General features: G+C 43.6%; 4 protein-coding genes and 1 long non-coding RNA gene across 10 annotated transcripts; 4 read left to right on the forward strand and 1 right to left on the reverse strand.

Moving 5' to 3' along the window:
• Positions 1–15,701: 15,701 nt before the first annotated feature.
• ZNF263 (zinc finger protein 263) lies at positions 15,702–22,562 on the forward strand. Of its 3 annotated transcripts, none has more exons than XM_060124240.1 (6): positions 15,702–16,403; positions 17,270–17,450; positions 17,899–17,972; positions 18,237–18,363; positions 19,908–20,024; positions 20,539–22,562. In XM_060124240.1, exons 1-6 carry the CDS (start codon positions 16,017–16,019, stop codon positions 21,705–21,707), a joined length of 2,055 nt encoding a protein of 684 aa, XP_059980223.1. In that variant the 5' UTR covers positions 15,702–16,016; the 3' UTR covers positions 21,708–22,562. The 3 variants fall into 3 exon arrangements, with proteins under 3 accessions (XP_059980223.1, XP_059980224.1, XP_059980225.1); XM_060124241.1 differs by having other exon boundaries at positions 17,938–17,972; XM_060124242.1 differs by lacking the exons at positions 17,270–17,450; positions 17,899–17,972 and having other exon boundaries at positions 15,703–16,403.
• Positions 22,563–27,210: 4,648 nt separating this feature from the next.
• Positions 27,211–32,722, forward strand: LOC132505939 (uncharacterized). Of its 2 annotated transcripts, XR_009535632.1 has the most exons (3): positions 27,211–27,329; positions 29,791–30,089; positions 31,160–32,722. It is a non-coding gene; the product is annotated as an uncharacterized LOC132505939 (long non-coding RNA). The 2 variants fall into 2 exon arrangements; XR_009535631.1 differs by lacking the exon at positions 27,211–27,329 and having other exon boundaries at positions 29,652–30,089.
• Positions 28,624–35,263, reverse strand: TIGD7 (tigger transposable element derived 7). 3 transcript variants are annotated; one of them, XM_060124253.1, is made up of 2 exons: positions 35,027–35,263; positions 28,624–30,841 (listed from the first exon to the last, which is right to left on the reverse strand). In XM_060124253.1, the coding sequence occupies exon 2, from the start codon at positions 30,838–30,840 to the stop codon at positions 29,194–29,196; it is 1,647 nt and encodes a 548-aa protein (XP_059980236.1). In that variant the 5' UTR covers position 30,841; positions 35,027–35,263; the 3' UTR covers positions 28,624–29,193. The 3 variants fall into 3 exon arrangements, 2 of the variants coding, with proteins under 2 accessions (XP_059980236.1, XP_059980235.1); XM_060124252.1 differs by having other exon boundaries at positions 34,971–35,263; XR_009535627.1 differs by lacking the exon at positions 28,624–30,841 and adding an exon at positions 32,001–32,267 and having other exon boundaries at positions 34,971–35,263.
• A 1,619-nt stretch (positions 35,264–36,882) lies between these two features.
• Positions 36,883–68,171, forward strand: LOC132505925 (zinc finger protein 75D-like). The gene is made up of 9 exons (XM_060124239.1): positions 36,883–36,949; positions 37,379–37,897; positions 39,425–39,620; positions 40,304–40,461; positions 40,739–40,865; positions 42,285–42,436; positions 42,725–42,851; positions 44,549–44,659; positions 68,010–68,171. The coding sequence occupies exons 1-9, from the start codon at positions 36,887–36,889 to the stop codon at positions 68,036–68,038; spliced, it is 1,482 nt and encodes a 493-aa protein (XP_059980222.1). The 5' UTR covers positions 36,883–36,886; the 3' UTR covers positions 68,039–68,171.
• Positions 68,172–70,473: 2,302 nt separating this feature from the next.
• Positions 70,474–80,532, forward strand: LOC132505932 (zinc finger protein 75A-like). The gene is given in 6 exon segments (XM_060124255.1): positions 70,474–70,884; positions 72,303–72,498; positions 73,562–73,653; positions 73,939–74,065; positions 77,084–77,194; positions 77,373–80,532. Coding segments are annotated over 6 exon segments (1,536 nt in total). The 3' UTR covers positions 77,972–80,532.
• The last annotated feature ends 35,083 nt before the right edge of the window (positions 80,533–115,615 follow it).

Consider the following 115,615-nt stretch of genomic DNA (forward strand, 5'->3'; position numbering starts at 1 on the left):
CTTACTGTGTCAACAGCGGCGAGGGTGGTCACGGCAGGCAGTATCCCTGCCACAAGGCGCTTATCTCCTGGGAAGGAGAGAGGTGGGTAAACGGTAATTTCCAGTCCTGGTAAGAGCTGTGAAATGGATCATTGAACCCAACACCAGCACTGCCGTCTTCTCGGTTTTCAAACGCTACCCCTAGGAACCCTAGAGTGCAGGTTCTTAAACTACTCTGTATCATGATTCTTTTTGAAAAATCTAGTTATATGTTTATGGACCATAAGGGTAGTGTTTTTTGTTTTGGGGGGTTTTGTTTGTTTTTTGGCAGCGCCACGCGTCTTGCGGTATCTTAGTTCCCCTACTAGGGACTGAGCCCAGCCCGGCAGTGAAAGCCCAGAGTTGCCAACCACTGGACCGCCAGGGAATTCCCTTTTGTTTGTTTTTCTTGTGTGTGTGTCCAGAAAAAAGCACATGCATCTATAGTTCTACAGTTTCGTATATCATTTCAGGGGGTTCATGGACTTTCTGAAGTCCACCTGGAGAAATCTAGCAGGGGTCTTTCGACAGACACTCCTCCCCCCAACCCCCCGCCCACGTCAACTAGAGCAGCCCCTGCTTTTTATTTTATTTTTAAATTTATGTATTTATTTATTTTTGTCTGCCTTCAGTCTTCGTTGCTGCACACGGGCTTTCTCTAGTTGCATGGAGCGGGGTCTACTCTTCGTTGCGGTGCACGCACTTCTCATTGCAGTGGCTTCTCTTCGTTGCGGAGCATGGGCTCTAGGCGCACGGGCTGCAGTAGTTGTGGCATGCAGGCTCAGTAGTTGTTGCACACGGGCTTAGTTGCTCCGTGGCATGTGGGAGCTTCCCAGACCAGGGGTGGAACACGTGTGCCCTGGCATTGGCAGGCAGGTTCTTAACCACTGTGCCACCAGGGAAGTCCAGCCCCTGCTTTTTAACTGTTTTACATATTTCACCCTCAAGAAAGATTTCCTTTGATCTAAATCTACTGCAGGAGAAAAAGAAAAAGAAGGAATACCCAAATAGACGGTCTAGCTGTAATTCTAGTTCCAACATTCTGTTTGTTTAAGTCCTTCCCATCAAGACTACTTTCTAGTCTCAGGTAAACATAACCAGACTGAATTCACCAGCATGGTGGTGTGAAGGGCACCTTCTCATTCAGATCTTTGTCATTCTTCTGGAACATTCCCCTGCCTACCACACTTGCCAATTAGTTTGAAACTGTAAACAGTTTTTTTTCTGTTTTGGCTGCCTGGCTTGCGGGATCTTAGTTCCCCCACCAGGGATTGAACCTGGGCTGGGCAGTGAAAGCGACATGCCATAACCACTGGACTGACAGGGAATTACCAGAAACTGTAAATAATTTAAATGGCTATCACCTGGGGACTGGCTTAGTAAGTTTTGGTGAATCCATCCTGTGTGCTGCGCTGCACCCCTTGAAAACAGTGCAGTGGATTTCCATGTGTTAATGTGCAAAGATGGTCAATATATATTATTAAATGAGAAGAGCACGTTTACCGTACACTGTGATAGTATAATCCCATGTTTGTAAATAATGGGAAAAATATTTTTTTAATTTAAATATCTGAAGATAGACTCAAGGAATAATGTGGCAACCTCTATAGAGTAGAATTGGAGTTGGGGGTTGTGCTTTTTACTCTATGTCCTCTATACATTTGTGTGGTTTTCAATGAGTAAACATTTTATGACACATGAAACATAGTCTGTGAATTTATTTTCAGTGTAAAATAATAAGGGAAAACAGAAAGTATACCAAGCTCAGTCTTAGAGGAAGACTTTCATGCTTTGCTCATTATTTTTATAATAAAAACTTTCCAAAAATCTCATTAACAGGAATATTTTTCACTGGAATGAAGAGGATTAGGAATGGTTTTTAAAAAGCAGTCTGTGTTGGGGCTTCCCTGGTGGCGCAGTGGTTGAGAGTCTGCCTGCCGATGCAGGGGACATGGATTCGTGCCCCGGTGCAGGAAAGATCCCACATGCTGCGGAGCGGCTGGGCCGGTGAGCCGTGGCCACTGAGCCTGCATGTCCGGAGCCTGTGCTCCGCAACGGGAGAGGCCACAACAGTGAGAGGCCTGCGTACCGCAAAAAAAAAACCCAAAAAACAAAAAAAACAGCAGTCTGTGTCCATAGAGAAACAAATATGTGAAGTCTTCAAGTAATATGTGAGGTTTGCCAATACTGAAGGAAACACAGAACAGACCTAATTCCAAAGTAAACAGACATACATACAACACTGCAGGCATCAAATTAATGCAGACACAAGAGTCTTTAACAAGAGCATAAGGGCTTATGCCTTAACTCCCCTGAAGATATAGAGCAGAAGCTTACATTTTAAAAATATGGTTGAAATAAGCTAAAATGACTGAAAGGATATTTGCTCAGCAAAGCCTTAGTATCTGGACAAGTTCCTTCACGCACAGATTAGTATCAAAACTCAGGTGGCATTTCACCTGCTGTCCTATAGAGGGTGCCCTCGCACATGGTCTCTGGGGCTGCAGCTGGAAGCACAGTAGACACCACCCCACTCCCATCCCTACCCACAGTACAAGCCTCCACCAAAGCCAGCAGCTGGAAACAATTCTTAATGCTGCAAGAAGTAGGAGAAAATGACTATGTGAGTCAAAGCTAAAATTGGACATCAAAGACCACAGAAAAGTATCTTCCAAGGCGGATGTGATGGTGGAGGTGGGTGGGGGTATCAAAATACCAAAAGTCATGCCTTTGGAACTGCAATGAATGATAACATATATTGAGCACTTTATATATACCAAGTGTCATGTGAGTGCTTTATATGCCTTCATAGCACAGGCTCTGGTGTCAGACTGCCTGAGTGAGAATAATGTCCCTACAGTTAAGCAGCTGTGTGACACTAGACAAGTCATGTACCTACTTAATTCAGCCTTGACAAAGAAGGAAATTGTGTTACATGCTACAGCATGGATAAATCTTGAAAACATTGTGCTAAGTGAAATAAGCCAAAAACAAAGAGACACATATTTCATGATTTCACCTATGTGAGGTACCTAGAATATAGTCAAACTCATAGAGACAGAAAATAGAGTAGTGATTACCAGGGGCTGGGAGCAGAGGGTAATGGGGGGTTATTAATAGGTAGAGTTTCAGTTTGGGATGATGAAAAAGTTCTGGAGATGGATGGTGGTTATGGTTATACAACAATGTGAATGCATGTAATGCCACTGAATTGTACCCTTAACAATAGTTAAAATGGTAAAATTTATGTTATGTATATTTTACCACCCCCCCAAAAAAAACTTGAAAAATGCACATACCCTTTGCTTCAGTTATTCCATTTCGAGGATTCTATTCTAAAGAAATTATTGAATGTACACAAAAGTTGCATTATAAGATGTTCATTGCAAAATTGTTCATTAAAGCAAGAATTGGAAACAACCTGAATGTCCATCAACAGAAGAAATAGTAATTATGTTACACCCATACTGTGCCATACTGTGCAGCTGTTAAGAGTAAGAAAGGCCTATTCATCTAGATTCAGAGATTTCAGAGGCACACTGTGAAGTTAAAAAAGTCTGGGAAAATATTATATATGTAGCATTATAAATACATCTAATGAATACATATACATATGTAAACACATCAGAAGGAGACCGGTAGGATGTACAACCGTTACCTATAAAAAAGGGAGCAGAAGTGAAGCGAGGGGGTGATGGAAAAATTTCCTCATTTTCTTTGTATCTATCTCTATTCTTTGATTCTTGTACCATGACCATTCATGTATTACTGTTGTTCTGGTTATCTTTTGCTGCATAACACCAAAACTTAGTGTAAAAACAATCTTTTTATTATTATAGCTCATGATTTTGTGGTTGGGATTTTGATCAGGGCACAGCAGGGACAACTTATGTCTGCCCCATGACCGGAGCTTCAGCTAGGGTGACTCAGATGTCTGGGGATCACTGGAATGGCTGTAATCGACTGGGGTTGTGTGTCTGAGGCATCAGTACTGGCTGTCTGCAGGTGATTCTTGGGTTCTTCTCCCTGTTGTGTCTGCTGGGACTGGAATGTTGAAAATGGCTTCTTCACTCCTGTGTCTGGTGCCTGGGCTAGGATGGCTGGAACAGCTGGAGATGACTAGGCATCTCTCTCCATGCCTTCATAGCTTGGGCTTCCTCGAAGCATGACAGTCTTAAGGTAACCAGACTTTCTAGATGGTGGCTGGTGTTCCCAGAGCTAGCATTCCAAGAGGCCCCAGATGGCAGCTTCAAGACTTCTTATGAAGTCCCAGAAAGTTACTTCCAGTTCATTCTATAGCCTAAGCAAGTCACTACAGCCAGCCTAGATTCGGGGGAAGAGGATTTGACACCCCCTGTCAATAGGAGAAGTAATCATGAAGTTGAAGCCATTTTTTAACTTACTACACTTAGACTCTTAACAGGAAATTCAACCTGACCCATGATTTATAGTAACCTTCATTGAAACAGAGCACACCCACCTCTCACATGTCTTTCATCGGTCATTACAAATGTAGAGCCTCTTGGGAAATCCTCTGCCAGTCCTATTGCTTCCTTCCAAGTTTCCTATTAATTCTTCAAATTAATGTTGAGATCAGTGGTTCTCAATTTTGGCTGCACATTAAATCATCTGGGGAGCTGTAAAGAATCCTGATGTCCAGATGCCAAATACATCAGAATCTCTAGGGGGTGGTAACCAGGTGCTATAGTCTGAATGTTTATGTCTCTTCAAAATTCATATGCTGAAATCCTAATGCTTGATGTGATGGTATTAAGAGGTGGGACCGGGACTTCCCTGGTGGCGCAGTGGTTGAGAGTCCGCCTGCCGATGCTGGGGACGCGGGTTCGTGCCCCGGTCCGGGAAGATCCCACATGCCGCGGAGCGGCTGGTCCCGTGAGCCATGGCCGCTGAGCCTGCGCATCCGGAGCCTGTGCTCCGCAACGGGAGAGGCCACAACAGTGAGAGGCCCGTACCGCCAAAAAAAGAAAAAAGAGGTGGGGCCTTTGGGAGTTGCTGAGGTCATGGGGGTGGAGCCCTCATTAATGAGATTAATCCTCTTATAAAAGAGACCCCACAGAGCTCCCTACCCCTGTCACCATTTGAGGACACAGAGGTTGGCAGTCTGCAACCTGGAAGAGGACACTCCCTTGACCATACTGGCATCCTGATCTTGGACTGCCAGCTTCCAGAATGGTGGGAAATTTCTGTTGTTTCTAAGCTACCAAGGATTGGAAGCTCTAGTAGACTTAAGACACACCAGGCATCAGAGAGTTTTTTTAAAGCTCCTCAGGTGATTCCAATGTGCACATGACTGGGAAGCACTGGTCTAGGTTATAACTATTCCAGTACCAGTAGTTTCCAGAAGCAGCGCCTTAGCAGGTCAGCCAGTGATCATTGTTGGCAAAGCAGTGGAGCGGCTGTGTGGACCTGGTCATGGAATTGCAGGAAGCCTTGAGAAGCCTTGACTGGTGGTAAAAGGCTGGGTCCTCCCTTTCCAGGGATGACTCCTGTTCCCCATGGAGCCCCGCTTTGACTTTACAATTAAGGAGGTGGCATCTTTCACCCCCTTGCTACAGCCAGCTGCAAGGATGAAACAACTTGTGAGCAGGTTCTGCCTGTGCTCGTCTGATTTTTACCCTGTAAGTCCTTTGCTCATGGGCCTTGTTGAACAAAATGGCTCTAAGGACAGAAAACAGCACTTTGGGGAATAACATAAATCCTACAAGCTGCCTGTTTACTTCCCAGGGGAAGCTCTACCACATTGGAGTTGCCTGATACACTGCCAGGGATTTTGGCAAACCCTGAGTTTCTGGGAGAAGAACACAGAGTGGAGCCTTTGGGAGAAAGACTCAGGTTAGTGGCTCATTTTTCTGCCAGCAAGTTCTTGAAAAAAAAAATACAAAGGTTCAAGGCATACTCCCAGCATCTCAGAGCATACAGAACCGACAGGAAGACCTGTCAGGGCCAAGGCCCCAGGTCCCTCCCTGCCCCTTGTGTTCTCCTGCGCCTTCGCCTTAGCAGAACCTACAACTTTCTTCCTCTCCTTTCTGGCAGAGAGTTTTTCTTGAGGCTGGAGTGCAAGCCCTGCTTCAAACCAACAGCGAGATTGCCTGGGATAACCTTGCTAGTCATGCCATTATGCCTCTTTCCTTGGAGGTGGATATATTTTTAATGAACTAGTTCAAATACACAGAACATAAATACCTATGTAACCACACTCATAATTAATGTTATGATGTCTATTTGCTTGACTTTGTTATTTCTATTTTATAAGAAACAACGCATCTCTGGACCATCTACTTGTATTGCTGGCAGGGTAGTCAGATGTCTTTCATGGCCTTCTAGAGCGAGTTCTCCTAGCCAACAAGATGGAAGCTGCAAGGCCTTTTACCACCTTGCCTTGGTCATTGTTGGGGGCTCTCTAGCATTTGGAGGACCCTGAGAGGAACATCTTAGAGGAGGAGTGCCACCTTGTCCAGGGTGAACTGTATTTCTGGGGAGTTAAGGCAATGGAAGTATGCCCCACACCAGACCAACGTGAGGGTCGCTAGTTCTTTGCTGCTGCCCTTCACTCTCCCTCCCCCTTAGGAGGAGCCCCAGTTAATATAAAATGCAAAATAGGGATGGATAGGCCTCTACTGGGGCCACTTGGTATGGTCTCACCTTTATGAAAGGCCTCAAGTTTTAATTTATTTTTTCTTGGCCTCGCAGCATGTGGGATTTTAGTTCCCCTACCAGGGATCAAACCTCCACCCTTTGCACTGGAAACGTGGAGCTTTAACCACTGGACCTCCAGGGAAGTCCCAGGGCCTCAAGTTTTAGATTTTTGAAGTTATCTCTAGTAGAACACCCGAGTTGTATTCTTGTGTTGAGTGTTAAAGATGCTAAATGCAAATATGTAAAATATATCACAATTTTAATAATATTTTAATTTTTTAGGAGCCTTAAAAATGTGGGAATAGGCTTTGCTAGACCTCCGGGAGGTCTTGACAACTGGAAAAGACAGGACAGAGGCTAACCTATATCATTCTGGGGAGAATTTCCCTCGTTCCAGTTGTTCAAATGCCCAGATTTAGGGGCTGAATAAACTGATTATAAGTGCTAAGGAGAGGCCAATAGCTGAGCTTCCCTTCCCACCCCGTTCTACATCTTTACAGGAGACTTGAGAGGAAGCTGGGAGCCAAGCCTGGAGGCTTAAGTCTGAGCTTTGGGTGTTTCTGAGATTATTCTACCCAGATCACTAGGCTAGAAATGTCAGAGGATTTCACAGTGGGTACTCATTTCAGAATTAAAGATCATGCGGGACTTCCCTGATGGTCCAGTAGCTAAGGCTCTGTGCTCCCAGTGCAGGGGGCCTGGGTTCAATCCCTGGTCAGGGAACTAGATCCTGCATGCTGCAACTAAGGCCCAGCACAGCCAAATAAGTAAATATATATTTTTTAAAAAAAGAATTAAAGATCATGAAGTTTCCTGGAGGGCCCATAGGATGTTTTTTTGGGAATGTGAAAATGACTAGGTAAGCAGGGCTAAGTGTACTGTATCTCACTCCCTACCATACTGTGAGCCCCTTGGAGGTGGATTCACCAGTCTATTCCTTGACTTTCTTGATTTTAGCCTATACGATATCCTCAATACACTGTGAAAGAATTACTGCAGATTCTGGAAAGTCACAATTGAAAAAAAAATCTTAAAGTGGCCCCTGCAGGATTTCTCTAATTTCAAGAGACAAAAAAACATGGCATCTTAAGGAGAGGACTGTCTCAGCTAGAGAAAGGGATGAGCCTCTCCTAGGTCCTTTAGTATCCTATTTTTACTGCCAGCTTTAATAGTTAGGCAGTGATTAACAATTGCTATATAAAATCCATACAGGGAGTTCCCTAGTGGTCCAGTGGTTAGGACTCTGTGCTTTCACTGCTGAGGGCCTGGGTTTGATCCCAGGTCAGGGAACTAAGATCCCACAAGCCACATGGCCCATCCAAAAAAAAAAAAGATCCATACAGTAGTTTTTTGTTTGTTGTTTGTTTTTAAAACCTCTTAGCAAGGGAAGAGGAAGCCAAAAAACAAAACAAAACAAAAAAACAGAAGGCAGAATTGGGAAGCAACTTAAACTCCTCCATCTCACTTCCCCTTCACACAGCACCAAAGATGCTTCCAAAGATATAAAAATACTTGAGAGGTCCAAGACTATTCTAGATTTTGTCCTATAGATAGAACACTTGTTTTCTAGGGCTTTGGGGGATAATTAACACACTTTATTAAATATAAGTCCACAGGAAAACCAAAATGAACTTTTCAAAGAAGAAATAGAATGAATCTCATTTTCTAATCAATGCGGTAAAAAAAATTTTTTTTAGAGGAGAACTTTCTTGACCAGCTTGACCAGTTGACCAACTCTTGGCTTAAAAAGGAAATAATAAAAACTGCAATGATGGGAATTCCCTGGCAGTCCAGTGGTTGGGGAACTAAGATCCCATGAGCTGCATGGGGAAAGAAAGAAAGGAAGGAGGGAGGGAGGGAGGGAAGGAAGGAAGGAAGGAAGGAAATATGAAAACTGTAGTGACAAACTATTTTGAAATCATCAATAAGGAGAATATTTTATATAGAAATCATGGGATGTACCTAAAGCTGCACTTAGAGGAAAACTCATAACCTTAAACACTTTTACGATTAACTCTTTTTTTTTTTTTTTTTTTTGCTGTACGCGGGCCTCTCACTGCTGTGGCCTCTCCCGTTGCGGAGCACAGGCTCCGGACGCACAGGCCCAGCGCCCATGGCTCACAGGCCCAGCCTCTCCGTGGCACGTGGGATCCTTCCGGACCGGGGCACGAACCCGCGTCCCCAGTATTGGCAGGCAGACTCTCAACCACTGCGCCACCAGGGAAGCCGCCACTTTTACCATTAAACAACAAAGACTAGAAATAAAGTACAATGATATTTATTGAAAGTTTATTTTGTATAGAGCCTGCATTTAAATATATTTCATTAACCTTTATAGTACTTATGAGGTGGGCACTGTTTTTTGCCCTTATCTTTTCAAAATGCTCAAAAGTTATAAGGCATATCCATGCAATGTTCCATGTTCTTAATTTCCAAGAGCTATTTTACATCTCTTAATTCAAAGCTACAAACATTTATTAATTAAAGCTTTATTAATTAAAGCTCAGGGTACTTTAAGGGATAAAGAAATGAATTACTGCTGTTCTCAATCTTGTGAAACTCTAGTCATCTGTGTGATGTTGATGTATGTATATTGGAAGGGCAGGGGAGGACACAGGTCACAGTATGATTGCAGTTAATCCTCCCAGTTAAGAAGAACTGTGTTAAGTGCTAAAAATGATCTCTAAACAAAGCACTGAAGGAGCCCAAAAGAAATGTAATTCTGACTTGGAGAGGGGGCAGGAGTCAACTGCAGTACTTGTTGCCACAATTCAGGGCCTGCACCATGAAGGTTTTTGCAGCCTTGTTGAGGAATCTGTGCTTTATTATCAGGGCAGTGAGGCACCATTGGAGGTTCTGTCTGTGTGGGTGGATGTTTGTGTAAAGACTTTTATTTATTTATTTATATTTTGGCTGCGTTGGGTCTTCGTTGCTGCGTGTGGGCTTTCTCTAGTTGCGGCGAGCGGGGGCTACTCTTCGTTGTGGTGCGCGGGCTTCTCATTGCGGTGGCTTCTCTTGTTGCGGAACACAGGATCTAGGCACTCGGGCTTCAGTAGTTGTGGCTCGCAGGCTCTAGAGCACAGGCTCAGTAGTTGTGGCGCACAGGCTTAGTTGCTCCGCGGCATGTGGGATCTTCCCGGACCAGGGATCGAACCTGTGTCCCCTGCATTGGCAGGCAGATTCATATCCACTGCGCCACCAGGGAGGCCCATGGACTTTACTTTTATTGCTGCAATTCTGTTTTATTTTGTTTTTTCCCTTCAGAATTGTTTCTCAGATGTGGAACTGATTGATAAAAGAGGAGAAATATTTTAAGATTCTTAAAACACACTGTCAAATTGCTTTTCATAAAGTATAGTGCATTCATGGGGTCTCTCTCCTATGTGGAGACATCGGTATCTATAAAGGTCTGAATGAAGAAAGCTTCTCTCCCAGCCAGGGCATTTGTGAGGCTCCTCTCCTGAATGAGTCCTCTGGTGCTCAGTAGGTCTAATGTCAAGAGGTTCTTCCACGTTGGAGCTCTTAGGGTTCTCTCTATATATAGCAGTTATGATGATCTATAAGCTTTGCTAAGTCTGAGGATTTAGCACTGACTTTCCTTTGGATTAACGTTAACCAAACTAACTTGCTAATATTTTTCGGTAATATTAATATTTAAACATTTTCCTCTGACTTTCTAAATGTTTTTAGTTTTTTTTTTTTTTTTTTTTTTTGTAAAATAGAACCATGGGAAGCATCCCCCTCTAAAGTAACAATGAAGGGATGCAGAGTTCACAGGTTTTTTTTCTGCTTTGAAGAAGCTTCTTCATTTTCTCTTCTGATCTCAAAATCTGAGAGAAGAAACAGAAGTTGAACATGTCACACTATTCCACGGAGAAAGAGAGTGGGGGAAAGAGTTGTGCTAAACCAGTCATGGGATGATAGAAACTCTTAAGTAGATCCCAAAGCTTTTTGCTCCAATTAAGAAATTTTCTTTCCTTGAAAACTCAACTATCTTGAAGTCAAATCATTGTTTCATTTCTTTGGAAGGATTTCTTTGAAATCCTGCAATTCCTTCACCCGTGACTCTTCTCTGTGCTCCACAGGGAAGCTCAGGCCAGCTTTGGTACTGGATATCTTGGCCGTGACAGGAGGCATGTTAGTTTGGGTCACCACTGGTTTTTCTGAATTCAGACTGATTTCTGGGGCAGACAGCCTCTCTATATCTAGTTCTGTTTTCAGTTAGGATTATTTCACCTGGAACTTCTGTCAGGCAGTTTTTCCACATTAGCACAAAACTAAAATGAGGAGAAAGCTCCTTTTGTGGTTAATTAAGGCCATCATCTTCCAGTCTATGGAAGAGCAGTGAATTCTATGTTAAAGTCAATAAACTAAATTAGCTTTATATTATCTTTTGAATATTCTGATAATAGAATTATCTAAGTTAGGACTAAAATGTAAGTAATTTTCCTAAAATTCTGACTCTTTTAAGGCTGAGAAACATTCTCTTATTGAGTCCCAAGAAAAGAGAGAGCGGTAAAAGTGGGAGTTTTGGAACTATGTCCTGGATTATTTTCAGTTAAGAGATTTTCAAATAAAAATTGGTATCTGAACTGGGTTGGTTGGTGACCAGCAAAAAATGTCTTTATATGTTTCAGCTGAAGTCTAGAAGTGGATTATCTTGAAATTAACCAAAACAACTATCTAACAGTGTTTCTGGCAATCTAAGGACAACTAGTAAAATTTTCTCCAGCTCAATTTCCTGCCATGTCCTACCATTCCTTTTCTCACTGAGAGCAGTTATGGTTTGTACCCTTTTTCTGTGTCCCTTACTCTCCTTCCTCACATCTAACAAACTTTACTGGTCTGAAGTAAATTGTGAGTTGATAAATAGTGATTTAAGATCCAAATAGAGGAAAATGTTTAAATATTAACGTTACCAAACAACATTAGCAAGTTAGTTTAATGTTAATCTGAAGGATAATTTAAATTCCAGAACATTTTATCAAAATGCCTTATATTTTCATGGAGAAAGGGCAATATATTTCAGATCAATTAAAAAAAAATGTCTTTTGGGACTTCCCTTGTAGTCCAGTGGATAAGACTCCACGCTCCCAGTGCAGGGGGCCAGGGTTCGATCCCTGGTCAGGGAACTAGATCCTACAAGCGTGCCACAGCTAAAGATCCCACATGCCATAACTTGGCTGCCAGCACAGCCAAGATAAATAAATAAATAATAAATTTAAAAAAATAAACGGTTCATTCCTTTAAAAAATTGTTTAAAAAAGAAAATGTGTTTCAAATGAAATGCCACTTAAAGTCACTATTTTGTTTATGTTTGGATTTCAAAGCTAACTGTGGGATCAAAGAGTAATGTGTTACAGGTAAAAGCAAACCTGAAGCCATAGATCACAGGAAAACTGTAGTCAAGTAAAGTGGGAAGAAACCAAAACTGGGGAGAGTTGCAAATAGCAAAGGCTTAGGGTGGCAGAAACCTGGAGGCCAGGATATCCTAAGATGAGAGTCAGGAAAAGCATTTCAGAATGACAGAAGCTGCTTATTTGCTCCTACGCCAAAGAGCACAGATGTGAAATTCTTAACGCTGCAGATTTCATCAAATGTCATTTTGAAAACCAGGCACAGACAGCTACACCCCGCCCCTTGAGTGCAAGGGAATCTATAAGACTCAGGTAAGGACTGAAAGTAGCTCTAGAGACAGAATTTAGTACCCATGAGAACTAAGACCAGGAGTAGTAGGGTTTTTTTAATCTGAAATTCAAAATTGTTTTCTCTTCTACATAATAGGGAGCCACCAATAGCTAAGGACAAGAAAATACAGTTGACTTGTACAACATGGGTTTGAACTGCGTGAGTCCACTTACACATGGAAATTTTTCAATAAATACATATTACAGTACTACACAACCCAGTGGTGGTTGAATCCGTGGATGCAGAACGACAGATATGGAAGGCCAACTGTAAAGTTACAGATGAATTTTCCAATGTGCAGAGGGTTAGCGCTCCAAACCCCCACTGCATTGTTCAAGGGTCAACTGTATAAGAAAGTGAAATCAACAGTGGTTACTAGAGGGCATACTTACTTCCCTTAACTTACATTTCACCCAGGCTTAAAGTAGTGGGTTTAATCTTTTTCATCATTTAGAGAACTTAATGAAAGCCATGGATCCACTTCCTAGAAAATACATGCACACATGCAGTTTTGTGTACAATATCAAAAGGTTTTAAAAATCTCCAGATCCACCCATGTGACCCTCTAGAACTGTGTTGATGGTAGCCACTACCTGGTGGGTCTTAGCAACACTAGCTGCATTTTAAGTGCTCAGTAGCCGCCATCACAGTAAGTTCTATTGTACTTAGAACTGCTGCTCTAGAATTTCTAGACCCTAGGTTAAGAACTCCTGCCCCAAATGAACCCCTATAGTTCTGCTGGCCTGTAACACCACTCCCAGTCAAATTGGTATTTGACTATAAAATACCATCTATAAAAGTTATTTTCTCTGCCTGAATATAGATAGGCCTCAAAGAAATGGAGGAATACTATCAGTAATTCTGAATAACTCTGAAAGTCTATCTAGCTTTAAGTACCTGTTAATAACCTAAAATCAAAAGGAACTTAAGATAGCAAATTGGTTTATCCTTCATTCTTACCATCTCAAGGTATGTGTAGTTTTGCAAACATTCCCATGCTCCACATCCTGCAATAATAATCCGAGTGGCTTTTCTGTGAGATAGGGTAAGCCTTCAGGAATTTGCTGTGCATTAGTAACAGCCAATATTGAGTTCATACTAAATGCCAGGTATGATTCTAAGCATCCTACATATGTTAGACCGGTTAATCCTCACCCAGTGTTATAAGGTGGGTATAGTATTATCCCCTCAAAACAGGTGAAGGAACTGCGGTTTGAGGCTTAGTGAGATTGAATAACTTATCTGCGATGACATAGTAAATGCCAGAGAAGTGGTTATTAGGTTAGAATCTATTTTCTCCTGAAATATGAAGATCTAAAACATGAAAAAAAATGGTCTTACAGGACTCTGAGGTCACGTGTCTCAACAAGGCTTTCTGAAATGGACCTGCACCAGCCTGTGCGCTGTGAGGCCTCTGGGTCTGAATTTGCCACAACAGCTGGTGGACCTTTTCTCTGGAGGGTGTCAACTACAAATTAGCATTTTCCATTGGCATTAGCCATCTACCTCTACAAAGATTAAATCGTGCTGCTGCAGCTGCTGACTTTCAACACCCCTTGAAAGGAGTTCAGGGTGGAGAGCTGAAATGAGGCACTCTGTGCTCTGGGAAAAACTGGCAGAACAGGTCTTCAGATAGTTAGATATTTTCAGGAGCCAATTTTATGAGCCCAATTCTTGTATCTCCTCATATCTAGAAAAGCACTAAAATTCTTCATGGTGACATCTGCTCCTCGTGACTAGCAGTAACCTACACGAGACTAGCAGAAACCTTCTGTAAAAACTATGTGCTTGATTGCATGTACTCCCCCTTCACCAAAATCATTTATATACTGACCTTCCCCCCGCCTCTTTGGAGCAGTTTCTCAGAGCTATCTGGTACGCTGTCTCCTGGGCTGCAGTCCTCATTTTGACCCAAATAAAACTTAACTCACAACTCTCACGTTGTGCATTTCTTTTTTGAAGTAGACAAGTGGAACAAGAAAAAAGATACAGTACTCAGGACTCTCTCCACCCCGTCATTGAAAGTTGACCCTCTCCGTCCCCACATCACCCTTTACCATCATGGTTTTAGCGACAGACTAAAGTGTGATCCTGGGCAAGTGACTTAACTGACACTCTGTAACATGGGGATGATAATAATACCGTCTCGTTCCTACAGTTTTGTGTGCTGTGAGGATCCAGTTGCATGTAAGCAGGCGCTCAATAAACGATTACTGTTTGTCATGATTCAACCCCACGACCCTTTTATCTCTTGAGACCACGGGCCTGACCGTCGCTGGCGGGAATGGAGGAGGTGGGCCGACCTGGGCCGTGTCTCACAGCTGGGAAGCCCTCCCCTCACCAGCACAAAGCCTCGACTGCGCCGGCCAGGGAATCGACCCTCCGGGTTTCCTTCCACTTGCCCCTCACGATGAAATTTCATGGCGGACCAAGGAGGGAGATGAACAAGGATCTCGCCCCCTCAGGGCTGGACAATAAGAGGCACGCCCCCGGCAAGTTTAAAATCGGAAGCCGGTGGTGCGGGCTGGGTCCGCAGCGGCCCTGGGGGACGTCCAGCCGCCTGCAGCCGGACCCTGAGCGGACATGAGAGCGTCACGGGCCACAAGCCCACTCTCCCCACTGACGACCTCCGCACCCGGCCCCGCAGCGCCAGCACCTCAAGGGCGCAGGCGCGGGCCGCGCTGCCTACGGTATCTCTCCGCAGGCCCTGCGGCGGCGCTGACCCGGCCGGGGCCCGCTCTTCTCCGCCTCTTCCAGGCGCCGAGCAGGCGGCCGAGTGGACCCTGGGTCAAATGCCTCGGAGGCTGCCCGGGCGGGTGGACCCTCTCCTGAAGCTCCGCCCAACTGCAGCGGGTGGGGACCACCTTGAAATCCGTTTTGACCCGGACAGCGATTCTCAAATTTGTCTGTGGGGGAAGAATTTTTCCACTTGTCTGTGGAGGAGCTTGTTAACAATTCAGATTTTCGGGCCCCACCCCGACACTCAGAAGCACAGGATCTCGCGTGAGTCGGAGATCTGAACTTCAGTAAGCTTTCCGAGGGATTCTGACCCTGGTAGTCCGCCGGTCACATCCGATTTGGGCTTAATTTCCACTAACAAACCTACAGACTCTGGCTCCCAGGGGTTTCTGAGATCCCGGAGCTCTCCCGATGGCCCCGCCTCTCGTCCCCAATTGGCCCTTCGCTCGTCCCGCCCCTGAAGGCAAATCTTTTCTTCTGGTTGGTCAGCGGTGAGTGTGTGGCGAGACCTGACCCAATGGGCGCTAGAGTTCTCGGAACGTGACCGGGAAGTTGGTCCGGAGCAGGCGCCGTTGGTTGTTGACGCCTAACGCGCTCTGAGACTTCCGGCGTGGGAGCCGAGCTTCGAGTCCTGCGTGAGTCCGCTGTAAGGGGGAAAGCGCGGTGCTTAGGTCCTGCCCTGGGGCGGTCCTGGCGGGGGCGGGCCAGGGGGTGGTGCGGCGGCGCCCGCAAACTACTGACGCCGAGGCGCCGGAGCCGGCTGCGCCAGCCCTGGAGCCGGGCTCCTCGGCCGGGATTCGGGACTTCGGGGCCCCCGGCTCTTGTGGACGCCCGCCATCCTTGCGCGGGGCCGGGGGCGCCTTCCTAACTGGGCGCAGCTGGTTTCGGGGCCAAGGCGGTGTGGGGACCTGAAGATGGCGTCGGGTCCGGGCTTCCAGGACCGGGAAGGGCTCCTGATAGTGAAACTGGAGGAGGACTGCGCCTGGAGCCAGGAGCTGCCCCCGACAGACCCAGGACCCAGCCCGGAGGCCTCCCATCAGCGCTTCAGACGGTTCCGCTTCCAAGAGGCCGCTGGGCCCCGGGAAGCCCTCAGTCGGCTCCAGGAGCTTTGCCATGGGTGGCTGCGGCCTGAGATGCGTACCAAGGAGCAGATCCTGGAGGTGTTGGTGCTGGAGCAGTTTCTGACCATCCTGCCCCAGGAGATCCAGAGCAGGGTGCAGGAGCTGCATCCGGAGAGCGGCGAGGAAGCGGTGACTCTGGTGGAGGATATGCAGAAAGAGCTTGGGAGACTGAGGCAACAGGTGAGAGAAAGAGCTGTTTTATTTGCGGTTTGGCCCTGAGGACTGGGACATCGCGTTGGCCCAGTTACCCCTACGAATTTACTTGGTTGCCCTGAGTAGACCTTAGGTGGGCAAGAAGCCTTTTTGTAGTTTAGCGAGGAACTTTCATTCTCCAGATTTTCCCCAAGTGGACAGAGCGAGCAGTGAAGAGTGCCCTGTTTCCACATGGAGGCAGTGTCTCTGCATTAGTGTGAGCACAGGAGTTAGCTCGCTAGGTTCAAATGCTCACTGCTTCGTACTAGCTTTGGGACTTTGGCCAAGTTACTTAATTTCTTTGGGCCTCAGACTTGGTAAAATAAGAATGGTAAAAGATCTCTCTAGGGTGGCTTTGAGCATTAGAGCAGGATGTAGTTTTGATCACACTACTGGTTTACAGTTAGTGCTTAATAGTTGTTAGCTATTGTTATATTACAGTCAGCAGTCTAATCTCTACAAAGCTGGGTGGCAGTTAATAGTGGACTTAAAAAACTGGCACTGAATCTCTGAGGCCACTTGCCCCAGGGCCACCCAAGTTTAACTTACCCAGTAGTCAGGAACAGACGCATCTTGAAAAGGTGGGGGAAAGCGAGAGGGAGTGAGGTGTGTCAGAAGAGCTGTGTGGGGAAGGTGTGCACTGGAAGTGAACTCCCCCTAGCCCTCACACACATTTTCTCAGGTGTACACGGGGTCAGAAAAGTTTTGTTTTAGTGTAAACCATTCTTCTCTCTTGGTGGGTCCAAAGGGATTGCCAGTGGTTCTCCGTTGAAGGCTTGCCCTCAGAATTCTGTACTAATTTCCCTTCCTCTTGGGCCCTGTTATGATGGTGAGTGATGTGGGTTGGTTCCCAGGTGACAAACCATGGGCGGGGAACAGAAGTGCTTTTGGAGGAGCCTTTGCCTCTGGAAACAGCACGAGAGTCACCGAGCTTCAAGCTGGAGCCAATGGAGACTGAGAGAAGCCCTGGCCGCAGGCTGCAGGAGCTGCTAGGCCCCAGCCCCAAAAGGGATCCCCAGACTGTAAAGGAGAGGGGTGAGGAACAGTTCTCTGGGCAAGTGGGAGGGAGGAGGGGCTTTGGGGTTGCCCCTGACACCAGCAGAATGCAGCATGGCTGCCAAGGAGGGGGCATTTCTGACCTGAGGGTTTCCAGATGTGGTGTGAAAGACCTAGAAGTGGTTTGGATTCCTCTTGGAGTGGGTGGAGGGAGGGAGAATCTCTTAGTAAGCCCTTTTGTATGCAGAACGGAGACATTTAGAGCTCAGTCAATGATTGAGGGCTTTAATGCTTGGGCCAGCAGGGAAGACTGCTGGTACTCTGTTGTTTGGAATATCGCTTTATTATTCCTCGGTTGCCTTCTTTTGTTCAGTGTTCATCCTCAGAGCAGAGACTGGGTGTTGGGGAATGGATACTGTGTTGTGACAGTCCTTGGGTTGCCAAGAATTAGGAATGCCGTTCTCATCATAATTTCTGTCACCTTTAGCATTATCTGCTCCCTGGCTTTCTCTCTTTCCTCCCGAAGGAAACATGGAAGACAAGGAGCTGACTGGGCCCCAGGTGATGTGGAAGTTCCCATTGTCTCCCCGAAGTTGCTCTTGTGGGGGTGGGGTCCTTTTACCACTTGGAGAGGATCCTTTCTACCTCACCACATGCATCTCTCCCACCTTCTTTATTTGTCCTCCACACCTCACTTGTAGGCCTCCCCCTTCTTCCCCACGAAATGTGTCCTCAGCACACCTGGGTTTTGCCCCTTTAACCCATGACTCTGCTTGAATTGTTCTTGGTGCTTCAGGGCCTAAAGGTGATCTTGTGCTGTTTCAGTTGCCTGAGAGCTTAGAGGACGTGGCTATGTACATCTCCCAGGAGGAGTGGGGGCATCAGCATCCTAGTAAGAGGGCCCTCTCCCAGGACACGGTGCAGGAGAGTTATGAGAATGTGGACTCACTGGGTAAGGACTTCTTTTCCAGGGATGAAGGCTGAGCCATTTCTGACCAGGGTCCTGTCCCTTAGGTGCTCACCTCCTGGGTATAAGTTCTGAGTTTAGCCAGACGACCTGCCTTTGTCTAAAGTCCCTTGGACTAAGATCACTTAAATATTTGCCAGGTGCCACAGTTGGCACACTTAAGGGCCCCAGCTGCCAGGGCTGAGGGCGGGGAGTCTGAGCCATAATGAACTTCCTAAGGCAGAACAAGTCAGATCCAATGGTGCGCACCTCATCCCCACTTCCCACCCCTCACACACAGATCACAGGATGCTATAGGGCTCTAAGTTCTTGATGCCTTGCAAGTTCAAAATGCTTACTCTTCTGACCTCACTTATGTTTTCTATGCTCCATTAGTATTTCTGGGCTCTTCCCCAGAGGCACAAATTTCAGGAGCACTGGCATCAACATACCAGCTCAGTGGCTGTCCCAGTCCTTAAGAATTCAGGAAGGGGGAAGGCTTTGTGGAAATTTGGAAATGATATATATCTAAAACAGGGTCTAAGTAAGTTATATATAAATTAAGATGCATCTATGTGTTGAACTATTATGCAGAGATTAAAAATGAGGTCTGTGAAATATGACCAAAAACTGATAGATGGATTTAGGTGGAGAGTGTGTGGGTATTGTATAATTCCTTCATTTTTTCTGCATGTATGAAAATTCTCATAATAAAAAGTTGGGGGGAGTCTTAAAAAACAACATAAAACAGGATTGTGTATGTTACCATTATAGCTATATTGATGCACACCTGGTAGAAGAGTCACACTGCACTTTGTTTTCATACATGAGGTTTTCATAAAGAGAAGCACAGCTATCATCTCACTTGCACTAATTTTGCAAGGGGGTCACTGCTGGGTTTGGTTGCCTTCACGGGGGCCTTCTCCAGGTTTTCTGTCACTGTGCTGTGGCTTGGTGCCCTAAGTTGAGCACAGCTGTTTCAGTGAGTGCTAAATAGGAAGAGTTCGGATCACAAGTTCTTGAAACTAAACTTTTTAAAGTCCGTGTTTGCTGGAGTTGGAGTGAGCGTAGCACAGGGTAGCACTTTTGGGTTTTAATCTCAGGGTCCTCTCAGAGTCCCAGGTCCTTTTCTGATTGTCCATCATATTACATTTTCTCCTTCTGGAGTTGCCCAGTCAAACTTAGTTCTATTTGATATGTATCCATAAGAGTCAAGGCTCTTTCACAGTATTAAACTGATTCCTCATGGAACTGACCACCCTGACCATGTTTGTTTGTTTGATTGTTGTTTTAATTACAAAAGTTTTACATTCTCATTGCAAAAAACCCCCCAAGTACTACAAAAGTGTAAAAAGAAAAAGCCACAGTCTCCTTCCTCTAATTTCTTTCTCTAGGGGTAACCAGTGGGAAGAGTTTAGTGTATGTTCCAAGTAATTGCTGTCAGATTTCTGTATCCATTCACTGAAGGCAGAGAACAAGACTATCTTTGTTTGCCCTGCCTGGTAGAGGAAAATGGTGACATAGAAATCCTTTTCTTTCACTGTGAACAGAGTCTCAGGTTCCCAGTCAGGAGGCCCTGAGCACCCAGGTGGAACAAGAAGGAAAGCCCTGGGATCCCAGTGTCCAGACTTGCAAGGAGGGCCTGAGCCGCAGGAGCCCAGCTCCCGGTAAGAAACGCAGTTGAGCAGCCTGCGCAGCTAGCCTCCCGCTGTTGGGAATGAGGCATTTGAGGGTCTTGGTGTAAGGGTAGCCCATCACCACTGCCAGGGAGGTACATTCTTCCAGTGTCTCCACTGCCCACTTCCATCCCAGTGATGGCAGGTGAGGTACCCAGGGTGCAAAGTGTAAGGAGGCATTCACTCCTGGGCTCATTTGCCCACCCTAGTCCCAGTCCTGCTCCATCTCACCCATTCCCAAAGGGCAGAAGCCAGAGGCTCAGTTGGAGAGGGAGTTCGGGGCCCCTACAAGGGAATTCAAGACTGGTTTGAGCTCTGATTCCTGAGTGATGGCCCCACCCCTTATGTGGATCCCTGTCTACCGTGCTTTACCTATATGGGGAAGAAGGAAAACTGAGGTAGAGCCAGCCCTTCTGGACTTCTGACCTACAGGCAGTAGCACACATGGGATTTCCTTTTCTCTGGTGTAGAAATAACATGGGTTTGGTTTCTCTCGATCTTCCAGGGGAAGAGAAATTTGACAATCTGGAAGAAAGTGCTCAGTCCGTTTGCCCTGAGAGCATCCACCCTCGGGCGCTGCTGCCTGGCCAGGCCGGAGGGGAGGTACCCTGGAGTCCTGAGCAGGGAAGGCCTCATGACAGGGCAGAAGAGCATTGGGAGCCTGCCCCAGAGGTTCGGATGGAGCAGTCCTTAGTGGGGGCCACAAGTTGCAGAGAACTGGGGCGGCCAAAGGAACTGCAGCCAAAGAAGCTCCATTTATGTCCCTTGTGTGGCAAAAATTTCTCTAACAACTCGAACCTGATTAGGCACCAGAGGATACATGCAGCAGAAAGACTGTGTATGGGTGTGGGGTGCGCTGAAATCTTTGGCGGGAATCCACACTTTTTGTCACTACACAGAGCACACTTGGGAGAGGAGGCCCATAAGTGCCTCGAGTGTGGAAAAAGCTTCAGTCAGAATACCCACCTGACTCGGCATCGGCGTACCCACACAGGCGAGAAGCCCTATCAATGTAACGAGTGTGGAAAGAGCTTCTCTTGCAACTCCAACCTCCACAGGCACCAGAGAACGCACACAGGTGAAAAGCCCTACAAGTGCCCTGAGTGTGGGGAGATCTTTGCTCACAGTTCCAACCTCCTTAGGCACCAGAGAATTCACACAGGAGAGAGACCTTATAAGTGTTCCGAGTGTGGGAAAAGTTTCTCTCGCAGTTCTCACCTTGTCATTCACGAAAGAACTCACGAGAAAGAGAGGCTGTACCCCTTCTCTGAGTGTGGGGAAGCAGTGAGTGACAGCACCCTCTTTCTTGCCAATCATGGGACCCACAAGGCAGAGAAGAAACTCTTTCAGTGTTTAACTTGTGGGAAAAGCTTCCAGCAGGGCATGCACCTCACCAGACACCAGAGAACACACACAGGAGAGAAACCATATAAATGTACCCTCTGTGGGGAAAACTTCTCTCATAGATCCAACTTAATCAGACACCAGAGAATTCACACGGGAGAGAAACCCTATACCTGTCATGAGTGTGGAGACAGTTTCTCTCACAGCTCCAATCGGATTCGTCATCTGAGAACCCATACAGGAGAGAGACCCTATAAATGTTCCGAATGTGGAGAAAGCTTTTCTCGGAGTTCACGCCTTATGAGTCATCAGAGAACTCACACTGGATAGAAACAATGGGATTTCTTTTGGGCCCAGATAAGGTGGCATATTCAGAGGGGCCTCTTGTTAAGAGCTGGTATTCCTTACCCAGCATGATCTGCATCTTTAGGGTAATTACTCCAAAGAGGAACCAGGGGAGGGTCGTTGTGAGGGAGGTGCAGAGGCAGCAAAGGATTAGCGTAAAACTGAAAAGGAATTCTGTTGGAACTAGTGAGGATGGCAAGTCTTTGAAGTGACCCTCTCAGGGTGGAATCCCCTCTAAAGTTCTTCCAGTCTCAGGGCACACCTACCCCCTCAGCATATTTAGCCAACTTGAGACTTGGGTGCCTTACTGTGTCTAGTATGTATCCCAACAACTTTGGGAATCCACAGACTTCCTGGTATTGCTTCCTCACTTGGGACATTCATCAGGAGCTTTTGGGCTCCTGAGGCCCTTGAGACCAAAGAAGAGGGGCCAGGTCTCCTGGGAGACCAGCTGGAGGCACCGAAAGACTGGTGGTGAGTTGCAGCTCTTCTGAAGGCCTGGCTGAGAAGCCACAAGCAATCCCGGGCAGCCACCACAGTGCCCTCAGTGGCCTGACAGTAGGGCTCATTGGTAGGTCATGCATGTGATTGTCACCTCAAACAAAAAGGAACCAGAGACCTACGGGAAATAGTAAGATGGAATTTGCAGGTCAGCCCAGGAATTGGCAGAGGAAACCGGGGTCTTAATTAGCTTACCCTTTGCAGAGATCAAGTCCTCAGAGGGTTCCATGAAAGATGGGTTCCCTGGGAGACTCTGAAAACGTGGATCCTGGGGAAATTAGGAATCATGCCTTTCCCTGTTGAAAATATGTTTGGATGGTAATAAATATCTTCAGGAAACATGAGTGTGTGACTCATCATTGAGGGCCTTTGACTTGGCCTCCAGTGTTGATCGGTCTTCCACCTGCTTTGGGTAGAGAACCTGGCTTTCTTTGTGGTCTTACTTGGTTGCTAAGGAGGGTTCTGACAAAGGTGACGACAGACAGGCTGAGGGAGGGAGGTGTGGCCCTGGCTGGCTCCAGGCTGGGACTGCTATGTGGTAACAAAGGGTCAAGTCCAGTGGCTGCTTGGGGTGATGTCATAAGGGTGTTCTAGAAGGGTTTTTTTTCCTTTGGTGTACAGCTGTGAACATTGTCTTTTTTTTTTTTAATTTTTAAAAAAATTATTTTTTTTGGCTGCATTGGGTTTTCGTGGCTGTGCACGGGCTTTCTCTAGTTGAAGCGAGCAGGGACTGCTCTTCATTGCAGTGCACTGGCTTCTCACTGCAGTGGCTTCTCTTGTTGCAGAGCATGGGCTCTAGGCGCGCAGGCTTCAGTAGCTGTGGCACGCAGGCTCTAGAGCGCAGTCTCTGGTTGTGGCACATGGGCTCAGTTGCTCTGCGGCACGTGGGATCTTCTGGACCAGGGCTCGAACCCGTGTCCCCTGCATTGGCAACCGATTTCTTAACCACTGAGCCACCAGGGAAGCCCTGAACATTCTTTTGATTGTTTAGAATGTTTACTTTCTTGCAAAGTAGGTAAAGGAAGATCTGGCTCGTCAAAGACAAGTTATTTTGGCCGAGCAAATGGTTCCCAGGAAAAGATGGTTCTGATATAACTGCGTTATTGCCCATTAGTGGAGGGAGATACAGGAGAGGGCAAAATTATTAGGGGACAGCATTACATTTCAGAATGGGGAATCAGGAATAGGAATTCTAGGAGTGTGTTTCTATGGAAAAGAGGTAGAATACCAGGGAGAATTCTAGGAGTAGGAAATTCTGATGCTAGGAAAACATCTCAGGATTTGGCCCTGGAGGAAAATATCTAACTAGCTGTTCTTTGGGAGAAAAAGATGAAACATTCCACTGGCAACAGGCTATTAAATATAGCACTTTTAAGTAAAGGAAATAACCCTGCGTGCCCCCCACCCTTGGTTATATCTGTTTCTCATTTCTGTACCATTCTCTTACCCTCAAGAGGGCAGTGGTATTGCGGGTCTTGGGGGTCAGGGAAGGGAGATGAGGATTTGAAAGAGATTAATGTGGAATGGACAGTGGTAGGAGCAGGACAGGGCTGCTGTGGCTGCCAATACCATGAAGTGGGTGGGTGGTGTAAAGTTGATGTTAGTAAGCATTCTGGTTAAGATGGCAACTTATGTGGACTGTAAACCTCATGAGAATAGAAAGCACCCCTCCCCTTCAGATCCTTATCCCTCATCCCCCATAATACTATCCATACAGATCTTAGGATGTGGTCTAACTGGCATTGCTCCTACTTGGAGTACTACAGTTTGAGCCAGAGCAAGAGGACCCCCAGGTGTTCACTCCTGGCACTAAGAAGGCTTTCCAATCGTAGACTTCACCCAGTCCCCAGTCTAACTCCCCTTCTAACAAACTTAACATGCAGAGCTCTTCTTGGCCTTGTTTTCATGAGGTGATGTCACAAAATATTGCATGTAAAACACTTAGCACAGAGCCTGGCACATAGAAAATACTCATCTATTTGTGCCACCTGGGGTAGATAAAACTGGCAAATTGCCTTTTTTTTTTTTTTTTTTTTTTTTTTTTTTGCGGTACGCGGGCCTCTCACTGTTGTGGCCTTTCCCGTTGCAGAACACAGGCTCCTGACGCGCAGGCTCAGCGGCCATGGCTCACGGCCCCAGCTGCTCCGCAGCATGTGGGGTCTTCCCGGACCGGGGCACGAACCCGTGTCCCCTGCATTGGCAGGCGGACTCTCAACCACTGCGCCACCGGGGAAGCCCGCCTTTTTTGTTTTGTTTTTTTTGTTTTATACTGCAGGTTCTTACTAGTCATCAATTTTATACACATCAGCGTATACATGTCAATCCCAATTGCCCAATTCAGCACACCACCATGCCTTTCTTCTTAAGTACCTGGTAGTAAAAGCAATGTAAGACCACGCTGGGGAATTTCCTGGTGGTCCAGTGGTTAGGACTCGGCGCTTTCACTGGCAAGTTGGCCTGGGTTCAGTCCTTGGTTGGGGAACTAAGATCCCACAAGCCATGTGGCACAGCCAAAAAAAAAAAAAAACCACGCTGGCAGGAATTCTGGGGAGCAGTCTACTATTGACAGTCAGGATTGATGACTTCATCGTTATAGTCATATTTCAGAAAGCGGGTCAGAGGCCCTTACTAAAGGGTCCCATGAAGGCAGTGCAAGGCAGGGCCTAGTATATATACTTTTACACTACACACATATGTTTTACATTATTATTTTTACCCCACTAGTCCTCTTGAAAAAGAAACCAGAACAGATTCCAACAGGCTTTTTCGTCAAAGGGAGACTAATGCTGGGGGCAATAAAGACCACTGCCCCTTCAGTCCAAATGGGTACAAAGGAGAACTGGGAGATGTGGACTGACCCTGAGCAATAGCCACACACCCTTGTAGCAAAGGTAGCACATGAGACCAGCAGAAAGGCTCCTAGGTGGAAAATCAGTAAGCAGAGAATCTGTAAGCAGAAGCCTGGCAGAGGCAGACTAAAAGCAGCAGGCCCGACATCAATGGGGACAAAGCCCCTTAACGCCAGAGACCAGAGGAAGTGTTAAAACAGTACCAAGTTGTTTAGTTTTTTTCCGGGGAAAGCTATCAGAAATAACTTTTAAGAATTTTTACTGCAGTAATGAAAGAACTTACAGGTCTCAATAACGCAGTTAGGAGGCAGAAGTAATGGTCTAGGTGAATTCAACAATGACAAAATGGTTAATGAAAAATGGCACAGCCCCCGCCCCATTTCTGACAAACCTTCCAGTTAATGTCCTCAATTCATCACTGAGACACCTTGAATGTCCCAGAAGCTTCTGTTAAGAAATCAAAACTGGTGACTCACCAGGATCCAAAGCTGCTTCAGGGAGATAGTGAGATTTCTTCAGGCAGAAAGGATGGGAAAAGAAAATACTAAGAAGTTTCTGAAATCCTAGGGTGTGTTTTGGACATACCGAGGAATTGTGTTTGCCTCTCCATCCCCACTTTCCCTCTAGGCAGGAAAACGTTCTAAATCCTGGGTGTGGTTCCCCACTCAGAGGGTGAAGCTGCTCTTGAGGGGATTTCTCGTCCTCTTGGCAGGGGGTCCAGGTTAAGTTTGGGAATCCTGCCCCAGCCACTGGTACAAGAGCGAGGTGCCTGGGTTTCTCCGAGCAGCTTTCATCTTCAGGAATGATTTCCAGAACCCAAAACTTCAGTCCTTTCTCAGGCTTGGGTAAAGCCAACGAGTCTGCGCGTCCCTCAGCTTAGCTTCCGGCGGCATCTGGGACAGGGCGCCGCGCCCGTAGAACCGCCCGCGTGCCCCACCGGCTGGTCCCATGGAGGACGGCTCCCAAGCCGGCCCGGGAGGAGCAACGGCTAGGGGGTGGTGGCGCTCGGCAGCCACCTCGCCCCGGCCGCACGCACCCGCAGCGTCTCCCTTCAAGGTCGCCCTCCGCCCGCAGTCCCGGAGAACGTACGCTCGCACCGCACGCGGGGGCCCGCGGGCACGCGCTCCACGGCTGCGCCGGGGCGCGCCCCCTCCTCAGGCCCACCCTCCGCGCAGGCCCCGCCCCTCCCCGGCTAGACCTGGCCTTGCGCCGCCTGCGGGCTGCGACTCCGGCGGTTGGGCCGGGCGGCGCGGCGAAGGGTTTCCCTCTCCTTCCACCCAGGAGGTTACGAGCGGTTACCAGCGGCGCGACAATACTCCCCGAAACTTCCCTGGTTGCAGGTGCGCGCGCTAACCCGGGGCCGACAGCGGGGCCGGGCGTCTGGGCCCGCCCTAGTGTTCCCTCAGGCGGCGAGCACAGAGCTGGGCGGGGGTGGGCAAGTGGGAAGTGGCGTCTCACGGTCGGGGAAGGGCGGGCCTAGAAGCCCACGAAAGCTCCTAAGCACGCGAGGCACCTATTCAATTCTGTGTTAGCTCTGTCTGGCTACAGGGCGGGGAACGGATGGGAGAGGACGAGAAAGAGCGGGAGACTAAGGAGACAGGTGCAGAGAGTGATGCCGCCTGGACCAGGAAACGAGCAGTGAGGAGGGAGAAGTGGACACGAGGTGAGACCTTCAGGACGTAGAGCCGACAGGACTTTACGTGGGTCCAGCCCGAAGTCTAAAATCTTAGGATGACTTCCAATGGCACTGAAAATCTGGCCCTTATTTGTCTTTGCTCCTCTTCTCTGCTAGCGGGCCGTACAGCACCCATCCAGGGATCTTGCCGCTTCCGAGGGGAGATGCACTCTCACACCGAACAGCCTGTGCAGACGCTCCCCTTTGCCCGGACTGCCCTTCTCCCTCTTTCCCCCCACACTGTAAAGGCCAGCTCAGAAGTCACACTTGCCCGGCTCAGATATGTCCCCTACCACCCAAGCACTCGCAAAGCCCTCTCTGTACTCAGCTCTCACACATCCAACGGTGGTTTGTTCCTATTCCTTTTCTTTGTAATTCTAAACGCCCAACACCACACTCTGTGCCTAGCAACGTGAAATGTGCAAAATCAATGAATACTTTTTTTTTTTTTTTTGCTGTGCCACGAAGCTTGCGGAATATCAGTTCCCCAACCAGGGATTGAACCCCGAACCGGCAGTGAAAACCTGGAATCCTAACCACTGGGCCACCAGGGAACTCCCTCGATGAATACTTTTGAAAAGGGTGTGACTGCCAGTCATTTATTCTGGGACTTCATGACCATTGGGGGAAAAACATGTTTAATGCATTGAAGTAGAGTGCTGTCCCGTATGATCATATGACATTCCCCCTCAACTTCTTCCACAATCCGTTCTACGCTAGGCTTGCTCCACAAATGCTTTTTTTTTTAAACATCTTTATTGGAGTGTAATTGCTTCCCAATGGTGTTAATTTCTGCTTTATAACAAAGTGAATCAGCTATACATACACATATATCCCCATATCTCCTCCCTTTTATGTCTCCCTCACACCCTCCCTATCCCACCCCTCTAGGTGGTCACAAAGCACTGAGCTGATCTCCCTGTGCTATGCAGCTGCTTCCCACTAGCTATCTATTTTACATTTGGTAGTGTATGTATGTCAGTTACTCTCTCACTTCATCCCAGCTTACCCTTCCCCCTCCCTGTGTCCTCAAGTCCATCCTCTAAGTCTGTGTCTCTATTCCTGTCCTGCCCCTAGGTTCTTCAGAACTTTTTTTTTTTTTTAAGATTCCATATATATGTGTTAGCATATGGTATTGTTTTTCTCTTTCTGACTTAACTTCACTCTGTATGACAGCGTCTAGGTCCATCCACCTCACTACAAATAACTCAATTTGTATGGCTGAGTAATATTCCATTGTATATATGTGCCACATCTTCTTTTTTTTTTTTTTTTTTTTGCGGTACGCGGGCCTCTCACTGTTGTGGCCTCTCCCGTTGTGGAGCACAGGCTCTGGACGCACAGGCTCAGCAGCCATGGCTCACGGGCCCAGCCACTCCGCAGCATGTGGGATCTTCCCGGACCGGGACACGAACCCGTGTCCCCTGCATCAGCAGGGGGACTCAACCACTGTGCCACCAGGGAAGTCCCCACATCTTCTTTATCCATTCATCTGTTGATGGACACTTAGGTTGCTTCCATTTCCTGGCTATTGTAAATAGAGCTGCAATGAACATTGTGGTACATGACTCTTTTTGAATTATGGTTTTCTCAGGGTATATGCCCAGTAGTGGGATTGCTGGGTCGTATGGTAGTTCTATTTGTAGTTTTTTAAGGAATCTCCATACTGTTCTCCATAGTGGCCGTATCAATTTACATTCCCACCAACAGTGCAAAAGGGTTGCCTTTTCTCCACACCCTCTCCAGCATTTATTGTTTGTAGATTTTTTGATGATGGCCATTCTGACCAGTGTGAGGTGATACCTCATTGTAGTTCACAAATGCTAATTTTATAAGTAACAAAAATGCTAAGACAATAAGATATAAAATTGTATTTACAATGTAACTTACCTATTTTTTAAAATACATGAAATATACCAAAGTGTTAAGGGAGCCTATCATCAGTTGACAGAATTTGGGTGCTTTTTATCTTTCTTATAAATCTTTTTTATAATCAGCATATGTCACTTCCACAATAAGAAGAAAACAAACACTAAACAGGTGGTAACTCATTTACAAGAGCAGAGTATGTCATACCATTAAATTGAAAACCAAGTCTGTCCTTATCTTCTTAAATAACTAGTCAGCATACATATAGCTTCTTTGTTATATGCTGTGAATACATTTAGACTTTAATGCTTTCCCCACATCCATTTCACCTTAGATAATCTGGGACAATAGTTCCTCATTATTCAAGTTCTTGTCTAAAATAGAAAAAAATATAGATTAATGAACATATTTATACATCAAAAGCCCCAAATTTATTACTTTCAAATCGTGTATTTTATAAACAGTATAAATGGGCATTGCTGTGCAAAGTGAGGTCAGTTGATAAAAACAATGACAGTTCACAACAAGTCTAATTCATGTATCATTACATAACTGCAGAAATCTTTAAACACAATATCTACTTACTACAACCAGAAGTTGAAGGCATATTGAAGGAATCCTTAATATTATGAGGCCTACATTTCAAAAAGCTACCAATTCTAGAATGGATTCTACTCTGGAACTGCTTCTTGATTATTTCTTGTTGCATCTCTTTCAGTGTAAAATGGAACCTTTGAAACTCAGGTGTTGCATCAACAAAGTCAAGAAGGTAGTCCAAACTCTTTCTTACAGCAGATAACTTAAATTCAGCAGTCTGCTCCTCAGCTCCCGCTTTTTGAACAACTTCCTTTGTAATTCCACCTTTTGTTTTCGGGGGGCTGCCCTTTTCTTCATCCCCATTTAACCACACCCTATCGTTATCCAGCTTGGTTTCCAACTCCCCACATTTCTCAAGAATTTCTCTATAATCTCCATCTTCTAAGCCTTGAAGATCATATTCAGGTTCCTTTTTGTAAAAAAGATTTTCCCATGCATTTGCTATGGTTATTTGTTTTACTTCATCCCAACTCTTTGCCCAGTTAAAAATTGCACTTTTTATGTTGTAGATTTTAATCTTGGAAACTCCTTTTTCTCCTTTATCTTGCTCATCATCACTTTCTTCATAAATTACAAGACTCTCCTCAAGTTGCTTCCACCTGTAAAGTCGTTTGCAGCTCAAGATCACACCCTGATTCATTGGTTGAATCAAGGTTGAAGTGTCATGGGGAAAGAACATGCATTTTATTCGACCATCCTCACTGGTTAGTGATTCAGTGGAAGGGTGAACTGGAGAATTGTCCAGAAGTAACAAGGCCCTGACATCCTCCTCATGGAATCTTAGAACATTAACTTGAAAGTGCTTGACTTCAGGAACAAAGTTTTGAAAAAACCATTCTGAAAACGATTCTCTGGTGAACCAAACATCTTTACTAGGTTTGTATATCACAGGTAATGTACATGTGTCCTCTTTTACACTTCTGGGCAGCTTTGATTTTCCAATTATAATTGACTTTAACTTATGAGTACCATCCGCATTTGCACATAAAAGAGCAGACAATTGTTCTTTGTTTATTTTCCTCCCTGGCAGGCAGATATCTTTTCTGCTTGCCTGAGTATTTTCTGGCATTGACTTCCAAAAGAGGTCAGTCTCATCCCCACTGTACAGCTGAGCAAGACACAGTTTCTCCTCTTTGATAAGCATGGACAGTTTTTGTCGAAACGGCTCAACATTTTCTGAAGCTGAACGTAGGACTTGTTCCCCACATACTTTTCGGTTCCCAATTGCATGCCTATTTCGAAATCTAAAAAGCCAACCAGTGCTAGCTTTGAAGTCTGTTCGCCCAAAACACTGTGCAAATCTCTCGGCAGCAGCCTGAAGCTCCACACCTCTCACAGGGGTACCAGCTGAGCGTTTCTGTTGGTACCACATGTAGACTGCATCATCCACGTCACCATATTTGGCTCCTGTTGTTCTCTTTCTCTTCTCAGCCCCTACTAATGGCATGTCCTGCTTCAGTACAAAGTCCAAAATCAATTTCTTGTTCTTTTTAATGTCATAAAATGTTGATTTACTGATTCCAAATTCATCCATTACACTTTTAAGAGATCGTCCCGCTTCAATCCTACTTAGAACCTTCATTTTCTCCTCCAAATTCAGTGTTGTATATTTCCCTCTCTTATTCATACTGAATTTGGTTTCAGGCAATCAACAGGGGTAAAAAGGAAAAAGCATTACTGAATTGGAAAAAAAAAAATTAAAAACGAAACAACTCCCCATTCCCCCAACTAGCACAACGCCCCCCCAGAAGGCATAGGAATTTATACTGAAGGGTAATGGGCTAAAAAGGATAAGGGCTCATGATTGAAATGCTAGTCTAGAGGTAAAGGTCTGAACTCAGAAAGTTGCCACTGCAAGGTCCGGTCTAGTTGTTGCTCCTGCAAGACATGGATGGTCAGTCTTCAGAACCCCCCTTCTGAACGCTTTTTCTTCTCTCCCTTGACAGATGCAGCAGCACCAGTCAGGAATAACAGGAATACCTGCATACTCTCCCTAACTGATTACAGGAAAAGACACAAAAGGAAGAGAGGAGGTGAGATGTGCTCATAAGAGGGACAGAGTCAGGTAAGATAAATCTCAATAAAAAGTGGTGCTTCACAAAGGAGTGTGAAAGCCTTAAAGGCAAGGACAGAATAATATTGTGTAACAAAGATGCAGTGTGGCTTCTCCTCTTCCAAAACAAGCTGATTTTACCTCACTGCCAGAAAGGAAAATGGTGCTCATATTGCTCTGCATGTAGTGTTCGCTGGGCAGCAGTCCATCCACCTGGATAAATACTCCAAGCTACCCTGACAGTGGGATGTCTAGAGAGTTGGAATTCGGGAACAGTTGTATCTTTCAGTGAAGAAAAAAGTTAGTAGGTTCTGTTGTCCATATGAATGAAATCCAACTTTTACTGCATTCAATACAGCATTCTCAAAGACTAAGCTTTAACTTGAGTGCTTCTTATGTTTACCAAGGTAATCTGTAAGTATATAAATAATGTATTTGTTACTGGCACTTTTCCACTCTCAGATCTTCTTCCTTGTGTACATCTGGTGTATTCTCAAGTGTTATTTTCCACTGAATTGTTCCATATTTGGGATATAATCAAGTTTCAGAATCATGGCAATTCTTAGAGATGAGTCCAAAAGTTTTATAAAAATTTTACAGTAGTTAAAAAAGTATTAAAAAGATCTGTCCTTGTGATTCTTTTCCTAAATTTACACTTAGTGTTAAGTAACATACTTTTTATATTTGAGACTTTACCTGATTTCTCTTCATTACAGATTTTAGTTAATTTGACCTAAGACTCAATTTTTCCATTGCTTGAAGAAATTTTAAAGGTTTCTCTATTGGTGATTCTGATCACTTGTTTCCCATAAGTCCTTCTGTTGGCAAACTCTTCTATAGCTCTGCACCCTCAAATATTCCTTTCAAGTCTTCCTGGTGCCACCCAGTGCCATTCCATGTCTGTAGAAATGTCCTACTCTAGATTAATTTCATGGTTCTTATTCCAGATACACAACCTCATGGGAAGTAACAAAAACTGCCACTTTTATCCATTCCAGGTGCTATGAAGAAAGAAAAGTATGTCAGAGAAATGAAAAAAATGGTATTTCAGTTATTTTTCCTCTCCTTTAGGGCAGAGCCTGACTGACGTTCATTCATTTCTCAACTACACAGAATTCTCAAAAGCCTCTCACCTAGAAACCCAGAAGTGTCCAGACCATTAGTTTTCCTCCAACATTTGTTGCAAAAAATGTCAACTGCTTTACAGAGTACTAAGAGGATCATGAAAGTACGATAGTTAATAGGGTATGGAGCCAGTGACAGGCTAGGATCAAGCAACCTTCTAAAAGAGGCAGCTCTAACTAAGGCAATTACTATTATAAATGTAAAAAGGAAAAAGAAAGTGTTTGTTAGCCAGTAGCAACACCATTAAAGCAGCCAGTCACCCAGCAAAACCATTCAGCCCACTATGGCAGTTGTGTGGTATCTCAAAATAAACTGCATGTGTTTGCTTTCATTGCTTTCCAGCTGGACATTCATTATTTCTCAAACTGTGCCCAGGCAGGGAAAGGTGAAATCAAAAGGAAAGACTTGGGGGACTTCTGTGGGCTCCACAGCAAGGGTAAGGAACTATGGCATCAAACTTTAAATGATGACAATCATCAGTGACCCTAATTCACAATTCACCATTTTGTGCCTTGTTTCCTCTTCTTCCTTTCATAGGGTCTCTTTTCCCACTTTCTTCTCCCCTTGTTCACTAACCAGCTCCCTACCTATGTTATGAATCAGGCCTGCCAATTCAGGGGCACCGCTGGCAGAACTCCATTTATTCAGTTCAAGTTCCAATTATATGCTCAGCCTTGGTCCAGATGATGAGGATCTCAATGCTAAGAGCTTTACTGCCCACTGGTTCTGACTGGAAGCAGTAGTTACTTTTTTTTTAATCACATATAATTCTTTATTCCTGCATAGTCTAATTTTATTTTTATTTATTTTTAACATCTTTATTGGAATATAATTGCTTTACAATGGTGTTTCTGCTTTATAACAAAGTGAATCAGCTATACATATATCCCCATATCTCCCGCCTCTTGTGTCTCCCTCCCACCCTCCCTATCCCACCCCTCTAGGTGATCACAAAGCACCAAGCTGATCTCCCTTCTCCCTGAGCTATGCGCTGCTTCCCAGTAGCTATCTATTTTACATTTTGTAGTTTATATAAGTCCATGCCACTCTCTCACTTCATCCTAGCTTACCCTTCCCCCTCCCCGTGTCCTCAAGTCCATTCTCTACGTCTTTATTACTGTCCTGTCCGTAGGTTCTTCAGAACCACTGCTTTTTTTTTTTTTAGATTCCATATATATGTGTTAGCATACAGTATTTATTTTTCTCTTTCTGACTTACTTCACTCTGTATGACAGACTCTAGGTCCATCCACCTCACTACAAATAAATCAATTTCGTTCCTTTTTATGGCTGAGTAATATTCCATCATATATATGTGCCACATCTTTATCCATTCATCTGTCGATGGACACTTAGGTTGTGGAAGCGGTAGTTACTTTTGAAGAAACTAAGTCCCAACCTGAGATTCTAAGAAAATGAACCTGCTTTGAAATATATTCAAGCAACTTAGGCAGATGCTTTTTTTTTTTTTTTGTCTGTGCTGCGCAGCTTGTAGGATCTTAGTTCCCTGGCGGACAGAACCAGTGCCCCCTGAAGTGGAAGCACAGAGCCCTAATCACTGGACCGCCAGGGAATTCCTGTCAGATGCTTATTATTATTATTACCTCTGCTTAATCCTTTTCTCCCCCTCAAAAAGGATCAAGATCTATGCCTCAGAGGAGTGTAACACCAGTCTACCTAAAAGCAAAAATAGCATAATGACCTTGTAATGGTCTTCCATTTTTGTTCCCACCTTAAACTCAGCTCCAGATGAACTGCCCTGGAAAGAAGCTCCCTCAAAAACCCTCAAATGATGCTCTTTATTTACTTTATTAAATGCAATCTCTTCACTTCTATTCCAAGCGCTCCACAGTAGATCCACAAGAACTTATTTTCTAACTCTCTTTCTCTAAATGTACCCGAATTACATTTAGTAAAAAAAAGTACTACAGATTTTCTCACATGCTCATCTCTGAAGCTTTCAAGGCTTTGCTCTTACCTTACCCTCTGCCTGGAATGTGGCCTCATTCCCTGCTGTGGGCAAATCCCTCAAGGATTTTTATAATTTTCCCTAACGCCCAAATCGACTTTCATTTCCTTGTAATTCCCACGGCGTTCAGCTTATGTCTTACCCTTTCCTACCTTGTGTTGCTGATATTTGTGAAATTGCCTCAGTCCTTTTGCCAGATCCCTTGAATCAAAGGCTCTGTCCTATCGACTCTATAACACTGGCTACACATAGTAGACTTAATAAATAATCCCTTGACTAGTATAGGCTGACACTATGAAAACACTGACAACTGGAAGCCAACAACCGAAATACTCAGATTCTTATAAATATGATTCAGTAAATATTTATGGAATGCCTACCTTACCCAGGCAACTCTACCAGACACTATAGGACAAGATGAAAAGAAGGTTCCCATGCTCCAGGGAGCACGCTGTGGTGGAAAAAGCAGAAGACAGGACAAAGGGGCCCTAAATTCCACTGGAGGACCTGCCACTGGTGAATTATGTGACCTCGATCAAGTCACTCCTTATCTCTCAATTCTCTGTCAAGGAGATCTATAAAAGGAACCTATTTCACAAGTAAAAACCTACCTCACAAGAAAAAACAGAATCGTGTGTGCACGCACGGCCCAGAAATGAGTACACACCCCTCAGGGGCCGTCGATCCTGACCGGGACAAAACGGCCTCGTACTGTAGGAGGCTGCGACAGGGCCCTGGCCGGCAGGTCGGGCACGGCCGGCTGAGCCGCGGTAAGGTCGGGGGCCCCGCGCACGGAAGGGAACGGTGACCCTCAGGGCGGGGCCTGGGTCACCAGGCTCCGCCGGCAGCCTGAACACGACACAGGAACGACCTGGACGCACGCGCCCCACAGAGCTGGGACGCGAGACGGCGACACAAGGGCGCCAAGCCGCGCGCAGGGCCCTCTAGGCTGGGCGGGCCTGGGGACTCGGTGGCCTTAACTCTTTCTTGCCGCCAGGGCTGAACCCGGGAGGAGGCCGGTCACCCAGGTCGGCCTGGAGCGGCGGCGCTCACGGACCCGGCCGGGGCTGAGCGGGTCCTCCCCGGAAGTGCGTCACTTCTGCCTCGGGTTGGAGCGCGGGTAGCTAGCAGCGCAGGGAGGATTTCAGGTCGGGTAGGGGGGCCAGGTGGGTCTAAATAGTGCCCGGCCTGCGCTCCCAAACCCCGGGGCCTCGGGGTCCCGCCCCTGAGTGGCGCGTGGCGTGGAGCTGTCCTCCTTAGAGCGGTGGCCGGGCCGGCGGCAACTTGTGGTAGAGCCCCGGGAAGAGGGAGCGGCCTTCACGAAGCCAAGCCGTCCGAGGTAACCTAGAAGCGGCTTCCGCTTCGGCGCCGGCCCCGGAGCCTCCAAGAGACTGCGGCCGCTGCTTGGAGCTGCTGCACAGCGGCCGGTGGTGTTTCCGAGCCGGGCGACAGGACTGTCTGGGGCGAGGCCAGCCGTCAGGCTCGTGAGGCCGCTTTCTCCAACGTTTGTGCGGGTGGCGCCCGGGGCCGCGCGGCGGGAGCCCGCTCGGACACTGTCCGCAGGTACAGTGCTCACGGGCGCGCCCGGGCGGTCGTGTTCACTTTCCCGCCTCCGCCGGCGTTTCCTTTACTGGCTGATGTTACTGCGGGAGAAACGGGCGGTCCAGCCTCAGAGAGATCAGCTTCCTCTGATGCAAAAGCCTGGGAAGTGTCCCCAGCACCTCAGAGCCGTCGGGAGCCGGCCGTTTGTGAACACCGTGGCTTCCTGGGCAGAATTTCGGTGCCCTTTCTGCTGGATCACCTCAGGGAAAGTGAGGCTCACGAGGCACTCCTCCTCAGCCTCGCTTAGAGGTCTAAATGAGCCCTGGAGAAATGTAGCAGCTGAATGTAATCATGACCAACTAACATGCTGTCCTTTTTCTTCCAATTGACATTTGGATAAACATTTTGTGAACAAGGATCAGCTGTAATTTTTCCTAGGTCAAGTAACGAGAAATTAAAAATACAGGTATAGGACTTACCTCGTGGCGCAGTGGTTGGGAATCAGCCTGCCAATGCAGGGGACACAGTTCTAGCCCTCGTTCAGAAGGATCCCACGTGTGGCGGAGCAGCTAAGCCCATGGGCCACAAATGCTGAGCCTGCGCTCTGGGGCCAGCGAGCCACAACTGCTGAACCCGCGAGCCACAGCTACTGAAGCCGGAGCGCCTAGAGCCTATGCTCCTCATTGCGGCGTGGCCCCAGTCGTTGCAACTAGAGAAAGCCCGCGCGCAGCAGCGAAGACCCAACACAGCCATACATACATACATACATACATAAGTGAATTTGGAAAGGAAAGGAAAAATACACAGGTATACATCTTCTGCATGGTGCTCTTTATATGTCTTGCAAAGAAATGCCAAGACAAATGTAGAGCAACTAGTTATTTAATTGGGGGTTGCTTTTGAGAAGAATAAGGCTCCATTTTTCTGATTTACTTTTCTTCTACTCTGGTCTCATTGTTTCAGCTCTCCTGCCAGTTTTCATACAATGGAAAGGAGCACCTCAAATGTTCCAGGAAGTGAAGGCTTCCATTTTCCCAAAAGGATAAAGGTCATAGAAGTTGTACCCTCTTACTGAAGACAGACTAGGACGATATGTTGAAATTTAAGAGAAACTCAGAATATTCTCCTGATCTTTCCTTTACACGGAGAGGATGGCATAGGAAGTGCATCAGTTAAGTCTTTGGATAATCCCCAAACTCCTTGGAGCCAGTGGGTACTAGTTTTTTCACCCACCAACTTTTCCTGATTTTTTTTTTTTAAAGGCAAAGTGATTTATTGGCATTTGTCTTTAATAAGCTGTGCTGTATTCAGCTGAATAATAGAAAGAAAATGAGAGAAACAAGGGCCTGGCAGTTGATTTGGGTTTTTTTGGCAGTTGATTTTTAAAGTTCATGTTTCTCTCATAATAAGTAACAAGTAGTAAAGATCATGTGACTTTCTTACTGACATGCACTTTTTTCTGCCCTCAATGCCTTAGGAAGAAGATCCTTTTATTGATTTTGTACCAGACCAGACTGGGCCTCAGTTTTCAGAGGTAGTGCTGGAGGTGTGTCCAATACAGGAGCAGAATTGTTCCTCGAGAAGAATGATGACCATAGATCTGAAGGTGGCTGAGTACTTGAACCCTCAGATCAGGACTCTGTGGGAGACCAAGGGACCTGTGACAGGGAGCTCCAGTCAGCATAAGAAATATGCCCCCCAAACGGACAGTCCCAGTCCTGAGAGGTCTCACCAGCACTTCCGGAGCTTCCTCTATCATGAAGCAGCTGGACCCCGGGAGGCTGTTGACCAGCTTCTGGAATTATGCCGTCAGTGGTTGAGGCCAGAGATTCATTCAAAAGAGCAGATCTTGGAACTTGTGGTGCTAGAGCAGTTCCTGTCCATTCTGCCCAGGGACACCCAGACTTGCATAAAGAAGCACCATCTACAGAGCATTGAGGAGGCTGTGGTCCTGGTAGAACACTTGCAGAGGGAATCTGGTCAAACGAGGAATGGGGTGAGAAGAAAGATTCCTGTTGTATACAGTGAAATAGGGTGATGGTGGATGTATTGGGGCAATTAATTGAGAAATAAAGTGAAATAGGTAACTTCTGTTGTCCCTTTAGGACATGTAAAGCAGAATGTGAAAGCACAGATCCACAGCCATAGTCAGTGCATAGGATTCAGAGATCCTGAGAGAGGCTTCCCTGGCCTTAGGGAGAGTTGCTTTTTGCCCTCTTTGGAGCCAGGGTGTGTTGAGGGTAATGAGCCTAGTCTGGCTTGGCGAAGGAGATGAGCCTCAAGTTCTTAGAAACAAACAAAAGGCAATAAGGAGTTGGAGAGGAAGGGACAGATCCAGAAAAGGAGGAATTCCTAGAGACCAAAGAAGAGTGAAGATAGGAAAGAAGGAGAAACCAAACAACTAGAGGAAGACTGCCCAGGAAGAGAAAAAGTAGAAAGAAAACAGGGAAAGAAAGATTTGGAAATCCCAACAGAGTAACTGAGAGAAGAAAGAGCGTGAGGGATAGTGTCCTCTGTACCGTAGACAAGGGCCTCCACTGCCTTCCCTCAGTGGTTGTTCCTTGGCTGTGCTGTGAGCGGGGATCCAGGGCATGCCCTTGGGCAGGTGGCAGCATACCAGCTAGCTTCACAGGCCTACTGAGAATACCGGGAGGGCACACGTTTTGTGTCAAAATTACTTGAGGATAGGTTGGAGCCCTGACCCTCTTTTTTTTTAATTTACTTTTGGCAGCATCGGGTCTTCGTTGCTGTGTGTGGGCTTTCTCTAGTTGTGGTGAGCGGGAGCTAGTCTTAATTGCAGTGCGCGGGCTTCTCATTGCGGTGGCGTCTGTTGTTGCGGAGCACGGGCTTTAGGTGCGCGGGCTTCAGTAGTTGTGGCTCTTGGGCTCTAGAGCCCAGGCTCAGTAGTTGTGGTGCACAGGCTTTGTTGCTGTCTGGCATGTAGGATCTTCCTGGACCAGGGCTCAAATCCATGTCCCCTGCATTGGCAGGCGGATTCTTAACCACTGCGCCATCAGGGAAGCTCAGAGCCCTGGCTCTTTCCTCCCACATTTTTCTCCGTTTCATCCCAATCCTCTGTGAGACTCTTCCCTGGTGGCCATGTGGAAAATCTGGTTGACAGGACAACTTTTAAATTCAATTCCTTTATCTTTTGAGAGAGAAGACAGAAAACCACTAAGGCAAGAATCTAAGTTGGGAGAGAAAGTCTGTCAAGGCAGCATGAGAACAGGTGGCCTGTGCAGCCCTGTTAGTGGTCTGAGCTGGGCTGGATGCAGAGGGTGGGGGCTGCTGTCTTGGAGGGCTGGCAGTAACCACACCCTTTTTCCTCTTCTGCCAATATTCTTATATTTTGTGTATAGTTCTTGTGGAAAACTGGTGGTCTCGTATCTCTTTTAAGTCTTTGTGACATTTCCTTTAGTGTCTCCTTCTTCCCACAGTTTGCACTCTGCTTTTTCCTCCCTCTCCCACCAACTCCCAAACGAAGAGTAAGTTCCATGGTAACAAGGATGGGCATTATTTCTAGGTTGCAGACCATGAGCTGGGAAAGGAGGCAGTGCTCTTGGGAGAGACAGCAGAGGTCCCAGGCTTCAAGCTGAAGCCAGCAGAGGCCCAGCAAGTGGGCATGTCCCAGGATGAAGAATTTTGGAATACACACCAGAGTCTACAAGAGCTGCTGATCAGGAATACCCACAAAGAAACTGAGCCCGTATGTGAGAGGGGTAAGGAGCTTCATGTTACTTTCCTTCTCTTGGGAGCTGCGATAGTAATTTAAGCCAGAACACGTGAGCACTTTCCGGTTGCCCTGCCCTGTGGATCTACTAATGCAGCCACTTAGCAATTAGAATGCCCCCCAGCTTATGGTAGAGCAGACCAGTTGTGGTTGAAGGTGGGGGTTGGCCTAAGATACAGAAATCTCCAAACCACAGAACCCTGTTAATAACACTGGGAACTCAGTTTTTTACACTTGATCTTAGCCAAAAGGCTGAGAAGCGATTGGAACTCAGTTTTTTAGAAAAGTGGAGAGGGTTGGGCCCACCTTGTCCTCATAAAATACAGAAGGAATTGGAATCAGAAATAGGTTGTCAGTGGCGGAATGTGAAGAAAATTGTGTACCAGGAAAGAAATGATAAATGATTAAAATCTCCTACTGTATACTGGAGTCCCTGAGTATGTCATTTTCAAATATGTTTAAGCTTTGTCTAACTCTGAACAATTTGTGTCATGAGAGGAAAATAAAAAGAGTTTTTCCTTTTGTTAATTTTGCTTATGAAAACTGGCGAATCTGTTTAGAGGCTGGTAGATATTTGGTTCTCATTAACAAAGAGAAGGCCATTTCTGGGCACCATACACTTGTAAAGGTGTCTCATCAATACTGAAAAACTCAAGGTCTTCTGTATTTTAGAAATGAGCCTAGGATATTCAGAAACAGAAGCGAGAGAGATTTCCTGTGGCTCTCCTTCACTCACAGCGGTGTCTGCTCACCGGATCCTAGCCTTTCCTGAGCAGACAAACACCAAAGACTGGACAGTGGCACCTGAGCTCATCTTGTCTGAGTCCCAGGTGAGCTGTGCTTTCCAGCTTCTTAGGGCTGCCTTTCCCTGCTGCCCTTGACCCGCGCTCCCCAGCAGGTGTTCAGAGCTGTTAGTCCAGATGTTCCCCACGATTTTGGGCACTTGTTAGTTGATCCCTTGCCTCCTTCCTTTCTGCCTTCTCACTTTTTAAAAATCAAATGCTGTTAGTTCCTTTTGTGACTGGCTTACCATGCAGTTGATGGCTCAGAAGGTTGGGCTGCTTTTGAAGTGGCAGATACTGAGCTAAAGCCCATTTTCTTCTCTAGAGCTTGTTGACCTTTGAAGAAGTGGCCATGTATTTTTCCCAAGAAGAATGGGAGTTACTGGATCCTACTCAGAAGGCCCTCTACAATGATGTAATGCAAGAAAACTATGAGACTGTCATCTCTCTAGGTAAAGATTCTCCCCTTCCCTTTGCATAGGAGTGGAGTAATTTGTCCTGTTGTTGGCGTACTGAGAATGCACCCCTGTGAGAGAGTCTCTGTTCTAGTAGCTGACTGGTTCTCAACTAGGTGGTGTGGGCAGGGAAAAGGTATATCCAGGGAGCTTTTTCCCAGTGCACATTATCATTCCTTATCCTAAATCTTGATCCTTCCTGCCTTCTTTCCCTCCAAATTGCTCTTCTCTTAACTTTCCCATCTCCACAAAGGACACCACGATTCACCCAATATTTTAGCCCAGAAAACTTGGTCATCCTTTACACCGATCTTAATCAAACCCCAGTAGTATTACTGCATCACTAGTCCTCTTGGCTCCACCTTCACCATGTAGCCTGAGTCCAACCAAGTCTCAGCCTGCTGTGCTTTTAGCATCGTGGTGTAAGCTAGCGGCATCTCTAACAAGGTCCACCTCAGTACTTTCTATCTGGCACCCCCCGCCACCATTCCTCCCCTCCCGCAGGCTGTTTTCCACACAGCACAGCCAGAATCTTTTAAAAACTGGATCATATCAGGACACTTCTCTGCATCAAAACCTTACTGTGACTTTTCACACATTCAGAATGAATCTAAACTCCTTGTAGAGGCACCCAGGACCCCCCAAATTCTGGTCCCTCCTCACCTTCCTGCCCTCATCTCCTGCCATTCCTGCCCTGCTCAGTCCTCTTTAGCCACACTGGTCTTCTTGCTGTTTCTTTTTTTTTTAATATATAAATTTATTTATTTGTTTGTTTTTGGCTGTGTTGGGTCTTCATTGCTGCATGCGGGCTTTCTCTAGTTGCTGTGAGTGGGGACTGCTCTTCACTGCAGTGCGTGGGCTTCTCATTGCTGTGGCTTCTCGTTGCAGAGCCCAGGCTCTAGGCCCGTGGGCTTCAGTAGTTGTGGTGCATGGGCTCAGTAGTTGTGGCTTGCGGGCTCTAGAGCACAGGCTCATTAGTTGTGGCGCGTGGGCTTAGTTGCTCCATGGCATGTCGGATCTTCCTGTAACAGGGCTCAAACCCGTCTCCCCTGCATTGGCAGGCGGATTCTTAACCACTGCGCTACCAGGGAAACCCTTCTTGCTGTTTCTTGAACTCACCAAGCTCATTTCTTCCTTTGCATTTCCTTTACTTGGCACACTGGACTCAGTACTACATTTTCCAACACCTCTAATTTTTGTCCAACTCAGGAGAATTCATGTCATGTAAGGAAAAAAACAAGACTTCCTTTTATTGACTTCACTCATGAAAACTGAAGAGAGTCAACTGGGAAACCCATCTTAGGGGCGAGTAGATGCTTGATTCTTGTTTAAAATGAGATAGCCACTTCTAGGTACCACATAACACTTGTAAAGTGTTCCATTTCTACTGAAAGATCAGGATCTTCTATATTTCAGAACTGAGCCTAGGATGTTCAAAGACAGAAGGGAGAGAAATTTCCTCTCACTCTTCTACAGCGGTGCCTGCTCACCAGATCCTAGCCTTTCCTGAGCAGACAAATGCCAAAGACTGGACAGTGGCACCTGAGCTCGTCTTGCCTGAGTCCCAGGTGAGCTGTGCTTTCCAGCTTCTTAGGGCTACCTCTCCCTGCTGCCATTGACCCACACTGCCCAGCAGGTGCACAGAGGTGTTAACCCACATGATCCCCCTCAGGAACTGGGCACCTCCCAGGCTATTTGCTGATCCCTTGCCTACTTCCTTTCTGCCTTCCCACTTAAAAAAAATTCATGTGCTGTTAGTTCCTTTAGTGACTGGCTTACCATGCAGTTGATGGCTCAGAAGGTTGGGCTACTTCTGTAGTGGCAAGTCCTGAGCTAAAGCCCATTCTCTTCTTTAGAGCTTGTTGACATTTGAAGAAGTGGCCATGTATTTTTCCAAGGAAGAATGGGAGTTACTGGATCCCACTCAGAAGGCCCTCTACAATGATGTAATGCAAGAAAACTATGAGACTGTCATCTCTCTAGGTAAAGATTCTCCCCTTCCGTTAGCATAGGAGTGGACTAATCTATCCTGTTGTTGGCGTACTGAGAATGCACCCCTGTGAGAGAGTCTCTGTTCTAGTAGCTGACTGGTTCTCAACTAGATGGTGTAGGCAGGGAAAAGATCACCAGGGAGCTTTTTCCAAGTACACATTCCTTACACTATTTGGAATTCTTGATCTCCCCTTCCCTCCAAACTTGCCCTTACATCTTGCCCTTATCATCTCTGTAAAAAGAATACCCACTCATCCACTTGCTCAGAGCAAGAAACATCCAGTCATCCTTTACCTTGATCTTGCCATAATACCCCACTAAGTCTAATACATCACTCTTGGCTCCACCTTCACAGGGTAGCCTGAATCTGATCATGTCTCAGCTTATTGTGTTAGCATCCTGGTCTCAGCCAGCAACATCTCTATCAAGGTCCACCTCAATACTTTCTAACTGGCACCCACTGCCACCACTCCTGCCCTCTCAGTCTGTTTTCTACATGGCAGCCAGAGTCTTTTAAAAACCTGATCAGATCATGACATTTTCTGCTTCAAAACCTTGCAATAACTTCTCGTAAGGTTCAGAATAAATCCAAATTCCTTACCAAGGCTCTCAGGACCCTCCAAAATCTGGCCCCTCCTCACCAGCCTGCTGTCATGTCCTGCTACTCGTGCCCTTGCTCTGGCCTCTTTGTTCATACTGCTCATCTTGCTGTTTCATGGACTTGATGTGCTCATTTCTTTCCCCTTCCCTCTGCCTGGCCCACGTTTCTGCCACATGGTAAAATTCTTATTTTAGGGTTCTGCTCAGATATCACTTTCTAAAAGAGGCTTTTCATACAGCCTTATCTAAAATATCTTCACAGAAGCAGAATCTTAAATGTTCTCTTACCCTGCTTTAGTTTTCTTCAAAACATTTATCACTTCCTGACATTTTATTTGCTTGTTTATTAATGTTAGATTGTCTCACTCTGCACTAGAAGATAAGCTCTGTGAGATCAGGGGGCTTGGCTTATTCACCACTGTATCCTTAGCACATAGAGGGTGTCTGGTGCACCATAGCCACTCAGCACATATGTATTGAATGACTGAGTGATGAATACTTTCCATACTTGGCAATATGATTTAGAGAAAGTCCACTAAGAAATTCTGGTCTGTTTCCTCCACCTGGATGTGAACCAGTGAGCTATGGGAATGGTAGAAATCTTTCCTGATCCAGTGTCTAGTACCTGAGATCGAAATTGAAAGTTGCTATAGTATAACAGGAATCACTTGTGTTTATGATACCCAGCCCACTGACCTTCACATTGACTCCCCTAGATCTGGCCTTATCCAGTATGAGTCTTCCTAAAGACTTAATAGGACCAGGTATATTTCCTACAGCCTCTGCAGTTTGGTCCTATCTTAGTAGAGTATGGGGTATTCTTGGTAGCAGAAGATGGGGATCATGCACCGGATTCCCATGCCCTATATCCTTTTCATTGGTCCAGCTTAGGTTTATTTCTCACTCTCTACTTTGCATATCCACCCACAAATGAAGTATGTTATGAACCTGATACCAGATATGAGTCTATCCATTTAACCATCTGGTGTTGCAAACTGTTAAAGTATCCTTTGCTCTTCCTGAAATAGTCTGGAATTAGTGGACTATTGTTGTTACCAATCCTTGACCTCAGTTTTTCCATTTCACAGCATTGTTTGTGCTCCCCAAACCTAAAGTGATCTCCTGTCTAGAGCAGGGGGAAGAGCCGTGGGTTCGAAGATCCCTGGAGTTCAAGGACAATTCTGGAGAGCTGCCTACAGGTAAGTACACCATGGGAAGAAAGGAAATGTGCCTTAATAGGAACTTTTACAAGGGCTTAACATTTTACACTTCTGCTTATCTGTTTTTTTAAAAAATTAGTGTTCATCCAGTTTTTCTCTTCATTACTGTGGCTTTCTTGCTCTGTCATATAGTTAGCTGTTTCTTATGTTTATTCCAGCAGGGCTAAAGCTCAAAAATGACACTGAAAATCTTCAGCCTCTATGTCTTTCTGACTTAGAAATACAAGTACCAGTAGATATAGCATCAAAAAAGGCCAGATTGAAAGTCCCCCAGAAAACAATGGGCAAAGAAAATCATGGTGATATGCATAGGGTGGGGAAATGGCATTTTCCAGTGAAGAAAAAAAAGAAACTTTCAACCTGGAAACAAGAGCTGCTGAAACTTATGGATCTTCACAAAAAAGAACGTGCAGGAGAGAAGCCTTTTAAATGCCAGGAATGTGGGAAAAGCTTCAGAGTTAGCTCTGACCTTATTAAGCACCAAAGAATTCACACTGAAGAGAAACCATATAAATGTCAGCAGTGTGATAAGAGGTTTAGGTGGAGTTCAGATCTTAATAAGCACTTAACGACACACCAAGGAATAAAACCATATAAATGCTCATGGTGTGGGAAAAGCTTCAGTCAAAATACAAATCTACACACACACCAAAGAACTCACACTGGAGAGAAGCCCTTTACATGTCATGAATGTGGAAAAAAATTCAGTCAAAATTCCCACCTTATTAAACACCGGAGAACTCACACAGGTGAGCAGCCTTATACCTGTAGCACATGCAGGAGAAACTTCAGCAGACGCTCAAGCCTTCTTAGACACCAGAAACTCCACCAGTAAAGGGAAGCTTGTTCAGTGTCCTCAGTCTGAAGAAATTCACCAAGTGGAGCTGGACCTTAAAGTTATGAAAAGTACAAAATTATGAAGCATGAAGAATTTTTCATCAGTGGAATTTTTCATCAGGAAACTTTGGGAAATAAACATGTTTCACAGAAGGAATCAAGGTTGAGTCTGCAGGGAATGTGTTAGTAGTTGTACTACTTGCTGTTTTTACTAAAACTTTCAGGGATTTCCTTAGCAGGAGAGGTGTTCGAAGAACATTCAGAGTAAAGGGAAAAGCTGTTTTGGGACTGTATTTGGCAGAATAGCAAATGCAGCTTCAAATAGTGGATGCAGCCATGAATTCTTCTGTGGTCACAGAGGTGAATATTGTTGGTTTGCATTGATTTCCCCAGCCACTCTTAAACATACATGTTAGAAACATTTGTAGCATGGTCTTCCAAAACAGAAAGCAATAATATGATGTTTAATTGCATACCATTGTCTTCCAGGTTTACCAATTTCAGTAATCTCATGGGCAGGAATGAATTCTAATGTAAAATTTTTGAAGAACTAAATTGGATTTTCTTAACTGTCCCATCATCGGGTACTGTTCACAAATTTGGACATTGTTTGAGTTCCTTTTTTAACTTTTTAGCAAATTCAGCTCTGGAATACTATTAGTACAGTTTTTACTGTGATGAAATCATATTTACTTCACCAATAGGGAATCTGCCCAGGTGAACTAATCACTATTGTATGCCTCTCTGGTGGTGGATGGAAAAGGGAGAACACCTCTAAGAAGGAGATAATATGGAAACGGGTTGGAATCTTTAGCCATGTAAAGAAGAATTTTCTCGAGTAAAAGAAACTAGACTGTTTACTTACGTCACAATATCAATAGGATAAAACAGCCATAAAAATGAGCACTTTTCCAAGGTCTAAATGGAAATTAATGGCAATTCAGGATCACCTTCTCAGGTTTTTATCTGTTTGCATTTTAACTTGGCTTTTGTATGTCATTAAGAACAAGGAGGGCTTCCCTGGTGGCGCAGTGGATGAGAGTCTGCCTGCCGATGCAGGGGGACACGGGTTCGTGCCCCGGTCCGGGAAGATCCCACATGCCGCAGAGCGGCTGGGCCCGTGAGCCATGGCCGCTGAGCCTGCGTGTCCGGAGCTCCGCAACGGGAGAGGCCACAACAGTGAGAGGCCCACATACCGCAAAACAAACAAACAAAAAAAGAACAAGGAGAGGGTTATATTTGTCTGGGAACTGAAGTGTTTACTGCACCAGGATCCTATGGGTCACAGGGCATGTTACTCTGGGAATCCAGTGAGCAGGAGACCAGTTCCCAAAAGCAAAGATTTGGGAGAGGATGCTGAGTGGTAGGCAAGGACGGACAAATACATATGTATGTTGGTTGACTTACATTGTAACTGTTAAACAGGAAGGGTCATCCTTCTGTTTTCTCCATCGTATCATGTAACAGCCTTAGTGTACACATTTGATAGATTGCAGAAAATCTCTGTAGGCTGTGGATTTTCTTGTAGCTCCACCTTTTATCTACAACAGTGATGCAGATGTGTTCCTGATAGAGCATCTAGGTGTAATCAGGAAAGGAGTTAAACAAGGAAATAAGAGATCCAGAGGCTTGTTAAGACCCCATAGCTAGTGGGTCTGTTGGCTGTCACTTAGCTGCATCAGTCAGGCCTGAGGGCAGGATTAACAGGACTGATCTGTATGTTGTCCCTGCCCAGCCAGCCTGGATGACATTGTATTGTATCTATTTCTATTTCTAGCTTGTAAAACATTCCTGTTTCTTGATTGGTTACTGAAACACTCTTAAATCTCCAGTTTCCATATGAAATAGAGATAACACTCAACTCAGGGTTTTTCTGGGGATTAGAGGGGTTGATGAAGGAAAAGCACCTATCGGCCTGGGAAATAGCAGGGTCTCAGTCAGTGTGCGTGTCCTTCCCTTTCCCCTGGTCCCCAGTGGTATGTTGGGTGGACTGACTACATTAAAGGAGCAGATGCATTTGTGGCTGTTGCAGCTCCTTCCAGGAGCTGAGCACTCATGGTGGTGGTTTGCTCGGTTGATTTGGTCCTTGGCTTCAGTGCTTTATGGTGTAAGTCACCTGAGGTTTTGGTCTGCCGCTTTCAGCAGGATTTCATTTTCTTCTCTAAGATAACTGTACCAGTATACCAGTGTGCTTATTTTTTAAGCTCGGCCAGCTCTGCAGCTCTGGTCTGCATAGATCTTACCCAACAGTCTCAGCCTTACACCCCTGGGACTCTGTTTCTTCTCCCAAGTTATACATATGGATTTCTTGCTGACATTACATTCATTCATTCAATTTAATGAGGGCCTATTATGTACCCAGGTAGTCTTCTAAACTAAGGATATAGTAGTGGACAAGGAGACAAAATGCATATCCTCATGGAGCTTGTATCCTAGTGAACAGTAAGAAGGGAGTGGTTAGACATTTTTCTCCTTGCAGTTACACAGGATCCTGAGATAGTTTTGAGCAGTAGGTTGTCTGCAGAACTCTCACTTCTCAGCTTAAGCATTTATTTTTTGGTGCAGGACTCTCTAATGCTGTCTTTTCCTGCCTCAGTCATATAAGCACATACAGAGAGAGGGGTCACAAGTCAGAACAGTCTGGAATGCCAAGCCCCCCACATTGTGGAGGGGTATCTGTTCTAGAGAGTCTCCCAGACCTATAATGGACTCTGTAGGAATAAGAAGTCAACTTTTGTTGTGTTAAATCACTGGGATGTTGGTGCTGTGTGTTTCTGCAGCATAACGTGGCCTGTCTTTTTGGAAATGCTAGAACAGATCCAGCACTTGCTGGATGACATATGTAACCCAGCAGATGTTGACAGTCTTCTTGAAATAGGAGAGATGTGAACCTTAGGATGAAACTAACACCATAGAAGGCAGAGCAGAGTGATAAATACTCAGGTTTTAGAGACACCACTGAGCGGTAGGATCAAGAATCACCTGACACCTAGAATTGCCCAGGACTTTTTAGCAACACAAATCTATATGTTTCCTCTTATTGTTTAAACCAGAGTGATTGGGGTTTCTGTTCATTGTAACAGAAATCATTCTAATACATAGAACAATAACTGATTTAAGATAATATATGTAGGAGAGAAACAATGTTCTTATATATGCCTATTTAAAAGCTTTCATTATGGGGCTTCCCTGGTTGCGCAGTGGTTAAGAATCCACCTGCCAACGCAGGGGACACGGGTTCAAGCCCTGGTTGGGGAAAATCCCACATGCTGCAGAGCATCTAAGCCTGAGCGCCACAACTACTGAAGCCAGTGTGCCTAGAGCCCATGCTCCGCAACAAGAGAAGCTACCGCAATGACAAGCTTGCGCACTACAACAAAGAGTCTCCCCCACTCGCCGCAGCTAGAGAAAGCCTGCGAGCAACAATGCAGCCAAAAATTAATGAATTAATTAGTTAAAAAAAACTCATTACAGAAATTATCAACATATTTAAAATAAAGTAAAATGACAAGCCCCTATATAGGCTTTAACAATTTTGCTAACTTTTGTCATTTATCCCCTCCAGTTTTTTTTTTTGCATCTATTGAGTTGATCATATGGTTTCTATTCATCAATTTGATAATATGGTGTATCGCATTGATTGATTTGCATACATTGAAGAATCCTTGCATCCCTGGGATAAATCCCACTTGATCATGGTGTATGATCCTTTCAATGTGTTGTTGGATTCTGTTTGCTAGTATTTTGTTGAGGATTTTTGCACCTATATTCATCAGTGATATTGGTCTGTAATTTTCTTTTTTTTGTAGTATTTTTGTCTGGTTTTGGTATCAGGGTGATGGTGACTTCATAGAATGAGTTTGGGAGTGTTCCTCTGCAATTTTTTGGAGGAGTTGAAAAGGATGGGTGTTAGCTTTTCTCTAAATGTTTGATAGAATTCACCTGTGAAGCCATCTGGGCCTGGACTTTTGTGTGTTGGAAGATTTTTAATAACAGTTTCAATTTCATTACTTGTGATTGGTCTGTTCATAGTTTCTATTTGTTCCTGGTTCAGTCGTGGAAGGTTATACCTTTCTAAGAATTTGTCCATTGTTTCTAGGTTGTCCATTTTATTGGCATAGAGTTGCTTGTAGTAGTCTCTTAGGATGTTTTGTATTTCTGTGTCTGTTGTAACTTCTCCTTTTTCATTTCTAATTTTATTGATTTGAGTCCTCTCCCTCTTTTTCTTGATGAGTCTGGCTAATGGTTTATCAAGTTTGTTTATCTTCTCAAAGAACCAGCTTTTAGTTTTATTGATCTTTGCTATTGTTTTCTTTGTTTCTATTTCATTTATTTCTGCTCTGATCTTTATGATTTCTTTCCTTCTGCTAACTTTGGGTTTTGTTTGTTCTTCTTTCTCTTGTTCCTTTAGGTGTAAGTTTAGATTGTTTATTTGAGATTTTTCTTGTTTCTTGAAGTAGGCTTGTATAGCTATAAACTTCCCTCTTAGAACTGCTTATGCTGCATCCCATAGGTTTGGGATCGTCGTGTTTTCATTGTCATTTGTCTCTAGGTATTTTTCGATTTCCTCTTTAATTTCTTCAGTGATCTCTTGGTTGTTTAGTAACATATTGTTTAGCCTCCATGTGTTTGTTTGTATTTTTTCCGTTTTTTTCCCTGTAATTGATTTCTAATCTCATAGCATAGTGGTCAGAAAAGATGGCTTGATATGATTTCAATTTTCTTAAATTTACTGAGGCTTGATTTATGACCCAAGATGTGATCTATCCTGGAGAATGTTCCATGTGCACTTGAGAAGAAAGTGTAATCTGCTGTTTTTGGATGGAATGTCCTATAAATATCAATTAAATCTATCTGGTCTATTGTGTCATTTAAAGCTTCTTTTCCATATTTATTTTCATTTTGGATGATCTGTCCATTGGTGTAAGTGAGGTGTTAAAGTCCTCCACTATTATTGTGTTACTGTCGATTTCCTCTTTTATAGCTGTTAGTAGTTGCCTTATGTATTGAGGTGCTCCTATGTTGGGTGCATATATATTTATAATTGTTTTATCTTCTTCTTGGATTGATGTCTTGATCATTATGTAGTGTCCTTCCTTGTCTCTTGTAACATTCTTTATTTTAAAGTCTATTTTATCGGATATGAGTATTGCTACTCCAGCTTTCTTTTGATTTCCATTTGCATGGAATATCTTTTTCCATCCCCTCACTTTCAGTCTGTATGTGTCCCTAGGTCTGAAGTGGGTCTCTTGTAGACAGCATATATATGGCTCTTGATTTTGTATGCGTTCAGCAAGCCTGTGTCTTTTGGTTGGAGCATTTAATCCATACATGTTTAAGGTAATTATCAATATGTATGTTACTATGACCATTTTCTTAATTGTTTTGGGTTTGTTTTTGTAGGTCCTTTTCTTCTCTTGTGTTTCCCACTTAGAAAAGTTCCTTTAACATTTGTTATAGAGCTGGTTTAGTAGTGCTGAATTCTCTTAGCTTTTGCTTGTCTCTAAAGGTTTTGATTTCTCCATCGAATCTGAATGAGATCCTTGCCAGGTAGAGTAATCTTGGTTGTAGGTTTTTCCCTTTCATCACTTTAAGTATATCATGCTACTGCCTTCTGGCTTGTAGAGTTTCTGCTGAGAAATCAGCTGTTAACCTTATGGGAGTTCCCTTGTATGTTGTCATTTTTCCCTTGCTGCTTTCAATAATTTTTCTGTGTCTTTAATTTTTGCCAGTTTGATTACTATGTGTCTCAGCATGTTTCCCCTTGGATTTATCCTGTATGGGACTCTCTGCGCTTCCTGGACTTGAGTGGCTATTTCCTTTCCCATGTTAGGGAAGTTTTCGACTATAATCTCTTCAAATATTTTCTCAGGTCCTTTCTCTCTCTCTTCTCCTTCTGGGACTCCTATAATGTGAGTGCTTCTGCGTTTAATGTTGTCCCAGAGGTCTCTTAGGCTGTCTTCATTTCTTTTCATTCTTTTTTCTTTATTCTGTTCTGCAGCAGTGAATTCCACCATTCTGTCTTCCAGGTCACTTATCCGTTCTTCTGCCTCAGTTATTCTGCTATTGATTCCTTCTAGTGTAGTTTTCATTTCAGTTATTGTATTGTTCATCTCTGTTTGTTTGTTCTTTAATTCTTCTAGGTCTTTGTTAAACATTTCTTGCATCTTCTCGATCTTTGCCTCCATTCTTTTTCCGAGGTCCTGGATCATCTTTACTATCATTATTCTGAATTCTTTTTCTGGAATGTTGCCTATCTCCACTTCATTTAGTTGTTTTTCTGGGGTTTTATCTTGTTCCTTCATCTGGTACATAGCCCTCTGCCTTTTCATCTTGTCTGTCTTTCTGAATGTGGTTTTTGTTCCACAGGCTGCAGGATTGTAGTTCCTCTTGCTTCTGCTGTCTGCCCTCTGGTGGATGAGTCTATCTAAGAGGCTTGCATAAGTTTCCTGATGGGAGGGACTCCAGTTTTTTGTTTTTTATTTTGCTTGGAGAGAGTGAGTTGGTTGTTTTGGAATATTTAAAGCCAATCTCAGACATTATGACATTTCATGCATAAATAGTTTCATTATAAGAGATAAACAATTCTTGACAGTCTCTGCCCTAAATCATATTTGAGAACGAATTCTCAAAGAAGAATTCTCCCTCTTATGGAGGCCTTCTCTCCACAAGAGGCAAGCTTAATAGAGAACGTGGGAGCTTCCTTTCCCTCCCTCAGAGGGCAACCAGAACTTGACCAACAACTTCTCAAGGTGACCTTGTAAGAGGACCCTCTTGGTCTCCCCACTGGGGTATTCATTTATGAGAACAACAGGCAACCCAAATACTTCATAATGAGGGTGGTCCAGAAGGAATACTAGATGCCTGTAATGATCAGACCAACTTATTAGTAAGCTGAAACTACATGATCAACTGCTAACTTTTAACAAGCATCAGAGTGATTCATGCATTAAGAGTTCAGTGGTAGTAGTTAATTGTTGGTTTTCTGGAAGCCACTGAAGAACAAAATAATAATAGTAAGTACTCTCTAACATGTTCATATAGGACATTTCCCCAGGAGCTCAAAGTGCCCTCATTTACCTACTTTCATTGGTTTTCATCTTTATTTTTCTTGAAATAATGTGTAAATGAATACTAAAAAATTAGAATTTATTGTAATTCACTTCCCTCTAAGCATTCCTGCTTGATCATATTTTTTTCTTAGTATTACCCATCACATTTACCTACCCATCACATTTAACTAACTGCTAAGATGAAAAATGAAGCAGAAATTTAATACTCCTTTTCTATTTCCTTCCTCATTTGGCGCCATACTTCCTCTTCATGAGGAATTTTCTCTTCTTTTTTTTGGTTGGTGTCCACCCCTTACCTTGATCCTCTTCTGGTGTTTTTCTAAGGTAATTATTTTGTGCTTCAATACCCAGTGCTCTAATAGTCTAGAAGTGTGGTATAACCTGCTTTGAAAGATCCCTTTATGGCCAATTTAACTTACCATACTTTATCATTTATAAATATCGACTTAATCAACAAAGTGTATTTGCAACCAGTATTCTTGGTGCCATAAACTAGTGTTTATCACCTGCAGTTCCCAAATTGACACATTAACCTGCTGCCAAAAACTGGTTCCATCTTTATCTCTACCTGTGGATGTTTGCTTCCTAAAACTTTCGGAGAGATATGCACTGGGAATGTTCATTTTTTCATTCAACATTGGGCAAATGTTTATTGGGCACTTTCTATGTGCCAGGCATTCTTTTACGTGCTGAGATTTTCACTTAGCCTTTTTGCTTCTAAAGAATGCTGGGGTTAGAAGGAGGAGGAACCTTCCCTCATGGTCCAATGGTTAAGACGCCACGCTTCCACTGAAGGAGGGCACAGGGTTCCATCCCTGGTCGGGCATTCCCGCAAACTGTGCAGCACATCCAAACATAAATAAATAAATAAATAAAGCTGGACTGAGGATGAAGTGGGCATTCTCTAGGCTCCTGTACATCATTTAAACAATTTGTATATTTTTGTTATTCATTTGTTTAGCAGTTTGGCTTTCCATGGTCAGTTTCCCACTCCATCTTATCTTTTTTTTATATATATAAATTTATTTTATTTTATTTTATCTTATTTTTGGCTGCACTGGGTCTTCGTTGCTGCACACAGGCTTCCTCTGGTGCGGTGAGCGGGGGCTACTCTTCGCTGCTGTGCACGGACTTCTCATTGGGGTGGCTTCTCTTATTGCGGAGCACAGGCTCTAGGCGCGCGGGCTTCAGTAGTTGTGGCATGTGGGCTCAGTAGTTGTGGTTTGCAGGCTCTACAGCGCAGGCTCAGTAGTTGTGGTGCACGGGCTTAGGTGCTCTGCAGCATGTGGGATCTTCCCAGACCAGAGTTTGAACCCATGTCCTCTGAATTGGCAGGCGGATTCTTAATCACTGCGTCCCCAGGTAAGTCCTAGATACATTCTCAGTAAGATATTGAGACAAAGCAAACTCCTATGAAAATTTAGGCACTTTAGTATATAAGCAATTATATCCTATTTGCCAAAAGAGTTTTGTTTGTTTGTTTGTTGTTTTGGCTGTATCACATGACATGTGGGATCTTAGTTCCCTGAACAGGGATCAAACCTGTGCCTCCTGCAGTGTACACGTGGAGTCGACCACTGGACCACCATGGAAGTTCCAAAAGGTTTTTTTGTTTTTTTTTGTTTTGGCTGCCTTGGGTATTCGTTGCTGTGCATGGGCTTTCTCTAGGTGCAGTGAGCGAGGGGCTACTCTTAATTGCAGTGTACAGGTTTCTCATTGTGATGGCTTCTCTTGTTGCAGAGCATGGGCTCTAGGCGCATGGACTTCAGTAGTTGCAGCACGTGGGCTCTAGAGCTCAGGCTCAGTAGTTTTGAAACATGGGCTTAGTTGTTCCACAGCATGTGGGATCTTCCTGGACCAGGGCTCGACCCCGTGTCCTCTGCATTGGCAGGCAGTTTCTTAACCACTGTGCCACCAGGGAAGACCCAGCGTTTTTTTTTTAAGCCTGTTTTCAAATTTTTATAACCATCAACCCCCAAACAATCAGCAACTTCATTTCAGCATTACTTGGGGACTTCCATGGTGGCGCAGTGGTTAAGAATCCACCTGCCAATGCAGGGGACATGGGTTGGATCCGTGGTCCGGGAAGATCCCACATGCCATGGATCAACTAAGCCCATGTGCCACGACTACTGAGCCTGTGCTCTAGAGCCCGCGAGCCACAACTACCGAGCCCCCATGCCACAACTACTGAAGCCTGCGTGCCTATAGCCCGTGCTCCGCAACAAGAGAAGCCTCTGCAATGATAAGCCTGTGAGCTGCAACGAAGAGTAGCCCCCGTTCGCTGCAACTAGCAATAGCCCGTGCACAACAAAGACCCAACACAGCCAAAAATTTAAAAAAAAAAAAACTATTAAAAAAATTTTTTTAAAAAGAAGTATTACTTAACACTACATGAAAGATACTCAATAGTAGAGAATTTAATATTGAAGGATTTGAATAGACATTTCTCCCAATAAGATATACAAATGGCCAGTCAGCATATAAAAAGGCAATCAACATCATTAGCCATCACAGAAATTCAAATCAAAACCACATTGAGGGAAATGCTCCAAGCAAAAGACACAAGCTCGCTGCATGGATACAAAAACAAGACCCATATATATGCTATCTACAAGAGACCCACTTTAGACCTAGGGACACATACAGACTGAAAGTGAGGGGATGAAAAAGATATTCCATGCAAATGGAAATCTAAAGAAAGCTGGAGTCACAATACTGATATCAGGTAAAATAAACTTTAAAATAAGAATGTTACGAGAGACAAGGAAGGACACTACATAATGATCAAGACATCAATCCAAGAAGATATAAAAATTATATATGCCCCCAACATAGGAGCACCTCAATACATAAGGCAAATGCTTACAGTTATAAAAGAGGAAATCTACAGTAACACAATAATAGTGGAGGACTTTTAACACCTCATATACACCAATGGACAGATCATCCAGCCAGAAAATTATAAGGAAACAAGCTTTAAATGACACAATAGACCAGATAGATTTAATTGATATTTATAGGACATTCCATCCGAAAACAGCAATTACACTTTCTTAAGTACACACAGAACATTTTCCAGGATAGATCACATCTTGGGTCACAAATCAAACCTCAGTAAATTTAAGAAAATTGAAATCATATCAAGCAACTTTTCTAACCACAATGCTATGAGATTAGAAATCATTTACAGGGGAAAAAACATATAAAACACAAACACGTGGAGGCTAAACAATATGTTACTAAATAACCAAGAGATCACTGAAGAAATCAAAAAATACCTAGAGACAAATGACAATGAAAACACGACGATCCCAAACCTATGGGATGCAGCAAAAGCAGTTCTAAGAGGGAAGTTTATAGCAATACAATCTCCTACTTTAAGAAACAAGGAGAATCTCAAACAGTCTAACCGTACACCTAAAGGAACAAGAGAAAGAAAAACAAACAAAACCCAAAGTTAGTAGAAGGAAAGAAAGATCAGAGCAGAAATAAATGAAATAGAAACAAAGAAAACAATAGCAAAGATCAATAAAACTAAAAGCTGGTTCCCTGGTGGTCCAGTGGTTAGGATTCTGTGCTCTCACTGCCGAGGGCCTGGGTTTGATCCCTGGTTGGGAAACTAAGATCCTACAAGCCACCAAGAAAACAAAACAAAAAATCAACCAAACAAAGCACATTGAGATACCATTTATCTCCCCTAGCATGGCTATAATAAAAAAGATAATAACACGTGTTATCAAGGATGTGGAGAAATTAGAACCATCATACACTGCTGATGGGAATTTAAATTGTTCAGTCACTGTAGAATACACTCTGTCAGTAACTGCAAAATTTAAACATTACCATTTGGCCCAACAATTCCACTGCTAAGTATATACCCAAGAGAATAGAAATCTTGTGTCCACAAAAAACCTTACATATGAATGTACATAGCAGCCTTATTCACAATAGCCCCAAAGTAGAAAGAACCCAGATGTCCATCAACTGTTATATGGATGAATAAAAAGTGGTATATCCATACAATGGAATATTATTAGCTATAACAAATGAAATTCTGATATATGCTACAACATGGATGAATGTTGAAACATGCTAAGTGAAAGGAGTTAGACATAAAAGTCACATGTTGTATGAAATATCCAGAACAGACAAATCTATAGAGACAAAGTGGATTAGTGTTTTCCGGGACTGGAAGCGTCAGGGGGTGGAGGTTGACTGTTAAAGATACAGAGTTTCTTTTGGGGTGATGAAAATGTTCTGGAATTATATACTGATGATGATATGTAAATATACTAATAAACCACTGAATTAAACACTTTAAAAAGGTGAGTTTTATTATATGTGTCTTATATTGCAATTTAAAAATTGGCAGGGACCTAAGCAGGTATTTTATTGTGGTTTTTTGTTTTGTTTGTTTGTTTTTTTGTTGTTTTCTATTGTGGTTTTGATTTGCATTTCCCCAATTACAAGTAGGCTTCCAGGGACTTCCATGGTGACACAGTCGTTAAGAACCCGCCAATGCAGGGGACACGGGTTCCAACCTTGGTCGGGGAAGATCCCACATGCCGCAGAGTAACGAAGCCCGTGCACCGCAACTACTGAGCCTGTGCTCTAGAGCCTGCGAGCCACAACTACTGAGCCCACGTGACACAACTACCAAAGCCTACGCGCCTAGAACCCATGCTCCACAAAAATAGAAGCCACCGCAATGAGAAGCCCGTGCACGGGAACGAAGAGTAACCCCTGCTTGCTGCAACTAGAGAAAGCCCGCGGGCGGCAACGAAGACTCAGTGCAGCCAAAAATAAAATATAAATAGATAATAAAATCAAGAAAAAAAAACAAGTAGGCTTGCAGGTAACTAATAGTAGCAGGTGGGACAGGGAAGAAGACTGTGGACAAGAAAAAATGAAAGATTATGTAAAAGCTTTGAGAAGGAGTAAACTAATTTAGGAAGACTTTTGTGGAGGCAGGGGTTAGGTGGCAGAGTGGAGAACCAGTAATACAGGAAAAAAAATGTATAAAGATAGGAAAGGCTCGAGAAAAACTTAGTATTGGGGTTCCGGCTCTGGGTAAGTTGTAATAAGCATGCTTCACCTTTTCTCTCACATAGAAAACAAGTCTAAAACCTGGATAGAATGCACGGAGCAGCTATTTGAGAACTTCAAAGCGTCAATAGCAGCAGGTGATTTGGAGAACAACAGTAGAATTCAAAGTACCACTGAACTGATGCTGAGTTTATATAGGATTTTTAAAAAATTAATTTTTGTCTGCATTGGGCCTTTGTTGCTGCACGCGGGCTTTTCTCTAGTTGCGTCGAACGGGGGCTACTCTTTTTTGTAGTGTGTGGGCTTCTCATTGCAGTGACTTCTGTTGCGGAGTACAGGCTCTAGGTGCGCAGGCTTCAGTAGTTGTGGCACACGGGCTTAGTAGTTGTGGCTTGCATAATGGTGAGTTTACAAGTTATATTCTCTGATATTCCTTTACCTCAACTTAGCACAACTAGAAACCTGGAAGTGAGCACTGTAGCGAAGATGGAGACAAAGTACAACATTTATTTATGACAAAAATTCTAAGAAAACTAGGAGTAGAATGGAACTTCTTCAACTGGTAAAAGAGCACCTGTTCTTTTAAGTTAATTTATTTATTTTTATTTTGGTTGCACTGTGTGGCTTGTGGGATCTCAGTTCCCTGACCAGGGATTGAACCCAGGCCACGGCAGTGAAAGCACCAAATCCTAATCACTAGTTCACCAGGGAACTCCGAAAGAGTATCTATATTTTAAAAACCTATAGTCCATATCACATTTAACTGCAAAGACTGAATGCTTTCCCTCTGAGATAAGGAACAAAACAAGAATACCCACTTCTGCCACTCCTGTTTAGCATTGTACTGTAAGGCTTGGCTAGTCCAATAATGAAAGAAAAGGAAATACAAAACATCCAGATTTGAAAGGAAAAACAAAACTGTCTACTCAGATGACATGATTTTTATTGTGGAAAATCCTAAGATGCTACCAAAGTTTCTAGAATAAGTAAATTTAGTAAGATCACAGGATACAAAGTAAGCAAATAAAACAAATTCCATTTCTATACACTGGAAACAATATAATTTACAATAGCTTCAAAAAATGAAATATTTAGTTATAAATCTAACAAAACATGTACAGGATATGTATGCTGAGAACTATAAACCACTGGTGAAATAAGTCCTAAGTAAATGGGAAGACATACCATGTTCATAGTTTGGAAAGACTCAACATAGTAAAGATATCAATTCCCCAGACTGATCAATAGATTTAATGCAATGTGGAAAGATAAACGAATTCGAAGAGCCTAAATAGTTTTGAAAAATAAGAAAAAAATTTGAAGGAATTACAACACTTGATTATAAGACTTTCTCTAAAGCTACATTAATCAAAAGAGTGTGGTCTTGGGGACTTCCCTGGTGTTCTAGTGGCTAAGACTCCACGCTCCCAATGCAGGGGGCCTGGGTTCGATCCCTGGTCAGGAAACTATATCCTGCATGCCTCAGTGAGGATCACATGGCAACGAAAGTCCTGTGTGCCACAACTAAGACCCTGTGCAGCCAAATAAATAAATATTTTTTTCAAAAAAAGAATGTGGTCTTGATAAAAGGATAGACCCACAGGTCAATGGCATAGAATAAAAAGTCCAGAAGTAGACCACATAAATACAGCAAGTTAATTTTCATATGCAATTTTTTTTTTTTTTTTTTTTTTGGCTGCACTGCCCTGCTTGCAGGATCGTAGTTCCCCAAGCAGGCATTGAACCTGGGCCCCGGCAGTGAAAGCAGAGTCCTAACCATTGGACCACCAGGGAATTCCCATCATATGCAATTTATAAACAATTATATAAAATAAAATGACATAAAATAAAATTAACCATTTTAAAGTGAACAATTGAGTAACACTGAGTACATTCACAATGTTGTACACGTCTATCTAGTTCCAAAATATTTTCATCACACCCCTCCCGATAAACCCCATATCCATTAGGCAGTTACTCCCCATTTCCATTTCCCCACAGTGCCTGGAAAATTACAAACCTGCTTTTTGCCCCTCTGGATTTATCTATTCTGAATATTTAATATAAATGGTATCATACATTTATTATTGGGCCTGAATTTCTTTCACTAGCATAATGCTTTTGAAGTTCATTCACATTATAGCATGTATCAATCAGCACTTCATTCCTTTTTTGGCTGAATAATATTCAATAGTATTGATTTATTACAATTTGTTTATCCATTCATCTGTTGATAGACATCTAAGTTGTTTGTAGTTTTTGGGTATTGTGATAGTTCCTCTGTAAACATACATGTACAAGTATTTTCTGGGGTACCTGTTTCCAGCTCTATTGTGTTTATACCCAGAAGTGGAACTGTAGGGCCATGTGGTAATCCTATGTTTAATTTTTGAGGAACAGTCAAACCTTTCTATAGTTGCTGAACTGTTTTACATTCCCACCAGCCTTGTACAGGGTATCCAATAAGTCTACATCCTTGACAACACTTGCTATTTTCTGTTTTATTATTATTTTTTTTGCCATCTAAATGAGTGTGAAGTGGTATTTTATTGTGGTTTTGATTAGCATTTTCCCAGTGACTAATGATGTTGAGCATCTTTTCAGATTCTTCTTGGCCATTTCTCTTCTTTGGAGAAATGCCTATTCAAGTCTTTTGGCCATTTCAAAATTGGGTTGTTTGTCTTTTTGATTTTGAGTTGTAGGAATTCTTTATATATTCTGGATATTAAACCCTTATCCTATGTATGATTTGTAAGTATTCTCCACCCTTTTACACATTTTCTTTTCACTTTTCTGATAATGTCCTTTGATACACAAAATATTTACATTTTGGTGATGTCCAATTTATCTATTTTTTTCTTTTGTTGATTTTTGCTTTTGGTGTCATATATAAAAAGCCATTATCGGACTTCCCTGGTGGTGCAGTGGTTAAGAATCTGTCTGCCAATACCAGGGACATGCGTTCAAGCCCCAGTCTGGGAAGATCCCACATGCCACGGAGCAACTAAGCCCGTGCGCCACAACTACTTAGCCTGTGCTCTAGAGCCCGCAAGCCACAACGGCTGAGCCCACGTACCACAACTACTGAAGCCCACGTTCCTAGAGCCCGTGCTCCGCAACAAGAGAAGCCACTACAATGAGAAGCCCGTGCACCGCAACGAAGAGTGACCCCCACTCACCACAACTAGAGAAAGCCTGTGCACAGCAGTGAAGACCCAACACAGCCAAAATTAAAATAATAAATTTTAAAAAAGACATTATCAAATCCAATTTCATTAAGATTTTCTCCTATATTTTCTTTGGAAATTTTATAGTTTTAGCTCTTATATTTAGGTCCTGGATCCATTTTCATGATATATTTTTTGGCCTTGCCACACAGCATGTGGGATCTTAGTTCCCCAAACAGGGATCGAACCCGTGCCCCGTGCAGTGGAAGCACAGAGCCTTTACCCACTGAACCTCCAAAGAAGTCCCTCATGAATTTTTGTGTTTGGCGTGAGGTAGGGGTCCAACTTGTTTCTTTTGCATATGGCTATCCACTTGTGCCAGCACCATTTGTTGAGACTATTCTTTCCTGCTTGGAATGTTCTTGTAGCCCATATTGAAAATTGTTTGGCCATAGATATATTGGTTTATTTTTGGAGTTTTAATTCTATTCTGTTTGTCTGTATATCTGTCCTTATGTCAGTGCCACATTATTTTTATTACTATAGATTTGTATTATTTTTTGTAATTGGGTAGTGTTTCTCCTCAAACTTTGTTCTCTTTTTCAAGACTGTTTTGGTTAATCAACGTCCCTTGCAATCCCATATTAATTTATATTGTAAAAGATTATTGAAATTTTGATATGGATTGCATTGAATCTGTAGATCGCTTTGGGAGAATTGCAATATTAACAATGTTAAGTCTTCCAATCCTTGAACACGAGGTGTCTTTCCTTTTATATATGTCTTCTTTAATTTATTTTAACAATGTTTTATAGTTTTCAACGTACAAATCTTTCATTCCCTTGGTTAAATTTGTACCCAGGTACTTTATTCTTTTGGATGCTGTTGTAAATGGAATATTTTTCTTTATTTCTCTTTCATATTATTCATTGCTGCTGTACAGAAACACAACTGATTTTCTATATTGATCTTGTCCTGCAACTTACTGAATTTGTTTATTATCTTTTGTAGTTTTTATATGAATTGTTTTTTGTTTTGTTTTGTTTTTTTGCCCCACAGCGCAGCATGCAGGATCTTAGTTCCCCCACCAGGGATCACACCCCGACCCTTGACAGTGAGAGTGTGGAGACCTAACCAGTGCATTGCCAGGGAAGTGCCTGGGGTTTTCTATATGTAGGATCATGTCATCTCTGAATAGAGGAAGATTTATTTCTTCCTTTCCTATTTGAAGGCCTTTTATTCTTTTTCTTGTCTACGTACTCTCTATAGAACCTCCAGTATCAGTGATAACACTGAGCAGTTTTCTCTAAGCACTGGCACATACATTGTCTATCTTGAGCCTTACATTGTTCCTGCCAGCTATTATATTTATTTTATAGATGATGAAACGAAGTACTAGAGAGATCCACTGGCTACCACAGCTGACTATCTGCAGAGTAAACCAGGGTGCTCAAGTCTCTAGGGTCCTAGTGTTATGACCATTCTAAGGTATATGACCGTTCTTGCTGCCTCCCTTTTTAGAGGGCAGGTTAACTGGATGGCTACATTGACAGGAAAGAGAGAGAGGAACATAGCAGAGTCTGTGGGAAGAAGCAAAGGAAGAGCAGTGCTTCGTTGACAGTGCTTCGACAGCAGAGTAGCACTGCTGTCGTTGTCACATCTACAAACAGGGTATGAGCCCAGATGGTGCTGGTGCAAAGACCCTTCAAAAAAAGAGAAGCTGAAGCGCCTGTCAAGCAGAACAGCAGTAACCAATAGGAGGCATCAACAAACGCCCAGATCTAAGGCCCCCTGCTCTCGAGCCACTTCAGTGGTCCAGGTTATGACGCAAGGAGGATCCCGTCTTCTCATTGGGGAACACTGCTGTCGATTAGCGGAGGGCGGAACCATAGCGGGGAGGGTTGTCCTGTAGCTCACCGCCTCCGTGTCCGGCGACGCTGTTTTCCGGCTTAGCCCTTGCGCATGCGTCAGGCCTTCTGGAAGTCCCGGCTCGCCCCGCGGCAGCTTCCGGCCGCACGCGCTGGAAAAGACAGCCTGGCGGGTGAGTGGTGTGTTTGAGGTAGGGTTTTCCCGGGGGGCGGGCCCTAACTCCGCGGCCCCGCCCCCTTCTCTGAGGTTCTTGTCTTGTCCTGGGTCCCGTGACGGGAAGTCTCTCAGTGGCTGTGAGCCGGGACATCCTTCTTTTGTTTGGAGAGGTGTAGGGGTGATGTACCTGGTGTTCGGGGCCTGTCGCCCTTCACCCTGTCCGCTCAGTGTCCCCGTGAAGTGTGCTTTCAAAGGCCCTGAGCCTCTTACCTTTGTGTTTTACACGAATAAAACACTGGTTCACGGAGAGCTTATAGCGTCCTTGTGAGCCCTTGTGCTGGGCGGTGGGGACACGAAGACAGCTCAGACATGCTCCTTGCGCTCATAGAGAGCTCCCAAACTGTGGAGTAGATAAACCCGCAGAAACAAGTTCTGGTGTTAGTTGGGGTAATGTAACTGAGCAAGGGCTGTGTGCCTGCGGCGCAGAAAGCCAAACGCCGATAGCAGGTATTTGCAGTGTAACGGGCGGCGAGGCGCGTGAGGCCTTAGAGGTCCCGCTCCACCAATGGTCAGCGCCGCAGTGGTCCCCGCGGTGGCAGTCTCCCTAGGTCGCAGTGCCCGGGATGTGGCCGACGTTTGCGCTCTCGCCCCCTTCCGGAGCATTCGTGGCGCCAGGCCTGGCAGAGTGGTGCCAGAGGAGGGGGACTTAAGGGGAAGGCTGCGGCAGAGTCAGGTGCGTGCACACGTTGCAGCTTCTGGCTTTGGGCGAGTCTGGGGTATCTCTGGCCGGGCAGGAGCACTGACAGGTAGACCTGCAGGCTGGGGAGATGGCGACGCTCTGACTGCGAATTAGGGTGACCCTCCACTGGCATGAAAGGCCACTTGAAGATGCTGTAGCTGGAACCTGTGACCTGACCCACATGGACATTAAGAACAAAGGATTGACACCAAGAAGTTGACAACTAACCACGCCCTTCCCTCACCTTTCTTGTTAAAGGGCTTTGCTGAAAGCCTTTGAGGAGTTGGAGGTTTCTCAAGGCATGAGTCACCCGTCTCCTTGCATGACCCTGCAGTAAACCTTTCTCTGCTCCAAACTCCGACATTTTTGAATTGTTTGGCCTCACTAACACTTTACAAATCCCATAAGCAAAGCTAAATCATTACCCCTCATTTTACTTGTTCAAGGTCCCAAGGATCAACTTTTGCTCTCTTAAGTCTAGGCCCTGGCTAATAGGAGAGGGTCCCTGTGCGGGCCGGTTACCCTGCTGGGGAGCATTCATCCAGCACCCAGCCTGTGTCCTCCCGCCAATGCCCAGGCCCAGCTGAAGAGGCAGATCTCAGCTGGTGGCGCCCTCCAGGCCAGGTCCCCAGACCCTACCCAGCCATCATCACTGAGGGAGCAAGGCACCCAGGACCTAGCTGGCCCTCAGGCTCCTCAGGCCCTGCAAAGAGGGGTCAGGTCCTGTGGACTGCAACCCAGGGAGAGTGCCACGACCGGGACTACCATGATGCTGACCATTAGTATAGCAAGGCCACTAACAGCCTTGCACTAATGGCTGTGCTCCCGCCCCACCCCACCCCTATTACAAACTGAGGTCAGAGGGTACAAGAAAGGTAATAAAAATTTTGGGTAGAGTGATTAATCATAAACTCAATAGGGAAACTCAGTTTTAGGGGGACTCATTTTCAGTAAGAGAAGGCCCTCTGAGAGAGAGTTAAAGACGGGACTGAGGACTTCAAAGTGTTAGGAGCTTCCAAGAAGGTGATAGTGGTGGTGTTACCAGTCCTCATTCTCTGGGTTTCTTGCCTTCTCTGATGGTGCACTCCTTGAAATTTTTTCCTTATTTCCACATGTCTAATTTCTAAACAAAGTTGCCCTTTCTCCCTTGATTGGAAGGAGTGCAAACTGGTACCGCTAGTGTTCTGTTTCTATGGAAAGGATGAATCAGGCCTTGGGAAAAGGCACTAAGGCTGGAAGCACAGATCCTGTTCCAGGATGTGGGACCAGTTCACCTGTGCTGGTTTGTAGACTGTGTATAGGAGAGTGTGCAACAAGGCTGGAGGGGTAGGTTGGGCCTTGAATGCTAGGGAGAGCCTTGCGAGTTAGGAGATCTTGGCTTATTTCAGTGGCATTAGGAAGTCTTAAAGGCTTTTGAGCAATTAGATTATTAGAAAGTCAAGAAGTCCAGATCTGCTCTGTACAAAGACCAGGTGAACAGATGGGAGACTCATCTACCAGTCTGGCCTAATGATATGTGCCTAGGCCAGGTGTTCTCAATCGGGGCCGATTGCCGCCCAAATACATTTGACAAAGTCTGGAGTCAGTCTTGTCAGGACTGGTGGGTGCTCCTGACATCTAGTGGGTGGAGGCCAGGGGTACAGCTAAACATCCTACAGTGTATAGGATACCCACCCACGCACACAGACAACAAAGACCTGTCCGGCCCCAAATGTCAATAGTTCTGAAGTTCAGAAATCCCACTCTAGAGCTACAGGAGTGGAAACGAAGGGGAGACAGATCTCAGAGACATCTAAGCTAGAGACCAGTCTTCATTTCCTTTCATACTGTTTATAATGCTTAAGTACTGGACACCCAGGCAATTAATGAGGTCTGAAGACCCCAGTCTTCCTTGTCTTTTTTCACCCATTCATTTGCCAAATATTTATTTTAGGACCAGACACTTCTCGAGGAGCTGTGTTTCAACAATAAAACAAATTACCTGCTCTCCAAGAACCTTACATTTTTGTGGGGATGACAGACATTAAACAAATTAATATATGTTAAGTAGTGAGATATGCTTGAAATTCCTGTAAGATGGAGCTTCTCTTACACCACCCCAGACCATTTACTCTGCACCTTCTAAGTGGGAAGCACTGGGCCAGATGCTATACAAATAGCATTTCTAATCTTTTTCTCTTTGCTGCATGGTACGTATTGTTATGCTCAGATGAGAAAAAGAGGCTAAGAGAGGTTGAATATTTTGCCTCACATCAGTTAGTGTGGAGTTCAGCTGGGACTGGAAACTGGATCCACCTGATGGTCGAAGTCTGTGCAATTTCCATTAGGTAACAGGTAACAACTTCCATTTCCTGTCTCATATACCAGGTTGATTATCCCCACATTGTAGGGATTGAATTTTGGGCCAAAGATCAGCCTCAGTTCGATTTGAATTCCCCTTTATTGCTCACATTCTCTCAGGTGGCTGATTCTGACCTCTCAGAGAGGCTGGCAACTTGGAGATCTCCCACCAGCTCTTCAGACTCTCCCATTATCAGCAACTGCTGAGCCTCACTCACAAGCTTTCAGCCAGCTCTGGGAGCTCTGCTCATGATCATTGCAGCCCAAGCTGCATTCAAGTATAGGATCCTGGAGCTGAAGCAATTCCTGATCATTCTGCACAGGGAGATCCAAGCCTGGGTGAGGGCGCATCATCCAGGAAGCATTGAGAAGGCAGTGACCTTGGTGCAGCATTTAGAGTGAGAACCCAGGAGACGAAGGCAATGATGAGAAGGGGAGTATGGAAAGAGAATGGAAATCAGATTGGAGAGGGCCTGGGTAAGGGGACAGGCAGTTGAAACAAGGTGGAGAAACTTGATTTAATTACTGCTTCTTAAGTACATGTTTGTTTTTCTCATTGGTGTCCATGGCAACTTTTAAGAAAACATTTTCTTTCCCCACTGAAGGAAGGAGGGTGGGTAGAGAGTTTTCAGTAGGTCTTGTCTGCCAAGAATAAAGGAAGGGAGGTATTTTTCCCTGTAGAACACAAGATTTCTCCTCTGCATGTTGTAAGTACCTGAGCCAGTTCTGTAAACAAGAATTTTCTGTTTTTTTAATTGAAGTTGATTTACAATGTTGTGCCCATCTGTGCTGCATAGCAAAGTGACTCAGTTATACACATATATACATTCTTTTTTATAAACATTCTTTTCCATTATGGTTTATCATAGGATATTGAATATTGTTCCCTGTGCTATACAGTAGGACCTTGTTACTTAATTCATCTTATATATAATAGTTTATATCTGCTAATTCCAAACTCCCAGTCCTTCCCTCCCCCACCCTGCTTCCCCTTGGCACCCACAAGCCTGTTCTCTATGTCTGTGAGTCTGTTTCTGTTTTGTAGATAAGTTCATTTATGCCATATTTTAGATTCTACATATAAGTGATATTATATAGTATTTATCTTTGTCTGACTTCACTTAGTATGATAATGTCTGGTTGTATCCATGTTATTTCATTCTTTTTTATGGTTGAGTAGTATTCCATTGTATATATATAGCACATCTTTATCCATTCATCTGTTGATGGACATTTAGGTTGTTTACATGTGTTGGCTATTGTGAATAGTGCTGCTATGAACAGAGGGGTGCATGTATCTTTTTGAATTATAGTTTTGTCTAGGTATATGTGCAGGAGTGGGATTGCTGGACCATATAGTAATTCTATTTTTAGTTTTCTGAGGAACCTCCACACTGTTTTCCATAGTGGCCGCACCAACTTACATTCCCACCAACAGTGTAGGAGGGTTCTTTTTTCTCCACACCCTCTCCAGTATTTGTTATTTGTAGACTTTTTAATGATGCCCATTCTGACGGTGTGAGGTAGTTTTGATTTGCATTTGCATTTCTCTAATTTCTCTAATTAGTGAGAATCTTTTGGTTGTTGACACGCCTGTTGTAAGACAAAGGGATTGCTGTGCTCAGCCAGCTGTAGGAACTTTGGTTGCATGTGAGTGTCTGGGTCACACCTATCACAAGCCAGATTAGTTAGACGAAACTGCCTTTGTGAAAATTATAAACGGTACCTCATTTAAAATGGAATCAGAGCTCAAAGGGGTTGATCTCACGCCCAACCACTAGACATCAATTGCATTAGCAACAGGTTACTACTTTACTACCCACCAGGAGGAAGATTTTCTCCTGACCTAGCAACAGGTGAGCCAATGAGAGACTGTCAAAATTCAGCCAATGACAAGCCACTACACTCCCATTTTGCTCCAGTGGATTCTTGGGTTACAACAGTTGCTCCGAACTCCTCAGGTCTCCTGTGTACAAGAACCATGTTCTCCAGACTTGCTTATGGTTGCCAGGGTTTGCATATTCCAAATAGCAACTCTTTATTGTCCCCAAATTAACTCATTTTGCTGATAAAATAACTGGCTATTTTATTGTTTTAAGTCAACACCAGGTACCGGAAGAGGTTGTGAGAAGCGGCGGGAGGACAGCTCGGGCACTGGCAGGGGCGGGGACGTCACGCGGTGGGACTCCGGGTTACCAGTCGCCACCCACTCACAACGACGAAGGAAGTAATGGCCGCGAGAGGACAGCCACCGTGCAGGGCCCTCAGGCTCCGCGGGCCTGAGACTCCGTGACATCAACTCTCGCCGCCTGGTAAACGCCAGTTCGCGGCGGTGAAGACACATTGACCTGCGAGGAGCCTCTCTCCGGAGGTACGTCACTTCCCCTTCCGGTTGGATAGAGTGAGGGGTGGGGGTGGGTAAGCCCGCGGCGCAGGAACTGCTCCGGGCGGGCCGTCCGGGCCAGGCGAACCTAAGTGGTTCCGGGCCTCAGCCTCGGAACCCCCCTCTGAGTGGCGCGGGGCGGGGAGCTGTCCTCCTTAAAGCGGTGGCCGGACCGGCGGCGACTTGCGGTAGAGCCCCGGGAGGAGGGAGCGGCCTCCACGAAGCCAAGCCGTCCGAGGTAACCTAGAAGCGGCTTCCGCTTCGGCGCAGGCTCCGAAGCCCCCGAGAGACGCCGGCCGCTGCAAGGCGGCCGGGGATATTTCCGAGCCGGGCGGCTGGACTGTCTGGGGCGAGGCCCGCCGTCAGGCTCGTGAGGCCGCTCTCTCCAACGTTTGTGCGGGTGGCGCCCGGGGCCGCGCTGCGGGAGTCCATTCGGACACTGCCCGCAGGCACAGTGCTCGCGGGCGCGCCCGGGCGGTCGTGTCCACTTTCCCGCCTCCGCCGGCGTTTCCTTTACCGGTTGATGTTACTGTGGGAGAAACGGGCGGTCCAGCCTCAGAGAGATCAGCTTCCTCTGATGCGAAAGCCTGGGAAGTGTCCGTGCTCCTCAGAGCCAGGTGGGCATCGGGAGCCGGCCGTTTGTGAACACCGTGGCTTCCTGGGCAGAATTTCGGTGCCCTTTCCGCTGGATCACCTCAGGGAAAGTGAGGCTCACGAGGCACTCCTCCTCAGCCTCGCTTAGAGGTCTAAATGAGCCCTGGAGAAATGTAGCAGCTGAATGTAATCATCACCAACTAACATGCTGTCCTTTTTCCCAACTGACATTTGGATACACATTTTGTGAACAAGGATCAGCTGTAATTTTTCCTAAGTAATGAAAATTAAAAATTCAGGTATAAATCTTCTGCATGGTGCTCTTTATATATCTTACAAAGAAATGCCAAGATGAATGTAGAGCAACTAGTTACTTAATTGGGGGATGCTTTTGAGAAGAGTAAGGCTCCATTTTTCTGAATTACTGTTCTTCCACTCTGGTCTCATTGTTCCAGCTCTTCTGCCAGTTTTCATACAATGCAAAGGAGCACCTCAAATGGTCCAGGAAGTGAAGTCTTTCATCTTCCCAAAAGAGCAAAGGTCATAGAAGTTGTACCCTCTTACTGAAGACAGACTAGGACCATATGTTGAAATTTAAGAGAAACTCAGAATATTCTCCTGATCTTTCCTTTACACGCAGAGGATGGCATAGGAAGTGCATCAATTAAATCTTTGGATAATCCCCAAACTCCTTGGAGCCAGTGGGTACTAGTTTTTTCACCCACCAACCTCTCCTGATTTAATTAATTAATTTATTTAAAAAATTATTTATTTATTTATTGGCTGTGTTGGGTCTTCGTTTCTGTGTGAGGGCTTTCTCTAGTTGGGGTGAGCGGGGGCCATTCTTCATCGTGGTGTGCGGGCCCCTCACTGTCGTGGCCTCTCTTTGTTTTTTTTTTTTTTGCGGTATGCGGGCCTCTCACTGTGGTGACCTCTCCTGTTGCGGAGCATAGGCTCCGGACGCACAGGCTCAGCGGCCATGGCTCATGGGCCCAGCTGCTCCGCGGCATGTGGGATCTTCCCAGACCGGGACACGAACCCGTGTCCCCTGCATCGGCAGGCAGACTCTCAACCACTGCACCACCAGGGAAGTCCTGCCGTGGCCTCTCTTGTTGCGGAGCACAGGCTCCAGACACGCAGGCTCAGTAATTGTGGCTCACGGGCCGAATTGCTCTGCGGCATGTGGGATCTTCCCAGAGGGCTCGAACCCGTGTCCCCTGCATTGGCACGCAGATTCTCAACCACGGCGCCACCAGGGAAGCCCTATTTTTTTTTTTTAAGGCAAAGTAATTTATTTACATTTGTCTTCAATAAGTCGTGCTGTATTCCGTTGAATAATAGAAAGAAAAGGAGAGAAACAAGGGCTTGGCAGTTGATTTTTAAAGTTCATTTTTCTCTTATAATAAGTAACAAGTAGTAAAGTTCGTGTGACTTTTTTATTGACATGCACTTTTTTTTTTCTCACTTTAATGCCTTAGAAAGAAGAACCTTCTGTTGGTTTTGTTCCAGATCAGACTGGGCCTCAGTTGTCAAAGATGGTGCTGGTGGTGTGTCCAACACAGGAGCCAAATTGTTCCTAGATCAGAATGATGACAGTAGATCTGAAGGTGGGTAAGTACTTGAACCCTCAGATCAGGACTCTGTGGGAGACCAAGGGACCTGTGACAGGGAGCTCCAGTCAGCATAAGAAATATGCCCCCCAAATGGACAGTCTCAGTCCCAAGAGGTTTCACCAGCACTTCTAGACCTTCCTCTGTCATGATGCAGCTGGACCCAGGGAGGCTGTTGACCAGCTTCAGAAATTAAGCCCATGGTGGCTGAGGCCAGAGATTCAGTCAGAAGTGCAGATCTTGGAACTTGTGGTCCTAGAGTAGTTCCTGACCATTCTGCCCAGGGACACCCAGACTTGCATAAAGAAGCACCATCTACAGAGCATTGAGGAGGCTGTGGTCCTGGTAGAACACTTACAGAGGGAATCTGGTCAAATGAGGAATGGGGTGAGAAGAAAGATTCTTCATGTGTGCAGTAAAACAGGGTGAAGGTGGATGTATTGGGGGCAGTTAATTGGGAAATAAGATGAATTAAGTCTCATTCTTTTGTTCCTTTAGGACATGTAAAGCAGGACGTGAAAGCACAGACCCACAGCCATAGTCAGTCCACAGGTTTCAGAGATCCTGGCAGACTTCCCTGGCCTTAGGGAGAGTTGCTTTTTGCCCTCTTTGGAGCCAGGGTGTGTTGAGGGTAATGAGCCTAGTCTGGCTTGGCAAAGGAGATGAGCCTCAAGTTCTTAGAAACAAACAAAAGGCAATAAGGAGTTGGAGAGGAAGGGACAGATCCAAAAAGCAGTAATTCTCAGAGACCAAAGGAGAGTGAAGATAGTAAAGAGAAGGAGAAACCAAACAACTAGAGGAAGACTGCCCAGGAAGAGAAAAAGTAGAAAGAAAACAGGGAAAGAAAGATTTGGAAATCCCAACAGAGTAGCTGAGAGAAGAAAGAGCGTGAGGGATAGTGTCCTCTGTACCGTAGACAAGGGCCTCCACTGCCCTTCCTCAGTGGTTGTTCCTTGGCTGTGCTGTGAGCGGGGATCCAGGGCATGCCCTTGGGCAGGTGGCAGCATACCAGCTGGCTTCACAGGCCTACTGAGAATACCGGGAGGGCACACGTTTTGTGTCAACATCATTTGGGGATAGGTCGGAGCCTTGACTCTTTCCTCCCACTTTTTTCTCCATTTCATCCCAATCCTCTGTGAGACTCTTCCCTGGCCATGTGGAAAATCTGGTTGACAGGACAACTTTTTTTTTTTTTTTTTTTTGGTGTACACGGGCCTCTCACTGTTGTGGCCTCTCCAGTTGTGGAGCACAGGCTCTGGACGTGCAGGCTCAGCGGCCATGGCTCACAGGCCCAGCCGCTCCGCAGCATGTGGGATCTTCCCGGACCGGGGCACGAACCCATGTCCCCTGCATCAGCAGGCGGACTCTCAACCACTGCGCCACCAGGGAAGCCCGACAGGACAACTTTTAAATTCAATTCCTTTATCTTTTGAGAGAGTTAGAGGACAGGAAACCACTAAGGCAAGAATCTAAGTTGGGAGAGAAAGTCTGTCAAGGCAGCATGAGAACAGGTGGCCTGTGCAGCCCTGTTAGTGGTCTGAGCTGGGCTGGATGCAGAGGGTGGGGGCTGCTGTCTTGGAAGGCTGACAGTAACCACACCTTTTTTCCTCTTCTGCCAATTTTCCTATATTTTGTGTATAGTTCTTGTGGGAAATTGGTGGTCCCGTATCTCTCTTAAGTCTTTGTGACATTTCCTTTAGTGTCTCCTTCTTCCCACAGTTTGCACTCTGCTTTTTCCTCCCTCTCCCACCAACTCCCAAACGAAAAGTAAGTTCCATGGTAACAAGGATGGGCATTATTTCTAGGTTGCAGACCATGAGCTGGGAAAGGAGGCAGTGCTCTTGGGAGAGACAGCAGAGGCCCTAGGCTTCAAGCTGAAGCCAGCAGAGGCCCAGCAAGTGGGCATGTCCCAGGATGAAGAATTTTGGAATACACACCAGAGTCTACAAGAGCTGCTGATCAGGAATACCCACAAAGAAACTGAGCCCGTATGTGAGAGGGGTAAGGAGCATCACGTTACTTTCCTTCTCCTGGGAGCTGGGATAGTAATTTGTTAAGCCAGAATGTTGTTACCATTTTCTTTCTTGCCCTGTGGATCTACTAATGTAGCCACGTTAGCAATTAGGATGCCCCCCAGATTATGGTAGAGCAGACCAGGTGTGGTTGAAGGTGGGGGTTGGCCTAAGATTCAGAAATCTCCAAACCACAGAACCCTGGTAATAACATCAGGAATTCTGTTTTTAGAAAAGCAGAGAGGGTCAGTCTCACCTCATGCTGAAAATATGGAAGGAATTGGGATCAGAATGGGTGGTTAGTGGCAGAATGTGAACACTATTTGTACCAGAAAAAAAGTAATAAATGATAAAAAAAGAAAAAAACTACATCTCTTACTGTACACTGGATTCCCTGAGTATTTTGTTTTCAATTTATGTCACGAGAAGGTAATAAAAATTTTTTTCGTTTCATTAATTTGCTCATGAAAACTAGGGAACCTGTTTTAGAGGCTGGTAGTTCCATGGTTTTCATTTATAATGAGAGAGGCATTTCTGAACACACACACTTGTTTTTTAATAAATAAATTTATGTATTTATTTATTTTTGGTTGTGTTGGGTCTTCGTTGCTGCACGTGGGCTTTCTCTAGTTGCGGTGAGCGAGGTGGTGCATGGGCTTCTCATTGAGGTGGCTTCTCATTGTGGTGGCTTCCTTGTGGTGCGTGGGCTTCTCATTGTGGTGGCTTTTCTTGTTGCAGAGCATGGGCTCTGGGTGCGCGGGCTTCAGTAGTTGTGGCTCTTGGGCTCTAGAGCACAGGCTCAGTATCTGGGGTGCACGGGCTTAGTTGCTCCATGGCATGTAGGATCTTCCTGGACCAGGGCTTGAACCCATGTCCCCTGCATTGGCAGGCGGATTCTTAACCACTGCGCCACCAGGGAAGTCCAGCACACGTACTTGTAAAGGTATCTCATCAATACTAAAAAAATCGGGGTCTTCTGTATTTTAGAAAAGAGCCTACCACGTTCAGAAACAGAAGCGAGAGAAATTACCTCTGCTATCTTTCACCCACAGTGGTGCCTGCTCACCGGATCCTAGCCTTTCCTGAACAGACAAACACCAAAGACTGGCCAGTGGCACCTGAGCTCATCTTGCCTGAGTCCCAGGTGAGCTGTGCTTTCCAGCTTCTTAGGGCTGCCTCTCCCTGCTGCCCTTGACCTACACTGCCCAGCACGTGCTTAGAGGCGTGTTAACCCAGATGATCCTGCTGGGGAACTGGACACCTCCCAGACTGTTTGCTGATCCCTTGCCTCTTCCATTTCTGCCTCCTCACTTTAAAAAGGATCATGTGCTGTTCCTTTAGTTCCTGGCCTAACATACAAATCATGGGTCAGATGGTTGGGCTGCTTTTGAAGTGGTAAATACTTAGCTAAAGCGTATTCTCTTTTTAGAGCTTGTTGACATTTGAAGAAGTGGCCATATATTTTTCCCAGGAAGAATGGGAGTTACTGGATCCTACTCAGAAGGCCCTCTACAATGATGTAATGCAAGAAAACTATGAGACTGTCATCTCTCTAGGTAATGATTCTCCCCTTCCCTTCATTGAATCTTTTTTTTTTAATTTTTTTAATTTATCTTTTTGGCTGTGTTGGGTCTTCGTTGCTGCACGCGGGCTTTCTCTAGTTGCGGCGAGCGGGGGCTACTCTTTGTTGTGGTGCATGGGCTTCTCATTGCAGTGGCTTCTTGTTGCAGAGCACAGGCTCTAGGCACGTGGGCTTCAGCAGTTGTGGCTCGTGGGCTCTAGAGTGCAGGCTTAGTAGTTGTGGCACATGGGCTTAGTTGCTCCGCGGCATGTGGGATCTTCCCGGACCAGGGCTCAAACTTGTGTCCCCTGCACTGGCAGGCGGATTCTTAACCACTGCGCCACCAGGGAAGTCCTGAATCTTTTTTTAAAAAAATTATTTATTTGGCTGCGTCAGACCTTAGTTGTGGCATGCGAGATCTTCGATGTGGCATGCGAGATGTTTCGTTGCGGCACGTGGGCTTCTCTCTAGTTGTGGCACACAGGCTCTAGAGCGCGCGGGCTCTGTAGTTGTGGTGCGGGCTTCATTGCCCCGTGGCATGTGGGATTTTAGTTCCCTGACCAGGGGTTGAACCCCCGTCTGCTGCATTGGAAGGTGGATTCTTGACTACTAAACCACCAGGGAAGTTCTTTGCCCTTCCCTTTGCATAGGAGTTGAGTAATCTGTCATATTCTTGGCTTTCTCTGTGAGAGAGTCTCTTTTGCAGTTGCTTTTTTTTTTTTCTTTTTTATATACACAGATATATTTACCAGTTGCTTTTTGATTCTCTGATAGTGGTTCGGCAGGGAAAAGGTGTAACCAGTTTACCTGGGAGCTTTTGCCAAGTTCACATGCTCATTCCTTATCCAGAATTTTTGTTCCCTTCCCTCCAAATTTGCTTTGCTCTTCTCTTTCCTGTCTCCCTAAAGGACACTACTATTCACCCAGTATTTCAGGCCAGAAAACCTATGGATCATTCTTTACTGTGATCTTGCCATCCTACCCCACTACTAGGTCATCGCTAATCAGCTTGGCTCCACCCTCACAGTGTAGCTTGAATCAGATCATGTCTCAGCCTCTTGTGCTGTTACCATCCTTGTCTCAGCCACAAGGTTCACTCAATACTTTCTAACTGCCACCACTCCTGCCCTCCCACAATCAGTTTTCCACACAGCAGCCAGAGTCTTTTAAAAACCTAATCATGGGGGGCTTCCCTGGTGGCGCAGTGGTTAAGAATCCGCCTGCCAATGCAGGGGACACGAGTTTGAGCCCTGCTCCAGGAAGTTCCCACATGCTGCAGAGCAACTCAGCCCGTGCGCCACAAATACTGAGCCTGTGTACCACAACTACTGAAGCGCACTCGTCTAGAGCCTGTGCTCTGCAACAAGGGAAGACATAACAATGAGAAGCCCACACACTGCAACAAAGAGTAGCCCCCACTTGCTCACTGCAACTAGAGAAAGCCCGCGTACAGCAACGAATACCCAACACAGCCAAAAATAAATAAATAAAATAAAGGTATTTAAAAAAAAAAAAACACCCCTAATCACGGGGAATTCCCTGGTGGTCCAGTGGTTAGGACTCTGCACTTTCAGTGTGAAGGGTGTAGGTTCAATCCCTGGTTGGGGAAGTAAGATCCTGGAAGCTGCAGGGTGTGGCCAAAAAAAACCAAACCTAATCAGATGATGACATTTTCTGCTTAAAAACCTTACGATAACTTCTCATCACATTCAATATAAGAACCAAATTCCTTACCAAGGCTTCCTCCACGATCTGGCCCCTCCTCATCTCCCTGCTGTCGTCTCCTGCCACTCGTGCCCTTGCTCTGGCCTCTTTATTCACACTGCTCATCTTGTTGTTTCATGGGCTTGGTGTGCTCATTTCTTTCTCCTTCCCTGTGCCTGGCACACTTTTCTGCCATATGACAAAACTCTCAGTTTAGGGTTCTGCTCAAAATATCACTTTTTTTCCTTTTTTTTAAATATATATTTATGTGGCTGTGCAGGGTCTTAGTTTGGCACTCTGGATCTTTAGTTGCAGCATGCGGGATTTTTAGTTGCAGCATGCGAACTCTTAGTTGCAGCATCTTAGCTCCCCAACTACGGATCGAACCCGGACCCACTGCATTGGGAGCATGGGTCTTAACCACTGGACCACCAAGGAAGTCCTTCAAATATCACTAAGAGAGGCTTTTCACATAGCCTTATTTAAAATACCTTCACAGAAGCAGAATCTTAAATGTTCTCTCACCCTGCTCTAGTTTTCTTCAAAACGTTTATCACTTCCTGATATTTTATTTGCATGTTTATTGGCATTAGACTGTCTCACTCTGCGCTAGAAGATAAGCTTTCTGAGATCAAGGGGCTTGGCTTATTCACCACTGTATCCCTAGCACATAGAGGGTGCCTGGTGCACCATAGCCACTCAGCACATATGTATTGAATGACTGAGTGATGAATGCTTTCCATACTTGACGATATGATTTAAAGAAAGTCCACTAAGTAATTCTGGTCTGTTTCCTCCACCTGGATGTGAACCAGTGAGCTATAGGAGTAGTAGAAATCTTTCCTGGTCCAGTGTCTGGTACCTGAGAACTCAATTGAAACTTGCTATAATATAACAGGAATCACTTGTATTTATGATACCAAGCCCACTGACCTTACATTGACTCCCCTAGACCTGGCCTTATCCAGTATGAGTCTTCCTAAAGAGGTAATAGGACCAGCCTGTATTTCCTGTAGCCTCTGGAGTTTGGTTACAGCTTAGTTGAATATGGAGTATTGGTTTCAGAAGATGGGGAACACGCAATGAATTCGCATACCCTTTTCATAGATCTAGCTTAGATTTATTTCCCAGTCTTTACATACCCACTCACAAATGCAGTATAGTGTAAACTTAATATTGGTTATGAGACACTCCATTTAACCATTCAGGATAAGAAACTGTTAAAGTATCTTTTGCACTTCCTGAAGTAGTCTGGAATTAGTGAACCATTGTTAGTTCCAGTCACTGACTTCAGTTTTTTATTTCACAGCATTATTTGTGCTCCCCAAAACTAAAGTGATCTGCTGCTTAGAGCAAGGGGAAGAGCCATGGGTTCAAGGACCCCCAATATTCAAAGACAGTCCCGAAGAGCTGTTTTCAGGTAAATATACCATGGGAAGAGGAGAAATGTGCCTTGGTAGGAACCTTTACAAGGGCTTAATATTTTAAGATTCTACTTCCCTATTTTTTTTAAATCAGTGAATATTGCGTTTTTTTCTATTCCCATGGTTTTCTTGCTCTGACATACAGTTGGCTGATTCTTATGTTTATTCCAACAGAGATAAAGATGAAAAATGACACTGAAAATCATCAGCCTATATGTTTTTCTGACTTAGAAATACAAGCACCAGGAGACATAGTATCAAAAAAAGCCAGTGTGAATGTTCATCAGAAAACAATGGGCAAAGAAAATCATGGTGATACGCATAGGGTGGGGAAATGGCACCAAGATTTTCCAGTGAAGGAAGGAATTAAATTTTCAAACTGGTGGGAAGAAGAGCTGCTGAAACTTATCGAGCTTCATGAGAAAGAACGTGCAGGAGAGAAGCCTTTTAAATGTCAGGAATGTGGGAAAAGCTTCAGAGTTAGTTCTGACCTTATTAAGCACCAAAGAATTCACACTGAAGAGAAACCATATAAATGTGAACAGTGTGATAAGAGGTTTAGATGGAGGTCAGATCTCAATAAGCACTTAACAACACACCAAGGAGTAAAGCCATATAAATGCTCATGGTGTGGGAAAAGCTTCAGTCAAAATTCACATCTCCACACACACCAAAGAACTCACACTGGAGAGAAGCCCTTTACGTGTCATCAATGTGGAAAAAAATTCAGTCAAAATTCCCACCTTATTAAACACCGGAGAACCCACCTGTAGCACATGCAGGAGAATCTTCAATAAGTGCTCAAGACTTTGACACCAGTGAAGGAAAGCTTGTTCAGTGTCCTCAGCCTACAGACATATACCAAGCGGCGCTTGACCCTAAAGTTTATGAAAAAATGCAAAATTAAGAAGCATGAAGAATTTTTCACCAGTGGAAAATTTGGAGATGTAAACGTCATGTTTCACAGAAAGAAATCAGGGTTGACTGTGGAGGGGAAACGTTAATAGTTGTACTACTTACTGTTTTTACTTAGAACTTTCACTGAATTCTTTAGCAAAAATAGTGTTCTAAGAATATTCTGAGTAAGGGAAAAAGCTGCTTTGGGATTGTACCTGGCAAAATAGCAAGATCAGCTTCAAAATAGCAGATGCAGTCATGAATCATCAGTCTTTGGTCACAGAATGACCTCCCCAGCCACTCTTAAGCACATATGATAGAAACATTTGTAGCATGGTCTTCCAAAACAAAAAGCAGTAATATACATATTTCATTGCATACCATTGTCTTCCAGTTAGCAGACTTACGAATTTCAGTAGTCTCATGAGGTAGAAATGAATTCTAATATAAAGTTTTCCAAGAACCAAATTGGATTTTCTTACTCTGTTTTGTCATTGGACAGTGTTCACAAAGTTGACCTGGTTCTGAGTTCCTTCTTGAACATTTTAGCAACTATATCTCTTTAGTCCTGTTAGCACAGTTTTTACTGTAATGAAGTCATTTACTTCACTGTTAGAGAATCTGCCAGGTGAACTAATAATGCACTATCATTGCCTCTCGTTTGTGGTGTTGGAAAAAAGAATATCTAATGAGATCATGTGGACATGGGTTGGAATTTTTAGCCATTTGGTATGTTTTAGATGAAAAGAAGAATTTTCTGCAATTAACTGGACTCCTTACCTCACAATGCCAATAGGATAAAACAGCCATAAACATGAGCACTTTTCTGAAGCTCATGGAAATTAATGGGAATTCAGGATCAACTTCTTAGGTTTTTGTCTGTTTGTATTTTAACTTGGCTTTTGTTTGTTACTAAGAAAAACAAGAAAGTTATGTTTGTCTGGGAACTGGAGTGTATGCAGTAGGGAGGATTCTGTGGGTCACTGGGAATGGTGCTCTGGGAATTCAGTGAGCAGGAGACCAAGTTCCCAAAAGGAAAGGTTTGGGAACTGATGTTGAGTGGCAGGCAAGGCTAGGTGAACCTGCATCTGCCTTGGTTGACTTACACTATAAACTGTGAAACAGGCAGGGTCTTCCAGTTTCTGTTTTCTCCAGCATAGCATAGAATGCCAAAAATCTATGGGCTGTGGATTTTCTTATAACACCTACAGCAGTGATTCAGATGTGTTCCTGTTAGAGCTTTCAGGTAGTATTAGGAAAGAGGTTAAATGATCTCTTACAAATCTCTTATAAAAAGGGAAGTTAGGTTCAAAGAGATCCAGAGGCTTGTTAAGACCCCATAGCTAGTGGGTCTGTTGGCTGTCACTTAGCTGCATCAGTCAGGCCTGAGGGCAGGATTAACAGGACTGATCTGTATGTTGTCCCTGCCCAGCCAGCCTGGATGACATTGTATTGTATCTATTTCTATTTCTAGCTTGTAAAACATTCCTGTTTCTTGATTGGTTACTGAAACACTCTTAAATCTCCAGTTTCCATATGAAATAGAGATAACACTCAACTCAGGGTTTTTCTGGGGATTAGAGGGGTTGATGAAGGAAAAGCACCTATCGGCCTGGGAAATAGCAGGGTCTCAGTCAGTGTGCGTGTCCTTCCCTTTCCCCTGGTCCCCAGTGGTATGTTGGGTGGACTGACTACATTAAAGGAGCAGATGCATTTGTGGCTGTTGCAGCTCCTTCCAGGAGCTGAGCACTCATGGTGGTGGTTTGCTCGGTTGATTTGGTCCTTGGCTTCAGTGCCTAATGGTGTAAGTCACCTGAGGTTTTTCTGCCACTTTCAGCAGGATTTCATTTTCTTCTCTTAAGATAACTGTACCAGTATACCAGTGTGCTTATTTTTTAAGCTCGGCCAGCTCTGCAGCTCTGGTCTGCATAGATCTTACCCAACAGTCTCAGCCTTACACCCCTGGGACTCTGTTTTTTCTCCCAAGATATACATGTGGATTTCTTGCTGACACTGCATTCATTCATTCAATTTGATGAGGGCCTATTATGTACCCAGGTAGTCTTTTAAACTAAGGATATAGTAGTGGACAAGGAGACAAAATGCATGTCCTCATGGAGCTTGTATCCTAGTGAACAGTAAGAAGGGAGTGGTTAGACTTTTTTCTCCTTGCAGTTAGCATCCTGAGATAGTTTTGAGCAATGGGTGTGAGCAAAAGTTTCCCTTCTCGGCTGTAGCATTTGTTTGTTGCTGCAGGACTCTCTAGTGGTGTCTTTTCCTGCCTCAGTCATATAAGCACATAGAGAGGAGTCACAAGATCAGAACAGTCTGGAATGCCGAGCCCCCCACATTGGGGAGGGGTATCTGTTCTGGAGAGTCCCCCAGACCTATAATGGACTGTAGGAATGAGAAATAAACTTTTGTTGTGTTAAGTCAATGGGATGTTGGTGCTATGTGTTTCTGCAGCATAACCTGGCATGTCAGTAAGACCGTCTTCTGCTAGAGCTCAGGAAACTTCTTTGTCATTCCACCTGGTCTTTGGTCCTTGGAAGAGATCTAGTTTCCTCTAGATGCTCCACTGAGCTGCTGTAACACTGATGGGAACACTTAGGAGCTTATAAGACTATAGGTGATGGGAAAGACAGACTGCTTGCTTGCTTACCAGGGACAAATCCTGTAGAGGTCAGTTGTTGAAGTGGATGAGGCAACCATCTGTCTCTCTCTCTGGCCTTATTCCATTTCGTTGTCTTTGTCTGCCCTCTGTTCCACTGCTCCACAGCCCTACATGCACAGGAAGGGCTTCTGTTGATCAGTGGGCTAGGGAGAGGTTAGGGGTTCCTTTCCATTCTAAGTGAGTGCAGTAGACTTCAAGGAATGGTTTGGTAAATAGCTCTGTTGTACCTTCTTTGAATTGTGCCTTAGAAAATGGGAAGGAGATCACCAAATTTTCCCAGATTGTTGTAAAGAGGAAGGTGGCTTCTTTTCCTGGACTGAAAGGTAACAGTTGGGAAGAAGCTTGGACAGGAAAACAGGAGCAGGGCACTCCAGCTGGGGAATGAGAAACTTCCAGTGGGAAAGTTGTAACTTAGCCACTAATCAGCACAGTGTTTTACTACTACGTATGTTTTGGAATTTGGGTTGGATGTATTCAGGTTGGAAGAAGGCATTCTATACCTCATCACAGCGATGAGAGCCGATTAGTAAAACAACAAGGTAAAACTAAAACTGTGAGGCTTCGTTTAAAAAATCAGACACAACCCTAGGTTCAGCCTCAAACAGTGTTAAAGTTCTCACTAATATGACCTGCAAAATCAGATGATTTCTAGGACAAACCAGAAGGTGCTTCGTTTTTGTGTGTCCAGTTAACAGCCTTATAGTGGCTCCAAGGTTGGTTCTGAGAATTGGATCACTGACCTAGCCTTGTCCCCAAATCCTCGACCCCTTCTCTGCATGGGTCCCAGTGGACACGGTCCTGTGACCATTGTATACCCAGAGTTCTCGCCATTAAGCTGACTGTAACCTCAAGCTTATCTTGAGAATCTCAACTATCTTTTAACTGGAGAGGAAGTACAGGAGGAGAGCTTGGATAAAACAAACTGCTAGGGTTTCGATCAGCTTTTGAAACAGAACTGTTTAATTGTGCTGGAGATTTTTAGAGGAAGAATGCTAAGCAGCCTTTTCTATCCAGCTGGACAGTTGGGATAATAAAAAGCTTTGAACACCATAAAGGATTTTCCAGACATTCGTTGAACCACTCCACAGACAAGTGTTTACCGAGCATCTTGTGCATTTCCTGGCTCGTTCCCACTCGTGTAATGGATCAAGGCTGCCCATTACTTTTCTCTCAGGAGCTTTCCCTCTAGTGCTTACAGTGGATTATTTGCTGAAGGCCTCACGTTCTTTCTGTGGGTTAGCTCCTGTACAGTCTCTGAAGTGCCCTGAGTAGGAAGTGCTGAAGCTTTACCCACATTCTGTTTCTAGGGTTCTTTCCAAACAAGTACAGAAGCAATTTGTTGCTGAATCTATTCCACACTTGTCACTTTTATAGTTTCTTCCTTGTGTGGGTTCAATGGAGAGCAAGGCTGGAGCACTGTTTAAAGCATCTACCGAACCCAATGTATGTGTAGGGTTTCTTTGTGTATGAATTCTCCAGTGGACAAGGGTACTGGGCTGTACTGAAGTTCTTTCCGCAGTCAAGCGTCTATAAGGCTTTCCTTCTGTATAAATCATCCATATCTTATAATGCCTGCACTTCACTCAAAGCAGTTCTCCCATCTGGCTCTTGTGAGAGGAATTATGCAAGCAAGCTCTTGTCTTTCACTCAGTTTCAGATTTAGGAAAACTATCAGAATCGCTTTTCATTTCCACCACAGTAGGATTATGAATCTTGAATTGCACAGATCTAAGCACTAATACAAAAATAAGGTTTATAGTATTTGAATACCCTGAACCTTCAAGGAAAAACTTGGTAAGAAATCTTTCTGTTGAATGTTTTTAACCAATGAATATAATATTTCCAGCATCATGATTTTCACACTAAGCATTTGTCCATGACTTGTACAAACAGAACAGTTTCAAAGCATGTGAAAAAATGAAAAAGTGGAGGATCTTTAATGTTCACAAAGAGAAGAGATATTTTAAGCTTCAGAACAATCTTTTTAAAATGTTAGTAGCTTAAGGAACAATAGTTTCTCACACAGAGGAGTTATGGAAATGTGTTTTAATGTTTCCTTCTTCCTGTAACTTCCTGTTGAGTAAGCATTACCCAGCATCAAAGCTATTCATCATCCTTAAAGGAGGAGCTCATATTTCCAGTCTTACTCTTCTTTGAGTTAAGAGGCGCTTCTACAGTATTCTCCTCTTGGATCTCTCCACAGCTCCCACAGTTTGAAATCCAAGCTTGCACAAGGGCTCTGTCTTCCCTTGACCTTCACTCTTATACCAGTCAGTCATGTCTGCACTTAACGATTCTGAGTATTGTGTTTATTCCCTTCATAGGAAGTATCACAAGGCAGAGTTATTTGGTTTGGTTGCTTTTGTCTGTCTTAACCCATTAGAATATAAGCATCAGGAGGGCAGGGGTTTTGTTTGTCTTGTGTAGACTTCAGTGTTGGGCACAAAACTGACATAATATAAATACAAGGATGAAAATACAGTTGATTCTTCAACAACGCGCAGGGTAGGTTAGTTGCGCCAACTCCTACACAGTTGAAAATCCATGTATAACTTTACAGTTGGCCCTCTGCATCTGCAGCTTCAACCAACCATGGATCATGTGCTGCGGTACGTATTTATTGAAAAAAGTCCACATGTAAGTGGAGCCTTGCAGTTCAAACACATGTTCTTCAAGGGTCCACTTATATCAAACAGAAAAAAACTGCCACAGCCACCTGAACATTAGCTTTGGTTACTCAGAGCACCCCCTGGCCCAGTGTTCTCCTTTCTTCAGGTATTGAGTGCTTGACAAATGTGTGATGGTCATGAGTCCTGGTCTTGTTCTTTATCAGGAGAGATGGAAGAGAAGAGCATGCAGGCCCTCTGAAGGAATGCACAGAGGATTCCTATGTTGGGGACGTTGGAATGTGTGAGGCTATCATTCTATCTGAATGAATGCTGTAGCTTGGAGCTCAGGGAACTTCACCCTGGAATAAGAAGACTGGATTCCATGTGCACCCCAAGGAAAGCACCTCCACTCAGGTTGCCTGTCCTCTCAGCATCCACCCCCACCATGTCTGCTCTCCAACACTTGCCATTAGTAAGCGCCTGAATACCCACACAGACCTAGGGGTCTTGCAGGCACTCAGCACATCTCTTCCCAAGGACTGTCTCAACACCGAGGTGTATAGAAGGACCTGGAAGGGGCCTTGGAAATCTGTTCTGTCAGTGGGTACCAAACGTAGGTAGAGAACAATGTGAGCTATGCAGAGCTATTCCATGAAAAAAGTATTATGCGCCCAAGTAAATCTGGGGGCAGTGGGTTAAAGTCAATGTTTTGTTATAGGAGGACTTCTCAGTGCTTATGTTTAAATGTACACTGCAGGGCTTCCCTAGTGGCACAGTGGTTAAGAATCCGCCTGCCAATGCAGGGGACACGTGTTTGAGCCCTGGTCCAAGAAGATCCCACATGCCACTGAGCAACTAAGCCTGTGTGCGACAACTACTGAGCCTGCACTCTAGAGCCCTCGTACTACTACTCCTGAGCCCGCGTACCTAGAGCCCATGCTCCACAACAGGAGAAGCCACCGCAATGAGAAGCTCGTGCACCGCAAGGAAGAGTAACCCCCGCTCGACACAACTAAAGAAAGCCCAGGCGCAGCAATGAAGACCTAACGCAGCCATAAATAGATAGATAGGTAAATTTATTTTAAAAAATTAAATGTACAGTGTAAACTCCGGGTCAAAGGAGAGGAGTATAAGCATGCAGTGATTGCCAGCCTTTTTTGATCGTGGTGGTGGTGGTGGTGGGTGTGTGACATTCACACCTAACATCCATCTCTCAGATAGTTTTGTGGAATACCAGTTTGGGAAACTCTGACCTATTTAATCCTTTCACCATTATGGAAACTTGAGAGAGTATCTGAATTAGTGGAACAAAATTAGATCCCACGCCACCTGACTAGCAATTAAATGCCCCTTCCTCTACACCACACAGCCTCTTGGGTAGGGGGACAGGCATCACCATTAAACATTAGGAAGGTGAAGCTTCAGATCCCATGGTTAGATATTGCGGGCAGAGTAGAACTAGTACCCGTGCATTCTCTTTCTAGGAGAGAACTTGGAGACCTCTCTTGCAAGGGCCCCAGCCAAAGAATTTGTTTCTCGTAGGTCAATGCAAGCAATTGTGTTTGGCATCTTCTGTATCTAGTAGAAGATCCAAACGTTTTAGCAACAACATTCTCAATTGCTTCTAGCGTCTGCTATGCAACGAGTGTTTTACACGCAAGGGTTTGGAAAATGGCACTTCACTTTTACAAAGCTGACAACCCAATATAAGATCTTTCAACTTCAAAACTCATCTACTCCCCAGGAGGGGTGAAGGACAAGGACCATCAGTCCCACTTGAGACATCAGGTATATAAGACAAATTTCAGGAAGTGGTTGCCTTAAGATGTGTTGCAGAAGATGCAGGGAGAGAATTGAGATTTCCTGGTTCCCAGTTTAGATACCACAAGAGTTCTAGGAAGAAAGTAAATTTTTGTCCATGCATGTTGTGGAGCAGGATTTAGGAGTCAGGGCTCCTGACTGATTCCTTATTACACATTCTTCTCCTTAGGCTGTCTGAGACAGCCTGCTAGGGCTCCATTCCACCACCATCCTGACCACTCACATCAGCCCTCACTGTCTTTGAAGGAGGAAAAGGAGAGACCAGGGCACGGACATCTCAGGAAGTATCATCACTCTCAACTAAATCATGATCTCTCACCTGTCTCCACAAGTGACAGGAATCCCTTCTTAAGTATGGTCTCTTTTTCTCAGAAAGAACCCTGTTTTCTCTTTGGCTAGTCCCTTGGAGTTAACCTGGGTGCTATGACCTCCCAAATTACTTCTTGTCCTGTACACCATCTGGGACCTGGAAGCAGTCTGTCCTCTAACCATTTGCAGGCACAAAGTGGTCTGGGATTTGCAGAAGAATAACAGGAGAAGCTGTGCCATTTTGCATTCCCATCAGTAATGAATAAGAGTTTCTGTTTTTCCATATTCTTATGAGTATTTGTAGTTCTCAGTGTTTTTGGATTTTCACCATTCTGATAGTTGTATAGTGGTGTCTCATTGCTTTAATTTACAGTTCCCTAATGACATGATATGGAGCATCTTTTCATGTTTTTTTACCATCTGTGTACATTGTTTGGTGAAGTGTCTGTTCATATCTTCTGCCCCTTTCTTAATCAAGTTGATCATTTTCTTATTGTTGAATTTTAAGAGTTCTTTGCATAAGTTATATAAAATTCCTTTATCAGATAAGTATTTTGCAAATGTTTTCTCCCAGTCTGTGGCTTGTCTTATTCTTTTGACAGTGTCTTTGCAGAGCAAAAGTTTTTAATTTTAATGAAGTCCAACTTATCAATCATTTCTTTCCTGGAGCATGCCTTTAGTGTTGTATCTACTGTATAAAGTCATCACCAAACCCAAAGTCATGTAGGTTTTCTCCTATGTTTTATCTTCTGGAGTTTTATTATTTTGGTTTACATTTAGATCTAGAATCCATTTTGAATTATTTTTGTGAGGGGTATAAAATCTGCATGTAGATTCTTCTCTTTTTTTTTTGCATGTGTGTGTCCAGTTGTTCTAGGACCATTTGTTAAAAAGACTGTCTTTCCTCCATTTTATTGCCTTTGCCCTTTTGTCAACAGTCAGCTGTCCATATTTATGTTGGTCTATTTCTGGGCTCTCTATTCTGTTCCATTGATCTATTTGTCTATTCCTTCACCTACACCACACTGTCTTGATTATTGTAGCTTTACAGTAAGTCAGTGTTGAGTAATGTCAGTCCTCTAATTTTTTCTTCTCCTTCAATATCATGGTGGCTATTCTGGGTCTTGTGCCTCTCCATATATATTTAAAAATCAATTTGTCAATATCCAGAAAATAACTCGCTGGGATTTTTTAAAAAATAAATTTATTTTATTTATTTATTTTTGGCTGCATTGGGTCTTCGTTGCTGTGTGTGGTCTTTTCTCTAGTTGCAACGAGCAGGGGCTACTCTTCGTTGCAGTGCGCGGGCTTCTCATTGCAGTGACTTCTCTTGTTGTGGAGCATGGGCTGTAGGGCGTGCAGGCTTCAGTAGTTGTGGCTCCTGGGCTCTAGAGCGCAGGCTCAGTAGTTGTGGCACACGGGCTTAGTTGCTTCGCGGCATGTGGGGTCTTCCTAGACCAGTGCTCGAACCCGTGTTCCCTGCATTGGCAGGCGGATTCTTAACCACTGTGCCACCAGGAAAGCCCTTGCTGGGATTTTATTGGGATTCCATTGAACCTGTAGATCAAGTTGGGAAGAATTACCATCTTGACAGTATTGATTTTTATTCTTTAGCCTGTTGATGTGATGGATTACATTAATTAATTTTGTATAAGTTCTTTTTTTAAATTTTTATTTTATTTTTTTGCGCGGTACATGGGTCTCTCACTGTTGTGGCCTCTTCCGTTGCGCAGCACAGGCTCCGGACGCGCAGGCTCAATGGCCATGGCTCACGGGCCCAGCCACTCTGCAGCATGTGGGATCTTCCCGGACCGGGGCACGAACCCGTGTCCCCTGCATTGGCAGGCGGACTCTCAACCACTGCGCCACCAGGGAAGCCCTAAGCTCTTAATTAATTACTTTTGGCTTCGTTGGGTCTTCGTTGCTGTGTGCAGGCTTTCTCTAGTTGCAGCTAGCAGGGGCTACTCTTCGTTGCGGTGCGCGTGCTTCTCTTGTTGTAGAGCACAGGCTGTAGGCGTGCGAGCTTTAGTAGTTGTGGCTAGCGGGCTCTAGAGTTCAGGCTCAGTAGTTGTGGCGCACGGGCTCAGTTGCTCCGCGGCATGTGGGATCTTCCCGGACCGGGGCATGAACCCGTGTCCCCTGCATTGGCAGGCGGACTCTCAACCACTGTGCCACCAGGGAAGCCTCTATTTTTGATATTTTTATTTTAAGTTTTAAAAGTCTTATGAATGACATGATTAGAGCACTAAAGGCGGAGACAAGAAATTTAGATACATTCAGACACAAAGAAAACACCTACGAAAATTTAGGCACTTTAGTATATAAGCAATTCTACTTGCTAAAAGGGTTTGTTTGTTTTTGGTTTTTGGTTTTTTGGTCTATGTCTCAACTTTTCACAACCATCAACCCCCAAGTGGTCAGAAACTTCACCTCAAGCAGCATTATTTAACGCTACATGAAAGAAACTCAGTAGTAGAGAATTTAATATTGAAAAGGACAAAGGATTTGAATAGACGTTTCTCACAATAAGATATACAAATGGCCAGTCAGCACATAAAAAGGCACTCAACATCATTAGCCATCATGGAAATGGAAATCAAAACCACAATGAGATACTATCCACTAGCATTTGGATAATAAATAAGAACGTGTTATTGAGGATGTGGAAAAATTAGAACCCTCATACACTGCTGGTGGGAATTTAAATTGTTCAGCCACTGTAGAAAACACTTGGGCACTAACTTCAAAAGTTAAACATCGAATTACCATTTGTCCCAGCAATTCCACTGCTACATATAGACCCAAGAGAATAGAAAACTTGTGTCCACAGAAAACTTATATATGAATGTACATAGCAGCATTATTCACAATAGCCCCAAACTAGAAACAACCCAAACGTCCATCAACTAATAAATGGATAAATAAAATGTATATCCATACAATGGAATGTTGTTTAGCAATAAAAGGAAAGGAAATTCTGATATATGCTACAACATAGATGAACATTGAAAACATTCTAAGTGAAAGGAGTCAGACACAAAAGGTCACATGTTGTATGAAATATCCAGAACAGACAAATCTATAGAGACAGAAAGTGGATTAGTGGTTTCCAGGGACTGGAAGCTGCAGCGGGTGGAGGTTGACTGCTAAAGATACAGGGTTTCTTTTGGGGTGATGAAAATGTTCTGGAATTAAATAGTGATAATGAAATGTAAGTATGGTAATAAAACTACTGAATTAAAAATTTCAAAGTGGTGAATTTTATGATATGTGTCTTATATCTGAATTTTAAAAACCTGACTAAGAAGGGACTAAAGCAGAGGGTGACAAGTTGGCTTCCAGGTAACTAATAGTAGCAGGTGGGACAGGGAAGAAGATTGTGGACAAGAAAAAAGATTAAGTAAAGCCTTTGAAAAGAAGTGAACTAATTTGGGAAGACCTCGGTGGAGGCAGGGATTAGGTATCAGAGTGGAGAACCAGTAATACAGGAAAAGAAAGAAAATGTATAGATGTTGGAAAGGCACAAGGAAAACTAAGTATTGGGGTTCCATCTCTGGATAAGATGAAGTAAGCATGCTTCACCTTTTCTCTCATAGAAAACAACTCTAAAACCTGGATAGAATGTATGGAGCAGCTATTCGAGAACGTCAAAGCATTAATAGCAGTTTGTGATTTGGAGAAGAACACCAGAGTTCAAAGTACCACTGAACTGATGGTGAGTTTACAATTTATGTTCTCTGATATCCCTTTACCTCAGCTCAGCACAACTAGAAACCTAGAAGTGAGCACTGTGGTGAAGATGGAGGCAAAATATAACATTTACTTATGACAAAAACTCCCAGGAAACTAGGAATAGAATGGAACTTCTTCAACCTGTAAAAGAGCATCTATTAAAAAAGCTCTATAGGGCTTCCCTGGTGGCGCAGTGGTTGAGAGTCCACTTGCCGATGCAGGGGACACGGGTTTGTGCCCCGGTCTGGGAAGATCCCACATGCCACGGAGCAGCTAGGCCCATGAGCCATGGCCGCTGAGCCTGCGCGTCCAGAGCCTGTGCACCGCAACGGGAGAAGCCACAACAGTGAAAGGCCCGCATACTGAAAAAAAAAAAAAAAGCTCTATAGCTCATATCATACTTAGTTATCAAAGATTGAATGCTTTCCCTCTGAGATAAGCAACAAAACAAGAATACCCAGTCCTGCCACTCGTGTTTAGCGTTGTACTGGAAGGTTTGACCAGTGCGATAACGAAAGAAAGGGAAATAAAAAACATCCAGATTGAAAAGGAAAAACAAAACTGTTCCTGTTCACTGATGACATGATTGTCAATGTAGAAAATTCTAAGACCCTGCCAAAATCTCTAAAATAAGTAAATTTAGTAAGATCACAAGATGCAAGGTCAATAAACAAAACAAATTCTATTTCTGTACATTGGAAACAATGTACTTTACAATAGCTTCAAGAAAAGAAATAGTTATAAATCTAACAAATCATGTAGAGGTTGTGTGTGCTGAGAACTATAAATCACTGGTGAAATAAGTCAAAGATGTCCTAAATAAATGGAAAGACATACCATGTTCATAAATTGGAAAGACTCAAAGTAGTAAAAATGTCAATTCTCCCCTGATTGATCAATAGTTTTAATGCAATGTGGAAAGATAAAAGAAGATAAAAGAAGAATAAAAGATAAAAGAAGATAAAAGATAAAAGAATGGCCTAAACAGTTTTGAAAAATAAGAAAAAAATTGAAGAAATCACATTACTTGATTATAAGACTTTCTCTAAAGCTATGTTAATCAAGAGTGTGATATTGGTAGAGGGGTAGACACACAGATCAATGGCATAGAATAAAGAGTCCAGAAATAGACCCACATAAATATGGCAGGTTGATTTTAAATAGGCAAATATTTAATGAGGTTACAATCACATAAAACAGAATTAACCATTTTAAAGTGAACAATTGAGTGGCATTTAGTATATTCATAATTTTGTGCAACTACTACTTCTACCTAGTTCCAAAATATTTTCATCACGCCCAAAGAAAGCCCCATATCCACTAGGCAGTTACTCCTCATTCTTGTTTTCCTATAGTGCCTGGCAAATCACAAACCTGCTTTTTGTCCCTCTGGATTGATCTAATCTGAATATTTAATATAAATGGAATCTTACAGTATGTGACATGTTGGGCCTGACTTTCTTTCACTAGTGTAACGCTTTTTAAGTTAAGTTGACCCACATTGCAGCATGTTTCAATCAGCACTTCATTCCTTTTTTGGCTGAATAATATTCAGTATTATTGATTCATTACAATTTGTTTATACATTCATCTGTTGATGGACATTTAAGTTGTTTCTACTTTTTGGCTATTGTGATAGCCCTGTTGCATACATGCAAGTACAAGTATTTGTTTTGAGTACCTGTTTTCAGCTCTGTTGGCATACAGTATACCCAGAAGTGGTACTGTGGGGTCATATGGTAGTTTTATGTTTAATTTTTGAGGAACAGACTTACCTATCGGGCCTGAAATATTTTATAGGCATACCTCATTTTAGTGCACTTTTATTGCCCTTCACAGATAATGTATTTTTACAAATTGAATGTTTGTGGCAACCCTGCATCAGCAAGTCTAGCAGCACCATTATTCTAACAGCATTTTCTCACTTTTTGTCTCTGTGTCACATTTTGATAATTCTCACAATATTTCAAACTTTTTCATTATTATATTTGTTATGGTGATCTGTGATCAGTGATTTTTGATGTTACTATTGTAACAGTTTTGGCATTATGTAGACATAATGCTATTGCATACTTAATAAATTGCAGTATAGTGTAACTATAACTTTTATATGCTCTGGGAAAACAAAATAAAAAAATTGTCACTTTATTGCGACGTTTGCTTTTTTTGTTTTTCGGCTGCACTGTGCGCCTTGTGGGATCTTAGTTCCCTGACCAGGAATTGAACCCAGGCCCTCAGCAGTGAGACCACAGAGTCTTAACCACTGGACTGCCAGGGAATTCCCACAGTGTTTGCTTTGTTGCAGTGGTCTGGAACTGAACCCTCAGTACCTCCAAAGTATGCCTGTGCATTCTCACCAGACATGTTCAGGGGTTCCTTTTTTCTACCTCCTTGCTAACACTAGCTATTTTTCTATTTGTATCATTATTATAGCCATCTAAATGAGTATAAAGTGGTATTTAATTATGTTTTTGGTCTGCATTTCCCCAGTAACTAATGATGTTGAGCATCTTTTCATGTGCTTGTTGACCATTTATCTTCTTTAGAGAAATGTCTCTTTGAGTCCTTTGGCCAATTTACAGTTTGTTTGTTTGTTTATTTATTTATTTATGGCTGTGTTGGGTCTTTGTTGCTGCGTGCAGGCTTTCTCTAGTTGTGGCAAGCAGGGGCTACTCTTCATTGCGGTGCACAGGCTTCTCATTGCGGTGGCTTCTCTTGTTGTGGAGCACGGGCTCTAGGCACGCGGGCTTCAGTAGTTGTGGCACATGGGCTTAGTAGTTGTGGCTTGCAGTCTCCAGAGCGCAGGCCCAGTAGTTGTGCCGCATGGGCTTAATTGCTCTGCGGCATGTGGGATCTTCCTGGACCAGGGCTCAAACCCATGTCCCCTGCACTGGCAGACGGATTCTTAACCACTGCACCACCAGGGAAGCCCCAAAACCTTACTTTTAATAATACATAGAACAGCTAGACAGAAGATCAAAAAAAAAAACTGAGTTCTTCAACAACATTATAAACCAGCTAGATATAACAGTTATATATAGAACACCCTGCCCAACAACAGTACACATTCTTCTCAAGTGCACATGGACATTATCCAGGATAGACCATATAGTAGGCAATGAAATAAGGCTTAATAAATTTTAAAAGATTCAAATCATATAAGGTATCTTCTCTGACTGCATGGAATAAAACTAGAAATAACAAAAAGAAAACTGGCAAATTCACAAATATGAGAAATTAATTAACATACTCTTAAATGACCGTAGGTCAAAGAAGACATCATAAGGGAAATTATGAAATATTTTGAGATGAATGAAGACAAAAATACAACATACCAAAACTTAAGGGATGCAGCGATAGTAATACTCAAAGGGAAATTTATGGCTGTAAATACCTATATTAAAAAAGAATAAGTATCTCAAAGCAATAACTTTCTGTTTTAAGGGAAGAGCAAACTAAATGCAACAGCAGCCAAAGGAAGGAAATAATTAAGATTAGAATGGAATAGGGAATAGAAATAGAGAAGTGAAATGGAATGAAATAGAGAATAGAAAAACAATAGAGAATCAAACACACCAAAACTGGTTCTTTGAAAAGATTAAAAATATTGACAAAACTTAACTGAACTGACCAAGAGAGAAAGAGAGAAATCACGAATTACTAAAATCAGAAGTGAAAGTGAGGACATTCCTACTGCTTTTATAGAAATGAAAAGGATTATAAGAGAATACTATGAACAACTGTACACCAACAAATTAGTAACCTAGATGAAATGGAAAAATTCTTAGAAACACAAAACGGTAAAAACTGACTCAAGAAGAAACAGAAATGTAAATAGACCTATAACATGTAAAAAGATTTAGCCAGTAGTCAAAGACCTCCTAAGAAACAAAAGACCAGGACCCAATGACTTCACTGGTAAATTCTACCAAACAGTTAAAGAAAAATTAACACCAAACCTTCTCAGACTATTCCAAAAATAGAAGAGGAAGAACTGCTTCTGAACTCATCTATGAGGTCAGCACTCCTGTGATAACAAAGCCAGACAAAGACATCACAAGACTACAGATTAATATGCCATGTGAATGTAGATGTAAAAAGCCTCAACAAAATACCAGAAAACTGAATTCAGCAGCTTATTAAAATGATTATACATCATGACCAGTGGTATTTATTCCAGGAAAAAAATAGTGGTTCAGTATATGAAAATCAGTCAATGTAATATAGCACATTAGTGGAATAAAGGACCAAAATCAAATGATCATCTCAATTGATGCAGAAAAAACTTTGACAAAATCTTACATCCTTTCTGATTAAAAAAACTCTTATCAGGCTAGGAGTAGAAAGGTACTTCCTCAACATGGTAAGGGGCATTTATTAAAAAACCCACAGCTAACATCGTGGAAGACTTAATGACTTAATGGTGGAAGACTTAATGACTTAATGATGGAAGACTGAAAGCATTCCCCCTAAGATCACGAATAAGATGAGAGGATGCTCACTTTGATCACTTCAATTCAACATTTTACTGGAAGTTCTAGACAGAGCAGTTAAGCAATAAAAATAAATAAAAGACATGCAATTTGGAAAGGAAGATGAAGAAATATCTCTATTCACAGATGAGATGATCTTATATATAGAAAATCGTAACGAATCAACAAATACCCAAGTATTAGAGTTGATAAATTCAGCCAAGTTGCACAGTTCAATATCAAGACATAAAAATCATCTGTGGTTCTATATATTAGCAAGGAACAATTTGAAAAGGAAATTTAAGAAAACAATTTCATTTATAATATTATCAAAAAGAATAAAATATTTAGGAATGAATTTGACCAAGAAGATACAATACTTGTATACAAACAAGTATAAAACATTGCTGAAAGAAATTAAAGAAGACCAAAATGAATAGAAAGACATCCCATGTTCATGGATTGGAAGAGTTTATATTGTTAAGATGGCCATACTTTCCAAAGGGATCTACAGATTCAATGCAATCCCTGTCAAAGTTCCAAATGTGTCCTTTACAGAAATTGAAAAGCTAATACTAAAATTAATATGGAATTGCAAACCCTGAATAGCCAAAACAATATTGAAAAAGAAGAACAAAGTTGGGGAGCTCACATTTCCTGTTTCAAAAATTCCTACAAAGATATAGTAATCAAAACACAGAGATAGGACTTCCTTGGTGGTCCAGTGAGAAGGAATCCGCATTCCCAATGCAGGAGACCCCGGGTTTGATCCCTGGTCAGGGAACTAGATCCCACATGCATGCCACAACTACGAGTCTGCATGCTACAACCACGAGTTCGCATGCCCCAACTAAGAGGATCCTGCATGCCTCAGCTAAACATGCCGAAGTGAGGGTCCCACGTGCCGCAGCTAGGACTCAGTACAGCCTAAAATAAATAAATAAATAAATAAATGTTTTTAAAGCCCCGCAGAGATAGATATATAGATCAGCTGAATAGAACTGAGAGTCCAGGAATAAACCCATACATCTATGGTCAATTGATTTTTGACAAGAATGGTAAGACCATTCGATGTGGAAAGAATAGTACTGTCAACAAATGGTACTGAGAAGAATGGGTATGGACATGCAAATAATCAAATTGCAGCCTTACCTCACACTATATACAAAAATTAACTCAACATGAATAAAAGACCTAAATGTAAGAGCTAAAAATATACCTCTTAAAAGAAAACATATGGGTAAATCTTCATGACCTTGGATTTGGCAGTGGATTCTTAGATATGACACCAGAAACAAAAGCAAAAAAGAAAATATAGATAAACTGGACTCATCAAAATAAACAATTGTTGTATTTCAAAGGGCACTATTAAAAAAGTGAAAAGACAATTCAATTGCACATGAAATGATGCTCAACATCACTAGTCATTGGGGAAATATAAATCAAAACGCTAAAGAGAAATACATCTCACCCCCTAGAATTGCTATAATGTTTTTTTAAAAGGGACAACAATAATTGGTAAAGATGTAGAAAAATTGGTGAGATGTATAATCATTCTACGTTGCTGGTGAGAATATAAAATGATACGGCCTCTGTGGAAAACAGTTTGACAATTCCTCAAAAAGTTAAACATAGAATTACGATATGAACCAATAATTCCACTCCTACGTATATCCTTGAAAGAATTGAAAACATGCTTTCAAACAAAAACTTGCAAGTGAATGTTCATAGGAACACTGTTCACAATAGCCAAAAGGTTTAAACCACCCAAGTGTTCATCAACTGATGAATGGAGGAACAAAATGTAGTATATCCATATAATGGGATATTATCAATTCATAAAAAGGAATTTAGTACAGTGGGGATGAAGCTTGAAAACATTATGCTAAGTAAAGGAAGTCAGGCCCAAAAGGTCACATATGATTCCATATATATGAAATATCTGGAATAGGAAAATCCACAGAGACAGAAAGGAGATTAATGGTTGTCAGAGGATGGAGCAAGGGAGAATGGGGAGTAACTACTAAATGGGTAGAGGGTTTTCTTTGGGGATGATGAAAATATTGGAAGCAGGCAAAGGTAATGATTGAACAACCTTGTGAATATACTATAAACCACAGGATTGAACATTTTAAATGGTTAAAATTATGAATTTTGTTATGTGAATTTTATCTCAATAAAAATTTAAAAGGCACTCAAAACTTTCCCTAATTCATTTTTCTAATTGTAAAGAAATACATTCTTATTGTATTTAGCCAAACAATACAGAAGTCTATTTCAAAAGAAGTTAATCATTCTTCTTGGGGCAGGGACTATTGCTTGGCTGCTCAATACCTCTTCTCCATTTCTTTCTTACTAATACAACACTTGTATTATGGGGGCTGCCTGACATGATGTGATGTGATGTGATATAATAATTGTGACCAGCTAAAAACTACATTTTCCAGCCTCCTATGCAATTAGGTGTAGTTATATAACTGAATCCTCATCCATGAGATGTACGGGGAAGATATTTGGTGGGACTTCTAGGATAGCTTCCCAAACTAGGCCCAAACATCTCCTTCCACCTTCCGTGCACGAATGTGGCCATGTGGCTAGAGCACCTACCACCATCTTAGACCACAGGTGGCCTTGAGGATAGACGCCACTGTTAAGAATGGTGGAACAGGGGGATTTCCCTGGTAGTCCAGTGGGTAAGACTCCGTGCTCCTAATGCAGGGGGCCCGGGTTCGATCCCTGATTGGGGAACTAGGTCCCGCATGCATGCCGCAACTGAGAAGTCCACATACCGCAATTAAAAGATCCTGCATGCTGCAACAAAGATCCCGGTGCTGCAACTAAGACCTGGCGCAGCCAAAAATAAATAATAAATAACTAAATAATAAAAAAATTGAAAAATAATAAGGCAACTTTCTTTTCTTTCTTTTTTATTTTTTTTTCGGTACGTGGGCTTCTCACTATTGTGGTCTCTTCCGCTGCGGAGCACAGGCTCCGGACACACAGGCTCAGTGGCCATGGCTCACGGGCCCAGCCGCTTCGTGGCATGTGGGATCTTCCTGGGCCGGGGCACGAACCCACGTTCCCTGCATCGGCAGGCGGACTCTCAACCTCTGTGCCACCAGGGAAGTTCAAGGCACCTTTCTTAAAAAAAAAAAAAAAAAAAAAAAAAGAATGGTGGAACAGGGACTTCCCTGGCAGTCCAGTGGTTAAGACTTCGCCTTCCGGGCTTCCCTGGTGGCACAGTGGTTGAGAGTCCACCTGCCAATGCAGGGGACGCGGGTTCGTGCCCCGGTCCGGGAAGATCCCGCATGCCGCGGAGCGGCTGGGCCCATGAGCCATGGCCGCTGAGCCTGCGCGTCCCACAACGGGAGAGGCCACAACAGTGAGAGGCCTGCATACCACAAAAAAAAAAAAAAAAAAAAAAAAAAGACTTCGCCTTCCAATGCAGGGGATGCAGGTTCGATCCCTGGTCAGGGAGCTAAGGTCCCACATGCCTTGTGGCCAAAAAGCCAAAACATAAAGCATAATAAATTCAATGAAGACTTACAAAATGGTCCACATAGGGCTCCCCTGGTGGCGCAGTGGTTAAGAATCTGCCTGCCAATGCAGGGGACACGGGTTTGAGCCCTGGTCCAGGAAGATCCCACATGCCGAGCGGCAATTGAGCCCATGTGCCACAACTACTGAGTCTGCACTCTAGAGCCTGCGAACCACAGCTACTAAGCCCGCATGCCACAACTACTGAGGCCCACGCGCCTAGAGCCCGTGCTCTGCAACTAGAGAAGCCACGACAATGAGAAGCCCGTGCACCGCAACGAAGAGTAGCCCCCGCTCGCTGCAACTAGAGAAAGCTCGGGCACAGCAACAAAGACCCAACACAGCCAAAAATAAATAAATAAATTAATTTTTAAAAACTGGTACACATCAAAAAAGAATCTTAAAAAAAAAGAATGGTGGAACAAAAAGGCACAAGGAACCTGAACTGGTGATTGTTGAGCTGCTGCCATGCTAGATCTTGATTGTCGATTTCTTATTTATTTACTTATTTATCTATTTGGCTGTGTCAGGTCTTAGTTGCAGCATGCAGGATCTTTGTTGCTGCGCAAGGGCTTCTCTCTAGTTTTGGTGTGCAGGCTCTAGAGTGCTCGGGCTTATCCCTCGGCCTGTGGGATCTTAGTTTCCCGACCAGGGATCGAACCTATGTTCCCTGCATTGGGAGGTGGATTCTTAACCACTGGACCACCAGGGAAGCCCCTGATTGTCTATTTCTGAACTTGCTTTTTGTGAAGGAAAAATAAACCGCCTATTTTCTTATAAAATAATTAATTTGGATCACTACCTCATACCGTATACAATAATGAACTCCAGAGAATTAAAAACTTACATATGAAAGATAAAACTATATGAAGAAATTGAAATGAAATATATTTGTAAATTTGGGATTGGGAAGAACTTCTTAAAAATCTTAAACGCACAAATCAATTTTAAGGCAGATAATGTATTAATTGGATTATATAAAAATTTAGGATTTCTGTTCAGAGGTTAGCATAGACTAAACTAGGGGGAAATATTTACAGTGTATATACCTGGCAAAATTTATCTAGAGTATTCTAGGATCTACTGCAAATCAGGAAACCACAGAAAAACTAAAATAAGAATGGGCAGAGGATATGAAAAGGCAGTTTATAGAAGGAGAAATAAGAATAGCCAACACATTTATTAAAAAATGTCCAATCTCGGGCTTCCCTGGTGGCGCAGTGGTTAAGAATCCACCTGCCAATGCAGGAGATACGGGTTCAAGCCCTGGTCTGGGAAGATCCTACATGCCGCAGAGCAACTAAGCCCATGCAGCACAACTACTGAGCCTGAGCTCTAGAGCGCACAAGCCACAACTACTGAGCCTGCGTGCCACAACTAGTGAAGCCCATGTGCCTAGAGCCCATGCTCCACAACAAGAGAAGCCACCGAAATGAGAAGCCCACGCACTGCAACGAAGAGTAGCCCCTGCTCGCTGCAACTAGAGAAAAGACCACACACAGCAACGAAGACCCAATGCAGCCAAAAATAAATAAATAAAATTTAAAAATGTCCAATCTCACTAGTAATCACTTTAAATTAAAATCAAATTAATCTGAGATACCATTTTATACCCATCAGATTAGCGTAAATTAGAAAATTTGATTGTAGTAGGTATTAACTAGGTTGGGGCAGGGGGGCGCGGGATCAGAACCCTTCATTTATAGCTGTTGGGAGTGGTATACTGCTACAACCCTTTGAAAGAGTCTGGTAGTGCTTATGTATATATATCCCTGTTCCTCAGCATTCTCAATCATGTGTGTGTGTTTGTGTACACATATGTGCATACAATAGAGGCTCATGCAGGTCCATAAAGGGACCTGTACACAAATGTTCACTGCAGCATTGTCTGTGGTTGTGGGAAATTAAGACAAGCTATACATTCATCCCTAGTGGAATGTACAAATAAAAGATGATAGATGCATATTCAGCATTGAAAACACTAAACTAAATATACATATAACAACATGGATATATCTTTTAAAATATAAGTAATAACATTGTGGGAAAAAAGGAGTTAAAGGGCTTCCCTGGTGGTGCAGTGGTTGAGAGTCCGCCTGCCGATGCAGGGGACACGGGTTCATGCCCTTGTCCGGGAGGATCCCACATGCCGCGGAGTGGCTGGGCCCGTGAGCCATGGCCTCTGAGCCTGCGCGTCCGGAGCCTGTGCTCCGAAACGGGAGAGGCCGCAACAGTGAGAGGCCCGCATACCACAGAAAAAAAAAAAAAAGTGTTAAAATGTAAGCAGAACAGTAGGTATAGCACAACAACATTGATGCAAATTTAAAACATTTACATATAGAAAACAACATTACATGTTCTACAAGGATTCAATACATACCAAAACACTTATATGTCAAACATATGAGACAGAGGAGGTGACTATGAGAGTGGAGGGGAATGAGAGTGGGATTGGTAATAAAGTGGAAAAGTAAATAAAGTATATTAAGTTAACTTAACAAAAGAGAATTCTTGCAGAGACCTATGATCACATTTTGTACAGTATTCCAAGGTGACATATTTACTGAATTCCCCACTGATGGACATTGAGATTCTCCAGTTTTTTTGTGATTGTGGACTTTATAGTCAAATAGACATAGTTTAAGCAGCTCTGCCATTTACTAACTAGTCCATGTGCCCTGGACAATTATCTATCTCTGAACAGTAAGTAGTGTGGTCATTGTGGTAATGTAAACTACTGAACAGAGCATCTGGCACACAAAACAAGCAGCCCACAGTGCTTACAAGTGCGAGAGAATTGTTGGAGACAGGCCTATGGGGCAGGGAGCCCCACTGGGCAGGGGCCAGGCTCACCCCTGTACCCCACCAGCACCTGGGATACTGTCTACCCTTAGTGACCGTTCCTTGAATGAGGTGGTTTCTAAGTCAGCAATTTTGGGGTAATTTATCTTACATGACATCTAATGACCTAATCAAGTTGCCAGTCACATTTTACATGTTTATTTAGCATCATTTGTAGGTGATTCCTCTTCACACAGAATGGTGTGATTGTCTAAGTTTCAAGCCTCTTATCCTCTTATGTTAAGGCCAGAGATAGTGGGAATCCCCTTTTTTCTATTCCCCCCACAAATAAAACACTCAAAGACAAAAAAAGTTAGTATTTTTGACTCATCTCCCAGATGATGAGTCAAAAATGCTAACTTCCTCATCAAAAAGAATAAAAGACCTAGGAATAAACTTAACCAAGGAGGTGAAAGACCTATATTCTGAAAACTATAAAATAAGGATGAAGGAAATTGAAGATGATACAAAAAAATGGAAAGACATCCTGTGTTCATGGATTGGAAGAAATAATATTGTTAAAATGTCCATACTACCCAAAGCAATCTACCCTATTGCAGTCCCTGTCAGAATACCCATGACATTTTTCACAGAACTGGAACAAATAATCCTGAAATTTATGTGGAACCACAAAAGACCCCAAATTTCCAAAGCAATCTTGAAATAAACGAACAAAGCTGGAAGTACCACATTCCCTGGGTTCAGACTCTACTAAAAAGCTACAGTAATTAGAACGGCATGGTACTGGCACAAAAACACATAGATCAATGGAACAAAGTAGCTCAGAAATAAATCCAAGCACTGATGGTCAGTTAATCTATGACAAAGGAGGCAAGAATATACGATGGAGAAAAAACAGTTTCTTCAATAAGTGGTGCTGGGAAAACTGGACTGCTACATGTAAAAAATGAAATTAGAACATTTTCTCAAATCATTTACAAAAATGAACTCAAAGTGGATTAAAGACTTAAATGTAAGACCTGAAACCATAAAACTCCCAGAAGAGAACATAGGCAGCACACTCTTTGACATAAATCACGGCAGTATTTTTTTTTATTTGTCTCCTAAGGCAAAGGTAACAAAAGCAAAAATAAATAAGTGGCACCTAATTAAATTTAAAAGCTTTTGCACAGCAAAGGAAACCATTGACAAAATGAAAAGAACCTACTGAATGGGAGAAAATATTTGCAAATTATATGACCAACAAGGAGTTAATGTCCAAAATATATAAACAGCTCATACATCTAAATTTTAAAAAAACCCTAATTTAAAAATGGGCAGAAGAGGTCTTCCCTCGTGGTGCAGCAGTTAAGAATCTGCCTGCCAATGCAGGGGACACAGGTTCAAGCCCTGGTCCAGGAAGATCCCACATGGCGCGGTGCAACTAAGCCCGTGCACCACAACTACTGAGTCTGCGCTCTAGAGCCTGCGAGCCACAACTACTGAGCCTACATGCCACAACTACTGAAGCCCGCATGCCTGGAACCTGTGCTCCGCAACAAAAGAAGTCACCGCAATGAGAAGCCCACGCACCGCAACAAAGACTAGACCCTGCTCGCCACAACTAGAGAAGGCCCGCGTGCAGCAACAAAGACCCAATGCCGCCAAAAATAAACAAAAATAAAAAGAAATAAATTTATTTTAAAAAGGGCAAGAGACATGAATAGACATTTTAAAAATTTTGATATACACATAGCCAACAGACATATGAAAAGATGCTCAACATCGCTAATCATCAGAGAAATGCAAATCCAAAGTACAATGAGACAGGTGTGAGCACCTCATACCTGTCAGAATGGCTATTGTAAAAAAAAGTCTACAGGGAATTCCCTGGCGGCCCAGAAACCACTGCTGAGGGCACGGGTTCAGTCTCTGGTCGGGGAATTAAGATCTCACAAGTCACGCAGAGCAGCCAAATTAAAAAAAAAAAAAAGTCTACAAATAACAAATATTGGCGAAGATGTGGAGAAAAGGGAACCCTACTACACTGTTGGTGGAAATGTAAATTGATGCAGCAGCTATGGAAAACAGTATGGAGGTTCCTCAAAAAACTAAAAATAGAACTACCATATGATCCAGCAATTCCACTCATAGGTATATATCTGAAGAAAACGAAAACATTAATTTGAAGAGATACATGCACCCCAATGTTCACAGCAGCGTTATTTACAATGGCCATGATACAGAAGCAACCTAAGTGTCCATCAACAGATGAATGCATAAAGAAGATGTGGTATATTTTTACAATGCCATATTACTCAAACATAAAATAGAATGAAATTCTGCCACTTGCAACAACGTGGATGGACCTAGAGGCTATTATGCTTGGTGAAATAAATCAGACAATGACAAATCACTTAGATGTGGTATCTAAAAAATAAAATAAATGAATATATGAAAACAGAAACAGACTCACTGATATAGAGAACAAACTAGTGGTTACCAGTGGGGCTAAGGAAGGGGAAGGGGCAAGATAGGGGTAGGGAATTAGGAGATACAAACGACTATGTATAAAATAAATAAGTGGGACTTCTCTGGTGGCTCAGTGGTTAAGAATCCGCCTGACAGTGCAGGGGACACGGGTTCGCGCCCTGGTCCGGGAAGATCCCACATGCCGTGAAGCAACTAGGCCCATGTGCCACAACTACTGAAACCCGTGCACCTAGAGCCTGTGCTCCACAACAAAGAGAAGCCACCGCAATGAGAAGCCCGTGCACCGCAATGAAGAGTAGCCTCTGCTTGCCACAACTAGAGAAAGCCTGCACGCAGCAACAAAGACCCAACACAGCCATAAATAAATAAAAACAAGGTAACTTAAAAAAAGACACAGACCTACTAGAGAATGGACTTGAGGATATGGGGAGGGGGAAGTGTAAGCTGTGACAAAGTGAGAGAGGGGCATGGACATATATACACTACCAAACGTAAAATAGAGAGCTAGTGGGAAGCAGCCGCATAGCACAGGGAGATCAGCTCGGTGCTTTGTGACCACCTAGAGGGGTGGGATAGGGAGGGTGGGAGGGAGGGAGATGCAAGACGGAAGAGATATGGGAACATATGTATATGTATAACTAATTCACTTTGTTATAAAGCAGAAACTAACACACCATTGTAAAGCAATTATACTCCAATAAAGATGTTAAAAAAATAATTTAAAAAAATAAAAGATGGGGCTTCCATGGTGGCGCAGTGGTGGGGAGTCTGCCTGCCATTGCAGGGGACACGGGTTTGTGCCCCGGTGCGGGAAGATCCCACATGCCGCGGAGCGGCTGGGCCCGTGAGGCATGGCCGCTGAGCCTGCGCGTCCGTAGCCTGTGCTCCGTAGCGGGAGATGCCACAATAGTGAGAGGCCTGCGTACCGCAAAAAAAAGAAACGAAAATAAATAAGCAACAAGCATATATTGTACAGCGCAGGAAATACAGCCAATATTTTATAATAACTTTAAATGGAGTATAATCTATAAAAAATACTGAATCACTATATTGTACACCTGAAACTAACATAATATCAGCTATATGTAAATCAACTGTACTTCAAAAATATATGTAAATCAACTATACTTCAAAAAAATACTAACCTCCTCTACATAGAATGGTCTGTTTATGCCTCGTGAGAAAACGAACACTGTTTAACACTAAGCAAGTCATTTTATTCTCACTTTATGCTTGGTTTACTTGTCTACCAAGTGGGGATAAGGCCACCTGCCATAGAAAGCATTTTAACAACTAAGCTAGATCCTGTGAAAGTACCTTGGAAAGGATAAAATTATATAATTAGTAATTATTTAAGGAATGCAGTTATTCTTATTGCTCTTTCAATTAGTAATCTGTGTTTGGGGTTGGAGTTCAGGTGAAAGAACCAGTCGGTTCTTCGGGGACAGCCTTATTCCTGTGTTCCAGCCATGCGAGTGCTTTGTGCTAATTGCCTGTGGGGGACGGAGATCCCCTCTTGGGCCCTGCAGAATGAGCCAGAGCGAGCCTGGCTTCCAGGTGGCAGAGCCAGCACTCCTCAGAGAGCCAGGGCCAACCCCAAGCCTGCACTCTCAGCTCGAGGGCAGGGGAGCAGCCACAGAGCACAGCCACCATCCTAATTCCACACTCTCTCTCCTACTTGATCCACCAAGCACCAGTGACAGTGTGACAGATTCAGGTGGAATCTTGAAGCCAAAGGTATGTTTCCATAGAAAATCTGTAGACATTTATTAGTGGAGAATCCAGGGTATGGGAAAGAGAGGCAAAGAGGAAAAAAGAGAAGGAAAGAGCAGTCATGGGGATCAGAGAAGAGAGAGCGTGTGAAACAGCCTTTTACAGGGGCTGATTTTGGCTTCTTCTTGCCTGGGAAAAGTTGGAGGTGATATGGTATTAGGGCCCAAGCATATTTGTGACCTTCTCTATCAGCTAAGAGAAGAGATAGGCAGGAAAAATATTTAAGCTGCACAGGGGAATTGTAAAACTACAAATTAAGAACTTTTATTGAATAAAAGTCGTCTCTAGAATGTCTAGGAGAGAAGCTGGAAAATTTTTATCCTGACCCCCCCGTAAAAAAAAAAGGCCCTTTTGTGTGCACATTCAAGTCCTAGGAACAGAATCCTCCAACAGAAAAGGGTCATAGCAGACTTAGGGACAGCCCAGTGCCCTTGGTCAGGCAAATCTCTAAACACGAAGTCTCTAATTCCTTTTTCTCTTGCCAAAGAATTTGCCAATATTTTATCATGCCAAAATCTCAGAATTTATAATCACAATTTCTCTTGCTTTTAATTTAAGCCTGTTTTTGCTTTTTCTAGGTAAGGAGAGCACCTGCTCTGCAAGCAGGAATCTTTGAAATCCCACCATATAGCAAAGACATTCTTTAATCACTTCTTAAATGAGCTAACATCTTGGCCATTTTCCATAGAACCTATTTCCTCCTTCTCCCTCTTCTCTGAAAATCTGCACATGCTCCTTGTCTTTTTAAAAATGTCTGACAGGAGACTTCCTGGCTGTCCAGTGGTTAAGATTTTGCCTCCCAGTGCAGGGGGTGCGGGTTCGATCCCTGGTCGGGGAGCTAAGATCCTACATGCCTCGGAGCCAAAAAACAAAAAACATAAAACAGAAGCAATATTGTAACAGATTCAATAAAGACTTTTAAAATGGTCCACAACAGCAACAAAAAAAATCTTTAAAAAAGTGTAAGACCCTCCAATAAGGAATTTCCTAGGCAAGACAGGGCAGAAAGCTTCCTGGACCTAAAGTAGAGCACTCCCCTCTCCGGTTTTCCCTTACAAGACCCGCTGCAAACTGCCCTCAGCTTGCACAGAAATGTACCCTCGATGGAACATCATGCTTATCCAGCCTTTTCCAGTCTGAGTTTTTGGTGGTAAATTTTTATATGTATTTGATGTACTACCATGCATTTAGCCTTCTTTTAATTTTATAAAATACTATGCTCATTAGAATTACCCCCTTAGCCAGCCTGATAGTCCATGCATCCAGCATTCTTTTTCCAACAGTAGCATCAGAAATCAATTTAAGGGAGCTTGGTTGGATTCCCTGATGCAAACATCAAATGTAGAGGCCCCTTCAGACATCATAGATTCCCTTCATTTCCCTTTATGAATCTTAAATTTTAATATATTTTTTCAACTGTGCTGCTCTTAGGAGTAATAATTCCCATAGATTTACTATGAACTATGTCATTTTTTTCTTTTATTGATCCTATGTTTATCTCTTTTAAGATTCAAACTCCCACATCTCTAATTCTTTTTTTTTTTACATCTTTATTGGAGTATAATTGCTTTACAATGGTGTGTTAGCTTCTGCTTTATAACAAAGTGAATCAGTTATACATATACATATGTTCCCATATCTCTTCCCTCTTGCGTCTCCCTCCCTCCCACCCTCCCTATCCCACCCCTCTAGGTGGTCACAAAGCACCGAGCTGATCTCCCTGTGCTATGCGGCTGCTTCCCACTAGCTATCTATTTTACGTTTGGTAGTGTATATGTCCATGCCACTCTCTCGCTTTGTCACAGCTTACCCTTCTCCCTCCCCATATCCTCAAGTACATTCTCTAGTAGGTCTGTGTCTTTTTTTTTTTTTTTTTTTTTTTTGCAGTACGCGAGCCTCTCACTGTTGTGGCCTCTCCCGTTGCGGAGCACAGGCTCTGGACGCGCAGGCTCAGCGGCCACGGCTCACGGGCCCAGCCGCTCCGCGGCATGTGGGATCCTCCCAGACTGGGGCACGAACCCACGTCCCCTGCATTGGCAGGCGGACTCTCAACCACTGCGCCACCAGGGAAGCCCAGGTCTGTGTCTTCATTCCTGTCTTACCCCTAGGTTCTTCATGACATTTTTTTTTCTTAGATTCCATATATATATATATATATATATATATATATATATATATATATGTTAGCATACTGTATTTGTCTTTCTCTTTCTGACTTACTTCACTCTGTATGACAGACTCTAAGGCCATCCACCTCCATACAAATAGCTCAGTTTCGTTTCTTTTTATGGCTGAGTAATATTCCATTGTATATATGTGCCACATCTTCTTTATCCATTCATCCGATGATGGACACTTAGGTTGTTTCCATCTCCTGGCTGTTGTAAATAGAGCTGCAATGAACATTGTGGTACATGACTCTTTTTGAATTATGGTTTTCTCAGGGTATATGCCCAGTAGTGGGATTGCTGGGTCATATGGCAGTTCTATTTGTAGTTTTTTAAGGAACCTCCATACTGTTCTCCATAGTGGCTGTACCACTTCACATTCCCACCAGCAGTGCAAGAGGGTTCCCTTTTCTCCACACCCTCCCCAGCATTTATTGTTTCTAGATTTTTTGATGATGGCCTTTCTGACTGGTATGAGATGATATCTCATTGTAGTTTTGATTTGCATTTCTCTAATGATTAATGATGTTGAGCATTCTTTCATGTGTTTGTTGGCAGTCTGTATATCTTCTTTGGAGAAATGTCTATTTAGGTCTTATGCCCATTTTTGGATTGGGTTGTTTGTTTTTTTGTTATTGAGCTGCATGAGCTGCTTGTAAATTTTGGAGATTAATCCTTTGTCAGTTGCTTCATTTGCAAATATTTTCTCCCATTCTGAGGGTTGTCTTTTGTTCTTGTTTATGGTTTCCTTTGCTGTGCAAAAGCTTTGAAGTTCATTAGGTCCCATTTGTTTATTTTTATTTCCATTTCTCTAGGAGGTGGGTCAAAAAGGACCTTGCTGTGATTTATGTCATAGAGTGTTCTGCCTATGTTTTTCTCTAAGAGTTTGATAGTTTCTGGCCTTACATTTAGGTCTTTAATCCATTTTGAGCTTATTTTTGTGTATGGTGTTAGGGAGTGATCTAATCTCATACTTTTACATGTACCTGTCCAGTTTTCCCAGCACCACTTATTGAAGAGGCTGTCCTTTCTCCACTGTACATTCCTGCCTCCTTTATCAAAGATAAGGTGACCATATGTGCGTGGGTTTATCTCTGGGCTTTCTATCCTGTTCCATTGATCTATATTTCTGTTTTTGTGCCAGTACCATACTGTCTTGATTACTGTAGCTTTGTAGTATAGTCTGAAGTCAGGGAGCCTGATTCCTCCAGCTCCATTTTTCTTTCTCAAGATTGCTTTGGCTATTCGGGGTCTTTTGTGTTTCCATACAAATTGTGAAATTTTTTGTTCTAGTTCTGTGAAAAAATGCCAGTGGTAGTTTGATAGGGATTGCACTGAATCTGTAGATTGCTTTGGGTAGTAGAGTCATTTTCACAATGTTGATTCTTCCAATCCAAGAACATGGTATATCTCTCCATCTATTTGTATCATCTTTAATTTCTTTCATCAGTGTCTTATAATTTTCTGCATACAGGTCTTTTGTCTCCTTAGGTAGGTTTGTTCCTAGATATTTTATTCTTTTTGTTGCAATGGTAAATGGGAGTGTTTTCTTGATTTCACTTTCATATTTTTCATCATTAGTGTATAGGAATGCCAGAGATTTCTGTGCATTAATTTTGTATCCTACTACTTTACCAAATTCATTGATTAGCTCTAGTAGTTTCCTGGTAGCATCTTTAGGATTCTCTATGTATAGTATCATGTCATCTGCAAACAGTGACAGCTTTACTTCTTTTCTGATTTGGATTCCTTTTATTTCCTTTTCTTCTCTGATTGCTGTGGCTAAAACTTCCAAAACTATGTTGAATAAGAGTGGTGAGAGTGGGCAACCTTGTCTTGTTCCTGACCTTAGTGGAAATGCTTTCAGTTTTTCACCATTGAGGATGATGTTGGCTGTGGGTTTGTCATATATGGCCTTTATTATGTTGAGCAAATTTCCCTCTATGCCTACTTTTCTGCAGGGTTTTTATCATAAATGAGTGTTGAATTTTGTCAAAAGCTTTTTCTGCATCTATTGAGATGATCATATGGTTTTTCTCCTTCAATTTGTTAATATGGTGTATCATGTTGATTGATTTGCATATATTGAAGAATCCTTGCATTCCTGGAATAAACCCCACTTGATCATGGTGTATGATCCTTTTAATGTGCTGTTGGATTCTGTTTGCTAGTATTTTGTTGAGGATTTTTGCATCTATGTTCATCAGTGATATTGGCCTGTAGCTTTCTTTCTTTGTGACATCCTTGTCTGGTTTTGGTATCAGGGTGATGGTGGCCTCGTAGAATGAGTTTGGAAGTGTTCCTCCCTCTGCTATATTTTGGAAGAGTTTGAGAAGGATAGATGTTAGCTCTTCTCTAAATGTTTGATAGAATTCTCCTGTGAAGCCATCTGGTCCCGGGCTTTTGTTTGTTGGAAGAATTTAAATCACAGTTTCAATTTTAGTGCTTATGATTTGTCTGTTCATATTTTCTATTTCTTCCTGATTTAGTCTTGGCACGTTGTGCATTTCTAAGAATTTGTCCATTTCTTCCAGGCTGTCCACTTTATTGGCATAGAGTTGCTTGTAGTAATCTCTCATGATCTTTTGTATTTCTGCAGTGTCAGTTGTTACTTCTCCCTTTTCATTTCTAATTCTATTGATTTGAGTCTTCTCCCTTTTTTTCTTGATGAGTCTGGCTAATGGTTTATCAATTTTATTTATCTTCTCAAAGAACCAGCTTTTAGTTTTATTGATCTTTGCTATCATTTCCTTCATTTCTTTTTCATTTATTTCTGATCTGATTTTTATGATTTCTTTCCTTCTGCTAACTTTGGGGTTTTTTTGTTCTTCTTTCTCTAATTTCTTTAGGTGCAAGGTTAGGTTGTTTATTCGAGATGTTTCCTGTTTCTTAAGGTAGGATTGTATTGCTATAAACTTCCCTCTTAGAACTGCTTTTGATGCATCCCATAGGTTTTGGGTCGTCGTGTCTCCATTGTCATTTGTTTCTAGGTATTTTTTGATTTCCTCTTTGATGTCTTCAGTGATCACTTCGTTATTAAGTAGTGTATTGTTTAGCCTCCATGTGTTTGTATTTTTTACAGATCTTTTCCTGTAATTGATATCTAGTCTCATAGCATTGTGGTCAGAAAAGATACTTGATACAATTTCAATTGTATCAATTCAATTAAATTGAATTTTCAATTGTATCAATTCAATTAAATTTACCAAGGCTTGATTTGTGACTCAAGATATGATCTATCCTGGAGAATGTTCCATGAGCACTTGAGAAAAATGTGTATTCTGTTGTTTTTGGATGGAATGTCCTATAAATATCAATTAAGTCCATCTTGTTTAATGTATCATTTAAAGTTTGTGTTTCCTTATTTATTTTCATTTTGGATGATCTGTCCATGGGTGAAAGTGGGGTGTTAAAGTCCCCTACTATGAATGTGTTACTGTCGATTTCCCCTTTTATGGCTGTTAGTATTTGCCTTATGTATTGAGGTGCTCCTATGTTGGGTGCATAAATATTTACAATTGTTATATCTTCTTCTTGGATCGATCCCTTGATCATTATGTAGTGTCCTTCTTTGTCTCTTCTAATAGTGTTTGTTTTAAAGTCTATTTTGTCTGATATGAGAATTGCTACTCCAGCTTTCTTTTGGTTTCCATTTGCATGGAATATCTTTTTCCATCCCCTTACTGTCAATCTGTATGTGTCTCTAGGTCTGAAGTGGGTCTCTTGTAGACAGCATATATATGGGTTTTGTTTTTGTATCCATTCAGCCAGTCTGTTTCTTTTGGTGGGAGCATTTAATCCATTTACATTTAAGGTAATTATCGATATGTATGTTCCTATTCCCATTTTCTTAATTGTTTTGGGTTTGTTTTTGTAGGTCTTTTCCTTCTCTTGTGTTTCTTGCCTAGAGAAGTTCCTTTAGCATTTGTTGTAAAGCTGGTTTGGTGGTGCTGAACTCTCTCAGCTTTTGCTTGTCTGTAAAGGTTTTAATTTCTCCATCAAATCTGAATGAGATCCTTGCTGGGTAAAGTAATGTTGGTTGTAGGTTTTTCTCCTTCATCACTTTAAATATGTCCTGCCGTCCCTTCTGGCTTGCAGAGTTTCTGCTGAAAGATCAGCTGTTAACCTTATGGGGATTCCCTTGTGTGTTATTTGTTGTTTTTCCCTTGCTGCTTTTAATATGTTTTCTTTGTATTTAATTTTTGACAGTTTGATTAATATGTGTCTTGTTGTGTTTCTCCTTGGATTTATCCTGTATGGACTCTCTGTGCTTCCTGGACTTGATTAACTTTTTCCTTTCCCATATTAGGGAAGTTTTCAACTATAATCTCTTCAAATCTTTTCTCAGTCCCTTTCTTTTTCTCTTCTTCTTCTGGAACCCCTATAATTCAAATGTTGGTGTGTTTAATGTTGTCTCAGAGGTCTCTGAGACTGTCCTCAGTGCTTTTCATTCTTTTTTCTTTATTCTGCTCTGCAGTAGTTATTTCCACTATTTTATCTTCCAGGTCACTTATCCATTCTTCTGCCTCAGTTATTCTGCTATTGATCCCATCTAGAGTTTTTTGTGTTTTTTTTGCGGTACACGGGCCTCTCACTGTTGTGGCCTCTCCTGTTGCGGAGCACAGGCTCCGGACGTGCAGGCCCAGTGGCCATGGCTCACGGGCCTAGCCGCTCCGCGGCATGTGGGATCTTCCCGGACCGGGGCACGAACCCATGTCCCCTGCATCGGCAGGCGGACTCTCAACCACTGTGCCAACAGGGAAGCCCAAGAAAAAGATTTCTTTAAAAAGAAAAAAAAAATGGACAGGCAGAACGCTAGGACAAATGATAAAAGCAAAGCTATACAGACAAAATCACACACAGAAGCATACACATACACACTCACAAAGAGAAAAAGGGGGAAAAATATATATATATCGCTGCTCCCAAAGTCCACCTCCTCAATTTCGGATGATTCGTTGTCTATTCAGGTATTCCACAGATGCAGGGTACATCAAGGTGATTGTGGAGATTTAATCCACTGCTCCTGAGGCTGCTGGGAGAGATTTCCCTTTCTCTTCTTTGTCTGCACAGCTCCCAGGGCTCAGCTTTGGATTTGGCCCCGCCTCTGCGTGTAGGTCTCTGGAGGGTGTCTGTTCTTCGCTCAGACAGGACGAGGTTAAAGGAGCAGCTGACTCTGGGACTCTGGCTCACTCAGGCCGGGGTGGGAGGGAGGGGTGCGGATGCGGGGCGAGCCTGCGGCGGCAGAGGCCGGTGTGATGTTGCACCAGCCCAAGGCTCGCCGTGTGTTCTCCCGTTCTCCCGGGGAAGTTGTCCCTGGATCCCGGGACCCTGGCAGTGGCGGGCTGCACAGGCTCCCCGGAAGGGAGGTGTGGAGAGTGACCTGTGCTCGCACACAGGCTTCTTGGTGGCGGCAGCAGCAGCCTTAGCATCTCATGCCGGTCTCTTCTCGCGTACCAGGAAACAAAGAGGGAAGAAAAAGTCTCTTGCCTCTTCTGCAGGTCCAGACCTTTTCCCGGACTCCCTTCCGGCTAGCCGTGGGGCACTAACCCCTTCAGGCTGTGTTCACGCCGCCAGTCCTCTCCCTGCGCTCTGACCGAAGCCTGAGCCTCAGCTCCCAGCCCCGCCCACCCCAGCGGGTGAGCAAACAAGCCTCTCGGGCTGGTGAGCGCTGGTCAGCACCGATCCTCTGTGCGGGAATCTCCCCGTTTTGCCCTCCGCACCTCTGTTGCTGTGCTCTCCTCCGCGGCTCCGATGCTTCCCCCCTCCGCCCCCCGCAGTCTCCGCCTGTGAAGGGGCTTCCTAGTGTGTGGAACCCTTTCCTCCTTCACAGCTCCCTTCCACTGGTGCAGGTCCCGTCCCTATTCTTTTGTCTCTGTTTATTCTTTTTTCTTTTGCCCTACCCAGGTACGTGGGGAGTTTCTTGCCTTTTGGGAGGTCTGAGGTCTTCTGCCAGCGTTCAGTAGGTGTTCTGTAGGAGTTGTTCCACATGTAGATGTATTTCTGGTGTATCTGTGGGGAGGAAGGTGATCTCCACGTCTTACTCTTCCACCGTCTTCCCGATTCCCACATCTCTAATTCTTGAATTCTAAGATTCGGGGGTAGAACTCCTGTTCACCCCATCAAATACCTGAAATCCACCTTAGACTTCAACCTTCTAGGCAAATTTTGTTCTGTTATGTGGCTCTTGCCTGCCATACTGCCACAATGTTTACACTGAAAACCTTATCTCCAGTTCTGACCAAGTCATCATGAAAAGGTTAACTTAGACCTTAGATGCAAGATAGGCACAAACTGAGCTCTCAGTAATATCACTGTCAACTGTCTCCCACATAAATGAAATATTTTAAAATAAAACATATATAAAAACTTCCCTGCCAGGGTCAAGAATTCAGGATTAGGTTTATTTATTTGTTTTTATTTTTTATGATTCCCTTTCCTTTTATTACTCAGGCTAATATTAAAGCAAGACTTGAATTCTGAGAACTTGCACCCACATATGGGGAGTGCTGACAGCTCAGGAGCAGTTTCCATGACAGGAGAAAGCCAACTCCAAATTCCATATTTGCTGTGGCTAATCCACGAGTGGCCAATTGAGAATTGTGGTAAAATTTAGGGGAGGAATGGGCAGAAATCTGGGCGAAGGTGGGTAATTACCACACCCAGGATTATCTTTAAGAAGCAGGTCTTGGCTGCTCTTCTCAATATCCTGAAAGTTCAAAACAAATTTACGGACAGGCCAAGATGGGAACCATCTATGTATACATGAGTGATTCCTAAAAATCTTTCTGTAGCCAAACAAACTCCATCTGGGTGCTCCTAAATTGCACCATACATGGCGCATCCTCTGAGTTCAGTATTGTCCTTTCTAGGCTCCTCTTAAAATGCAAATAGTGCCGGATCAATTTAACATTCCAGATTACAAGAGAGCTAGGAACCAAGTGGAGAGACCTTTTAAGGGTGGAAAACATCCTGAAGAGCAGTCAAGTTGCTGAATTCAAACTTGAATTTATATTCATGTTTGCTTGGGAGTTTCTGAGTGCCTGGGGTCAACAGTCTACCACTATATACACTTTCCTTTTTCTGTGCTGACTGGTATGCATAGAGTGGGGACCGAAAGAGTCCCCAGCTGAGCAGACACAAAGCATCAGCCACCCAGAGACCAGACAACTTATGGAAGAATATGGGCCATGTCTGTCTGTGTTTCTTTCCCCTAGGGGTACAAGAGGACAGGCACTTCTAGGAGGAGGTAGTGAGATGGATACCAGGAATAACAGAAATATGAGCTTCCAGATTGGTACCTCAGTTCCTCAGCTCCCTTAAGTCCTAAATGAAAAGAATAAGCAGTCACCGCTTCTTCTTTTTTAATTAATTAATTTATTTTTGGCTGCATTGGGGCTTTGTCTAGTTGTGGCGAGCGGGGGCTACTCTTCCATTGTGGCGCGGGCTTCTCATTGCGGTGGCTTCTCTTGTTGCGGAGCACGGGCTCCAGGCGCGCAGGCTTCACTAGCTGTGGCTCGCGGGCTCTAGAGTGCAGGTTCAGTAGTTGTGGCGCATGGCCTTAGTTGCTCTGCGGCATGTGGGGTCTTCCCAGACCAGGGCTCGAACCTGTGTTCCCAGCATTGGCAGGTGGATTCTTAACCACTGTGCCACCAGGGAAGCCCTAAGTAGTCACCTCTTCTCAAGGTATTCGATAGAGGTATGAAGGAGGGTTGAAAAGTGCTCTGAAATCTTTATCATCCCTGACTCAAAAGAAGGACTACCTTGTTGACCTAAAGAAACAGACAATCAGAAAAGATTTCCTGCCTGACATCTGGGTGGGATATAGCATTAGGATCTCCAGTATGTTTGCTACTTATTGATGAAAAGGACAGTTCTCAGGGTCTTCAGCCAAGAGGTGTAGCCAAGTGGTCCCTGTCTAGAGCACCAGAACCAGATAAGCACACATGCACACTCCCTTGAGTAGAAACTCCCATCAAGCCTGCTATTTGGGCGTGGCAGCCAGGGTTCCTGTGGGACATGTCATGATCCAGAGGAAGAGCAGAGCATTTACTCCCAGTCTTCAGCTTCCAGATGAGGACAGCTGACCCAAGACTATTTTTGTTTTCTTCTCAGATGCTTTTATTTATTTATTTTTAAATTCTGACTTCCTTACAGTTAGGAAGTCAGAATTTCTTTTTTAAAATAATTAATTAATTAATTAATTGATTGATTTTGAGCTGTGTTGGGTCTTCGTTTCTGTGAGAGGGCTTTCTCTAGTTGTGGCAAGCAGGGGCCACTCTTCATCGCGATGTGCGGGCCTCTCACTATTGCGGCCTCTCTTGCTGCGGAGCACAGGCTCCAGACGCGCAGGCTCAGTAGTTGTGGTTCACAGGCCTAGTTGCTCCGCGGCATGTGGGATCTTCCCAGACCAGGGCTTGAAACCGCGTCCCCTGCATTAGCAGGCAGATTCTCAACCACTGCGCCACCAGGGAAGCCCAGATCCTTTTATTTATTAGCCAAAGAAGGGGGATGGGCTTTGGTTTGTGATCTTCAGTAAAGCCTAGGTCTTGCCCAATGAAGGGAGATGGTAATTGGCCCATTATTAACAAGAGGTAATTTTTGTTTATGAGATGTTAAGAATTACTCCATGGTTTAGAGGTGGGCATAGTGGTCATATACCTCAAACTTTCGGGGATCCCCTCTGAAATCTTCTATTTTCCTTTTCTAATTATGGGTATCCTGTAACTGATTTAACTCCTTTTGGGGTAGACCCTGTTTCTATCTTTAGCCTGTTCCACCTACATGTACTTGAGCTTACATGAAGTTTTGTTCTGTTCTACATTTACCTCTTTTTAACTCACGTGTTTGTATCTTCTGTATTTGGTGAATATGTCTATATTCATGCTTCCCATTCTTTTCATGATTGTATAGACTCATCATCTTCTCCCTCAAACTTCATCTTTCAGGACCAGGAGTTTTCACTTGGGAGGGGAGGGATATAGAAGAGAAGGGAAGAAATTTATCAGAAACATTTGGGGAATTCTTCCAAATACAGCAGGTCTGCTCACCCCTCCCCTGAGTATACCAAAATCTTGGCTGGGGAAATTAGTATTTTTTGAGAATTTCCACATTTAGTTCCAATGGTCAACTCCCTCTACCCTTTTGAACT

The sequence above is a fragment of the Lagenorhynchus albirostris genome, chromosome 15, assembly GCF_949774975.1.
Source record: "Lagenorhynchus albirostris chromosome 15, mLagAlb1.1, whole genome shotgun sequence".
In the NCBI taxonomy this organism is placed as follows: Eukaryota; Metazoa; Chordata; class Mammalia; order Artiodactyla; family Delphinidae; genus Lagenorhynchus; species Lagenorhynchus albirostris.

Bases quoted from the DNA above. Each gene is read 5' to 3' on its own strand.
- TIGD7 (XM_060124253.1), bottom strand. From the start codon at position 30,840: ATGAATAAGAGAGGGAAATATACAACACTGAATTTGGAGGAGAAAATG.
- LOC132505925 (XM_060124239.1), top strand. From the start codon at position 36,887: ATGGAAAGGAGCACCTCAAATGTTCCAGGAAGTGAAGGCTTCCATTTT. The intron at 39,621-40,303 runs GTAAGGAGCTTC...TCTGTATTTTAG, and splicing joins TGAGCCCGTATGTGAGAGGG to AAATGAGCCTAGGATATTCA. The intron at 42,852-44,548 runs GTAAAGATTCTC...TCCATTTCACAG, and splicing joins TGAGACTGTCATCTCTCTAG to CATTGTTTGTGCTCCCCAAA.
- ZNF263 (XM_060124240.1), top strand. From the start codon at position 16,017: ATGGCGTCGGGTCCGGGCTTCCAGGACCGGGAAGGGCTCCTGATAGTG. The intron at 17,451-17,898 runs GTGAGGAACAGT...TGTCACCTTTAG, and splicing joins CCAGACTGTAAAGGAGAGGG to CATTATCTGCTCCCTGGCTT. The intron at 18,364-19,907 runs GTAAGGACTTCT...CACTGTGAACAG, and splicing joins TGAGAATGTGGACTCACTGG to AGTCTCAGGTTCCCAGTCAG.